Source organism: Manihot esculenta, chromosome 9 (assembly GCF_001659605.2).
Source record: "Manihot esculenta cultivar AM560-2 chromosome 9, M.esculenta_v8, whole genome shotgun sequence".
In the NCBI taxonomy this organism is placed as follows: Eukaryota; Viridiplantae; Streptophyta; class Magnoliopsida; order Malpighiales; family Euphorbiaceae; genus Manihot; species Manihot esculenta.
This window is the reverse complement of record NC_035169.2, coordinates 2,944,435-3,088,613: the sequence shown is the minus strand read 5'-3', so window position 1 is coordinate 3,088,613 and position 144,179 is coordinate 2,944,435. Positions and strand designations below refer to the sequence as shown.

General features: G+C 33.5%; 7 protein-coding genes across 16 annotated transcripts in view; 1 reads left to right on the top strand and 6 right to left on the bottom strand.

Moving 5' to 3' along the window:
* The window catches only part of LOC110622813 (pentatricopeptide repeat-containing protein At1g62930, chloroplastic), a 2,062-nt gene extending 1,824 nt beyond the window's left edge, over positions 1–238 (bottom strand). Inside the window, exon 1 of the mRNA XM_043959782.1 lies at positions 1–238. This exon is cut by the window's left edge and continues 924 nt beyond it. Within this exon, the coding sequence (XP_043815717.1) occupies positions 1–238 (238 nt within the window).
* A 7,165-nt stretch (positions 239–7,403) lies between these two features.
* Positions 7,404–8,186, top strand: LOC122721242. The gene is made up of 2 exons (XM_043959853.1): positions 7,404–7,457; positions 7,659–8,186. The coding sequence occupies exons 1-2, from the start codon at positions 7,404–7,406 to the stop codon at positions 8,169–8,171; spliced, it is 567 nt and encodes a 188-aa protein (XP_043815788.1). The 3' UTR covers positions 8,172–8,186.
* A 37,281-nt stretch (positions 8,187–45,467) lies between these two features.
* On the bottom strand, positions 45,468–48,017 carry LOC110622814 (pentatricopeptide repeat-containing protein At3g22470, mitochondrial). Its single transcript, XM_021767477.2, has 2 exons — positions 46,561–48,017; positions 45,468–45,742 (listed from the first exon to the last, which is right to left on the bottom strand). Exon 1 carries the CDS (start codon positions 48,000–48,002, stop codon positions 46,620–46,622), a length of 1,383 nt encoding a protein of 460 aa, XP_021623169.2. The 5' UTR covers positions 48,003–48,017; the 3' UTR covers positions 45,468–45,742; positions 46,561–46,619.
* On the bottom strand, positions 47,102–94,186 carry LOC110622810 (pentatricopeptide repeat-containing protein At3g22470, mitochondrial). 3 transcript variants are annotated; one of them, XM_021767469.2, is made up of 3 exons: positions 94,007–94,184; positions 92,444–93,650; positions 91,590–91,640 (listed from the first exon to the last, which is right to left on the bottom strand). In XM_021767469.2, exons 2-3 carry the CDS (start codon positions 93,648–93,650, stop codon positions 91,603–91,605), a joined length of 1,245 nt encoding a protein of 414 aa, XP_021623161.1. In that variant the 5' UTR covers positions 94,007–94,184; the 3' UTR covers positions 91,590–91,602. The 3 variants fall into 3 exon arrangements, with proteins under 3 accessions (XP_043815696.1, XP_021623161.1, XP_043815695.1); XM_043959761.1 differs by lacking the exon at positions 91,590–91,640 and adding an exon at positions 47,102–47,218 and having other exon boundaries at positions 92,753–94,186; XM_043959760.1 differs by having other exon boundaries at positions 92,444–94,186.
* LOC110622665 (pentatricopeptide repeat-containing protein At3g22470, mitochondrial) lies at positions 91,458–136,618 on the bottom strand. 7 transcript variants are annotated; one of them, XM_043959752.1, is made up of 5 exons: positions 134,477–136,618; positions 106,074–106,146; positions 105,845–105,890; positions 105,694–105,723; positions 97,777–98,207 (listed from the first exon to the last, which is right to left on the bottom strand). In XM_043959752.1, the coding sequence occupies exon 1, from the start codon at positions 136,530–136,532 to the stop codon at positions 134,538–134,540; it is 1,995 nt and encodes a 664-aa protein (XP_043815687.1). In that variant the 5' UTR covers positions 136,533–136,618; the 3' UTR covers positions 97,777–98,207; positions 105,694–105,723; positions 105,845–105,890; positions 106,074–106,146; positions 134,477–134,537. The 7 variants fall into 7 exon arrangements, with proteins under 7 accessions (XP_043815689.1, XP_043815687.1, XP_043815685.1 ...); XM_043959754.1 differs by lacking the exons at positions 97,777–98,207; positions 105,694–105,723 and adding an exon at positions 91,458–91,474; XM_043959750.1 differs by lacking the exon at positions 97,777–98,207 and having other exon boundaries at positions 105,523–105,723.
* LOC110622805 (pentatricopeptide repeat-containing protein At1g63330) lies at positions 106,361–108,363 on the bottom strand. The gene is made up of 2 exons (XM_043959852.1): positions 107,253–108,363; positions 106,361–107,145 (listed from the first exon to the last, which is right to left on the bottom strand). Exons 1-2 carry the CDS (start codon positions 108,361–108,363, stop codon positions 106,361–106,363), a joined length of 1,896 nt encoding a protein of 631 aa, XP_043815787.1.
* Positions 118,733–127,963, bottom strand: LOC122724531 (pentatricopeptide repeat-containing protein At3g22470, mitochondrial-like). 2 transcript variants are annotated; one of them, XM_043959773.1, is made up of 3 exons: positions 127,787–127,963; positions 125,919–127,363; positions 118,733–119,533 (listed from the first exon to the last, which is right to left on the bottom strand). In XM_043959773.1, the coding sequence occupies exons 1-3, from the start codon at positions 127,851–127,853 to the stop codon at positions 119,453–119,455; spliced, it is 1,593 nt and encodes a 530-aa protein (XP_043815708.1). In that variant the 5' UTR covers positions 127,854–127,963; the 3' UTR covers positions 118,733–119,452. The 2 variants fall into 2 exon arrangements, with proteins under 2 accessions (XP_043815708.1, XP_043815709.1); XM_043959774.1 differs by lacking the exon at positions 118,733–119,533 and adding an exon at positions 125,391–125,409 and having other exon boundaries at positions 125,798–127,363.
* Positions 136,619–144,179: the final 7,561 nt, after the last annotated feature.

Below are 144,179 nucleotides of genomic sequence, written 5' to 3'. Positions count from 1 at the left end.
AAACCAGTCCTTTCTTACAAAGAGTGTGGATCAATATATTGAAGGTAAAAACATCAGGGGATATGTTCCTCCCCACCATTTCTTTCAACAAGGCCAAAGCTTCCTTGAATTGGTCTGAAATGCAAAGACCATCAATTAAGGAATTGTAGGTGACCACATCAGGCTCTACACCTCTTTGAATCATTTGCATTGAATGTATTTTGAGCCTCTGAAACCATTCCATCCTTACAAAGAGCATCAATCAATACATTGAAGATATAAACATTTGGTAATATGTTCTGCTCCACCATTTCATTCATCAAGGCCAAAGCTTGGTTCTTTTGGCCTAATTTGCAAACACCATGAATTAAACTAGTGTAAGTGATGACATTAGGTGAAATGCCCTTATTCCTCATTTGAGAGAAGAGCGCTAAAGCCTCACCAACTAGCTTATCCTTGCAAAGGGCGTCAATGATTGCTCCGTATGTCACAACATCTGGCTCGCAACCTCTATCAGCCATTCCCTTTAGCAGCCCAATAGCCACGTTTGTTTTCCCAAATTTACAGATTCCGTTTATTATCGTATTGTAAGTATAAACATCAGGTTGATAACCACGTGCAACCATCCACTGCTTTGTCGATTTTACTCTCTATACAAAGCCCATTAATTAAGGTAGTAAATGTCACAACGTCAGGCTCCAATCCCAATTTGAGCATCTTACCAAAAACAGATAAACCAAAATCCACAAGGTGTAAGTGGCAGAAGCAATTAATTAAGATGCTAAGAGAATAAACATCGTGTGAGATTCCTAGCAATTCAATTGTTTTGGACATGGAAAAGACAGTGTGATATTGTTTCATTTTCAGAAGGGCAGATAAGAATCTACTAAATTGAGCCCTAGAAGGAAGAGGATGCATATGAATTACATGATTAACGGAAGCAATGGCATCATCAAGGCGGGTAAAAGAAGCAGATTTGAAGTTATTTGTGAAGAAGCGTGCATCTTCAAGTGTGGAAGTAGAAGAATGGCAATAATTGGTAAATAAGAATAGGAATGGAGATTGAATGGTACCAATTGCCCCTTGTAGCTGAAGATGGAAGCTCCTGCTCTTCCTCCTCCAAGGCATCTTCATCATCATCATCATCGATCTCTCGTCAGTTGTTTTTAGGGATGTATCGGAGATTGGGGATGAGGAAAGGAAATAGAAAATCGGAAAAGGAAGGCTCTCTGCCAGCTGGTAAAGTGGTAAGGATAACAAAAGGAAATTGGGAAAGGAAATGCATTACTAGTTGCTTATATGCACCACATTTTGTAATTTTTTTTATTAATTTTTCATATAAAAATATTATTTAATAACAAATTAAATTTATCATTTTGTAATAATAATTTTTTAAACTACGTATTATTTGTAGACATTGTGTATATTAATTTTTATATAATATTGACTATGTTTAGAATGAAATTAAAGGCGGTTATATAAATTTTAAATTAAAAAATTAAATTAATGTGTGAACCTAAACATCAAAATATAAAATTATCAAAAATTTAAATGGCTTTAAAATTAATTCTTTATATTATTTTTATAAAATAGTATTGATTACTAATACTTTTATTCTTATATCTATTTATTGTAATATTAAAAAAATAAATTTTATATCGATTTAATATTTTTATGAATACTAATTGTTAAAAATTATTAGCATGAATTATTTATTGCTGAAAGTTTTAGCCATAAACTCAAGTATTGATATTATAAAATTAATATTTTATAGGAAGTTTTGAATTTTAGTCGGTTTTTATAATAAAATTTAATTTGAATTTAAATAGTAATTTGATATAATTAACTAATTAAATTAAATATTTATAAAAAATAATAAAATACAATAAATTTATAAGTTATTGTTTTCAAATAGGATCATATAACAAGAACCTGATAAATGAGTAATACTTTTTCATATGAGAAAAAGAAAGATTAGGACACTTTAAATACCCGGTTCATCATCAAGATTCACTCTCCTCTAGATATATTGAATCTCAGCGTAAAGTTACCGTAATAAGATACAGTTCAGTGTAAACAAAATCACGTGACATATTATATTATCTAAAAAAGAAATATCTCTTCTCTCTCTTGAAATGGCCGGAATCATACATATCATTGTAGAGGACCTGATAAAGGTGAAGGAAAAAATAAACGCGTAGCAAAACATGTCCTAGTCAGTTGAAGAGAGCCATGGCCAAGCAGAAAGTAAGGTTTGGTCCTGCAGATAAAGTGATTGGATTCTTTCAAAATGACCCAGTGATCATCAAGATGCTTCTAAATAGATATGAAGTAAGGCGAGTATGGGTGGATATAGATAGTTCCATTAACCTTCTCATCTAAAATGTTTTTAACAAGTTAGGCTTAGATAAAACAATCTTGTTAAAGTTTTCTATCTACTAGTAGGATTAGGAGATAAGATTGTGACAGTAGTAGGCACCATCAACCTTCCCCTAATTGTTGGATGATGAAAAATATAGGCGAGAGTTGTATGTAAAGTTTGCGATGATAGATATCCCATTTGCATACTATGTGATACTGGCCGCCTAGTTCTAAACTGCCACGGTATTGTTATTAATATGGATGCTATGCGTCTTAAGTTACCAGCTCCAGGAGGATAGCCATGGTCTGAGGTAGCCCGAGATTGGCCAAAGAATATTACGGATAGGGGTGAGCAGTATTTGGTTCAAACCGAAAAAATCGACCGAACCAAATTAATTTGAAAATTCAATTTGTTTTTTTATTCATTTCAGTTTGGTTCGGTTTTTAATTTCAAAAATTTCAGTTATTTCGGTTCGGTTTGGTTTTGATCATAAAAAATCAAAAAAATCGAACCGAACAGATTTAGTGATAATAATATGTTATTTTCAATAATATAGAAAAATTAAATCATATTAAGATTAAAATATTTTAATTAAATTTTAAAATATTAAAAATAAAGTTTAAAAAATAAAAAATTTATTAAAAATCGAAACTGATCAAACTAAATTGAATCGAATTGAATCATACCGATTCGGTTTGATTCGATTTCTGACCAAAATCAGTTCGATTCGGTTTTCATAAATTCTAAAATTTCAATTTTTGATGTATTCGGTTTGATTCAGTTTTGAATCGAACAGACCGAATGCTCACCCCTAATTACAGACACCCTGCAAAAAGCCTTGAGAAAGCCACAGTACCCATTGACTTGCTAGAGAAGCCAGAATCTCACATAAAAATAGAGCTAGCAGACCCGATAGAAGAGGTCCAATTACATAAGAATCAAAAAGTACGGTTCGGTACTGCGTTAACCGATGAAACAAAGACTCATTTAATAAAGTTGCTAAAGTGCCGAGTAACCATTTTCGTTTGGTCTCCAAAAGATGTAATAGGGGTGGATCTGGCTCTCACTACTCATAAGCTGTCAAATCAGTCCAACAAAAGAAAAGAAAATTTGCACCAAAGAGGCCGTAGGTGATCAAATAAGAGATCGGCAAACTATTAAGTGTAGGATTAATAAAGAAAGTCCAGTATCCCATGTGGCTCATCAATGTGGTCTTAATGAAGAAGGCTAACGACAAATGGAAAATGTGCGTGGATTTTACTGATCTGAATAAAGCGTGTCCAAAAGATCATTATCCATTGTCGTCTTGATCATAACAGATGAATGAGTTTTCTGCTATAAGATTATGCCATTTGGATTAAAAAACGCAGGGCGACTTACCAAAGGCTGATGTTAGACATTTTGAAAAAAAATGGCGGGTCAACAGTTAAAATGTACTGATTCTTAGAAGACCATCCAAAAGATATCCATAAAGTTTTTGACGTACTAGACAAGGCATGTATGAAACTGAACCCTAAAAAGTATATTTTCAGGGACAAATCTGAAAAGTTTTTGGGTATATAATCTCAGAAAGAGGCATAATTATTGTTAAAAATTATTAGCATAAATTATTTATTGTGAAAAAGTTTTAGCCACAAACTCAAATATTCATCATTGTAAAATTAATATTTTTAATGATTACAATGAATTTAATTTCAATTTAAATTGAAAATTAATATAGTTAACTAATTAAATATTTTTAAATAGCAATAAAATATAATAAACTTTGACAGATGTCGAATTCATTAATTAAAACTTATCTCCCTTCTCTGGATTCAATATGAATTTGTAGATAGGGTAGGTGAGTATTAGTCCCCACAGAGATTTTAACCACGTTTAATTTAGATGACTAGTTGAATAAGAATAACAGTTTAAAACAAAAAACAAAAAGAGAAAAGAAAAAAATTTTATTTGAAGAAATTGATTTTATTTTGGGTAAGGCAAAAAAACTTAAAACAAAAATAAACAATGCAATTAAGATGGTGAAATAAATAATTAAATTAAATTTAGCTGAAAGTAATCAAATTGAGAAATTTGGGCGTTGACCATTGATTAGAAAAATAATTCATAATTTATTATCTATTGTTTGGTTATAGTGGCAATTCTACCAATTCTTCTTTATGATTAAATTAATCCATTTCGCGCTTAAATTAATTTTTAGTTAACTAACAACTCCAACACGCGTGTAGATTTAATTAGTTAACTGTTTTAAGAGGGAAGAACTCAAACTTAATCAATAATAACACGCGAATTATTTAAATTAAATATACTAATTCTTTAATATAAAGAAATATGCTAATTGCTATATTTGTTATTAATTCAATTAAACAATTGCAAATTTAATTGGGCTAATTAGTAATATGTTGTTTCTTAAGAGATTCAATAACAGATTCAATGGACCCTTGAATTTCTAAGAGAACAACAATCGATGTGGTATTTCTCGAAAACAAAAGTTAATAGAAAATGAAAATAATAGGAAGAGAATTTAAGCACATTGATATAGGACTATTTAGACTCCGTCAGGAGTTTTTAACCAATATCGTTTGCCTAAGACGAAATAGGAGAAAAGATAAACTGAAAGGCTAAAAAGTCTTATTGAAATTCCTTAAAGATTGAAAAGTGAGTTTCTAATAGCCAAGGGATGCTATTTATAATAGAAATAAAATCCTAATATGCAAAAATAATCCTAATCCTAATAGGAGTCTAAAATCCTAATAGCCAAGGGAGGCTATTTACAATAGAAATAAAATCCTAATATGCAAAAATATTCCTAATCCTAATAGGAGTCTAACTGTTCCATATCACACATAATCTCACAATTTGAATAAAACCTCAATTTGAATTAACCTTCAACTGAAAAGAATTGTTTAGCCTCTAAGGGACATGATAAAATTACCAAAACTAAAGAGAAGAAGAAGGGGGCGGCAAGGAGGTGGCCGAATTTGAGAGGGGGACAAGAAAAAGAGAAAAATATGATGTCTAGGTTAATTTATGGATAGCCTTTATATAGGTTTTTCCCCAACAAAATAATGTATATTCACAATTTAAAATAAACTCTTACTTCTATTTTATTCCTATACCAATCTGATTGTGTTTGCTCCAATTTAAGTTGATCTTATTCTTGTACAACTGAAAAAATTAGGCTGAAAAAATTGAGCTGAAGTTGCATTTGTTGAAATCTGGAGCTGTCTATCGCTCTAAGGCTGTAATCCTCAGTCCAAAAATCTTTTGATTAAGCCTCTTCTCGTTCTTTTTCTTAACTTCGCTAAAAAATCTGTACAAAATCAAATTTCAAGGAAAAAATTAATTATTTATATTAAAATCATAGTAAAATTATGAAATTTAATAAGGAAAAAGTGGTGAGTTTTGCGACTCATCGAACTTATAATTATTAAATGTAGTTTTGGCAATCTAAATAATAATAGCTTATTATTTATACTTATATCTTAAATTCTAAAACTACAATTTATAGACATATTGATTCTAAGTGATGCATTTTAGTGAGAAATAAGGTCCCGATACCCAAAGGTGTTCGGCTTTAGGGCCGAAAGATCGAAAACTCTTAGATCTCGGCATCCAAAATGCTAAATGGGTGTCGAGACCTTAAAATTTCGGCCTCGAGGCTAATATCAACACGAGGTCTCAGCCTTAGAATTGAAACCAAACGTGACAACCACGGGGTTGAAGGCTTCGGCCTACTAGGCTGAAATCAAAATAGACGACATTGTTCAAATCACGTAAAAGTCATACGACAATTAGGACTCTAAATCACATACGAGTAAAAATGTCCTCAAAGTAAAATTCTACAATTTAGGACTAAAATAGATTTCAGAAAAGAATTCTAGTTCTACCAAGAATCAACCAGCTTTAGACCTATAAAAAAGACACTCATATATGTTAAACACTCTTTTAATCAAACTATTCTTCATACCTTTTATTTTAAAATTTTTTTATTAAATCACTTATTGATCTAAGTATCACAAAAGTTATCCACAATTAACCATCCCGTATTTATTTATTTTGGAAATTTATATCCGACATTATATCTGCTGAGAAGATCAGAATACTATCACTAAAAAGTGTTATTGATATTAAATTAATCAATTTCACGCTTAAATTAATTTCTATTTAACTAACAACTCCAACACGGTAGATTTAATTAGTTAACTGTTTTAAGAGAGAAGAATTCAAACTTGATCAATAATAACACGCGAATTATTTAAATTAAATCTATTAATTCTTTAATATAAAGGAATATGCTAATTGCTATTTGTTATTAATCCAATTAAACAATTACAAATTTAATTGGGTTAATTAGTAATATGTTGTTTCTTAAGAGATTTAATAGACCCCTTGAATTTCTAAGAGGACAACAATCGATGTGGTATTTCTTGAAAATAGAAGTTAATAGAAAATGAAAATAATAGGAAGAGAATTTAAGTACATAATCTCACAATTTGAATAAAACCTCAATTTGAATTAACTTTCAACTGAAAAGAATTATTTAGCCTCTAAGGGATATGATAAAATTACCAAAACTAAAGAGAAGAAGAAGGGGGCGGCAAGGAGGTGGCCAAATGTGAGAAGGGACAAGAAAAAGAGAAAAATATGATGGCTAGGTTAATTTGTGGATAGACTTTATATAGGTTTTTCCCGAACAAAATAATAAATATTTACAATTTAAAATAAACTCTTACTTCTATTTTATCCCTATACTAATCTGATTGTGTTTGCTCCAATTTAAAGTTGATCTTATCCTTGTACAAATGAAAAAATTGGGCTGAAAAAATTGAGCTGAAGTTGCATTTGTTGAAATTTGGAGCTGTCTAGTGCCCTAAGGCTGTAATTCTCAGTCCAAAAATCTTTTGATTAAGCTTCTTCTTGTTTCCTTTTCTCAACTCCCGCTCAAAAATGTTAGATAAGTTAATTATTTTACTGCAATTATTTAGTTCCAGTATTTTGTTTCTTAGTCAAAGTTATAGTCCTATTTTATAGGAATTTGGTTGATAGTGTTCTGTAGAACATGGTCACGTTGCAGCAGTTTTTTATTTCTGTTAAGATTATATCTTTGCTCTTTGTAAGCCTATATAAGGGTTGTCATCTTGCTTAATAACAGATTTGTACATTGAGCATCTCTTCTCTCTTTTATTTTTCTAATTCTTGGCAAATTATCAGTGGTATCAGAGCCAGGTTAAAAGAGAGAAAAAAGAGCAGTAGCTGTATTTGTTTCAGCAGTAGCTGTATTTGTTTCATGGCTACAGAAACAAATTTTGTGCAGGCAGCAATTCCACGCTTTAATGGTCACTATGATCATTGGAGCATGTTGATTGAGAATTTCCTGCGATCAAAAGAATACTGGACAATCGTCGAAAACGGAATCGAAGCACCAGCAGCAGGTGAAACTTTGACGGATGCCCAGAAAACAGAGATTGAAGCGAAAAAGCTGAAAGATTTAAAGGCGAAAAATTATCTCTTTCAAGCTATTGAACGTTCCATATTGGAAACTATTCTTTGTAAAGAAACTTCCAAGGATATATGGGATTCGATGAAGAAGAAGTATCAAGGCACAGCTAGAGTGAAACGTGCCCAGCTTCAAGCTTTGAGGAGAGACTTTGAAACGTTGCAGATGAATGATGGTGAATCTGTGACTAGCTATTGCTCTAGAACCATGGAGATATGTAACAAGATGCGATTCCACGGTGAGAAGATGGATGATGTAACCATTGTGGAGAAGATTTTACGCTCTTTAACACCGAAGTACGACTATGTTGTGTGCTCTATTGAAGAGTAAAAAGATATAGATACAATGTCCCTCGACGAATTGCAAAGCTCTTTATTGGTGCATGAGCAAAAGATTAGCCGAAGTTCAAACATTGAACAGCAAGCTTTGAAAGCTTCTACCTCTATTCCTTCCTCAAATTCAAGAGGTAGGGGTAGAGGGAGAGGAAGAGGAAGAGGGAGAGGAGGTCGAGGCAATGGAAGGAATTCTAAAGGTGATGAGCAAAACAAAGGTAATGATCAACATTACGACAAATCCAAAATTGAGTGTTACAGGTGTCATAATTATGGTCACTATCGTTCCGAATGTCGTACCAAGCTGCCCAAGGATACTGAAAAGGGGGAGAAATCAAATTATGCAGAAAATGATGAAGGAGAAACTCTTTTGATGGCTGTTCAAACAAATGATACACCCGACTCCGATATTTGGTATGTTGATACCGGTTGCAGTAATCACATGTGTGGAAGTAAGTTTCTTTTGCTTTTCTAAATGAAAATTTTCAATCTACAGTAAGTTTTGGTGATTTATCTTCTGTAGATGTGAAGGGGAAGGGTGACATTAAAATTAGAACCAAGAATGGTTTTGTAGAAAAAATTGCTAATGTGTTTTATGTTCCTAGTTTGAAAAGCAATTTGTTAAGTGCTGGACAGTTGCAAGAAAAGGGTTATATAATCACTATTCAAAATGGAACTTGTGAGATATATGATCCTTCTAGAGGAGCCATTGCTATTATTCCAATGAACTCAAAAAGATTGTTCCCTTTGAAAGTTGAAAGTGTTCAATCTTGTTTTATTGCTGAAGTGAAAGATACTTGCTGGTTGTGGCATTTTCGTTATGGCCATTTGAGTTTCAATGGATTAAGAACTCTTCATCAGAAAAATATGGTAAATGGACTTCCACGAATCGATGCTCCATCAAAAATTTGTGAAGAATGTGTTGTTGGTAAACAACCTCGTTCTCAATTCCCTCAAGGAAAGTCATGGAGAGCAAAAGATGTTTTGGAGCTGATTCATTCCGACATTTGCGGACCAATAAAACCATTTTCGAATGGAGGTAAAAGATATCTAATTACTTTCATTGATGATTATAGTCGGAAAACATGGGTTTATTTTTTACAGGCAAAGTCTGAAACTTTTGGAATTTTTAAAAGTTTCAAGGCACGTGTGGAGAAAGAAAGTGGAAAAGCAATTAAATCTCTTCGCACGGATCGTGGTGGTGAGTACTGCTCAAAAGAATTTGAGAATTTTTGTGCAGGTCAAGGGATCCGTAAAGAGCTTACCACTGCTTATACACCGCAGCAAAACGGTGTTTCCGAAAGAAAGAACAGAACCATCCTTAACATGGTGAGATGCTTGCTTGCTAGGGGAGGAATTCCAAAGACTTTTTGGCCTGAAGCTGTACTTTGGAGTGTTCATTTACTAAACAGAAGTCCCACTTTTGCTGTCCAAAATATGACGCCGGAAGAAGCATGGAGCGGCAGAAAACCGGATGTGGATTATTTTAAAATTTTTGGTTGCATAGCATATGCACATATCCCAAATGAAAAAAGAAAAAAACTTGATGACAAAAGTGAGAAGTGCATTTTTTTGGGTGTGAGTGAGACATCCAAAGCTTTTAAATTGTTCAATCCATTGACAAATCAGATTGTGACTAGCAGAGATGTGGTTTTTGATGAGGAAAACATTTGGGATTGGAATGGGCAGCAGCCAACTCCAATTATTCTTGATGATGAAGTTGAAAAAGAGGAGAAACCAACTAAAATTTCAGAAAATAATGTTCCCAGAGATGAAGAAAGTTCAGTAACTTCTGAAATTCAGTCACCAACAAGTGAGGTAGCAGCAGCAGTTTCTGCTCAATCTTCTCTCCGTACACGAAAAAGGCCTGCTTGGATGAAAGATTATGAGGTAATGGAAGTGAATTACAATGAAGAATCTATCACTCACTTTGCCTTGTATGCAGATTGTGATCCTACAACATTTGAAAGTGCTGTCAAAGAATCAAAATGGAAGGAGGCAATGGATGCAGAAATTGAAGCCATTGAAAGAAATGATACTTGGCAACTTTGTGACCTTCCGAAAGGGAATAAAACCATTGGTGTAAAGTGGGTTTTCAAGACAAAATTGAAGGAAAATGGTTAAGTTGACAAGTATAAAGCGCGGTTGGTGGCAAAGGGATACAAGCAAGAGTATGGGGTTGATTACACTGAAATTTTTGCTCCAGTTGCACGACATGATACAATTCGTTTGGTGGTAGCAATGGCAGCACAAAATTCTTGGCCTATTTTTCAATTGGACGTTAAATCAGCTTTTTTGCACGGTAAATTGGAAGAACAGGTATTTATTGATCAACCCCCTGGTTATATTAAAATTGGACATGAGCATAAGGTCTATAAATTGAAAAAAGCTCTATATGGATTAAAACAAGCCCCAAGGGCTTGGTATAGTCGCATCGAAACGTATTTTATGAAAAATAGTTTCCAAAAATGTCCATATGAGCATTCTCTTTTTGTTAAAATTGGGAATGAGGGCCAAATGCTTATTGTTTGCTTGTATGTAGACGATCTTATATTTACCGGAAATGACAGTGGGATGTTTGAAAAATTCAAAAAATCTATGATGGCTGAATTTGAGATGTCAGACCTTGGAAAGATGCATTACTTTCTAGGCTTAGAGGTAGTACAATCAAAGATGGGATTTTTTGTTTGTCAAAAGAAATATGTGAGAGAAATTTTGGATAAATTTCAGATGAAGGATTGTAATCCTGCATCCACACCAACTGAATTTGGTTTAAAGCTTCACAAAGATCTTGAAGGGAAAAAGGTGGATAGCACTCTTTATAGACAAATTGTTGGCAGCCTCATGTACTTAACCGGAACAAGGCCGGATATAATGTATGCTGTAAGTCTTATTAGCAGATTTATGGAGAGTCCAACTGAAATGCACTTGCTTGCCGCCAAGAGAATTCTTCGTTACTTGCAAGGGACGAAGGATTTCGGTTTGTTTTTTAAAGCTAATGAAAAGTCAGAATTAATTGGCTTTACAGATAGTGATTATGCAGGAGACCAAGACAGCAGAAGGAGCACTTCAGGATATATTTTTATGCTTGGAACAGGACCTGTTTCATGGTCTTCTAAGAAGCAGCCAATTGTCACTTTGTCCAGTACAGAAGCGGAATTTGTCGCTGCTACGTCTTGTGCTTGTCAAGCCATTTGGCTAAGGAGAATTCTTGAAGAATTGCAGCTTAAACAAGAAGGAGCTACCACAATTTTCTGTGACAATAGTTCAGCAATAAAATTGTCCAAAAATCCAGTACTTCATGGAAGGAGCAAGCATATTGATGTGAAGTATTATTTTTTGAGAGATTTGTGTAATGAAGGAAAAATTGAATTGAAGTACTGTCCAAGTGAGGAGCAGCTTGCTGACATATTTACAAAGTCTCTCAAGCTACATTCTTTCCTGAATTTGAGAAGTCTGATGGGTGTTTGCAGCAGAGAAGATGCAAAGCTTTAAACTGAAACTTGTTGAATTTTTGAGTTTTCAGTTTAAGGGAGGGATTGTTAGATAAGTTAATTATTTTACTGCAATTATTTAGTTCCAGTATTTTGTTTCTTAGACAAAGTTATAGTCCTATTTTATAGGAATTTGGTTGATAGTGTTCTGTAGAACATGGTCACGTTGCAGCAGTTTTTTATTTCTGTTAAGATTATATCTTTGCTCTTTGTAAGCCTATATAAGGGTTGTCATCTTGCTTAATAACAGATCTGTACATTGAGCATCTCTTCTCTCTTTTATTTTTCTAATTCTTGGCAAATTATCAAAAAATCTGTACAAAATCAAATTTTAAGTAAAAAATTAATTATTTATATTAAAATCACAGTAAAATCATGAAATTTAATAAGAAAAAAGCGGTGAGTTCTGCGACTCATCGAACTTATAATTATTAAATGTAGTTTTGGCAATCTAAATAATAATAGCTTATTATTTATACTTATATCTTAAATTCTAAAACTACCATTTATAGACATATTGATTCTAAGCGATGCATTTTAGTGAGAAATAAGGTCCCGATACCCAAAGGTGTTAGGCTTTAGGGCCGAAAGATCGAAAACTCTTAGATCTCGACATCCAAAATGCTAAATAGATGTCGAGACCTCAAAATTTCGACCTCGAGGCTAATATCAACATGAGGTCTCAGACTTAGAATTGAAACCAAACGTGACAACCACGAAGTCGAAGGCTTCAGCCTACTAGGCCAAAATCCAAATAGACGATATTGTTCAAATCACGTGAAAGTCGTACGACAATTAAAACTCTAAATCATATACGAGTAAAAATATCCTCAAAATAAAATTTTATAATTTAGCAGGACCAAAATAGATTTCATAAAAGAATCCTACTTTTATCAAGAATCATTCAGCTTTAGACCTATAAAAAAGACACTTCATGTACGTTAAATACTCTTTTAATCAAACTATTCTCTATTCCTTTTATTTTGAAATTTCTATAAATCACCTACTGACTTAAATATCACAAAAGTTACCCACAAATCTATACCCGACATTATATCCGCCGAGAAGATCAGAATACCATCACTAAAAACTAAAAACAATTATTGATATTAATTACACTATATTTTACATATATTTTAGGACAAATCTATACATGAATTTACTTGAATTTATTTTTTACTAAGTATAAAATCAATCTTTATTCATATTATTTACATAAAAGCTGAAACATGATAAAATCAAGACTTTTTTATTTTTTTAAAAAATTAAATAATTTTAAATTTTGTATATTAAATTAAATTTTAGCAGATTTATCAAATGAATATAAAACGTTGGATATAAAACTTAAAAAAAAAAAAAAAGTGTTTCTCTAACATATTTTAAGAGAGCAATTATTAAAAGTGTAAAATAAATTGATAATAATTAATAATATTTGCTATAAGGTTAATATAAAAATTTAAATAAAGTTACATAAATATTTGTTATTAAATTTTTTTTATAACAACTCCTTTTATTATTGAGAAAAAACTCAAATTTGATTCGAAATCCTATACTATCTCTTATTGCATTAGAGTTATTTATTTCATTTTTTTTTAGTTTCATAAATTATTTTGCTTTTTTAAAAAAATCATTAGTTTTTCCCTTTTATAAATTAAATGTATAATTTTTTTTTTATCAGTAAAAAGTTAAATTTTTAATTTTTATTTTACAATATATAGACAAACAATCCTATTTGTTTAATAAAGCCGATAATGAATAGCTCAGTTATATTGAAAAGTGATATCTTAAACATTATACAATACAAATTACATAATGATTTTGTGAATAATGCTGTAAGCGAAAATGAGAAAATGAGCTTCATTAATAAGATTACATTCATGTGGACAACGACTAATTTTTATTTGCAAACATTAAACTTAATTTTGCTTTATAAACTTTACTTAACTAGCTATTTAAATTTAAAACAGTAATTCTTATTAGAATATATTAGTTGTCTATATACATGTATAATATAGATAAATTTTTCTTTAGTCAATTGAGTATTTTTATATATTTTACTTATAATTTAAAGGTTCTGTCATTCAATTTATTATTAAATATTAAAAATTAATTATTAAAAATCATTAACGACCCTTTTATTTAGTTGTTAAATCGTTGTTAGAGATTTTATCATTAAATTTTTTTAATAAAAATATCATATATTAATTATTAATACTAATTATTAATTATTAATACTAATTACAACAATTTGATTGTAATAACTATAAATTTATTTTTTATTAATAATAATTAATGCGGTGATAAAAAAATTTTAATAACAACAATAAAAGTTGTTATAATTTAAATAAAAAATTATTACTTTCTTGTATAATAAATTTAAAATATAATAATAATTAAAAATAATTAAATATTAATAATAATTAAATAAATAATATTTTCAATAAAAATGCAAAATTCAATTTATATTATTGTAAATTAATTTACAATGATCTATAAATCATATTATTTGTTAATTTATAGTAATTTTAGATGATATCTCTTTTTTTTATATATAAAATTTAAAAAATGTATATGCATTTCAAAAAAATATATATATATATTTTCACTTTAATGAATTACATTATTAAATATTATATACGATTCACTAAATAATCGTTAAAAGTTTTAAAATTTTATTTCATATGTCAAATTCATATTATTAAATAAATATTTATTTAATTAATTTAAAAAATATATTTTTATTTTATTATTATAAAAATATTATTATGATATAGAAAAATTTATTATTTAATTATTGTAATATAAAAAAATTTATTAATTGATTTCTCTTTTAAAAAATAAAAAAGCAATTTTTAAATTTTAAAAAATATACTAATTAATTATTTTATTAATTTAAATTATTAAATATTTTACCATTTAGTACCTATAATATTAAAAATTTATTAATTAGTTTTTCAATTTTATAAAAATATCTATTAATCCATCTATATTGAAGTCATTTTAAATTTTTTTTAAGCAAAATTTACTATTTAATTTTTGTGATATAGAATAACATAATTTTATAAAAAATTTACTAATTAATTTATTCATTTTAGAACATTTAAAATTTTTTTATAAAACTAAAAAATTAAAATTGATGGAGAGATTAATTAGTGAATTTTTTAAAATTAGGAATGTTTTAATATATTTTTTAAAATCAATAAATTAATTCATCAATAATAATTTTTATTTTATAATATTTAGCAGCTAAAAATAATGTAAGGATTAACCAATAGATTTTGTAAAACCTCAGAAAACTTTTAATGTATTTCTTAAAAATAAACGAACTAATAAATTTTTTTTATATAACAATAATCAAATAATAATTTTTTGTTATAATGTCATGTACTGTATAAATATAATTTATTAATATTTTTATGTATAACCATTTATAAAATTATTTGTATTATTATTTTACTATCAAATATTATATTTTAAAAAATTATATTATTTCTTACCATTATGTAAAATTTTATACTTATTTTTATATAATCAATTTTTGAGAAAACAAAAAAAAAAATCATGAAGGAATATTAAATGTACCCTAAATTAGCCGTTATTTTTTATCATTAAAACTATATTTGTTATAGTGTAATATTTTTTATAAAACAAATAAAGTCTTAATTTTTATATTAACTTCATTTCAAGGATTTGGTGTCAAACGAATATATATATATATATATATTATTTTGCCAGCAATTCTCATAAGAAATAATAATCAATGCATAAATAGAAAAAATAAAACTTGAAAAAAGAAGTATATAAATGGTAGATATAATTGGTAAAATTACTGAGAATTTGCCATGAAGAGTCCAAAAAATTACTTTAAAATATAAAAGTGAATTATTTTTTGTTCTTATATTTTATCAAAATTGACTATTTAATTTTTTATTTCTATGTTATTCGATTAAAATAAATTTTTATATTATTTATTTTTTTTAAATTGACTATTTAGTAAAAAACTTAAACGAGTCGAGTTTTTACCAAATTTAGTATCGAATAATTCATGAACAGTTCAATTTATGTATATATATAATGATTTTTAGTTTAAAACTAATATGTTTAAGAGTTAATGGGCAAAAAAATCTTGTAATTTTGATTTCATTGTAATTACACCCTATACTTTTTTTTGTCAATTAAATCCTAACCTTTAAAATTGTTCCAATTATACCCTATCATTATTTGTATAGTTAAAAACTAACAAAATTGCCACATCACTCGCTATGTCAATACCACATCAGCAAATTTCACAATGAAATTGATAATTGATGATCTGAGATCCAATAGAATAGGGTTTTACAAGGGTTTTTGTATTACAGAATAAGACCTAAACTTTCTGGGGAGGGGATTCCCCTTATATCTATTTCGCTATGCTTACTGGTGACGTGTAAAGGCCTCTCCATGATTGGGACACGCGTCTCTGACATACAGATTCAGGCGTACGAGGGTATCAGCCGCCTGCTCCATGCGTAACGGCCTCTGATTCTCCCCATGCGTACGCTCGAGCGGATCTGCCAGGCTGTCTGAGTATGGCTCTGGATACTGGGCTGGGCCGAGAGTCGGGCCGGACGCTGAGCCCGAGAGGAGAGGGCCTGCTGGTTGTGGGCTGGGCCGATCTGAGTGAAGAAGCTTGTTCGAGCCCAGTCTTGAAGGTTGAATGGGCCAGGCTTGTGGTGTATATCAAGTGCGTGGGCCTCTACGTTATGGGCCTTTGGCTGTGGTCAAGCCCCTGGTCCGGGGTAAAGAAATCCAGCAGTCATCAATTGCCCCTTCACCTTCTCGGTAGTTATTGCTCCAACTGCCGAGGGGGTGAACACCAAGAACCATTATAACTGCGTTTGTTCGTGTTCAGGTGCCTTAATAACATCCTTTCATCTTTCTGTCGTTGCGCAGTTTCTGAATCCTATCTGCTCTTTCCCCTTTCTGGCTTTTCTCTATTCTTCGTGTTCTTTGCTGTCTTTGCTTTCCTGTCATCGTTTTCTGGACATGTCCTTTCTTTCCTTTTCCATGAATATCTCTTAAGATTCTGACATCCTTGGCTTAGAGTCTAACATAACTCTGTCCTGTGCCTAGGCCTCAAGCTCTGGGTATATATCAACGCTAGCTTTTCTTCATTCTCAAACCCTCTGTTGGAACAAGAGGTTCTTCTTTTCCGTTTCTCTGTCTGCCTTTTTCCTTCAGCGAGATTGTTCTGTTTTATCTGCAAAGGATCCATTTGACGCCTTCTTCAAACGGGATGAGGTGAGCTTGAGTTTGTATTGCTTTGTTGCCCCAGAGGTTTGCTTTAATCTTGCTTTTATCATCTTGATGGAGAATTGTTTCTGACTTGTCTTTGTTTTGAAACTTTTTGCAGGACCTGAGGCAAGAATGGGTCAGTTCAAAATTCTTGAAAATTTTATGTTACCTCTAAGGAGTCTGAACGGTGCTTCGGAGATCCTTCTGGTAGGGCGGCCGATGGGTGGGACCATTCGGCAAGCTGCTGAGACTGCTTTATCTAGGTCGTCTGGCCGGCCTCCTCCTCTGCTTGTTGTCCGGGCTCCAAAGAGGTTCTGGGCTGTTGAGGGGTTTGTTCTAACTTTGCCTTTTTTTGTAGAGAAAAAAGAAATTTCCTCGATGCCCCTGTTATCTTCTTTTGATATAAATGGAAGTGGCGAGGAAGATCAGCTTATTGTTTCCTTCAGTGTGGGGTGTTTGCGTTATGAGGGACTGAGATCAGCTGCACTCAGTCAAATCTCCGGCGATTTCTTCGAATATATGCTTCGTGATCTCTTCGGGGTCGTAACCCGAAGACTTATGTTTTTCACGTGTGACGTGCGGTCAGCATATAATATCTGAGCTTGTTTGAATGTACCGTGCGTCACCTATAGGGGAACAGTGAGAAATGCTTATGGAAATCAACTTGTTTAGTTCCCCTATAATAACGAGACAGAGCTCATTCGACCTGCAGAGCTCATTTTCCGTACTAGAATAGTTCCCGGAATTGAAACTAAGATAGTGGGGTAGACGATAGTGATGTAAACGTAGATGATGATGTATGTGGTTATGTAAATCCTTTAAGGATAGTCTTTCATCCCGTAGTGTAGGCCTTTGTAACGTGCTGTAATATACTTTTCTTTTAATGAAATTCTTGTTCTTCTCTCATATTCAAGCTGTTCTTCCTTTATCATGAAGTGTTTGGACTATTTGCTTCGTAATTTCCCCCGCAGGATCCACTGTATTGTTTTTCCTTTCTTGCTCCTTGCTCCTTAGTTGATCTGGGCTAGAACCCATTTAGCTGACTGATCTTTTTGGTTTACTTTTCCGAGCTGAACTAGCCGAGCTGTGAGCTCTGTCTTTACTTAACGGATTGAGCCTTGAGTCTCCTTAGCCGACTGAACTCTCGAGTTGTGTTTCCCGAGCTGTGCTAACCGACCTGTGAGCTCTTGTTTTTAGTCGATGAGCCGAGCTCCGGGCCTACTTAACCAACTGGGCGGTCGGTTTGCTTTTCCGAGCTGGACTAACCGTCCTGTAAGCTCGGTCGTTACTTGATGGATTGAGCTTTGAGCCTCCTTTAGCCGGCCGAGCTCTCAAGTTATGTTTTCCGAGCTGAACTAATCCGACCTGTGAGCTCGGTTTTTAATCCTTGAGCTGAACTCTGAGCTCTCGGCTCTGTATGATTCCGCGGTGCCCTTATCGCCTCTTTCCGATCTCGCAGCCTTTGTTCAATAACGATAAGTCAAATCTTATAACTTTTTAAGCGATGAGCAAGTCTGACCTTTATCATGCTCCCATTTGCTTGTACTTTTGAGTCTTTTCATGAGTTGCCCCTCTGTTTCCTTGGTATTTACCATGGAGGTGGTGAAGTGGTGAATTTTGCAGGTTGAGTTGTTCTTGCGGGCTAAGTTGCTCTGACTGACGAGTTGGGCTTGTATTATGTAGATGGCGAATGGGCTTTTGATTGATGGGTTGTAATCTCGGATCTGGCTCTTGACGGATGTGGAGAAGCCCAGCGATCACCTTTTTGCCCCTTTACCTTCTCACTGGTTATCTAACCGTTGAGAGGGTAAACTTCGAGAGTAATTAATGATCGCGCCGCTCCAAGACAAAACTGTTCAGATCAACGTTCCGTCTCATTATTGCCTTTCATCTCGAATTCCTTCTGTCTTCTTGAAGAAACTAGCTCTTTTCTGCTCTCTGTCTTCCTGCAACTCCTTCTGCTTTTTTTTTTCACCCTATTGCACTTTCAGGTACGCTTCCTTGTTCTTCCATGGCCAGTTCAAAGCTTCCTGATGTTGTTAACCTTGAATCGCATATTACTCCCTCCAACATAACTAAGTATATCTCCCAGAGACTTTTAGATGCTCCGTTGTATTTTATTCGAGCACCTCTTCCAAATGAAAGGATAGTCCTTCCTTACCCTCCCCCTCCGGGTTTGGTGGATCCCCAAGAGGGTCGTCGTATAGTGTTTTTCTTGAAGCAGAGAGAATTCGGTCTGCCGTTTCCTTTTACCCCTTTCTTTATTGAGGTCTTCGACTACTTCGGGGTAACTCCTCGGATGTTATCTCCAAACTCCATTTTGTTCATGTCTTGTTTTGAGTCTATCTGCCTTAGTTGGGGTTTTTCTCCCACGGCCTGTCTGTTTGTTACTTTTTTCCGTCTGGTTAGGGCGGTTCAAAATTTCTATTACTTTTCCCCCCGTAGTGGGTTGTCTCTTTTCACGGGCTACAAGGACTCCATAAAGGGATGGATGGAGAACTTCCTTGTGGCGGAGTTGAAATTAGGGTCCACCCGAACGTGGGAGGTGGATCTAAGTTGGGGGGAGATCTTTCCGGGTTGCAACGAGCTGCCCAATTGAGTCTTATTGAGCAGGTAGGGCTGCTTCGACTGACTTCCATTGATAGGAAGTATGACGTCGAGAAGTGTATGTTTGTGTCCAATCTTAGGGATATCTGGGACACGGGTATAGTACTTTGTCCAGCTATTCTGTTTCTTCTTTGCTCAGAATATCAAGAAGTATGCTGACTCTTTATAATTTCGTGTTTTTTGCAGCTTCTGAGGTAAAAATGGATGACATCAAGTTCCCCAAGAACTTTGTCCTGTCTCGGGATACTATGCATGCAATTTTCGACGCTTTTTCAGCTGGGCGTTCAGTGTCTGAGGCTGCTGCGGAGGTGGTTCAAGCTGCTTCCTCCAAGAAAGTTAGCCGACCTCCTGCCAAAGCTTCTTCTCGAGCTTCTAAGCCGAGCTCTCGCAGCACCAAGTCGTCTCGGCTATCTAGCCGGGGTGGATCGAGCTCAACTTCGAAGCCTGCCGAAGGGTCTAGATCCGCTCCAGCCTCCTCAGAGGTCGTGAGGGAAGCCTCCCTAGCTATTGTGGAGCAGACCCAAGTTGCTGAACAAGTGGAGCAGGGTGTTGCCCGTTCTCCTGGGGGGGTGTCAGGGGGAAAATCTAAATCCCTTGTTACTGAAGACAAGGAGGCCTCTAGGACAGGGATGGAGATCATCCTCCTAGATGACCAAATCTCAGAGGTTTCTGCTCAAGATGCCCCTGCCCCTGTAAGGACTGAGCCTGAGGGATCTGAGGGCATTTCATCAAAGACCGGGGACAAGCGTCCAGCCCCCTCCGGAACGTCTGCTCCATCTCCTGCTCGGAAGAAGTCCAGGGCTGCTGCAGGATCTTCTCCCGCTCTTCCTCCCATTGGGAAGGAGAAAGGTGTTTCTGCTATGCCTTCGTTGTCTCCTACTGACAATGTTCTGAATGCGTCAGGCATTACCTCCGAGTCTCCGGCCAGTGCTGTGGCCGAACTTCTCCGGGAGCGAATGTTTGGTGGAATCACAGAGGCCTCGGATCCACGCCTTCTTGCCCTGACTGGTCTCTTAGCTAGCTCTACCAAGGAGCAAGCATCCTTCCGATCTCGCTCTCGTGAAGAGCTCGAATCCACGATCAGGGAAATGCTTCTGATGGTAAATTACTTTTTTCACTTCTTTTCAATTTGCTTTGTTTCCTTTTCCTGACAGTTGTTCTTCCGTACTAGGTGACGGGCCTCTTTATGGAGGTGGATGTCCGTGATCGCTCCTTCTAGGAGTCTGTAGACCGTCGGATTGAGGAGGCACGTCTGGAGGAGAACTTATCTGCAACCAATGACGCGAGGGGTAATCTGGTAGCCGCTCGGGAGCAGATCCAGTCCCTCCAGGTGGAGTTGCGTTCTGCGCTGGAGGCCCTTAAAAAGGCTGATGAGAAGGCTACTGAGTCAGCGGAGCATACCAAGTCTTTAGAAGCAGAGCTGTCAGAGACTCGCAGGGTTCTCAAAATGTCTGATGAGAGGGTAGCTGCGGTGGAGGTTCGTTGTAAAGAAGTTTTGCAGCAGCTGTCCTCTATGACGAAGGCCCTTAGCGAAAGGGATGAGGCCGTAAGCCAAAAAGCTGAGGTCCAGCGTCAGTACGAGGCCTTAAAGGCTGATTTTGAAGAGCTTCAAGTCCAGCTGAAGGAAATGAAGGCTCAGAAGGAAATGGCCCTAGCCCGGGTGGAGGTCCTTGAGAAGGAATTGAGTACGAGCTCTGATCGTATTAGAGACCTGGCTTCATCGGCTGAAGAGCTCAAGCTTCGTCATCAACAGCTCAACCATGAAGTCAGGGCCCTGGAACGTAGGTGTTTAGTCCTGCTCAAGGTAGTGAAACATGTTGAGGACAAGGCCCAGCTAAAGCGTGAGCAATGTATAGCGGAGTATCAGGAGTCTGACGAGCTGAGAGGGAAGATCGAGCAGGCCTGTGAGGCTCACCTTCAGAACTACAAAGACTCTTTTGAGTTTAAGGAATTTGTAGCTGAGGCCTGTGAAGAACATCTCAATGAATATAAAGCTTCTGGTGAAATGAAATTGGCTATTCTTGAGAAAGCCTTCCGTATGTATGTAACCGGCTACAATCGCGGTTTAAGAGAAGCTAGACATGCTCTTGATACTCCTTTGGCCGAGCTTCGTAAGCCCGAAGTGGACTCAGATGGCGAGCCAGTGTTATATGGGGAGGATGATTTCCCTATGCCCCGAGGAGATTGCCGGAGGGTCGGAAGCCGGCCAGTTGGGTCTTCCTCAGAGGAATCCGAGCTAGAGGGGGAGGAAGATGACCCTGACTCTGAGAAGGAGGACCTTCACCTTGGGTCAGAGGTTGCCCCTATTGTTAATGTTGAGAGCTCTGATCCAAAGGATACCGAGCTTCCTTCAGATGTGGCTGTAAATAGAAATAATGTAGGCGAGGATATTCCTACTAATGTAAGTCCTTTAAGGACTATTTATCCTCCCACCTCGTCAGAAAGATAAATTATAATATCTATTTTAATGAAATATCAGTTTTCCTTTAAGGACTACTCTTGTTCCTCATATATCTTGGAATTTATCTCTACTTTTCATATTTGTAATGTATACTACGTATTCTCACTCATAAGCTCTGAATTGATCTTAAGTTGCGAGCTCAGCTCTTAGCTAATAGTCTGAGAGATCAAATCTCATACCTTTTTAATGGCGACTAGCATGTCCGCTTTTTGCTTTTAGTCCTTTCTTCTTGGTTGTGAATTTGGATGTTTGTTCCAGATAAACTGATTTGGGCTTTGAGTATAGCCTTTTTCTCCTTCATTTATCCTTTTGAAGGTTTCTTCATTTATGAGTCTTTTTATGGAGGGAGCTCGGCCTTTTTCTTTGGCCTTCACACCTTGATCTTTTGAGGATATAAGTCTATCCGAGCTGGGAGCTCGATCTTGAGCCTTCGAGAATATAGGTCTATCCGAGCTGGGAGCTCGATCTTTGAGCTTTCAGGAATATAGGTCTATCCGAGCTGGGAGCTCGGCCTTGAGCTTTCAGGAATATAGGTCTATCTGAGCTGGGAGCTCGGCCTTTTGCTCTATAACCAAACTTTTAGCGCTAGCATCTATTTCGAGGTCGGCGCTTCTTGGCTATTGTGTCCCGAACCTCTTCAGGAGGTCGGAACCTAATTTTCCCTTGGTAGCTCTGGGCTCCCTTTTTTTTTTTTTTTGAGGTCGGAACTGTATTTTATAAGTTGTCCCTGCATATGATATGGAAATTTTCATTTTGGGAGGCTCTTGAGTCCTTCACCAACTATTTTTGTTTTGTTTTTTCCGGAAGTTCTCAGGGGGTCCCGGTCTTCATGCTCCGGGAGGCATCTTTAAGATCCTCACCGGCCGTTCCGGGGTGACCTCGGGGCCCCGCCGGCTGTTTTTTGTTTTGTTTTCCCGGGAGTTCTAGGGGATCCCGGTCTTCATGCTCCGGGAGGCATCTTTAAGATCCTCACCGGCTGTTCCGGGGTGACCTCGGGGCCCCGCCGGCTGTTTTTTTTGTTTTGTTTTCCCGGGAGTTCTAGGGGATCCCGGTATTCATGCTCCGGGAGGCATCTTTAAGATCCTCACCGGCCATTCCGGGGTGACCTCGGGGCCCCGCCGGCTGTTTTTGATACCTTCTTTGAGGTTTTGCACAAGATTCAGGCTCATTGGCCTTACTGTCGCTTCGTTATCTCAGCTGGCTTTGTGCCTAACTGAGGTCTTATTTTAAGGGATCTTTTTGAGCCCTGTTCTTTCTTTTTCACGGCGGAATGTTATTCATAAAGATAATCACATTGTATAAACAATTTTTATTCACTCGTATTTGTCAAAATATAATGTTTTTCTTTACAAATATTTCAAGGGAAATACCTTTTTAGGTGCTGGATGTTCCAAGCATGGGGCTCGGGGTTTCCTTGCATATCCTCGATTCGGTATATCTCTGGCTTGACCACTTTTGTCACCTTGAAAGGACCTTCCCAGGTCGGCGCTAACTTGCCTGCGGCCGCTCTTTTTCCTGTAGCTTCCAGGTTTCTTAAGGCCAGGTCTCCCACTTTCAAGCTTCTCTCCCTAACCTTTTGGTTGTAATATCGTGCTGCCCGTTGTTGATAAGCAGCAGTTCGGACTTGGGCTTCTTCCCTAACCTCTTCAAAAGCATCCAGGTTGCTTCTTAATTTGTCCCCATTAGTGTTCTCACTAACAAATTGGACTCGATGAGTGGGAATCTGCAACTCAACTAGGACTACGGCCTCTGTGCCATAAGCAAGTGCAAAGGGTGTTTCTTTAGTGGGTGCTCTGGGAGTGGTCCGGAGTGCCCATAGGATGCTGTTGAGTTCTTCTGCCCAATTCTCCTTTGCACCATCCAATCGTTTCTTTAACCCTTGGAGGATTGCTCTGTTAGTGACTTCTGTTTGGCCATTAGTCTGAGGATGAGCCACGGAGGAGAATTTATGCCATATGCCCATGTTCGTCGTGAAGGCTTTGAAAGTGCTGCAGTCAAATTGTCTGCCATTGTCTGAGATGAGCACTCTAGGTATGCCAAATCTGCAAATGATATGTCCCCATACGAAATCTATCATCTTGCGAGCTGTGATTGTGGCTATTGCTTCTGCCTCTGGCCATTTCGAGAAGTATTCCACAGCCACCACTACGAATTTCCTTTGCCCCGTAGTCTTGGGGAAAGGTCCCAGGATGTCGATTCCCCATTGTGAGAAAGGCCATGGACTGGATATGCTTGCTTGAGGAGTGGCAGGGGTCCTGATGGCGTTAGCAAATCTCTGACATACGTCGCACCTCCGGACAAACTCTTCTGCTTCTTTTTTAACAGTGGGCCAATAGTATCCTTGCCTGAATATTTTGTTGGCTAGTGTCCCTGCTCCCTCGTGAGCTCCACATAGGCCTCTATGTATTTCTTCCATTACCTTTGTAGCCTCTTCCGGACTCACACATCGGAGCCATGGGCTGGACTTCCCTTTTCTGTATAAGGTTCCCCTTATTACTTGGTAATTGGCGGCTCGAGCTGCTATCTTTCTGGCTTCATCTTTATCTTCGGGGAGTTCGCCCTCTTCCAAGTATCTTAGGTATGGGGTCATCCACGTCGGGCTCTGTTCTACCTGTAGTATCGCGTTCACCTTGTTGAAAGCAGGTGTGTGGACATGCTGTATATACACTTCATTGGGAAGCTGTTCTAACTCCTCTTTGGTCAATCGGCTGAGCAGGTCTGCTTCCTCATTTTCATCCCGAGGTATTCTTTGAAATCTGACGATAACTCCCCGACCTGTGAGCTCGGCCTCTATAGTTTTTACTTTATCAAGATAGTTCTGCATGATGGGGTCCCTAGCCTGATATACTCCCGTCACCTGGTTGATCACCAACTGAGAGTCGCTATTCACCTCGAGGTCGGTTACCCCTACCTCCAAAGCTACCAACATTCCATTCACCAGGGCTTCATATTCGGCCATATTGTTAGAAGCCGTAAATTCTAGACGCAAGGCATAACATACTTTAAAACCTTCTGGCCCCTTAAGCATTATCCCAGCGCCACTACCCTCAGCACCTGATGCTCCGTCTACATACAGCTTCCAGCTAAACTCTTGGGAGGGCTCTCTTTCTCCCCCCTTTCTTGATATCTCCGAGGATGATCCTCCCTTCTCCTCATTGAATGCACACTCCGCTATGAAGTCAGCCAGAGCTTGGGATTTTATGGCTGTTCGAGGTCGGTGCTCTAGACAGTAAGGGCTAATTTCTACGGACCATGCCAACATCCGCCCTGAAGTTTCCAGCCTACGCAGAATCTTCTTTAAGGGTTGGTCTGTCATCACAACTCCTTGGTGGCCTTCTAGATAAACTTTGAATTTCCGGACTGCTAGCAATAAGGCGTAAGCCAACTTTTCAATGTTCGAATATCTGACCTCAGTGTCTCTGAGTATCTTGCTAACGTAGAAAACAGGTTTCTGTTCTCCTTCTTCCACCCTTACTAGCACTGCACTGATTGCTTGTTCTGAGGCCGCCAAGTATATCAGAAGTTCTTCTCCTTTTATGGGACTGCTGAGCACATGGGGCGAGCTAAGATATTTCTTAAGTTCTATGAAGGCTTTTTGGCAGTCTTCTGTCCATTCGAAGTTTGGTACCTTCCTCAACTTTTTGAAGAATGGCAAGCACTTTTCTGCCGACCTCGACATAAATCGGTTAAGCGCCATTACTCTTCCAGTTAGTCTCTGGAAGTCTCTTACACAGGTCGGCTCTGGCATGTTCAATATGGCTTCCACCTTCTCCGGATTGGGCTCAATGCCTTTTCCGCTCACCATGTATCCCAAGAACTTTCCTCCCCTGATGAAGAAGGCACACTTTGCTGGGTTCAACTTCATCCTGTATTGATCTAACACCCCAAACACCTCCCTCAAATCTGCTATGTGTTGTTGGAAAGTTGAACTTTTGACCACCATATCATCCACATACACTTCCACATTCCTTCCGATCTGGTTTTTAAAGATTTTATTCATCAACCTCTGGTAAGTTGCCCCGGCGTTTCTCAACCCGAAGGGCATAGCTCTGTAGCAGTAAGTCCCGTCTTCAGTTATAAATGAGGTCTTCTCCTCATCCGATTTTTCCATTGGGATTTGATGATAACCAGACATAGCATCCAAAGAAGACATATAATCAAAACCGGCCGTCGAGTCGACCATTTTATTGATATCGGGGAGGGGATAACAATCTTTAGGGCAGGCCTTATTTAGGTCAGTAAAATCTATGCACATCCTATATTTGCCGTTGGCTTTTTTGACTAACACAGGATTTGCCAACCACTGGGGGTACATAACTTCCCTAATAAAGCCTGCCTCCTCTAGCTTCTGTACTTCTTCCCGGGTGGCCTGCTGCTTCTCTCTTCCCACTACTCTCTTCTTCTGCTTTATTGGCCTGGCCTCGGGGAGGACATTCAGTCGGTGTGTCATCACTTTGGGGTCAATTCCCGGCATGTCCGAGGGCTTCCATGAGAAGGTCGGCGCATGACTTCGGATCAGGGCCATGACTTCACCTTTTTGTTCTTTGGTGAGGCCGGCATTGAGACTGAAGACCTTACTCGATTCTTCTTCTGATAAGGAGAAGGTCTCCAACTCTCCAACGGGCTCTGTCCGGGCTTCCTTTGTCTCATCCCTGACCTCCAGAACTTCCGAGTCAAGCGCTTCTCCAGTTGAGCTCGGTTCTGTCACTGTGGCCAGGTATACTGCCCTTGCTTCTTCCTGGCTGCCCCGGACTATCCCCACTCCTTCCTCTGTTGGGAACTTGAGTGTCAAATACCTGATACTAGTGACAGCCTCGAAATTGAATAGTGCCGGCCTCCCCAAAATCGCATTATAGCTTAGCGGGAGTTTGACCACCAAAAACACCTCATGATGGGTGCGAGCTCTGGGCGCTTCTCCCAAGGTAAGAGCCAGCTTCACTTTTCCTTCTACGAGTACCGGTGCTCCTCCGATCCCCTTGATTGGTGACTGGTCCCGAACCAGCTGTTCTTCTGGAATTCTCATCTGCTGGAAAACCCGATACGGCAGTAAGTTGACTTTACTCCCGTCATCTACCAGAACCTTCTTTACTCGGAAATTATTAATGACAGCCTCAATGACGAGCGCATCATCATGGGGCATCTGAATGCCTTGTGCATCTTCTGGAGAAAAAGCGATAGTCATGGGAGAGTGTTCAACGATCTGCATGACTTCACCATTGCTGGTCTCCCCTTCCCGGTTTCTCTTCTTTCCTTGACGGCTCATCCGTCCTCCAGTTCCTCCCACAATCATATTGATGGTCCCACTGGACCCATCATTCACTGGTCCAGCTCCTGTTTTCCTAGGCATCTGAGTTGCCGGACCGGGCTGAAGCCTCTGTCCCTCCGGCTTCTTCACGAAATTCTTGAGGTGCCCTCTTTTTATTAACCTCTCAATCTCCGCAATCAACTGGAAACAGTTATTTGTATCGTGACCATGCGTCCGGTGGTACTGACAGTACTTGTCAGGGTTCCTTTGATCTGCCTCCGACTTCATGGGCTTTGGCCATTGGAGAAACTCCTTATCCTGGACTGCCATGAGCACTTCGGCTCTGGAGGCGTTGAGGGGAGTTGGCTTCACTGGAACCCAGGGAGGGAGCACCCTTGGTTCAAGAACCCGAGGAGGAGGGGGAGGTCTTTGATCCCTTCTCTCCCAGGCCTGCTTATACGGCTCAGGCCTCTTCCCATGTTTCTTCTCGTGTCTCTCCGGCCTCCTCTCCTCCGGGGCCTTCTCTTTTCCTGCTATCTCTTTGGCAAATCGACTTGTCACCAAGGCATCATCCTGCCTTATATACTTCTCCGCCCTCTTCATCAACTCAGCTAATGAGGTCGGAGGCTTCCTGCTTAGGGAGCCAAAGAACTCAGCAGAGGTTGTCCCCTTTTGCATGGCCTCCACCGCCCTTCCTTCATCGAGCTCGGGAATCTACAGGGCCTCCGTATTGAAACGGGCGACATACTCTCTGAGTGATTCTCCAGCTTTCTGTCTCACTGTTTCCAGATAGCTCGTCTTCCTATCTGCTGGCACCCCGGCTATGAACCGGCTGATGAAGCGGGTGGCAAGATCTCCAAAACTTTTAATGCTTCCGGCCTCCAGGCTGTTGAACCACGCCCGCGCTGGTCCCGAGAGCGTTGTTGGGAACACCTTACACATTAAGGCATCTGACAGAGTTTGTAACTCCATGAAGGTCTTATAGTTCATGACGTGCTCTCTCGGGTTACCAGCTCCGTCATAGGCCGCCATCGGCGGCATCATAAACTTCTTGGGAATGGTCTCCTGCTGCACTAACTTTGAGAAGGGAGAAGAAGTGGGCAAGGAGGTTTGACTCTGATCTTTCTTACCTAGCTCGGCTAAGAGCTGCTCTTTCAACCTTTTCAGCTTTTGGTTCATTTTCTCGTCTTCCGGACTGGATCTTTTGCCCAAGCTGCATTCTTCCTCCTCCGTTTCAGTTCCCGTTTCCCTGGTTGTTTCGGCAGAATAGTTGTCCGCCTCCTCATTTTCTATCAACTATCTTGCCCTCCTCCCATGGATTCGGGCCTCCGGTTCTTCCTCTTCCCCGGCATCGTGGCTGTTAGTTTGGAGGCGGTCAGAGGTGGGTCGGGGCTCATTGGTTCTGGGTTCCTCCACCACTGGGAGTGCATTTGTTGGGGTGCTAAGGCCCCTCTGTTGCATTATCTGCCACAACCAGTGAGCGGTAGTCTGTAGCTGGAGAGCCATAGTTTGAATATCCTGATTGGATAAGGTAGTGATGGGAGCATTCCTTGCCAAGCTTGGCGAGGGATTTAGGGGAATGGGTATTTGGTTGTTTAGTGTTGTAGGGCTAGAAAAAGAGAACTGCTGCCCCTCTTGGGCAGAGCTCAGGTCATTGGGGACGTTAAGGTTACTTTCTTGGTGATTAGCCATCGTGGATCTCAGTGGGTTTCTTTAAGAGTGGAAACTCCGGTGATGAAAAGATCTCCGTCGCTTCCCACAGACGGCGCCAATTGATGATCTGATATCCAATAGAATAAGGTTTTATAAGGGTTTTTGTATTACAGAATAAGACCTAAACTTTCTGGGGAGGGGATTCCCCTTATATCCATTTCGCTATGCTTACTGGTGACGTGTAAAGGCCTCTCCATGATTGGGACACGCGTCTCTGACATACAGATTCGGGCGTACGAGGGTATCAGCCGCCTGCTCCATGCGTAACGGCCTCTAATTCTCCCCGTGCGTACGCTCGAGCGGATCTGCCAGGCTGTCTAAGTATGGCTCTAGATACTGGGCTGGGCCGAGAGTCGGGCCGGACGCTGAGCCCGAGAGGAGAGGGCCTGCTGGTCGCGGGCTGGGCCGATCTGAGTGAAGAAGCTTGTTTGAGCCCGGCCTTGAAGGTTGAATGGGCCAGGCTTGTGGTGTATATCAGGTGCGTGGGCCTCTACGTTATGGGCCTTTGGCTGTGGTCAAGCCCCTGGTCCGGAGTAAAGAAATCCAGCAGTCATCAATAATAATTTAAAAATTTAAAGTATAACGGTAATAAAACTAAAAGTTATTAATAATTATAAGCAAATTTCACGGTAAAATTACTAATAGTTTAAAAGTTTAAAGTATAATCGTAATAAAACTAAAAGTTATTAATAATTATTTTTAGGAGATAGAGGAGTGATGACCAAATCTATAATTTCAGATGAATTATATATATTTTTAGTTTCTTAACCAAGTTAGGCTAGACAATTAAATACTTAATTTATATATTATTAATTTTCTTGAAATTCACTCTAAATATTAGTATAATTTAGAAAAAAGTGGTGGATTAGTATTATACTTTAGAGTTAAAAGAGTAATTAAAAAAAGCATCATAAAAAATTATTTAATTATTTTTAAATTGAATCATTTTACATATTATTTTAATTTTTTTAACTCTTTATAACTAATATATTCAATAAAATTATTTTCTTAATGATAGTTTTAAAAGTAATGCTAAAATATTAAACATATTAGACAAATTCAAGAAAAATCGATTGATAATGATTTTAGTTAAAATAAAATTAAGATAAATTATTATTATAAAATTATTGATAAAAATTAAAAAAATTAAATAATAATATAAATAGTAATTTTTAAATACATTTAATAGTGAAAAATGATAACTTTATAATTTTGTAAGTTTTTGACTATACAAGTAATGGTAGGGTGTATTTAGTCAAGATATTAAAATGATTGTTTATAATTTTATAAGTTTCCAACTATATAAGTAATGGTAGGGTGCATTTAGTCATCTATTAAAATGATTGAGTTTAATTGGTAAAAAATAAAAATATGGCTGAGTGAGGAGCATTTCCATTAGTTTTTCAACGGCATAAGTAATGGTTAGTTTTTTAATGACACAAGTAACATTTGGGTGTACTTGCAACAATTTTATTTTTAATCAATTAAAAGAAAGAGTTACTTATAATTCTTTTATATTGAAAATTTCATTATTTCCTTTACTTTCCATTTACATAAACATATATATATATTTACATGAATATTTTATGTATATATATTTTTATTAGCGAATAAACATTACATAAAATTAGTCATTTATTTTCATAATAAAAGTATATTAAAATATTTTTTGGAATCTTATTATTTCTCCCCTAACCTTTGTCTTTATTTATATTATTCAATAAATTGTTGCAGAATATATAAATAAGTTGAAAACAAAATAGTGATAAAATATATATAATTTATATGAAATTTCTGTTTATATGAATTTTTTTTACTCCCTACTTTTAAGGATATATTTAGATTAATTTCAAATATATAATAAAGTTATATTACGAAAAAACTTCAATGTTTATTTTTTTTATTATAATGATTGCAATATATTTTATAATTTAATTCCATGGTAAAGTATTAAATTATAATATTTTATATAAAAAATTTAAATATACAATTAATTTAATAAATTTTTTTAACCTACTTTCTATTTGTAGACATTGTGTATATTAAAGGCGGTTATATAAATTTTAAATTAAAAAAATTAAATTAATGTGTGAACCTAAACATTAAAATATAAAATTATCAAAAATTTAAATGGCTTTAAAATTCATTTTTTATATTATTTTTATAAAATAGTATTGATTACTAATACTTTTATTTTTATATCTATTTATTATAATATTAAAAAAATAAATTTTATGAAGATTTATTATTTTTATGAAATATTAATTAGTAAAAATTATTAGCATGAATTATTTATTGCTGAAATTTTTAGCCAACTCAAGTATTGATATTATAAAATTAATATTTTATAAGAAGTTTTAAATTTTAGTGGGTTCTTATAATAAAATTTATTTAAATTTAAATAGAAAATTGATATAATTAATCAATTAAATTAAATATTTATAAATAATAATAAAATACAATAAATTTATAAGTTATTGCCATAAAATAGGGTGATATGACAAGAACCTTATAAATAAGTAATACTTTTTCATTTGAGAAAAGAAAAATTCAGACACTTTAAATATGCGGTTGATTATCAAGATTTCAATGTAAAGTAACCGTTATCAGATACACTTTTCGTTCCAAAGGTGACGAGACCTCAAGATTTCAGCCTTGAGACTAATATCAACACGAAACCAAAGGTGACGACCATGGAGCGGAAGGCTTCAGCCTACTAGGACAAAATCTAAATAGAGGACATTGTTCAAATCCCGTAAAAGTCGTACAATAATTAGGACTCTAAATTACATATAAGTAAAAAGTCTTTAAAGTAAAATTCTACAATTTAGGATCAAAATAGATTTAAGAAAAGAATCCTACTTCTACCAAAAATCAACCAGCTTTAGACTTATAAAAAGACACCTCATGTATATACTCTTTTAATCAAACTATTCTCTATACCTTTTATTTTAAAATTTTTGATAAATCACTTATTAACCTAAATATTACAAAAATTACCCACAACCAATCATTCCATATTTATTTATTTTACAAATTTGTACCCCACATTATATCCGCTGAGAAAATCAGCATACCATCACTAAAACCTATTATTGATATTAATTACACTACATTTTACATATATTTTAAGATAAATTTATACATGGATTTACTTGAATTTATATTTTACTAAGTATAAAACCAATCTTTATTCATATTATTTACATAAAAGCTGAAACATGGTAAAACAAAGATTTTTTTATTTTTTTAAAAAAATTAAATAATTTTAAATTCTGTATATTAAATTAAATTTTAGCAGTTTTATCAAATGAATATAAAGTATTATCAAATGAATATATATTAAATTAAATTTTAGCAGTTTTATCAAATGAATATAAAGTACGTTTGGTATAAAACTTACAAAAAAAAGTGTTTCTCTAACATATTTTAAGAGAGTAATTATTAAAAGAGAAATAAATTGATAATAATTGAATTAAGAAAAACTAGATATATATCTGCACCAATAAATTTTATTAAAAAAATTTTATAGCATCTTAAATTTTTATAACGTTATTTTTTTATATAAATTATTCTTATGATCATTATTATTATTAAATTTAATTATCCATTATTATAATAAATTTATAAATATAGTTCACTCTTTATTAAAAATTGATTACATTAAACTTTTATATTTCATTGAATTAAAGTTATTATTTTTTAATTAATCACATGAAGTTTTTATGTGTATATATTTTAATCAATTAAAGTTATTATTTAATTAATTAAATTAAGTGTATTTTATATTAATTTTACTGTACACTAACTTTAAAAATGTATTAGAATTTCAACATTAATATTTTATACCATTTTATTTTATTCCATTAAAAACATAATATTAGTTTAATTTATTAATATTATTCCTATATAAATAATGTAGAAGGAGTTTTATTCCTATATTAGAATTCTTATTTTTTTACTATAATTTTATAAGTTGAAATTTATTCAAAGTATTGATTAATTTAATTAATTTAAATAAAACTAATTCCTTTTTAGTCTAATATTAAATTATTGTATATATTTTCATATCACATTATTAGAATTTTATAAAATATATTGAATTATTTAATTTTTATTAGCGAATAAGCGTTAAATAAAATTATTCATTTATTTTCATAATAATAAATTATCTTATATATTTTTTGCAATCCTATTATTTCTCCCCCAGCCTTTATATTTATTTATATTGTTCAAATCCTATTAAAAAGATCCCAACTTTTATGTAACAGCCCGCTTACCGGACCATCACCTGCACTAGGATCCAGATCGGCTTAAGGCCGCCGGGACCCGTAGTAAGCCTACTGTCAACTCTGTGTACCTGATAAATCCCATACATGATCACACTTAAACTTAAAACTGTTACTTACTCTTCTCTTTTGTTTTTCTTTTTTTTTTTTTCTTTGCTTGACTATCTTTTCTTTTCTTGAAACTTTTCTCATCCACTAAGCCTGGACTATGCATGCTCTGTCTGTATGCACTCGAAGAGTGATACCTGCTATGGTACCATACAGTAACTACAGAGATAGAAAGACTACCATGCACCAAGCCTAGCACATCATAACAACATTATCTCAATCATACATAACATAAAAGGATCATGTGCAAAGGGATAACAAGCACTAGGGCCAAGCACAATACTATAACTCACTATAACACTTGCTATTACATCATTTCTATACATTACATAAACTTTGTACTGTACATCATTATCATGTCCACTTTTCTATACTATTACATATGCCTTTTACCCTTGCTATCTCTTTCTCTTTCTCTTCTCTGAGGCCCTGAAAAATGGGGTTAGGGAGAGGGATGAGCTGCTAAAGCCCAGTGAGCGGAATCTTTAAAAAAATCACATTTAAAACATGCTATCATATGATGCATCACTGCACAAACATTTCACATCTCGGATTGGACATGATCCCAAAACTCCCTCTGTCAGTGCCCGGCCCCCAAAGGAGCTCACACAGGTCTTTCACTAACTACTCATGGTGCCCGACCCTATAAGGGCTCTCACAGGACTCATCCAAGGTAAATGCCCGGCCCCAAAGGAGCTCACACAGGACATACAATAATGACAGACTTATGGGCTATTGAGATCGCCTCGGTCCAATCCACATATACAAGTAATAATGCAATGCATCAACTTGGTGAATACTAATGCAAAGCATCCTACATAAACATGGCATTAATGATGCATGAATCATGCTAAAACAATTCTTAACTTTTAAAATAAAGTTCTGTTCCACTCACCTCTGTCAACTGCTGGGCAGTCTCTGTAACTCTAACTCTGTGGGCCTCCTTGGTCTCTCGGGTCCGTACCTACACAGGTGGACTCAAATGAGGACCAAACTTACTTAAACATAACTCTTAATATCTCCCCAAAACCCCTCTAAAACATCATAGGCATGCATGGAAAACTGGGCAAAAGAAGGCTGGACTGGGCACTTTCGGCGGCTGGTTCGGCGGCCGAAACCTCCCTCCAGAGACGAAACTCATGCATGTTCGGCGGCACCTTCGGCGGCCGAAAGCCTCGTCCAGAGACGAAACTCATGCACTTTCGGCGGCCGAACTCCCTCTTTCGGCGGCCGAAAGTCTCTTTCTCACCCAAAAGCCTAGCTTTCGGGGGCAAGGTTTGGCAGCCGAAACTGCCTCCACAAGGGGTTCGGCGGCCGAACCTTGCTTCGGCGGCCGAACCTGGAGTCTCCGGAAAGGCAGAATCCGAGCACAACTCATGCTCTCAGCCTCCAAAATCCTATCAAACACCCATAACATGCATACCAACATTTCTCAACTCACAAAGAACATAACTCATGCATATAGGGGCCTAAAAACTAGCTCAAACCCCAAAAACAACAACAAAACTCATACTAACTCATATGATTAACATATGCTCAAACTCATGCTTATACCCCAAAACATGCCATAAAACCTCTCCAAAACTTCTAAAACTTGCTTTAAACATAAGGGGAGGTGAGGATCCATGCTTACCTCTTGAAGAACTAGAGGATTGATGATCCAAGCTTGGAGATAGGGAAAAACTCACTCAAAATCTCCAAGTGCTCAACTTTGCTTCCTTTTGCTCAAAACTCTAAAACAAAACTCAAATCAAGTTAAAACATGCAAGATTTGAGGAAAACATGAGAAATCACACCAAGGAGAGCTTGAACCTACCTTTGACCCAAAAACAGAGTGTTTAACACTCAAGTCTCGGGCAAAGGGGCTTTTGTGGTGGCCAACCGACTCTTCCTTCGGCGGCCTAACGTGCATGCAAAACCATGCAACTTTCGGCGGCCGAACTTCACCTTCGGCGGCCGAACCTGGCTTTTGTCCCCTTGGCCTTTTCATTTCAAAACTCAATTTTCTTAACTCAAAACATGCAAACATGCTAAAAACACTTAAAAACATCTTAAAAAAAACGTTCTTATACCCTTAGGGCAAGCTCCGACATCCTCGAATCCCGACGTCCAACGGAAAAACCGCCGGAACGTAGGAATTCCGATATCGGGGTCTAGCCGGGTATTACATTCTCCCCCCCTTAAGAACATTCGTCCCCGAATGTTCCTCTCTAACTCAAAACAGAGTAAAAACAGAACATAACATAAAGCACATAAAGAACAAAAGAAGCTAACACTCACCTCAAAAGAGATGGGGGTACTGTTGGAGCATAGACTCCCGTGTCTCCCAGGTGCACTCTTCGATGTTATGGTGGTTCCAGAGGACTTTCACCATCGGGATCTCCTTGTTCCTTAGCTTTCTGATCTGGGTGTCAATGATCCGTACTGGCTGCTCTACATAGGTGAGATCTCCTAGGATCTCCACATCTGGTTCACTGAGAACCTTACTCGGATCTGACATAAACTTCCTTAGCATCGAAACATGGAAGACTGGATGGATTCTTTCCATAGACATAGGCAAATCAAGCTTATACGACACATTTCCGACCTTCTGCACAATCTCAAAAGGTCCAATGTACCGCGGAGCCAGCTTACCTTTCCTCCCAAAACGAACCACCCCTTTCATTGGAGACACCTTCAACAAGACCAGATCCCCCTCCTCAAACTCTATGTGCTTCCTGCGAACATCTGCATAGCTCTTCTGCCGGCTAACAGCAGTCTTGAGCCTCTCTCTGATAATGGGCACCACCCTGTTCGTGATCTCTACTAACTCAGGCCCTGCTAGGGACCTTTCTCCAACCTCTTCCCAACAAACTGGTGACCTGCACTTCCTCCCATACAGAGCTTCATATGGGGCCATCCCTATGCTAGCATGATGACTATTGTTGTAGGCAAACTCCACTAAGGGTAGATGCTGCCTCCAAGATCCGCCAAAATCTAGCACACACATTCGAAGCATATCTTCTATGGTCTGGATGGTCCTCTCTGACTGTCCGTCAGTCTGTGGATGGAAAGCAGTGCTGAAGTCTAATCTTGTGCCCATAGCCTCTTGCAGACTTCGCCAAAACCTGGAGGTAAACTGGGGTCCTCTGTCAGACACTATAGAAACAGGAGCCCCATGCAACCTCACAACTTCCTCAAGATACACCTGCGCTAGCTTGTCCACAGAGTAGCCACTCCTGACAGGAATGAAGTGAGCAGATTTAGTCAGTCTATCCACAATCACCCATATGGAGTCTAGTCTGTTGGACGTCGCCGGTAACCCCACTACAAAATCCATCGCTATGTTCTCCCAGTTCCATTCTGGAATCGGCAGTGGGTTAAGCATTCCAGCCGGCTTCTGGTGCTCTAGCTTCACCCTTTGACATATCTCGCAGGCTGACACAAACTGTGCCACTCCTCTCTTCATTGCTGGCCACCAATAAACTTTCTTCAGATCTTGATACATCTTGGTGGCTCTAGGGTGAATGCTATATCTCGCATTATGAGCTTCCCTCATAATGTCTCCTTTCAAACTAATGTCGTCTGGTACACATAGTCTATGCCCGTAGCGGAGAATCCCTTGGTCGTCGAATCTGAACTCTTCGCTCTTGCCTGACTGAACAGTCCTGGCAATCTTGACCAACACTGGATCCCCATGTTGTTTCTGAGCCACCTGCTCCAGAAACACGGGTGTAACTTTCATCTGTGCAATCAAAGCACTTGTACCAGTTAACTCTAACTGTAGCCCTTCCTCAACTAATCTGTAGAAGTCCTTCACCACCGGCCTCCTCTCTGCTGTAATGTGAGATAAACTGCCTAGTGATTTCCGGCTCAAGGCATCGGCTACAACATTTGCCTTTCCCGGATGATACTGGATTCTGCAATCATAATCACTAAGCAATTCCACCCACCGTCTCTGCCTCAAATTTCACTCTCTCTGACTCAGGATGTGCTGTAGGCTCTTATGATCTGTAAAGATCTCACATTTCACCCCATAGAGGTAATGCCTCCACATCTTGAGTGCAAAGATAACAGCTGCCATCTCAAGATCGTGTGTCGGATAGTTCAGCTCGTGCTTCTTCAGCTGTCTAGAAGCATAATCTTCTCTTTAGCTCTTCGAAACTCTCTTCACATTGGTCAGACCACGTGAATCTCTGGTTCTTTCTGGTTAATCTGGTCATAGGAGCCGCTATCTTGGAGAAGTCCTGAACGAATCTCCTGTAGTAGCCTGCCAAACCCAAGAAACTCTTGACCTCTGTCACTGTGGTGGGTCTAGGCCAATTGGCTACAGCTTCTATCTTCTTGGGGTCCACTGCTATACCTTGATCTGACACTACATGCCCCAAGAATGAAATGCTCCTTAGCCAGAACTCACACTTGGAGAACTTGGCATATAAACCATGCTCTCTCAAGGTCTGCAGGACTATCCTCAAATGATGGGCATGCTCCTCTGCATTCCTGGAATACACTAAGATATCATCTATGAAGACAATAACAAAGTGATCCAGGTGTTCTCTGAAAACTCGGTTCATGAGATCCATGAATGCTGCAGGGGCGTTAGTCAACCCGAACGGCATCACTAAGAACTCATAATGCCCATATCTGGTCCTGAAAGCTGTCTTAGGTACATCCTCTTCCCTGATTCTCAGCTGATGATAGCCCGATCTCAGATCTATCTTAGAAAAACAACCTGCTCCTGCTAGCTGGTCGAATAGATCATCGATCCTGGGTAGAGGATACTTATTCTTGGTAGTGACTTTGTTCAACTGCCTATAGTCGATACAAAGTCTCAGGGATCCATCCTTCTTTCTGACAAACAACACTGGAGCACCCCAGGGTGAGGTACTCGGACGGATGAAACCCTTGTCTACCAACTCCTGTAGCTGCTCTTTCAATTCCTTAAGCTCTGCTGGTGCCATCCTGTAGGGAGGAATAGAGATCGGTCTGGTACCAGGCACTAACTCAACCTCGAACTCTATTTCCCTATCAGGTGGTAGTCCTGGAAGCTCATCTGGAAACACATCTGGGAACTCTCTGACTACGGGCACTGAACTGGGGTCCCTCACCTGACTGTCTAGCTCTCTCACATGAGCTAGATACCCCTGACATCCCCTCCTGAGCAACCTACGAGCCTGTAGGGCTGATATCAGACCTCTAGGCGTGCCCCTCCTGTCTCCTCTGAAGACAAACTCAGATCCATCCTCATCTCTGAACTTAACTACCTTGTCTCTACAGTCCAAGGTAGCACCATATGCAGATAGCCAATCCATCCCTAGAATGACGTCAAAATCTGTCAACTCTAGAACCACAAGGTCAGCTGGAAGGCATCTACCATCTATAAACACTGGACTATGTCGACAGACTGTCTCTGCCAACGATGGATCACACTTAGGGCCACTGACCCATAAGGGACACTCTAACCCAGACGTCATCAAACCCACTCTCTCTATGGCTCTGGGGGCAACAAAGGAATGTGAAGCACCAGGGTCTAACAAAGCATACACCTCAGAACACCCAATGAGAAGGTTACCTGACACCACGGTGTTAGAAGTGTTTGCCTCCTGCTGTGTCATCGTGAAAATCCGCGCCGGAGCTGACGGACCTCCACCTCTGGGACCTGCAGATGAAGAGGCTGACCCTCTCCCTCTGCCTCTGCCCTGCGTCATAACTGAAACTGGTGGCTGTGGCATGCTAACTGGAGCTGTCTGCTGGGATGGTGCCGTGAAAGCTGCCTGAGGGCACTCACGAGCCATGTGTCCCTCCTGGCCACACCTGTAACATCCTGTAATCCCAAAGCGACAAACTCCTCTGTGCGCTTTACCGCACCTACTACACACTGGAACCTCTGAACCTGAACTCATGCCACTGCCCAATCCCAGACCTGCTTTAATCTTGTTCCAGAACTTATTCTTCCTCGACTTCTGAGTGGAACCACTCCACTTCTTACCACTGGAAGTTGCTGCACCCTGTGAAGAGGGATCTGACTTACCCCTACCTGGGGTCTTAGAACCTGAAGACTGTGCCGGCTGCTGTTTCACTGTACCCTGTATAATGGCACTAGCCTCCATTCTCCGTGCTAAATCCACCACGGTGTGGAAATTCTCCCTCTCGGCTGCATGGATCAAAGAGGAATACCTGGAATGCAGTTTCATAGCATACCTCCTGGCCTGTTTTCTGTTCCGTATCATAGGCCTGTCCTGCATACCGCAGCAACTCCAGAAACCTGTCAGTAAACTCATCAATACTCATATCCTCTGTCTGCTTGAGCTGCTCAAACTCTATCATCTTTAGCTCTTTCGAACTATCTGGGAATGCCCATCCGGCAAACTCATTAGCAAACTCCTCCCACGACATGTTATCCAACCTCGGGTCCACATAGACACTAAACCATTCCTTCGCCTTCTTACATTTTAAGGTGAACCCTGCCATCTGAATGGCTCTGGTATCATCTGCCCCTAGCTCATCTGCTATCAGCTTGACTGCTTTGATGTACTCAAACGGATCATCTCCTGATTGGTACTTAGGAGCATCTAACTTTAGGTAATCAGTCATCTTTACCCTGCTCCTCTCAGATGGGCCAGGTTGAGGTGTTTGGATAACTGGGGCTTCTGGTTGTACCACTGGTGGTGGTGGTGGAGGAGGTGCAGAACTCTCTGGTGTAGAGTATGCTGGACTGGGGTAAAAAGGTGAGGGTGGATACATGGGATATGGTGGATATGGGGGGTAATACGGTGGATAAGGCATATATGTGGGATATGGGTGAAAACTAGGATAATCCGATGTACCTCCCATCGAATATCCTGGGCCCTGTGGGTAGGGCTGATAGTGGGGTGGATAACCATACCCCGAGGCCTGACCGCCTCCCTGTGATGATCCCACATCCTCCTCTGTCATGCCAACACCTAACCCTCCATCCCTTCTGGGATCCACTTCCATCTCTTCCCTTGTATCACTAGATCTTCTTCTCTGTTCTGTTTCCCTCCTGCCTTCATCAAAAGACCTTCTAGGGTCCCTTGATGATCTTTCTCTACCTGCCCTTTGGGACATAGCTCTTGGCAAAGCAGGGGGACGCCCTTCCATACCCTCATTCTCGGGCGGAGCTCCAGTCAATCTAGCTGATCGACGGGTTCCTCTCATCTTAGCTTCTGAAAACATAACATAAACTTTAACATCATATGATCCATGTAACAACATGAACCCTCAACTCATAGCATAGCATATCATAGCACATCATTAAATGCACATGCATAAAATCATGGCATTACACATCAAGACAGGACTCAACATCCTATCCTAGTGGACATGATCTTCCTATTGTGCTTGCCCTCTAAAACAACCTCTTTCCGATGTGAGATATCGCGAATCCCTGAGCATCGTAGCTCAGCACACCGTACTCTAGAGGCCCTATGCTCTGATACCAATCTGTAACAGCCCGCTTACCGGACCATCACCGGCACTAGGATCCAGATCGGCTTAAGGCCGCCGGGACCCGTAGTAAGCCTACTGTCAACTCTGTGTACCTGATAAATCCCATACATGATCACACTTAAACGTAAAACTGTTACTTACTCTTCTCTTTTGTTTTTCTTTTTTTTTTTTCTTTGCTTGACTATCTTTTCTTTTCTTGAAACTTTTCTCATCCACTAAGCCTGGACTATGCATGCTCTGTCTGTATGCACTCGAAGAGTGATACCTGCTATGGTACCATACAGTAACTATAGAGATAGAAAGACTACCATGCACCAAGCCTAGCACATCATAACAACATTATCTCAATCATACATAACATAAAAGGATCATGTGCAAAGGGATAACAAGCACTAGGGCCAAGCACAATACTATAACTCACTATAACACTTGCTATTACATCATTTCTATACATTACATAAACTTTGTACTGTACATCATTATCATGTCCACTTTTCTATACTATTACATATGCCTTTTACCCTTGCTATCTCTTTCTCTTTCTCTTCTCTGAGGCCCTGAAAAATGGGGTTAGGGAGAGGGATGAGCTGCTAAAGCCCAGTGAGCGGAATCTTTAAAAAAATCACATTTAAAACATGCTATCATATGATGCATCACTGCACAAACATTTCACATCTCGGATTGGACATGATCCCAAAACTCCCTCTGTCAGTGCCCGGCCCCCAAAGGAGCTCACACAGGTCTTTCACTAACTACTCATGGTGCCCGACCCTATAAGGGCTCTCACAGGACTCATCCAAGGTAAATGCCCGGCCCCAAAGGAGCTCACACAGGACATACAATAATGACAGACTTATGGGCTATTGAGATCGCCTCGGTCCAATCCACATATACAAGTAATAATGCAATGCATCAACTTGGTGAATACTAATGCAAAGCATCCTACATAAACATGGCATTAATGATGCATGAATCATGCTAAAACAATTCTTAACTTTTAAAATAAAGTTCTGTTCCACTCACCTCTGTCAACTGCTGGGCAGTCTCTGTAACTCTAACTCTGTGGGCCTCCTTGGTCTCTCGGGTCCGTACCTACACAGGTGGACTCAAATGAGGACCAAACTTACTTAAACATAACTCTTAATATCTCCCCAAAACCCCTCTAAAACATCATAGGCATGCATGGAAAACTGGGCAAAAGAAGGCTGGACTGGGCACTTTCGGCGGCTGGTTCGGCGGCCGAAACCTCCCTCCAGAGACGAAACTCATGCATGTTCGGCGGCACCTTCGGCGGCCGAAAGCCTCGTCCAGAGACGAAACTCATGCACTTTCGGCGGCCGAACTCCCTCTTTCGGCGGCCGAAAGTCTCTTTCTCACCCAAAAGCCTAGCTTTCGGGGGCAAGGTTTGGCAGCCGAAACTGCCTCCACAAGGGGTTCGGCGGCCGAACCTTGCTTCGGCGGCCGAACCTGGAGTCTCCGGAAAGGCAGAATCCGAGCACAACTCATGCTCTCAGCCTCCAAAATCCTATCAAACACCCATAACATGCATACCAACATTTCTCAACTCACAAAGAACATAACTCATGCATATAGGGGCCTAAAAACTAGCTCAAACCCCAAAAACAACAACAAAACTCATACTAACTCATATGATTAACATATGCTCAAACTCATGCTTATACCCCAAAACATGCCATAAACCTCTCCAAAACTTCTAAAACTTGCTTTAAACATAAGGGGAGGTGAGGATCCATGCTTACCTCTTGAAGAACTAGAGGATTGATGATCCAAGCTTGGAGATAGGGAAAAACTCACTCAAAATCTCCAAGTGCTCAACTTTGCTTCCTTTTGCTCAAAACTCTAAAACAAAACTCAAATCAAGTTAAAACATGCAAGATTTGAGGAAAACATGAGAAATCACACCAAGGAGAGCTTGAACCTACCTTTGACCCAAAAACAGAGTGTTTAACACTCAAGTCTCGGGCAAAGGGGCTTTTGTGGTGGCCAACCGACTCTTCCTTCGGCGGCCTAACGTGCATGCAAAACCATGCAACTTTCGGCGGCCGAACTTCACCTTCGGCGGCCGAACCTGGCTTTTGTCCCCTTGGCCTTTTCATTTCAAAACTCAATTTTCTTAACTCAAAACATGCAAACATGCTAAAAACACTTAAAAACATCTTAAAAAAAACGTTCTTATACCCTTAGGGCAAGCTCCGACATCCTCGAATCCCGACGTCCAACGGAAAAACCGCCGGAACGTAGGAATTCCGATATCGGGGTCTAGCCGGGTATTACATTTTACCACTGTAATGTCTCTTCTGCGAATAGAAAGAGACCAACTATTTGTTCAACATTCTTATTAGACTTCCCACTAAAAATAAAATTAATTTACACATGGAAAAATCTGGTTGAAAATTATGCACTTTCATTTGTAATTTAATTTACGATTGAAAATCCATTTATGTAAATCAATAAAATTTTTTATCATATATTCTCTCATTTATAAATAAAATAATTTGATATACAAACCGATAATGCGTTTATAAATTTATTTGTGATGTAAAATAGTCTGTCTATTTATAAATATATTTATGATATAAACGTTTGATATAAAATTTATTTGTAATTCAAACCGTTTATATATTTATAAAATTTATTTAAAATTTAAATAATTTATTCATTTATAAATCCATTAATCATACAAAGGCTAATTCCATTTGTAATTTAAACATGTCCATTTATGGACATTGCTTGCTAAATTATATACTATACAATCCGTTTGTAAATGTAGTAAAATATTTATTTATAAATTTATTTATAATTTTATAAATATACTTTTAATTTGTATTTCTATTTGTAATTTTTATGCCACTAATCTAAAACAATTGTAAATATCAAAAACTCAATAGGTTAAATGTATAATATAATACAATCAACTACAAATATAGTGTATTGAAACAATAAATCAAAAATTATTTTGAAATTTATAATTAAAAATATATTTTTATTGTAATCGTAAAACTAAATAGTATTTAAATAACAAATAATCCACAAGTAATTGATAATAGTTTAGAAATTTAAAGTATAATTGTAATAAAACTAAAAGTTATTAATAATTATCTGCAAATTTCACGGTAAAATTGATAATAGTTTAAAAGTTTAAAGTATAATTGTAATAAAACTAAAAGTTATTAATAATCATTTTTAGGAGACAAAGGAGTGAAGACTAAATCTATAAGTTTAGATGAATTATATATATTTTTATTTTCTTAACTAAGTTAGGGTAGATAATTAAATACTTAATTTATATATTATTAATTTTCTTGAAATTCACTCTAAATATTAGTATAATTTAGAAAAAAGTGGTGGATTAGTATTATACTTTAGAGTTAAAAGAGTAATTAAAAAAAAGCATCATAAAAAATTATTTTATTATTTTTGATATTTTTAAATTGAATCATTTTACATATTATTTTAATTTTTTTAACCCTTCATAACTAATATATTTAATAAAATTATTTTAATGCTAAAATATTAAGCATATTAGACAAATTCAAAAAAAATCGATTGATAATGATTTTAGTTAAAATAAAATTAAGAGAAATTATTATTATAAAATTATTGATAAAAATAAAAAAATTGAATAATAATATAAATAGTAATTTTTAAATACATTTAATTGTGAAAAAAGATAACTTTATAATTTTGTAAGTAAGGATTGTTTATAATTTTATAAGTTTTCAACTAGTAATGGTAGGGTGCATTTAATCATATATTAAAAAGATTGAGTTTAATTGGCAAAAAATAAAAATATAGGATAAAATTGTAATAAAAATAAAATATAGAGTTTTTTTGCGATTAATTATAAACTTTACTAATGTGGCATGCAATGTGGCATGCAATATGGCGAGTGACAGAGCATTTCCATTAGTTTTTCAATGGTATAAGTAACGGTTAGTTTTTTAATGACATAAGTAACAGTTGAGTGTACTTGAAACAATTTTAAAATGTCAGAGTTTAATTGAAAATATATATATATATATATATGTGGTATAATTACAATAAAATCAAAAGTATATAATTTTTTTAATAATTAACTCTAAGTTTAAAACTAAATAATTTTAATTAAATAAATATATATAAAAATTAACTCACAAACTGATAAAAAATAAATTTTTAAATTTTAATGATCCGAATATTTACAAATTTGAAAAGTGTAATGTAGAGTTGAATTTTAAAAAATTTAAGTTGGCTCATAAAAATATTCACAGAAATTTATTTCTGTTACTGCGTTAAACTCAGCTACTTATCGAGATAATTTACATAACGAGATAATTTACATGAGTTTGTTGCTTCATCTCCTCTAGCACTCTTGCAAGATAAACACAGCTCTTAGACTCATTTACTTGCAATCCTAAAACCTCCTCAACTTTAAGGCCTCTCCAAGCCCACAGACCAAATTCCTAGTCCCATGACAAAACAAAAACAAATCATCGACAAAGCAAAGTGACTCAATGTTGCTTCTTTACACCCTTCACGAAATTTGAACCAGATTTTCAATTGCATTTTCGTTTGCAATTTTTATTTAACCAAATCCAAAATAATTACAAATATCACAAACCCAAACTATTAAATGCATAATATAACACAAATCAACCACAAATCTAATGTATTCAATTATAATTAAAAGAAAAGTCTTTTGAACTTAAAATTGAACATAAATAATCTAGTACAACCATAAAAAATGTATAATTAAAAGTATATTTTTATAGTAAATGTCAAAATAAATAGTACCCCAAAATGTATACAACAAGTAATCAACAAAAATCCTCGATTTGCTCATCTAATCCATCTTCATCTCAGGCATGCGGGAAAAGACCCGGTGGACTGGTGGAAGAGATACTGCACCATGCTCAAGCTCAGATGTACCTGTTGCAAAAACTCAAATTAATACTTAAACTCAACAAGTAGGTGTTAAAACTTGCACTCAAGGAGTAAGTATTAACTCTAGTTCAAGTTATAAGTATTAACTCAAGGAGCAATAAATAGAAATTATTTTGAGCATAAACTTACTACAAGTAATAAACTAGCAATAAATAGGAATCATTTTGGGAGCATAAACTTATTACAAGTAATGCATGTATATGATAAACTAGTAGGTGTTAAATTCTAATGGACGGAAACAGGCATGAGTAGCTTTGGTAAAATGATACAGAAAGCAGGTGTTAACACCTGCTAGTTCACTGATTTAACACCTGCATTCTTACTAGTAAAAATCAAAATATATGATAAAATCTCCAAGTTATTGTCCTAATGCAGCATGTTTACTGAAAAATGATAGCATTTTAAAAGGTCATTGAGCACAAAAGTAAAATAGATAAAGATTCTTAAGCATTATAGCATGGAATCAATTAGTTTTAGCTCTCAACTCATTTTTAGGACTAAGCTCTCGAATTAAGGCTGTAGTAGCAGCCCAAAAAAAAATTGTAAGGAAGATGGTGGGTTTACCAGCAACTTGATCATTAGAAATCTATGACCTCCATTCATCAACAATCTTATATCCAAAGAGATCTAGTCCATGTCTGAGTTCAAGCGAAAGGCACACACATATCATGGTTTCCACAGCAGGTAATTTACAGTGTTAGAAATTTTCGTTTTGCGGAAGAGAATCACAGCTGATTGAAATTAAAAATGAAATTTGAAGTTAGTTAAATTACATATCTACTACATTTGAAGAAGGTAATTACCAAGTTTCTCTCCAAGACACCATTGAATGGTCAAGATATAACTTTAGTTTGCTGATCCCTCATTGCACAGCTTTAGAAGCCTCAGAACGATTTCGTGGTTTGCTTAGAATGAGATCATTATTCTGCGACAAATGTACTACCAATTCTGTGGTAGCATCATCAGCAGAGAACCCCTTATCAACCATTTCGTTGATTAGTTCTGATGCTTTTGGTAAATCCTCATGCCCGAGAAACCCTTGAATGATGATATTATAAGAAAAATTATTCGGTAAACATCCTCCCTTTTCCATGTCTCTAAAAATCTTATACGCTTCGTCCATTAATCCTTGTTGGCAGAGTCCTTTCATAATTGCATTATATACATAAACATTAGGTTGTAAACCAAATTCAAAAAGACTAGAAAAAAGTTCCTTGGCATCATTAATCTTCCCAACTTTGCACATACCATTGATCAGAATGCAATAGGTCACAAGATCAGGCTTCAACTGACTTTCCTCCATTTCTTTCAATAGGGTGAGTGCTTCATCCAGATTCCCCTGCCTACACAAGCCATTAATCATAATTGAGAAGGTTACTATATTTGGCTGTTGACCATGAGAGCACATATTCTTAAAGAGCTCCTGTGCAGTTTGGGGCCTCCCTGCTTGAAACATACCCTCTATAAGAGTAGAATAAGTAACAACATCAGGAACTAAACCTTTATGAGACATTTCGACAAAAATATCCTTTGCATCATCTATCATTTTGCACTTACAATATCCATTGATCAAAATGCTGTAGCTAAAAATGTCAGCCATTTCATTGGTCACCATCAGATCAAACACCTTTCTAGCCTTATCAATTTCCCTGCACAGACAATATCCATCCATCAATGAACTATAGGTGACAACACTAGGTTCCACACCTCTTTGAATCATTATTTTGATTATATTCTCTGCACTTGAAACCAGTCCTTTCTTACAAAGAGTGTCGATCAATATATTGAAGGTAAAAACATCAAGGGATATGTTCCTCCCCACCATTTCTTTCAACAAGGCCAAAGCTTCCTTGAATTGGTCGGAAATGCAAAGACCATCAATTAAGGAAGTGTATGTGATCACATTAGGCTCTACACCTCTTTGAATCATTACATTGAATGTATTTTGAGCCTCTGCAACCATTCCATCCTTACAAAGAGCGTCAATCAATACATTGAAGGTATAAACATTTGGTAATATGTTTTGCTCCACCATTTCATTCATCAAGGCCAAAGCTTGGTTCTTTTGGCCTAATTTGCAAACACCATGAATTAAACCAGTGTAAGTGATGACATCAGGTGAAATGCCCTTATTCCTCATTTGAGAGAAGAGCTCTAAAGCCTCACCAACTAGCTCATCCTTGCAAAGGGCTTCAATGATTGCACTGTATGTCACAACATTTGGCTCACAACCTCTGTCAGCCATTCCCTTTAGTAGCCCAATAGCCTCGTTTGTTTTCCCAAATTTACACAATCCGTTTACTATCACATTGAAGCGTGCATCTTCAAGTGTGGAAGTAGAAGAATGGCAATAATTGGGAAATAAGAATAGGAATGGAGATTGAATGGTACCAATTGCCCCTTGTAGCTGAAGATGGAAGCTCCTGCACTTCCTCCTCCAAGGCATCTTCATCATCATCATCATCGATCTCTTGTCAGTTGTTTTTAGGGATGGATCGGAGATTGGGAATGAGGAAAGGAAATAGAGAATCAGAGAAGGAAGGCTCTCTGCCAGCTGGTAAAGTGGTAAGGATAACAAAAGGAAATTGGGAAAGGAAATGCATTACTAGTTGTTTATATGCACCACATTTTGTAATTTTTTTATTAATTTTTCATATAAAAATATTATTTACTAACAAATTAAATTTATTATTTTATAATAATTATTTTTTAAATATATTTATATATTTTTTAAAATTTTTATAATAATTAAAATACTAAACTTTTAATATTTTAAATTAATAAAAATAATATTTTATTTTTTAAAAAATATTAAATTAGAATCTATTTAGCCCTTAATAAAATTACATAATTTAATTAGCCTAAAATTTTAAAAGTTTTAAATTGAATTTATTTGACTCTTAATAAAAATATAGGGATTTAATTAAATTTATTTTCATAATTTTTTTTACAATATTATATTAAATTTATAATGTTATATTATTATAACCGTACCTTATAATAGTGTAGAGCGGGAATGGGTTATAGTTTATGGGAAGTCGATAGAGAAGGACGATGGATGAGTGGTTAAACTGCATAAACAGTACATAGGATTTTTTGGACCTAGCTTTCTTTTAATTTTTTAAAATTAAAATTAAAGTTAAAATTTCTTTTAAATTAAAAAACCATTAACAATTTCACTGAAAAAAATTAATTAATATTTCACAAGAAAATTTAACTAATTAAAAAAAATCAATTAAAATATGTTGAAATAAATACATAATTGATTAAAATTTGTAAAAATCTTCATCTTAATATGTTTCAGAAATCTTAATCTTAATGATTGAAATGGAGGTTCTTATTGTGTCCATTAACAATATTTCATTAGATGATTTATCACATTTTGATCTTTTTATTCAAGATTATAAATTGTTTCTATTCAGTTATGAGAAAGCAAGATGTGCTTTTATTCACAGGTCTGCAAATGATATAACTCATGTTCTAGTAATATCGAATCATTCTGAGTCAGGTCAAGGAATTTAGGTTCATGTTCCTCCTCCTCATATAGTTTCATTGATCGCTTTGAGTTAATAATATTTCTTTCATTTTCAAAAAAAAAAAAAAAAAGTTATAAGAGGCTGTGCATGCGATAGAACTTCAGAATTTATGGGTGATGGAAGGTAATAGAGGTTTCTCCAGTTTTTCATTATTTATTTTTTATGTGTTTTTAATTAAAAATTAATTTATAAATAAATAAATTTAATTACAATTGAAAAGATTGAGATAAAATTTTAATAATAAGTTTAAGTTTATAAATATTAAAGGTTAAACTAGAGGGTGAATTTATAAAATTTAAAATTTAATGATTAATTTAAACGTATATAAATGGAATAGAAATTAAAATTTAAAATTTAATTAGTTGAATCCGTTAATTTAAAATTAATTTTTTTAATTTAAAAGATTTTGCAGTTAAATAAGTGTATTTCACACATATTTTAAAATTGTTTAATATTTATGAAAAAGTGAGTAAAAAAGAATTATTTGAAATAATAGAGAAAATAATAAAATTGTTATGATAGAAGTTGATTTTAAAAATAAATTAAAGAAAAAATAAAATACTGTAATTAAAATGATGAAATAAATAATTAAATTAAAATTCAGTCGTAAGTAATTAAAATTAGTAGATTTATAGCCGATCATTAATTAAAAAGATATTCACTCGATTGTCCATTATTTGATTATAGTGTTTAAATAAGTAAATTTCACTTATTATTTTTTAAGAATAAATTAATTTCTAATTAATTAATAATTTGTATAGATTTAATTAATTAACACATTTTCATAAAAGAAAAACTCAAATTTAATCAATAATAGCAAGCGAATTATTTAAACTAAATCAATTAGTTTCTTGACATAAAGAAATATGCTAATTGTTACTTGTATTAACACAATTAAATAATTTCATATTTACTTGGGTTAATTAGTAATATGTTGTCTTCCTAAGAGATTTAATAGACCTCTTAAATTTTTAAAGGACAATAATGGAGGTGGTATTACTCGAAAATACAAATTAATTGAAAAAAGAAATTGAGATAAACAGAAATTAAGAATAAAATCTCACAATTTAATTAAACCTCAACTTGATTAACGTTCAACTGAATGAAGGAGTCTATCCTCTAAGGGCTATAATAAAATTGCAGAAAATAAAAGAATGAGAAGGAGCGCTCCACTGAAGAGAAACCGAAAAGAGGGTGTGGGGAAGAGGAGAAGAGATGAGAGATCTACTTCTAGAGCAGTCTTTATATAAAATTTTCTCAAACAAAAAATAATTATTCACAATTTAAAAGAAAAAGTAAAATAAATTTACCACTCATAACTCTTATCTTCATCTTGATCTGATTATATTTGCATTTATCTCCAAACAGTTTTGAACTCTCTACAGCTGGCAAACTAGAAATACTGCAATCTATCCATCCAGCTTGAATTACAATTTTAGGTAAGGCTGTACCTTAATAGTCAGAAAAATCTCTAAAACAATATTATTTTGTTTATTTTTTTTTATTTTCATCTCAAAACCCGTCCAAAATCAAAATTCAAATGAAAATCAATTGCATATATCAAAATCATAATAAAATGGAATTTAATATGAAAAATAGTGAGTTTTGCAACTCATCAAAATATTAAATTGAAATTAAAAAAAATAAATTTGATTAAAATGTAAATTAACATAAAGATTAAATATAGAATTGATATTTTTTTTTCACATATTTAGCATTAGACATGAATGTATTCGCAAACCGAGTGATACATTTATAAAATTAAATAAATACAATTTGATTTATAAATGGATATATAATATGTTTATAAAATTAAATGGACGCAAACAGATTCCTAAATAAATATAAAATCCATTTGTAAAATTTAATGGATACAAACACATGTTGAAATGAAAATTGATTTCCTTTTATTTAATTTTAAAAAAATCTACAAATAGGGTAAATGAATATCGATTTACATATACCTTAATTTTATTTAAATTAAATGACAAGAAGGATAAAAGAATAGTTTAAAACAAAAAAAAGAAAAGAATTAAATCATTATTGGAAAAATTGATTTAAAAAAAAACTTAAAAGAAGAAAATAAAGTAATTAAAATGGTGAAACAAATAATCAAATTAAAATTCAGTTGAAGGTAATCAAAATTAAAAGGTTTACAGTTTATTATTGATTAAAAAGATAATTATTGATTATAGTGTTCAAATAAATGAATCTCACCGATTCTTCCTAAATTAATCCGCATAACGCTTAAATTAATTTCTAGTTAATTAATAACTCCATTAAGTTTATAGATTTAATTAATTAACCGCTGTAAGAAGAGAATAACTCAAATTTGATCAATAATAACAAGCAAATTATTTAAACCAAATCAATTAATTACTTAACAAAAAGAATATGTTAATTGCTACTTATATTAATCCAATTAAACTTACTTGGATTAAATAACAATACGTTATCTTCTTAGGAGATTCAATAGCCCTTTTGAATTCTAAAAGAACAACCACGGAGGTGATATTCCTAAAAAATAAGAAATTAATTGAAAACAAAAATAAAATAAACAAAAATTAAGAACACAATCTAACAATTTTAAATGAACTTCAATTTGATTATCTTTTAACTGAATAAAAGAGTTTAGTCTCTGAAGGTAATAATAAAATTGCAAAAAAATAAAAGAAGAAGAAGAGGAAGAATTCGGCCAAGAAGGGACCGAAGAAGAGAGGAGATGATGAGAAGAGATGATAAATTCTACATCTAGAACAACCTTTATATAGATTTTTTCTAAATAAAAAATAATTATTCATAATTTAAAAGAAAAAGTAAAATAAATCTACTACTCTTATGATAATTCTTTTATATTTGCATTTATTTAAAACAGTTTTGAATTCTATATAGTTGAAACAGTAATCCTGGAATCTATTTATTGGCTTGGATTATAGTCTTGAGCAAGCAGTCAGAGAAAAAAAACTCTAAAAACCGTCTCAACTTCCATTGCATCAAAATTAAGGGGTTTTTTTTTTTTTTTATCAAAGATATAGGGTCTATTTTCAAGAACTCGCATCTTATTCTCCTCAAATTGAAAATTAAACTAATAAATATTATCTTTTATAAAAAAAGATAAAGTTTAGACTATACCTCTTCTATTTGTTCATAGGAAACTTTCAGTCTATTGAACTCAATGATTCATTTCAAATATACTCCTTATCAACTCATTCCTCTATCTCATATATTCACTCTACACATTTGTCGCTCTGAATTTTACAATTTTCTATCAATTCATAAATGCTGGAGGAATAAATTATAATTTCCCCTTTAGATGAGGAAAAAATAAATAGTTTATTGTTTAATTTTACTCTAATATAATTAGAAAATTTAAAATGACTAACTTTATATAATTTTTTATTATTAATTACTTTATTTTTGTATAATAAAAATTAATTTTTTTTACAAAGCTTAACTCTCATGAGAACTGTTTGGCACATTTTTATTTTGACATTTTATTTGAATAATATTATAATTTTAATTAATATCAGTAAAAAATTAATATATAAAATTATTTCAAAATAATAAAATTTTGAAATGTTAAACTCACTAAATATATTTTGCATTTTAAATTTTATTTGTTACTTTATTTTATTATTAATAATATTAACGTAAATTTATAATATGTAAATTATTTCTATGTATAATATTCAAATATTCAGTATTAAAAATATTCATACTTTTGATGATCTTTTTAAGTAGGAAGTTTTAAATTTTAGTTAGTTCTTTATATTAGATTATAATAAATTTTATTTTGAATTTAAATAAAAAATTAATATAATTAACCAATTAAATTAAATATTTTAAATAATAATAAAATAAAATAACCATATAATTATTAAATCTATGCAAATGTAGTTTTGGCAATTTAAATAATAAATAGATTCTTAATTATTTATGATTTTATATATCTTGAATTCTTTTTTTTTTTTTGAATTGGGGTTGGGGGATTCGAACATGAAACCTCTCAGATTTATTCGGATACACTTATCACCAGGCTAAGCCTGTGAGTGCTATATATCTTGAATTCTACCACTATCATTTATAGAAGGTATAAAATAAACTATTGTTTAATTGTTTAAAAATGTTTATGCGTAAAATATAAAATTCTCAATTTTAATTTAATTAATTCAACCTTTTGATGTAATTTTATTTTGATTATTTAATTAGCATGCCACACTAAATGTATTATTATTGATGGGTAAAACCTAATGTTTATATCATTTATATTTTAATTCAAACGTTTAAATTTTAAATAAATTGATTCAAGATGTAATTTTAATAAATTTTTAAAATTAAAATTAAAAGTAAATAATTTAATTATTAAATATATAGTTCACATCTTTAAATTTATTTGATAATAATAATTATAAATATTTTATAATAAATATATTATTTAATTTAAAATAGCAATGTATATAAAATAATTAAAAATGATATATTTATTATAAAATTTTCATAAATATCAATGTAAAATAAAATATATATATTTACTGCTAAAAGTGTAAACGGCATATTTAATCGAGGGTAAACTATATATATAAAAAAAAAACAAAAAATGCTCTTCAATCTCCATATTATAATATTATATAATTAATGATTTTCTCTTATGCCACTATATATTTCCTCTTTTCCTTTCCCACTTCCCACCACTCTCCTCTTCCATTTTCCTTCATTTATATTCCCGGCCACGATTACCACCTCTTAACATTGTCACCCTTATTTCCATCCATTTTTTTGTTTTTAAGTCGCCAGATTTATTTCTTGTGCCTATTCTTACACTGAGATTCATGATATTCAAAGTTCCTACACTCCTAGTATCTAGCAGGCTTCCATTCATAAATTATATGTTGAGAGTATTGACGGCTACTCTTATCTTCTAGAATAAGAGCTTCAAGAAACATCCCTTAATAATAAGTCCATTTTTACTAACGTTCTTGCATAACCCATTTTGCCCTCTTCATAGTTTTCCATTGTGCTATCTATTCTACTCAACATCTCTACATTCTAGAATTCCCAAGGCAACCTTAAGAGTTGTACTTATATAGACATTTTTTAGATTGGTTACAAGTCAATTCTCAATCTCAGATTCCATTGCATCAAAATTAAAGGTTTTTTTTTTTTTTTATCAAAGATATATGGTCTATTTTCAAAAACTTGCATCTTACTCTCCTCAAATTAGGAATTAAACTAATAACTTTTATAAAAAAGAAATAGAGTTTAGACCATACCTCTTCTATTTGTTCATAGCGAAACTTTCAATCTATTGAACTCAATGATTCATTTCAATTACACTCCGTATCAATCCATTCCTCTATCTCACATATTCACTCTACACATTTGTCGCTCTGAATTTTATAATTTTCTATCCATTCATAAATGTTGGAGGAATAAATTATAATTCCCCCTTTGAATGTCTACTCCTATTTTAAGAGAACAAATATGCCTAATTTTTTTTAGACAAAAGGCTCATTTTAGCCCCTTAACAAGAACCCCTTAACTTTCAATTTTGGCCTAATTATCCTATATATTATTATTTTAAGCAAATTAAATCCAAATCAATAATTGAAACATAACTCTATTAAATGTTCATCTATTAAAATATTTTTAAATTTTTAAAATTGAAAAATAGAAAACATTATCTCTAAAACTGCAATAATCTCTTATCTCAAAACTAAACTAAAAAATCTAAACATGTTTTCTTAATTAGCGATAACTATGGAGAGTCATGTTTTCATGCCATTCATCTTGGAAGTTAGATATTTATCATTTCACCTTCACAAACCGCCATGGAAGAAAGATCCACAGCATCATCAAACATAAATTCACAAACCCACTCACATCTTTATCATAGTAGTATCATACATAAATTCACAAACCCACTCACATCTTTATCATAGTAGTATCATTAGTATTTTCAACAAACATGAAAGTAGTTCTTGAGTTTGAAGGGTGTATTGACGGCGGCATATAAAGGAAGCTTAAAGAGCACTTCTAAGTCACTCGTGTTCGTTGAATTAAGAGAAGAGATGCTAGAGATACAAGAAGAACGATACTGAGTAATAATGCTTTGAGATTGGATGGGTAAGTAAACGATAATGGTAGAGGAGATGAGGTTAGATGAGATTTGGATTTGTCGATGATGAAGATATAGATGATGATGAAATGAAATGAGGTTAGATTTTATATATTCATTTTTTTATAAATGATTTATTAATTTTATTTTAATTACTTTAAATATAAAACTAATATTTGATTCCTTAAAAACTTACTTTACTTATTTATTTAACTTTGTTAATTAACACTGTTAAATATAGAGTTATTAGACTCAAATTGAAAGTTGGAAGTTGAGAGTTCGATTGGACCTAAAAGTTTTTAAGGTCTTAAATGACTATTAGCAATAGAGAAAATGTATGTGATTATAAAAACTAGCGAATTTAACAAGAGCGACAGAAAAACCCTAGTTGTTCATGTAATCTCTAAACAAACAACCTCCCAAAGCCAAACTGTCCTCCTCTTACAAATCTAATCAGAAATAAAACATAAAAACCTCTAGTATGACTCTTAGTCTGATTGACGTTCAGATATCTCCCATTCTCAAAGTTAGATGAACCACCATATTGCCACTTTGAGTTTGCCCTCCAAACCACCATATTGCCACTTTGAGTTTGCCCTCCAAAAAAATATGTGTTCCTCTAGTTCCAAAATCTCCGCCCTATTTTTGTGCAACCAAATTTAAAACTTTAGAAATGGATGTTTTCTTACATTGCTCTGATCCACTCTCTTTAGACAGGTGATGATGTGTTTTATATGGACAAAGATAATAAAGGAAAATGCTCTTACTTCTCTCTCCGATTATCATAAGTAATCTGGGTGTTAAAGTTTCTCATGATATTGACTTTCACATAATCTGTAGGGCTGAACATTCAAAATACATGGACTAAAGTGGGGATTTTAATATACTTCAAAGACTAAGCAATATTTTACTATTATTTTTTATATTTTTAATTTTTTATATATAATATAATAATAACAATTATTATTATTATTATTTTAAATAGCAAATTAAATTTGGTCTCTTATTATCATAATATCACATCAATGTCCTTAATTTCATCTAAATCCTATACATGTACACTCCACAACTGATGTGAGTTCCGAAGGTCCTCAGTGGTTCCATAAGTATGATTTTCATTGTTAAAGCCAATCTTCTTTTGCTTATAATTTTTAAACCAACCAGGGTATCTATGTGCCCAAAAGCTTTACAAATGCCACATAATCTATCTGAAACTCTTTACAAAAGCTTTACAACTCATTAATTCTCTCTCTCTCAAGCTATACTTCAAAAGTACCACATTCACAAATAGTTAGATGATGCTTTCAAACATCAATTTTATCCCATAGTTTCTTCAATTTTGTAAAGAAAACACCAACTAATATAGGTCCTTTAAATCTTTCTTCTAATTTCCTCCCATAAATCCTTTGCACTATATGCATACAAAAAACTTCCACTAGATCCTTAGAGATGGAATTCAAAATCTAACTCATCATGCTATCAACTCTCATCCACTTCTCAAAACCAGTGGAGCCAACAGGAGGAATTTGCACACTACGATTTACAAATCCTAACTTGTCCATTGCTCTTAAAGCAAGTGTCATAATATACTCCAACTCAAATAATTTAGTCCATTTAAAGGTGCAGATATAAAGATCATACCTGGATTATCTGTGTTTTGAAGACTCAAAGAATCTGAATCATTTTGCAATTGGTTTTCTACCTCTCAATATGTACCCTATCAAACCTTATCTTCTCTGACAAAACTAACACTTCCATTTGCCATGGACGCAGAATAAAAAAAAAACTTCAAGAATTATGCAGCAAGCAAAAAAGAAAATACCATGTATAAACAAAAGCTCAAAGAAAATTTCATTAGAGTATGTTACAAGTTTTACAATGTGCTAAACACAAAATCTCGCTTAATGTACAGCTGAAAGGAGAAAAGAAACAACCAAAGCAACTTTTCTTGCCTAACTTTTCTCAAACAGTAAGAAACAATGCGTTTCGCCTTCATAACTCCATACAAACGTATAACAAAATGCACCATATAAATAACTCAATAGGTGGTCCAACACTAAAATATATTTGTTATATACCATATTGACAAAATGATCATACTTGATTGTATTATTATTATATAATAAAGATATATCATACAGAGATGATTTCCTAAGTATTTTTCCTTAATATACAGCCATTGTAACTAATTTACTATCACATGATTCAACAATCTCAACAACTAAAATTGCTAGATTTCTGTCAACCAAGAAACTGAAAAAGAAAAATGGTAGATTTCTCAACCACTACACTTGTATTATGGGGCTGCATATCCTGCACCTGCATTTATAGGGTAGTCTAGTTGCTAAATCAATTCTCCATTAAAGCCCCACTTGTTTATAATCATTATTTTCATTATTATTAAAAATATAATAATCAAGCAAAAACGAATTGCTTATACCTTTATGGTTAGAAAGGTGAAGTTGTAATCATATCCTGGCAAGTAGCTATAAGAAAAATGATGGCATTTTAAAAGGTCATTGAGCACAAAAGTAAAATAGATCAAGATTCTTAACCATTGTAGCATGGAATCAATTAGTTTTAGTTCTCAACTCATTCTTAGGACTGAGCTCTAAAGTTAAGGCTGTAGTAGCATCCCAAAAAAAAATTGCAAGGAAGATGGTGGGTTTAGCAGCAACTTGATCATTTGCACTTACAATATCCATCGATCAAAATGTTGTAGCTAAAAATGTCAACCATTTCATTGGTCACCATCAGATCAAATACCTTTCTAGCCTTATCAATTTGGTTGCCCAAACAATATCCATCCATCAATGAACTATAAGTGATAACAGTAGGTGATAGAGCATATTTTAGTCCATTTTATCATTATGTTCTTGATGTTTATTTACATCTTTTCTGCTTAATTTTGTGGTTTTAATTATGTTTTGCAGATATTAGGTGTAAAGAGACAATCTGGAGAAAATGCTCTTAAAACTGCCAAAAAGTGCCAAATAAGGAAAGTTTCAAAATAAGGAAAGTTTCCAAATAAGGAAAGTTTTCAGAAAAGGAAAGTTTTTAAATGAGGAAAGTGCATAAGCAAAAGCGAACAAGGAAAGCTCAGTCAGAAGATTATTTGAAATTCAAATCGCAGATCTTTCTTTCCTTGTTCAAAAATGTGCACACACTGCTGCAGTCATATCTTCCTATTTAGGCAGCAAGATCTCAAAGAGATGCTCTTCCTCTTTTGCGTTCAACATTCGAATTTCAAAAGAGGCTCCACCTAAAAAGAAATGTATGGACAGCATATCTTCCCTTTTGAAGACCAAAATTCGTGCATCCTTCCTATTCAGAAACAATCTGCGCGCTTTCCTCTTCTGAGAGCCATCTGCGCGCCACCTTCCTTTTCTGCAATAACTTGGGCAACAAGTTGAGCATGGGCAGCACCTTGGGCAGCCTCTACACTAATTAGGAAGCAAGGTCAGCATCTAAACTTATTTAGGAAGCACAATCTGCGGCTCCTTCCCTTTCGGAGACCAAACCGCGCGCACCAACTTCCTTCCGCAAAGCATTCGTGCGCAGCCTTCCTTCTGAAGCCGAAAAACGCGATTCTTTCCTTTTCAGACACAACTTGGGCAGAAAATACCTCTTGGGCAGTAAGTATGACCTAGGGCAACACTTTTCAACTATAAAAAGCCATATAAGGAGCCTCTACATGTCCCTTAAGCTCCCCTTGGGAGACACCTACGAAATTCACATCTCTTCTTCTACCTTTCTTCTTTTCTTTTATTTGTGGTTTTGTTTCAGCCATGAGAGGCTGAAATCTTTTATTCTAGTTGAAGATTAGGTGATACTTTGGTTGTTTTATGGATTGGGAGACTTGATCAAACATTGTTTAACTTTTGGTTGTTCAATATTTATGCAATTTCATGCTTGATTTTAATATTGCTTTGTTGTTTAGATCTACGTTGATTCTTGATTGCAAAGTAATAATATGTTAGTTTGGATGATTTAAGTCCGTAATTGCTTAGATTATTCTTACATAAGAACACTTGGGATAAAACCCAAGGAAATTGTATGATCTAGCATTATCTCCATACGTTTGGGTAGCTAGGATTGGATCTCTCTATTTCTTAATGCAATTGACAATTGTTTTGATGCCTAAGGCCCAAGAACGTTCCTTGGCAATTTGTTAATTAGTAATTAATTAGAGGACGTTCCCTAATTGGTTTAATCATAAGGAGAGATAATGGTGGTGAGAAGCGTCTTCCATCTCCATAACTAATCTATTGAATCAACCCAAAGAAAATTAAGTGTCAATGATCAATCCCAATAACTAAAGTGGATCCAATTCTTCAACTAGATCTTTCTTATTATTTATTTCTCTCTATTTTTATTATTTGCCTTATTTTTATTGCTTTCAGTTTTAGATTAATTAAATCAATCTCAAAACCCCCCCATTTTACTTACAGTTTAGTTGGTTTCAGTTTTATCTCGTTTTAGTTTATTTTGCTTTCCGTTTATTTCTCTTTCAGTTTTATCTCATTTCAGTTTTATCTCATTTCAGTTTTATCTCGTTTCAGTTTATCTCGTTTTCAGTTTTATCTCGTTTCAGTTTTATCTTATTTCAGTTTTATCTCGTTTCAGTTTTATCTCGTTTCAGTTTATCTCGTTTTCAATTTTCTTCTTTTGCAGTTTATTTTTGTTTCAGTTTATTTTATTGGTTTATTGGTCTTAATAAGGATAATAGGTAAGTCTTCAATTCCCTGTGGATTCAATCCTTTCACCACTATCTGCAGTTGTAAATTGTTGATAACCAGAAATATTATTTTTGACCGGTTTCGACAACCGCGAGTCAGTAGGTTCCACACCTCTTTGAATCATTATTTTGATTATATTTTGTGCATTTGAAACCAGTCCTTTCTTACAAAGAGTGTCGATCAATATATTGAAGGTAAAAACATTAGGGGATATGTTCCTCCCCACCATTTCTTTCAACAAGGCCAAAGCTTCCTTGAATTGGTCTGAAATGCAAAGACCATCAATTAAGGAAGTGTAGGTGACCATATTAGGCTCTACACCTCTTTGAATCATTATATTGAATGTATTTTGAGCCTCTGAAACCATTCCATCCTTACAAAGAGCATCAATCAATACAGTGAAGGTATAAACATCAGGTGATATGTTCTGCTCCACCATTTCATTCATCAAGGCCAAAGCTGGGTTCTTTTGGCCTAATTTGCAAACACCGTGAATTAAACCAGTGTAAGTGATGACATTAGGTGAAATGCCCTTATTCCTCATTTGAGAGAAGAGCTCTAATGCCTCATCAACTAGCTCATCCTTGCAAAGTGCGTCAGTGATTGCATTGTATGTCACAACATTTGGCTCACAACCTCTATCAGCCATTCCCTTTAGTAGCCCAATAGCCACATTTGTTTTCCCAAATTTACACATTCCGTTTATTATCACATTGTAAGTATAAACATTAGGTTGATAACCACGTGCAACCATATCATCGAAAAATTGCACTGCTTTATCGATTTCACTCTCTATACAAAGCCCATTAATTAAGGTAGTAAATGTCACAGTGGTAGGCTCCAATCCGAATTTGAACATCTTGCCGAAAACAGAGAAGCCAAAATCCACAAGGTGCAAGTGGCAGAAGCAATTAATTAAGATGTTAAGAGAATAAACATTGTGAGAGATTCCTAGCAATTCAATTGTTTTAGACATGGAAAGGACAGTATGATATTGTTTCATTTTCACAAGGGCAGAAAAGAATCTATTAAATGGAGCCCTAGAAGGCAGAGGATGCATATGAATTACATGATTAAAGGAAGCAATGGCATCATCAAGGCGGGTAAAAGAAGCAGATTTGAAGTTATTTGTTAAGAAGCGTGCATCTTCAAGTGTGGAAGTAGAAGAATGGCAATAATTGGTAAAAATAAGAATAGGAATGGAGATTGAATGGTACCAATTGCCCCTTGTAGCTGAAGATGGAAGCTCCTGCTCTTGCTCCTCCAAGGCATCTTCATCATCATCATCATCGATCTATCGTCAGTTGTTTTTAGGGATGTATCGGAGATTGGGATGAGGAAAGGAAATAGAAAATCGGAAAGGGAAGGCTCTCTGCCAGCTGGTAAAGTGGTTAGGATAACAAAAGGAAATTGGGAAAGGAAATGCATTACTAGTTGTTTATATGCAGCATATTTTGTAATTTTTTTTATTAATTTTTCATATAAGAATATTATTTAATAACAAATTAAATTTATCATTTTATAATAATAATTTTTTAAATATAAATTTAATTAAGTCTTTACCTTTATTTAAGGGTCAAATAATTTTAATTCAAAATTTTGAATCAATTAAATCTATATACTATTACTCAAGAGTCAAATAAGTTAAAATTTAACATAATATTATTTTTTAATAATAAAATTATTTTTTATATGATGAAACTTTATTTTTATAATTTTAAAAATTATTTATTATATTTATATATTTTTTAAAATTTTTATGATAATTAAACTACTAAATTTTTAATGTTTTAAATTATAAAAATAATATTTTATAATTAAAAAATAATATTAAGTTAGAATCTATTTAGCTCTCAATAAAATTACATAGTTTAATTAACCTAAAATTTTAAATTGAATTTATTTGACTCTAAATAAAAATGAATTTTTGTATACAATATCATATTAAAATTATACATCATTTTGAATAACTAAATAAATTTTCTTTTATAGTATTATGATATTAAATTATTATAACCGTACCTTATATTTAATTAAATTTAGTTAAAAATTAATTAATTTTGTTAATTTTATTTTTTTAAATAAAATATTATAAATATAATTGTAGAATATTGATTTTTTTATTTTATTAAATAATATTCCTTATTTAATAAATAATTATCAATGTATATTTTTAAAAATATTATTATAGTCTAATTGTATATAATATAGATGAGGAAAAAATAAATAGTTTATTGTTTAATTTTACTCTAATATAATTAGAAATTTAAAATGACTAACTTTGTATAATTTTTTATTATTAATTACTTCATTTATAACTTTATTTTAGTATAATTTTTTATTATTAATTACTTAATTTATAATTAACCAATCAAATTAAATATTTTAAATAACAATAAAATAAAATAACCATATAATTATTAAATCTATGCAAAATGTAGTTTTGGCAATTTAAATAATAAATAGGTTCTTAATTATTTATTATTTTATATGTCTTGAATTCTAACACTATTATTTATAGACATGTATAAAATAAATTATAGGTTAATTGACTCAAAAATATTTAACATTTACACATACTTTTTAATTTTAATTTAATTAACCTAATTTTTATATGTTGATATAATTTTATCCTATTTATAAATTTTTTCATTGATTAATTAATTTTAAAAAATTTAATATTTGTATTGTTGCATTTTAATCCGAACATTTAAATTTTAAATAAATTGATTTAACTTTTATATTTAGATATAATTTTGACCGATTAAAATAAATAATTTAATGATTAAATAATTATAAAATTTTTATAATTATGAATACAAAACAAAATTTATCGATCGCATATTTAATCGTTGAATTATTATTATTTTTAAAATTAAATATATTATTTAATTATAATTAAATGTGAATTAATATTATTTTTATATATAGAGTTAGTTTATATTTAAAAAATAATAAGATATTATATTTAATATTTTATTTGAATTTTTATATTTTAATTTTTAAAATTGATTAAAATTATACCTAAATATAAATATTAAACCAATTAAATCAAAATTTAAATATTTAAATTAAAATATAAAATAATGTAAACCTTAGACTTTTTCGATAATTTTATTATTAATTTATATAAATAATAATAATAATAATAATATATGTGACAGGAATTTAGAAATTGATAGATTAATTAAAATTACATTAAAATACAAAATTTAAATCAATTAAATTAAAATTAAAAAATTTAAATTAAAATATTAATATTTACAATCGTTCAACTTTTTGAATCAATTCACGTAAATTATATATATATATATATAAAGCAAAAAAAAAAAAACTAAAATGCTTTCAATCTCCCTGTTATAATATTATATAATTAATGATTTTCTCTCGTGAGACTATATTTTCTCTTTTTCTTTCCCACTTCCCACCACTCTCCTCTTCCATTTTCCTTCATTTATATTCCGTGCTATCATTACCACCTCTTCAACATTGTCACCCTTATTCCCATCCATTTTTTTATTCTTAAGTTGCCAGACTTATCTCTCGTGCTTTTTCTCATACTGAGATTCATAATGTTCAAAGTTCCTACACTCCTGACATCTAGCATGCCTCCATTCATAAATCATATGTTGAGAGAATTAATGGGTACTCTCATCTTTTAGAATAACAGCTTCAAAGAACACCCCTTAACAAGTCCATTTTTATTAACTTCAGAAATAGTTTTGGGATGAGTCAATTCTATATTGCTTCTACCTTTTTCTCATCAATATATATCTCTTCTACACTAACAATGAATTTCAAAAACAGAATACGCTCCATCATATAAATGCACTTTTTAATATTAATAACCAGCTCACTGACGAATGTCGAATCCATCAATTTAAAATGTACTTTCCTTCTCTTAATTAATAAGAATTTGAGGATAGAGTAAGTGAGTATTGATTCCGCAGAAACCTTAATTCTGTTTAATTTAGATAATCAATTTGAAATAAAAAAGTAGTTTAATACAACAAGTGATAAGAGTTTTTTGATGAAAATGGCTTGCTGCACTCCCACATATAAATAAAGTGAGAAGAAGAGAGTTTTTTAATGAAATGGCTTGCTGCACTCCCTCGTATAAATGCACTTTTTAATATTAATAACCAGCTCACTGACGAGTGTCCAATCTGTCAATTTAAAATTTACTTCCCTTTTCTTGATTGATTAGAACTTGTAGATAGAGTAAAGGAGTATCTATACCATATAGATAGAAGAGTAGTTTAATACAACAAGTGAGAAGAAAATAGTTTTTTTGATGAAAGTGGTTTTGCCTTGGCAAGCCAAGAAAAATAATAAATAATGCAATTAAAATTTGAGAAACAAATAATTAATTAAAACTTTCAGCCGAAGGTAATCAAATGTGTTTTATAATTGATCATTAGTTAGAAAAAAAATTCATATTATTATCTATTGTTTGGTTATGGTGGTCAAACACACGAATCCTACCAATTCTTACTTATGAATAAATTAATCCGTTTCGCGCTTAAATTAATTCCTAGTTAACTAATAACCCAAACACGCGTATAGATTTAATTAGTCAACTGCATTAAAAGAGAATAACCCAAACTTAATCAATAAAAACACGCGATTTGTTTAAATCAAATCTACTAATTTTTTACCATAAACTAATATGTTAATTGTTATTTGTTATTAACCCAATTAAATAATTATGGATCCAATTAGATAGATCCAATTAGATTAATTAGCAATATATTATCTTTCCAAGAAATTCAATAGGCCCCTTGAATTCTCAAGAAAATAATAATGGAGGTGGTGTTCCTCCAATTCAGAAATTAATAGAAAATAGAAATAAGATAAAAAAAAATTGAAATACATAAACTCACAACTTGAATAAAACCTCAATTGAAATTAATTATCAACTGAAAATAATTATTTAGCCTCTAAAAACTATAATAAAATTGCAAAAGCTAAAGAAAAAAAAAGAAAAAAGAAAAAGAAAAGAAGATGGAGAAGAAGAGAGAGGGGTGGCGGCAAGAGAGGAGAGGAGAGGGGGGAGAGAAGAAGAAAATATGATGCCTAGGTTTAATTCTAAGAGTTTTTATATAGGTACAAAAAGATAGAATTTAATAATTTAAAATAAATTCTACCACTCCTATCTTATCTCCATTCTAATCTGATTGTGTTTGATCCAATTTGAAACTTATCTTATCCTTGGTTAGATGGCAAAATTTGCTGAGATGGGGCTTTTTGAAACTTCCCATCGCCTTGGACTACAAGTTTGGCCAATATTGCAATCTCTCTGTACAAAAATCTTTTAATTCAGTCTTTTTTCGTTCATTTTCTCAACTTCTACTAAAAAATCTGTCTTCTTTGTCTGCTGTAGTGGTGACTGTTTTTCCCTTATTGTCTCTCGTTTCTTCCATAGTATTCTGAGAATTGCCAAAATTTACAACCATAGAAGGTTGTCCGCTATAATTGCCTCTATACTGCTGCGTCCCTGTCAATCCAGAATTTCTGTAATTAAAATTTCGGTTATACTTGTAACAGCCCGGAAATTGGACCGCCACCGGCACTAGGATCCAGATCGGCTTAAGGCCGCCGGGACCCGTAGTAAGCCAACTGTAAACTCTGTGTACCTGTTAACTCCCATACATGATCAACATATACTTAAGCTGTACTACATATTTTTTTCTTACTTTGCTTTTCTAATCTTTTCTTTTCTGTAAAACTTGAAACTTTTCTCATACACTAAGCTTGGACTATGCATGCTCTGTCTGTATGCACTCAGAGAGTGATACCTGCTATGGTACCATACAGTAACTACAGAGATAGAAACCCCTCACTAAAGTTCTCACTATGCTTTAGATGGGTTATACTATCATGCACCAAGCCTAGCTCTCATCAAAGCAACATTATCTATAACATATACATAAAATGATCATGTGTAAAGGGATAAACATACACTAGGGCCAAGCACAATTCTATAACTCAATACATAACTTACTATTACATCATATCTATACATCACATAAACTCTGTACTGTATATCATGTCCACTACTCTATGCTATTACATAAACTTTTACCCTTGCTTTCTCTTTCTCTTTCTCTTCTCTGAGGCCCTGAAAAATGGGGTTAGGGAGTGAGATGAGCTACTAAAGCCCAGTGAGCGGAAACCATAAAAAAACATTTAAAATATGCTAACATGTAATGCGTCACAGCACAAACAATTCACATCTCAGATTGGACATGACCCCAAAACTCCCTCTGTCGGTGCCCGGCCCCCTAAGGAGCTCACACAGGACTTTCACTAATCTACTCATGGTGCCCGACCCTAGAAAGGGCTCTCACAGGACTTATCCAAGTAAAATGCCCGGCCCCAAAGGAGCTCACACAGGTCTTACAATAATGACAGACTTATGGCTATTGGAGTCGCCTTGGTCCAATCCACATATACAAGTAATAATGCGATGCATCAACTTCGTGTATACTAATGCAATGCCAAACATCCTATATATCATGGCATTAATGATGCATGTAACATGCTAAAACATTCATTAACTTTAAAACAAAGTTCTGTTCCACTCACCTCTGTCAACTGCTGACAGTCTCTGTAACTCTAACTCTGTGGGCCTTCTGGGTTCCTCGGGTCCGCACCTACACAGGTGGACTCAAATGAGGACCAAACTTACTTAAACATAACTCTTAACATCTCCCCAAAACTCCACTAAAAGATCCTAAAACAATCACATAAAACATGCAAAAGAAGGCTGGACAGGGTACTTTCGGCGGCTGGTTCGGCGGCCGAAACCCCCTCTAGAGACGAAACTCATGCATGTTCGGCGGCACCTTCGGCGGCCGAAAGTCTCGTCCAGAGACGAAACTCACACACTTTCGGCGGCCGAACTCCCTCTTTCGGCGGCCGAAAGTCCTTTTCTAAACCGAAAGCCTAGCTTTCGGGGGCAAGGTTTGGCAGCCGAAACTGCCTCCTCAAGGGGTTCGGCGGCCGAACCTGGATTCTCCAGAAAGGTAGAATCCCAACCCAACTCAGGGTTCCAGCCTCCAAAAACCTATAAAATACCCATAACATGCATACCAACACTTCTCAACTAACATATAACATATCTCATGCATATAGGGGCCTAAAGACTAGCTCAAACCCCAAAAGCAACATCAAAACTCATCATAGCTCATATGGTCAACATATGCTCAAACTCATGGTTACACCCTAAACCATGCCATAAAACTCTCTAAAACTTCTCAAAACTTACTTTTAAACATAGGGGAGGTGAGGATCCATGCTTACCTCTTGAAGAACTAGAGGATTGATGGTCCAAGCTTGGAGATGGGTGTAAAGCTCAATCAAAGTCTCCAAGTTGCTCAACTTGCTTCTTTTTGCTCAAAACTCTAAAACAAAGTTCAAATCATGTTAAAACATGCAAGATTTGAGGAAAACATGAGAAAATCTTCCAAGGAGAGCTTGAACCCACCTTTGACCCAAAAACAGAGTGTTTTACCCTAAATTTTTGGTCAAAGGGCTTTTGTAGTGGCCAACCCGCCTCTCCTTCGGCGGCCTAACATGCATACGAAACCATGCAACTTTCGGCGGCCGAACTTCACCTTCGGCGGCCGAACCTGGCTTTTGTCCCCTTGGTCTTTTCATTTCAAAACTCAATTTTCTTAACTCAAAACATGCAAACATGATAAAAACACTTTAAAAACACTTTAAAAACCTCTCTTATACCCTTAGGGCAAGCTCCGGCATCCTCGAATCCCGGATTCCAACGGAAAATCCGCCGGAACGTAGGAATTCCGATACCGGGGTCTAGCCGGGTATTACAATACTGCTGTCGTAGCTACCAATCAACACGCTCTTCTACCCTTTTTGCCATCTCAATGGCGTATGCCAAAGTGAAAATCGTAGCTACTCCCATCATACAACGAATTTCATGATTCAAACTCCTCTAATAATGACCAACCTGCTAAACTTCATTCTCACAGTTTTCACACCTCGCCTGCAACTTAAAAAACTCCTTGGTATATTCATCCACCCTTCGATTTCCTTATACACAGTCATTGTAACAGCCCGCAAAATTGGACTGCCATCGGCACTAGGATCCAGATCGGCTTAAGGCCGCCGGGACCCGTAGTAAGCCTACTGAACTCTATGTATCTGATATATCCCATATATGATCACACTTAAGCATAAACTGTAAACTTTTTATACTTTTTTTTTTCTCTTACTAAACTTAAACTGAACATATACTGTATGCACTTCTGAGAGTGATACCTGCTGTGGTACCATACAGTCACTGGAAGCATGAAGACCCCCTTACTTGGAGTCCTTAAACCATGCTAGAACTCAGCATAAAACATCATCTCATACATAAAACTCAAACATAAAATGATCATGTGCAAAGGGATAAACATACACTAGGGCCAAGCACAATTCTATAACTCAATACATACTTAACTGTTATATCATGTCTATACATTACATAAACGCTGTACTGTAAATCATGTCCACTACTCTATGCTATTACATATGCTTTTACCCTTGCTTTCTCTTTCTCTTTCTCTTTCTCTTTCTTGAGGCCCTGAAAAATGGGGTTAGGGAGAGGGATGAGCTACTAAAGCCCAGTGAGTGGAAGCCATAAAAACATTTAAAATATGCTAACATGAAATGCGTCACAGCACAAACATTTCACATCTCAGATTGGACATGACCCCAAAACTCCCTCTGTCGGTGCCCGGCCCCCTAAGGAGCTCACACAGGACTTTCACTAATCTACTCATGGTGCCCGACCCTAGAAAGGGCTCTCACAGGACTCATCCAAGTAAAATGCCCGGCCCCAAAGGAGCTCACACAGGTCTTTCAATAATGACAGACTTACGGGCTATTGGAGTCGCCTTGGTCCAATCCACATATACAAATAATAATGCAACACATTATCTTCGTGTATTCTAGTGCAATGCAAAACATCCTACATATCATGGCATTAATGATGCATGAATCATGCTAAAACATTCAGTAATCTTAAAAACAAAGTTCTGTTCCACTCACCTCTGTCAACTGCTGAGCAGTCTCTGTAACTCTAACGCTGTGGGCCTTCTGGGTTCCTCGGGTCCGCACCTACACAGGTGGACTCAAATGAGGACCAAACTTACTTAAACATCACTCTTAATATCTCCCCAAAACCCCCCTAAAAGATCTTACAACATACACATATAACATGCAAAAGAAGGCTGGATAGGGTACTTTCGGCGGCTAGTTCGGCGGCCGAAACCTCCCTCCAGAGACGAAACTCATGCATGTTCGGCGGCACCTTCGGCGGCCGAAAGTCACGTCCAGAGACGAAACTCACACACTTTCGGCGGCCGAACTCCCTCTTTCGGCGGCCGAAAGTCCTTTTCTAATCCGAAAACCTGGCTTTCGGGGGCAAGGTTTGGCAGCCGAAACTGCCTCCTCAAGGGGTTCGGCGGCCGAACCTTGCTTCGGCGGCCGAACCTGGATTCTCCAGAAAGGCAGAATCCCAACCCAACTCAGGGTTTTAGCCTCCCAAAACCTAAAAAACCCCCATAACATGCATAGCAACACTTCTCAACTAACATATAACATATCTCATGCATAAAGGGGCCTAAAAACTAACTCATACCCCAAAAGCAACATCAAAACTCTTCATAACTCATATGGTCAACATATGCTCAAACTCATGGTTACACCCCAAACCATGCCAAAAACTCTCTAAAACTTCTCAAAACTTACTTTAAACATAAGGGGAGGTGCGGATCCATGCTTACCTCTTGAAGAACTAGAGGATTGATGGTCCAAGCTGGGAGATGTGGGGGAAAACTAATCAAAGTCTCCAAGTTGCTCGACTTGCTTCCTTTTGCTCAATACTCTAAACCAAAGTTCAAATCATGTTAAAACATGCAAGATTTGAGGAAAACATGAGAAAATCTTCTAAGGAGGACATGGACTTACCTTTGGCTCAAAAACAGGGTGTTCTACCCCAAAGTTTTCGGTCAAAGGGCTTTTGTAGTGGCCAACCAGCTCACCTTCGGCGGCCTAACGTGCATGCGAAACCATGCAACCTTCGGCGGCCGAACTTCACCTTCGGCGGCCGAACCTGGCTTCCGTCCCCTTGGTCTTTTCATGCAAAAACTCAATTTTCTTAACTTAAAACATGCAAACATGATAAAAAACACTTTAAAAACCTCTCTTATACCCTTAGGGCAAGCTCCGGCATCCTCGAATCCCTAATTCCAACGGAAAATCCGCCGGAACTTAAGAACTCCGATACCGGGGTCTAACCGGGTATTACAGTCATGATTCCGATAATATAAAATTTGAGCGTGATCGCTAGGCGAGAACCGTTGTTCAATCATCTACTTCATCAACATTCAATTTTGTATGGGATCAAGCCTCCTCCGATAGCGTTCGTTTTGAATTGAATTCCATCAGGATGCTGCACCCCCTTTAACTTATAGGCCACAAACGGAACCTTGCAATCCTCTTTCACGTTCATAATTTCGAAGAAACGTTCAACCTCCGCCAACCAATCAAGAACATATTCTACATCCAACGAACCACAAAAGTTTTGAAAGTCTATCTTGATCTTGTAACCTTCCTGATAATTCTATTAGGGATTTGTAGGCATATGATTGGCAGCCACAGGATTAGCGACTGGCTGGGGGTGGGCGGCGGCGGCGAGTTGGTGGATTCCCTACTGCAAGGCCAACTTTCCGATCATCTCCCTCAATTCTGCCAAAGATGCCTCAATTGCAGTAAATCGCGCCTCTTAGTTCTCTGCCATAGTCGAACTTTTACTCTGATACCTATCTGATAAAAGACTATTTAAACTCCGTCAGGAGTTTTAACCAATATCGCTTTGCTAAGACGATATAAGAGAAAGATAGGATAAAAGCCGCAAAATCTTATTGAAATTCTTTAAAGATTGAAAAGTGAGTTCCAAATAGCAAAGGAAGGCTATTTATAATAAGAAACAAACTCTAATATGCAAAATTATAAAAATATCCAAAAAATAATAAAATGCAAAATTGACCCTCTAAACAGTGGAATTTTCATATCGAATTTTGTGACAGGCCTACGGCCTTTATCACACTTTTGAAAATTGCGCATCTTGAAATTCTCTTTCTGAAAAATTATTGTGGATTTCCATCGGACGTCGGCAGTAAAAGTTAGACTCGGTCCAAGTCTGCCGTAAAATCTAAGGCTAGTTGCTCCGTGTCACCTATGATAACTCTTATCTTAATCCTAATCTGATTGTATTTGCATCTATATGAAAATAGTTATGAACTCTATAAAGCTGGCAAAACAGAAATAATGCAATTTGTCCATCGAGTTTCGATCACAACTTTGAATAAAACTATACCTTCTAGTCAGAAAAAGCTCTAACATGGTATTTGATTTATTTTCTCATTTTCGGCTTAAAATCTATCCAAAATTAAAATTTAAGTAAAAATCAATTGCTTATATCAAAATCATGCAATTTAATATGGAAAAAATAATAAATTTTGCAACTCATGAAGTATTAAATTGAAATTAAAAAAAATGATTAAAATATAAATTAATATAAAGATTAAATATAGAATTGATATATTTTTTTTCACATATTTAGCATTAGACATAAATGTATTTACAAACCAATGAGTAATACATTTATAAAATTAAATAAACACAATTTGATTTTTAAACGAATATATAATCTGTTTGTAAAATTAAATAAATGCAAAAGGATTCATAAACAAGTATAGAATCCATTTATAAAATTCAATAGATACAAACAGGCGTTGAATCCGTTAATTAAAATTGATTTCCTTTTACTTGATTTAAAAAAATCTGCAGATAGGGTAAATGAATGTTGATCTACACAAAGACCTTAATTTTATTTAAATTAGATGACAAGTAGGATAAAAGAATAGTTTAAAAAAAAAAGAAAAGAATAGAATTTAAAAAGAACACTTAAAAGAAGAAAATAACGGAATTAAAACGATGAAACAAATAATCAAATTAAAATGAAGATAATCAAAATTAAAAGATTTGCCATTAATTATTGATTAAAAAGAAAGTTTTTGGCTATAGTGTTCAAACAAATGAATTCCACTGATTCTTTCTTATGATTAAATTAATTTGCATAGCGCTTAAATTAATTTCTAGTTAATTAATAACTCCATTAAGCGTGTAGATTTAATTAATTAACCGCTTTAAGAGGAGAATAACTCAAATTTAATCAATAATAACAAATAAATTAATTACTTAACATAAAAAAATGCTAGTTGTTAATTGTATTAACCCAATTAAACAATTACATATTTACTTGAATTAAATAATAATATGTTTTCCTAAGAGATTCAATAGACTTCTTGAATTTCTAAAAGGACAACAATGGAGGTGGTGTTTCTCAAAAATAGAAATTAATTGAAAATAAAAATAAAATAAACAAAAATTAAAAACATAATCTTGTAATTTTAAATGAACTTCAATTTGATTAACTTTTAACTAAATAAAAGAGTTTAGCTTCTAAATGTCATAATAAAATTGCAGAAAAATAAAAAGAGGGGAGGAAGAATTCAGCCAAGAAGGGACCGAAAAGAGAGGAGATGAGATGATGAGAAGAGATGGTAAATTCTACTTCTAGGGCAGTCTTTATATAGACTTTTTATAAATAAAAAGATAATTATTTATAGTTTAAAAGAAAAAATAAAATAAATATACTACTTCTATGATAACTCTTATTTTTTAATTCTAATGTTTGCATATATCTGAAACAGTTTTGAATTTTATACAGCAGTAATCCTAGAATCTGTCCGTCAACTTAGACTACAACCTTGAGTAAGGCTGTAACTTCCGGTCAGAAAAAAAAAATCTAAACCAGCCTCTCTTGATACTTTTTCTCATTTTTAGCTCAAAACCTATCCAAAATCAAATTTCAAATAAAAATAAATTATTCACATCAGAATCATAGCAAAATTATAGAATTTAATATGAAAAAAATGGTGAGTTTTGCAACTCATCACAAATTGATTTACAAATAGATGTATAATTTATTTGTAAAAATTTTATAAATCATCACAGACAAATTTATAAATAGATGTATACTCCATTTTAAAATTAAATAAATACAAATTAATTTGCAAACAAATATATAATTTGTTTATAAATTAAATAGAAATTAATATATTTGCTAAGGGACGTATAATCCATTTGTAAAATTAAATGGATACAAATTGCTTCATGAAAGAATGTTTGATCCGTTTATAAAATTAAAGGAAACAAATTGTTTTCAAAAGGATATATAATCTATTTGTAAAATTAAATCGATACAAACTGATTCACAAATAAACATGTAATTCGTTCATAAAATTAAATGAATACAATGATTTACAAACGGACACATAATCTATTTGTAAAATTAAATAAATACAAACTAATTTGCAAATGACTATATAATCTGTTTATAAAATTAAATGGATATAAATAAACGTAGAATCTATTTACAAAATTAAATGGACATAAAATTATCACAAATGAGTGTATAATTTGTAAAATTAAATGGATACAAACTAATTCGCAACCGGATAAATAATTTGCTGGTAAAATTAAATGGATATGTTTGGATTTGTAAACAGACATAGAATGATAAATAATCCAAATATTTACATTAATCTATATTTATATTTTAAATTTTAAATTTTGAATAATAAAATCAAATCTTTTCAATTTGTCACATTTATAACTAGAGTACTAAACTGAATATGGAGAAGTGTATATCTTTATGGGCATGTACTTCCTTCACCATAGCTTTTTCTTTTAGCATTTCACTCTCTACTCCCCTTGAATTGTTAAAGTAGCATGTTCCTTGATGATGTATTATATGATACTGGGATTTTATAGCATAGAGAAAGCATTCGTGATTATTAACAAGAAGCTTTCTTTTATATTTAATTTTGTACGAGAAAAGCAATAGCAAAACCCTATAACTAGTTGCCTACGGATCTCTAAACAAACCACTTCTTGAAGCCAAACTGTCTCTCCTTCTTTACAATCTAAGTAGAACATAAAAACCTCTGGTAGGACTCTTATATAGTCTAATTGACGTTGAGATATCTCCTCAAAGTTAGATGATGAATCACCGTATTGCTGCTTTGAGTTTGCCCTCCAAAATACAAGTGTTCCTCTAGTTCCAAAAGCTCCATTCCATTTTTGTGCAACCAAATTTAAAACTTTCAAAGAAATGGATGTTTTCTCTCATTGCCCTGTCCCACTCTCTTTGGACGGATAATGATGTGTTTTACATGGACAAAGTTAATAGAGGGAAATGCTCTTACTTCTCACTCCAAGTGCCATAAGTATTTTGGGTATTAGGTTTTTCATTATATTAACTTTCAGGTAATTTATACCGCTAAATATTCAATTAACATATTAACGGCATGGACCATTCGATCTATTTATTAAACCATTAAAAACTCAATGTGGATTTTGTGAAGTTATAAAATTTATAAATGAATTTGTACCTGTTTATAAATTTTATTTGCATTTTAATAAATTTTCATAGTGGATGATGAAAGAGTGAACAATTAAAATTTAAACTGAAATGAAATTAAAATTAAAGTAAAAAAAAAAAACTGAAATCAAATTGAGGTTGTACTAAAATGGAGAACTATACTGAAATTCAATTCCAAATATGGTTCTAAACATTAAAATATCAGAAATTTGGTTTAGTTCTCATGTCGCCAACTATCTTGCTTGAACCATTAAAGTAGTATATTCCTTAATGATGTATTGTATGATGCTGAGATTTTGTAACATAGAGAAATATATCTAATTACTAACAAGAAACTTCCTTTTATATTTGGTTTTGTATGAGTAGCTCTAAAACTGACATTTTGATAAAAGCGATTGCAAAATCTTGTAACCGGTTGTTTTCGTAATTTCCGAGCAAACTACTTCCTGAAATCCAGCTATCTCTCATTTTCCTATCAATCTAATAAGAAGTGGAGCGTAAGAACCTCTAGTAGAATTCATAGTAGCTTTGAGTTTGCCTTCCAAAAAATATAAAATGCTCCTTTGTTTCCAAAAACTCCAGTAAACCACTTGATGACTGCTGGATTTCTCTACCCCGATTATGGGCCTAGACCACGACCATAGCCCACGAAAGGAAGGCCCACGTGCCATCTAAACGAAGCAGGCCCGTCTCATCCAACCCTTGAGGCCGGACTCCACCAGGACTCCTCACCCAGATTAGCCCGGCCCGCATGACCTCACATGCAGATCTCCATCTCCTGGGCTCAGCGTTTAGTTCCTCTCTCGGCCCAGCCCAGAATTAAGAACGAGACCCGTCGACCAGCCCGTAGATCCGCTTGTGTGTACGTACGGAGAGAATCAGAAGTCATTACGCATGAGGCAGATGCCTGATATCCTCGTATGTCCATATCTTCATAGCAGAGACGCGTGGTCCAATGACAGGAAGGACGTTACACATCACTAGCAAGCAGGAAGAAAAGGATAAAAGGGGAGACCCCTCCCTAAAAAAAAAGAATAAGCTTGTGATTCCATACAAGAAACCCTTGTAAAACCCTCTTTTACTGGATCTCAGATCATCAATTGGCGCCGTCTGTGGGGAACGAAGGAGATTTTTTCATCACCGGAGTTCCACTCTTGAAAAAACCCACTGAGATCCACGATGGCTAATCACCATGAAAGCAACCTTAACATCCCAAATGACCTGAGCTCTGCCCAAGAGGGGCAGCAGTTCTCCTTTTCTAGTCCTACAATACTAAACAACCAAACGCCTATTCCTCTCAATCCCTCGCCAAGCTTGGCAGGGAATACTCCCACCGCTACCTTATCTAACCAGGACCTTCAAACCATGGCTCTCCAGCTACAGAATACCGCCCACTGGTTGGGGCAGATAATGCAACAAAGGGGCCTCAGCACCCCGATAAATACACTCCCAGTGGTAGAAGAACCTCAAACCAATGAGCCCCGACCTGCCCCTGACCGCCTTCAAACCAGCAGCCGCGATACCGGGGAAAAGGGGAGAAGAGCCGGGGAAGAGGAAGAACCGGAGGCTCGAATCCATGGAAAGAGGTCGAGAGAGATGATAGAAAATGAGGAAGCTGATAACTATTCCCCCGAGACAACCAGGTGGACGAGGAATGAAGCAGAGGAGGAGGAATACCACCTGGAGAAAAAACCCAGGCTGGAAGACGAGAATGTGGACCAAAAGCTGCAGAAGTTGAGAGAGCAGCTCTTGGCCGAGCTGGGCAAGAAGGATAAGAGCCAAACCTTCCTGCCCACTTCTTCCCCTTTCTCGAAGTAGGTGCAGCAGGAGACTATTCCTAAGAAGTTTATGATGTCGTCGATGGCGGCTTATGACGGAGCTAGTAACCCGAGGGAGCACGTCATGAACTACAAGACCTTCATGGAGCTGCAAACTCTGTCGGATGCCTTAGTGTGCAAGGTATTCCCAACGACGCTCTCGGGACCAGCACGGGCGTGGTTCAACAGCCTTGAGACCGGAAGCATTAGAAGTTTCGGAGATCTAGCCACTCGCTTCATCAGCCGGTTCATAGCCGGGGTGCCAGCAGATAGGAAGACGAGCTACCTGGAAACAGTAAGACAGAGAGGGGATGAATCATTCAGGGAATATGTCGCTCGTTTCAATACGGAGGCCCTGCAGATTTCCGAGCTCGATGAAGGAAGGGCGGTGGAGGCCATGCAAAAGGGGACAACCTCTGCCGAGTTCTTCGGCTCTTTAAGCAGGAAGCCTCCGACCTCACTGGCCGAGCTGATGAAGAGGGCTGAGAAGTATATAAGGCAGGATGACGCCTTGGTGACAAGCCGATTTGCCAAGGGGATGGCAGGAAAAGAAAAAGCCTCAGAAGAAAGGAGGCCAGAGAGACACGAAAAGAAACATGGCAAGAGGCCTGAGCCGTACAAGCAATCTTGGGAGCGAAGGGATCAAAGACCTCCTCCTCCTCGGGTTCCTGAGCAAAGATCACTTCCCCCTTGGGTTCCTGAGAAGCTGACCCCACTCAACGCCTCCAGAGCCGAAGTGCTCATGGCTGTCCAAGATAAGGAATTCCTCTAGTGGCCCAAACCTGTGAAATCGGAAGCAAACCAACGGGATCCTGACAAATATTGTCAGTACCATCGAACACACGGCCACGATACCAATAACTACTTCCAGTTAATCACGAAGATCGAGAGGCTGATAAAAAGAGGGCACCTCAAGAATTTCATAAAGAAACCAGAGGGACAGAGGCCTCAACCCAGTCTGGCGACCCAGACGCCGAGGAGAACAGGAACTGGACCAGTGAACGATGGGTCCAGTGGGACCATCAACATGATAGTTGGGGGAACAAGGGGTCGGATGAGCCGCAGAGGGAAGAAGAGAAATCGGGAAGGAGAGAGCAGCAGTATCGAAGTCATGCAAATCGTTGAACACTCTCCCATGACCATCACTTTCTCTTCGGAAGATGCTCAGGATATTCAGATGCCCCATGACGATGCGCTCGTCATTGAAACCGTTATTCATAATTATCGGGTGAAAAAGGTCCTAGTGGATGACGGGAGTAAGGTCAACTTACTGCCATATCGGGTCTTCCAGCAGATGGGAATTCCAGAAGAACAGCTGGTCCGAGACCAGGCACCAATCAAGGGGATCGGAGGAGTACCGGTGCTCGTAGAAGGAAAGGTGAAGCTGGCTCTTACCTTAGGCGAAGCACCCAGAACTCGCACCCACCATGAGGTGTTTTTGGTGGTCAAACTTCCGTTGAGCTACAATGCGATCCTGGGGAGGTCGACGCTGTTCAACTTCGAGGCCGTCACCAGTATCAGGTATTTGGCGCTTAAGTTCCCAACAGAGGAAGGAGTGGGAATAGTCCGGGGTAGCCAGGAAGAAGCAAGAGCAGTATACTTAGCCACAGTAGCAGAACCGAGTTCAACCGGAGAAACGCTTGACTCGGAAGTTCTAGAGGTCCAGGATGAGAAAACAGAGGTCAGGACAGAACCGGTGGGGGAACTGGAGATCTTCCCTTTATCAGAAGCAGAGGCAGATAAGGTCTTCAGTCTCAACGCCGGTCTCACCGAAGAATAAAAAGCTGAAGTCATGGCCCTGATCCGAGGTCACGCGTCGAGTTTCGCCTGGAGGCCCTCCGACATGCCTGGAATCGATCCTGAGGTAATGACACACAAATTGAATGTCCTCCCCGAGGCCAAGCCAGTAAAGCAGAAGAAGAGGGTAGTAGGAAGAGAGAAGCAGTAGGCCACCAGGGAGGAAGTGCAGAAACTAGAGGAGGCAGGCTTTATTAGGGAAGTTATGTACCCGCAGTGGTTAGCAAATCCTGTATTAGTCAAAAAAGCCAATGGCAAATATAGGATGTGCATAGATTTTACTGACCTGAATAAGGCCTGCCCTAAAGATTGTTATCCCCTCCCTGATATTAATAAAATGGTCGACTCTACGGCCGGTTTCGATTATATGTCTTCTTTGGATGCTATGTCTGGTTATCATCAAATCCCAATGGATAGGTCGGATTGATCAAGCATAAATTAGCCACATTTTTATTATCTTTTTTATTGCTTATTTACACATTTTTTTAGCTTAATTTATGATTTTTATCTTGTTTTTACAGAAAATGAAGAAATTGGAAAAATGGAGAAAAAGTGCAGAAAATTGACAGAAAAGTGATTGGGTCAGTGATTTGCCCAAATCACTGTCCAGATCAAGCTGAAGCAGAAACCTGGAGGCAACAGGCAGAAGTGATATGGGCAAGTGATTTGCCCAAATCACTCGCAGAAACTGGTCAAATCACTCGCAGGGGCAGAAACTGAAACTGGACAGAATTGCAGAAAGTGATCAGGGCAGATGGACCAAGTGATTTGCCCAAATCACTGCCCCGATCACATTGACAGCAAAATTGACAGCAGAAGCGGGAAAACAGCAGGGAACCAAATTTCGATTTTTCAGAAGTCCAAATCCAACTCAATCACTACCAACACAATTCCAAGAGCCACGAAAGAGTTTCTCACCTAAGGAATTCCAGTTGCAATTAAATTCAATATCAAAAGAGGAATCACAAGCCAAATTAAAAAGGGATTTCAAAACCCTAGAAGGATGGAATTCTTCAGCTATAAAAGAGCAACCTCCAAACCAGCAAGGAGCATCATCTTCTGATCAGCTACTCAGCATCTTCTCCCCTCGCCAGAAACTCTGCAGCCTCTTTCCTCTTTCTTTTCTTTTCATCTTTTTGTGTATTTAGTCCACCATGAGTGGCTAAATTCATTCTTTTCTAGTTGAAGTTGGTGAATTTCAGATTTTGTGATGAATTGGGAGATTTAAATCTCCATTGTTAAACTTCTATTTATTTTCAATATTTATGCAATTTGAGCTTTCTATAATTATTACTTTGCTTTTAGAATCAATAAGGGCCCATTGCTTTTAAATTGCTTAAGTAATATTATTTGAATGATTTAGGTCCGTAATTGCTTAGGTTGTTCAAATACACATTTAATCAAATTGCATAATCTAAATTTGACCACGCGGTTGGCAAGGATAGAATTGGGTTTCTCTAAGTCTTAATGCAGTCAACAGTTGTTCGATGCCAAAGGCCCCAAGGACGTTCCTTGGCAACTTGTTAACTAGTGTTTGATTAGTGAACTTTCCTAATCAAACTAGAACTAAGGAGGAATTTGGATTGTGAGAAGCGTCTTCCACATGCTAAACTAATTTATTGAGATAAATAGGAGTATTAAAGAATCAATGATCAATTCTAAACAATCTGAAAAAGATCCATATTTCAACTAGAAGCTTTTCTCTTATTGAAATTCTTATATAGCTATTTAGTTTTAATCCATTATCATCAACTCAAAACCCCCTCTTTTAATTATTTGTTATTTACTTGACCAAGTCATTATTAGGAAAATCCGTAGTGTCAATTCCCTGTGATTCGACCCTATTGCCACTATCTGCAAATTATTTTGTTGATTGAGAATATGTTTATTTTTGACGGCTTCGACAACCGCTTATCACGGATGAGGAAAAGACCTCATTTATAACTGAAGATGGGACTTACTGCTATAGAGCTATGCCGTTCGAATTGAGGAATGCCGGGGAAACTTACCAAAGATTGATGAATAAAATCTTCAAAAATCAAATCGGCAGAAATGTAGAAGTTTACGTAGATGATATGGTGGTCAAGAGCCCAACTTTCCAACAGCACATAGCAGATTTGGGGGAGGTATTCAGAGTATTAGATCAGTACAGAATGAAGTTGAACCCAGCAAAATGTGCCTTCTTCATTAGGGGAGGAAAATTCTTGGGGTACATGGTGAGCGAAAAAGGCATCGAGCCCAACCCGGAGAAGATAGAAGCCATATTGAATATGCCAGAGTCGACCTGTGTAAGGGACGTCCAGAGACTAATCGGGAGAGTAGTGGCGCTTAATCGATTCATGTCAAGGTCGGCAGAAAAGTGCTTACCATTCTTCAAAAAGTTAAGGAAGGTACCAAACTTCGAATGGACAGAAGACTGCCAAAAAGCTTTCATAGAGCTTAAAAGATATCTCAGCTCGCCTCACGTGCTCAGTAGTCCCATGAAAGGAAAAGAGCTTCTGATATACCTGGCAGCCTCGGAACAAGCAGTCAGCGCAATATTAGTAAGGGTAGAAGAAGGGGAGCAAAAACCTATTTTCTATGTTAGCAAGGTACTCAGAGATACTGAGGTCAGATATTCAAATATTGAAAAAATGGCTTACGCTCTATTACTAGCAGTCCGAAAATTCAAAGTTTATCTGGAAGGCCACCAAGGAGTTGTGATGACAGACCAACCCTTGAAGAAGATTCTACGCAGGCCGGAAACTTCAGGTCGGATGTTGGCTTGGTCCGTAGAAATCAGCCCTTACTATCTAGAGTATCGACCTCGGACAGCTATAAAATCTCAAGCTCTGGCTGACTTCATAGCAGAGTGCACATTCAATGAGGAGCGGGGAGGATCATCCTCAGAGATATCAGGAAAGGGAGGTAAGGGAGAGCCTTCCCAAGAATTTAACTGGAAGTTGTATGTAGACGGAGCAAGGCACCGGGGACAGTGGTGCTGGAATAATGCTTAAGGGACCAGAGGATTTTAAGGTATGCTACGCCTTACGCCTAGAATTTAAGGCCTCTAATAATGTGGCAGAATATGAAGCCCTGATAAATGGGATGTTGGTGGCTCTGAAGGTAGGGGTAACCGATCTCGAGGTAAATAGCGACTCTCAGCTGGTGATCAACTAGGTAACAGGGGTATATCAGGCTAGAGACCCCATCATGCAGAATTATCTGGCTAAAGTAAAAACTTTAGAAGCCGAGCTCACAAGTCGAGGAGTTACCATCAGATTTCAAAGAATACCTCGAGAGGAAAATGAGGAAGCAGACCTGCTTAGTCGATTGTCCAAAGAAGAATTAGAACAACTCCCCGATGAAGTGTACATACAGCATGTCCATATACCTGCTTTTAATAAGACAAACACGGTACTGCAAGTAGAACAAAACCCAACTTGGATGACCCCATACCTAGAATACCTGGAAAAGGGCAAGCTTCCCGAGGATAAAGATGAAGCCAGAAAGATAGCAGCTCGTGCCGCCAACTACCAAGCAATAAGGGGAACCTTATATAGAAAAGGAAAATCCAGTCCGTGGCTCCGATGTGTGAGCCCGAAAGAGGCTGCGAAGGTGATGGAAGAGATACATAGAGGCATGTGTGGAGCCCACGAGGGAGCAGGGACATTAGCCAATAAAATATTCAGGCAAGGGTACTATTGGCCCACTGTTAAAAGAGAAGCAGAAGAGTTTGTCCAAAGATGCGACGTATGCCAAAGATTTGCTAACGCCATCAAAGTCTCAGCCACTCCTCAAGCCAGCATATCCAGTCCATGGTCATTCTCGCAATGGGGAATAGACATCCTGGGACCCTTCCCCAAGACCACGGGGCAGAGAAAATTCGTAGTGATGGCTGTAGAATACTTCTCAAAATGGCTAGAGGCGGAAGCAATAGCCACGATCACAGCTCGCAAGATGATAGATTTTGTGTGGGGACATATCATCTGCAGATTTGGCATACCAAGAGTGCTTATCTCAGATACTGGTAGACAATTTGATTGCAGCACCTTCAGAGCATTTACGACGAACATGGGCATCTGGCACAAATTCTCCTCCGTGACCCATCCTCAAACTAACGGTCAAACAGAGGTTACCAACAGAGCTATCCTCCAAGGATTAAAGAAACGGCTGGATGGGGCAAAGGGGAATTGGGCGGAAGAACTCAACAGTATCCTGTGGGCACTCCGAACCACCCCCAGAAGGCCCACTAAAGAAACACCCTTTGCACTTGCTTACGGCACAGAGGCTGTAGTCCCAATCGAATTGCAGATCCCCACTCATCGGGTCCAATTTGTTAGTGAGAACACTAATGATGACAAAATAAAAAGCAATCTGGACGCTCTCGAAGAAATTAGGGAAGAAGCTCAAGTCCGAACTGCCGCTTACCAACAACGGGCAGCACGATATTACAACCAAAAGGTTAGAGAAAGAAGCTTGAAAGTGGGAGACCTGGCCTTGAGAAACCTAGAAGCTACAGGAAAAAGAGCGGCAGCGGGTAAGTTAGCACCGACCTGGGAGGGCCCATTCAGGGTAGCAAAAGTGGTCAAGCCAGGGGTATACCAAATCGAAGATATGCAAGGAAACCCTGAGCTCCACGCTTGGAATATTCAGCACCTAAAGAGGTATTTCCCCTGATATATTTGTAAAGAAAAACATTGTATTCTGACAAACATGAATGAATAAAATTGTTTACATAATGAGATTATCTTTTATGAATAATAATCCTCCATAAGAAAGAAAGAACAGGGCTCAGAAAGACCTCTTGGAGGAACAAGACCGGGATCCCTAAGAACTCCCGGGTAAACAAACAAGACCGGGATCCCTAAGAACTCCCGGATAAACAAGCAAGACCGGGATCCCTAAGAACTCCTGGGTAAACAAACAAGACCGGGATCCCCTAAGAACTCCCGGATAAACAAACAAGACCGGGATCCCTAAAAACTGCCGGGTAAACAAACAAGACCGGGATCCTCTAAGAACTCCCGGGTAAACAAACAAGACCGGGATCCCCTAAGAACTCCCGGGTAAACAAACAAGACTGGGATCCCTAAGAACTCCCGGGTAAACAAACAAGACCGGGATCCCCTAAGAACTCCCGGGAAAACAAACAAGACCGGGATCCCCTAAGAACTCCCGGGAAAACAAACAAGACCGGGATCCCTAAGAACTCCTGGGTAAACAAACAAGACCGGGATCCCCTAAGAACTCCCGGGAAAACAAACAAGACCGGGATCCCCTAAGAACTCCCGGGAAAACAAATAAGACCGAGATCCCCTAAGAACTCCCGGAAAAACAAACAAGACCGGGATCTCCCGGAAAAACAAAACAAAAACGGTCGGTGAAGGTCTTAAGGGCCTCCCGGAGCAAAGATTCCCAGTATCATATGCAGGGACGACTCATAAAAATACAGCTCCGATCTCACGAGAAAGATAAGTCCAAAGCTACCAATGAAAAACCAGATTCCGACCTCCCGAAGAAGCTCGGGCCACAATAGCCAAGAGGCACAGACCTCGAGAAGTGACCGCTGACACTAAACTAGCTCAACTAGCTTAGAGAGAGGTCTAAAACAGCAAAGAGCCCGGAAAACACTCAGGGGTATAAGAAGCATCACAGGTTATAGGTATAAAAGCCTAAGCGAAGAGTAAAGGACCGAGCTTTCAGCTCGGATAAACTCGCAACATGAAACACTCGGGAACACATAGGAGGATAAATGAAAGCAAAGGACTATGCCCACAACCTGAGTCAGTTCGCCATGAATAGACATCCGAGCTCATAACCAAGAAGAAAGGTAAAATTATCTAAAATAAGCCCATACAAGCACATACAAAGTTTAGGGAGTTACCCCTCACCATTCATGTAATGAAATGTTGAGGAGGTAAAGGGGCAACTCGGGGAGAAACCCAATGATATGAACAGAAGAGACTTCAACTCTATTCCCTGACAAGTCAGAACTAAAAGCAAAAAGGCAGCCCTGCTAGTCACCATTAAAAGGTATGTGATCTGACTTCTCATAAGCTCAAACAATTAGCTAAGAACCAAACTCATAACTAAAGACTAGTTTAGCTCGGAAAAAGCTTGTGAATAAAAATATCCTAGTAAAATAGATAAATCTACAAGTCAGGAGCTCAGCCAAATGACGGAATCGCAGTTCTGAGGGGCATAAAGGCAAAAAGAAAAAGACATCACAGAGGACCCCTCAGGAAAAATTACGAGATATGCAGTTTAAGTGTTCCAATTATGATAAGAAGAGATAAATTCCAGGATGTATGAAAAACAAAAAGTAGTTCAAGTAAAAGAAATTAAAATTTCATTAAGAGAAAAGGCTATTACAATCTATTTATCAGACGAGGTCGGAGGAAAAACAGTCCTCAAGGGACTCACATTTCTAAGAATATCCTCGCCTACACTATCTTTATTTACATTTGCATCTGAAGGAGATTTGACATCCTCCAGCTTAGATTTCTCAATGCCAACAAAAGGCATAATCTCCAGCCCTGGGCCGGGGTCTTCCCCCTCAGGCTCAGAGTCGTCTCCTTCAGATCCGAGGGCCTCCATGTCTTCCCCGTCCGGCTCGGATTCTTCCCCAGAAGACACAGCTGACCCAGCTGCAATGCGAGAGGTTCCTCTAGGCAAAGGGAAATCATCTTCTCCATATAGCACCTGCTCGCCATCAGAATCCACTTCAGCAATTCGAAATTCTGCCAGAGGAGTATCAGGAGCATGTCTAGCCTCTCTTATACCCCGGTTGTAGCCAGTCATGTACATGCGAAAGGCTTTCTGCCAAATAGCAGTCTTCATCTCCGTAGAGGCCTTATACTCGTCAAGATGTGACTCGCAGGCCTCAGCTATGACTGCCTTCAACTCAGGGGAATCTTTGTAGTCTTGGAGGTGAGCCTCACAGGCCTGCTCAATTTTTCTTTTTAGCTCCTCCGACTCCTGGTACTCCACTAGACATTTCTCACGCTCCAACTGGACCTTGCCTTCAGCATGTTTGACTACCTTGAGCAGGGCTGAACATTTACGTTCTAAAGTCCTGACTTCATGGTTAAGCTGTTGACTGTGAAGTTAGGACTCCTCCACCAATGAAGACATATCTCTAATACGTTCAGAATTCTTGCTCAACTCCTGCTCAAGAACCTCGACCCGAGCCAGGGCCCTCTCCTTTTGAGTATTCGCCTTATCCAGGTGAACCTGAAGCCCTTCTAAATCAGCCTTCAGGGCCTCATACTGGCGCTGAACCTCCTCCTTCTGGCTTATAGCCTCATTCCTTTCACGAAGGGCCTCTACCATAGAGGACAACTGCTTCAAAACTTCTTCACTTCGGACCTCCGCTGCAGCCGCCCTCTCATCAGACTCCTTGAGAACCCTGCGAGTATGAGACAACTCTACTTCCAGGGACTTGGTGTGCTCCACTGCCTCAGCCGCCCTCCCCTCAGCTCTTTTAAGGGCCTCCAATGCAGAGTGCAACTCCACCTGGAGAGACTGGGTATGCTCTCGAGCAGCTGTGAGATTGCCTCTAGCGTCGCCGGTAGCAGATAAGTTCTCCTCCAGGCGCGCCTTTTCAATCCGGTGATTCACAGACTCCCGGAGAGAATGGTCGCGAGCGTCTACCTCTATGAAAAGGCCCATCACCTAATACAAAAGAACAACCATCAAAAGAAAGAAATAAAGAAAACCAAAAGAGAAAGACGATTTACCATCAGAAGCATCTCCCTAATTGTATTCCCGAGCTCCTCACGAGATCGATACTGGAATGACACTTGCTCCTTAGTAGAACTGGCTAAAAGACCAGTGAGGGCAAGCAGATGTTGATCCGAGGCCTCCCTAATTCCACCAAACATCCGTTCTCTAAGGATCTCGGCGACTACACTGGCCGGAGATTGATGGGTGATGTCCTCCTTGTTCAAAATATTATTGTCAGGAGCAGACAACAGAGGCACAACAGGAACATCTTTCTCCTTCCCAATGGGAGGAAGGGCTGGAGAGGAGACTTTGGAAACCTTGGACTTCTTCCGAGTAGGGGCTGGGGCAGACGTTTCGGGAGGGGCTGGACGCTTGTCCCCGGTTTTCACTATGGTACCTCCAGACCCAGATCCAGTCTCCACAAGGGCAGGGGCATCTTTGATAGGAGCCGTCGGGACATTGTCCTCCCCAAGAACGACCTCCATTCCCTTCCCAGGAACCTCCTCGTCGGTAATGGGGGACTTAAACTTCCCCCTGGCCCCTCCTCAGAAGGATGAGCAAGACCCAACTTCGCTTGCTCAATAACCTCTGTCTGCTCCACAATGACTTGAGGAGTTTCCCTCACATCTTCCGTAGAAGCTTGAGCAGACTTAGACTCTTCAGCAGGTTTAGGAGTCGAGATCGACCTGCCACGGCTAGATGGCCGAAGTGATTTGGTACCGCGAGAGCTCGGCTTAGGAGCTCGAGAGGAAGATCTAGCAGGAGGACGGCTAACCTTCTTAGAAGAGGCAATCTGAGCCACCTCTGCAGCGACCTCAGACACCTGACGCCCAGCCCGAAGAGCATCAAAGGAGGCATGCATACTGTCCCGGGTCAGAACTAAGTTCTTCGGGGGCTTGATCTCATCCATTTTAACGTCAGAAGCTGCAAAAACACAAAACTATAAAGAGTTAGCGTACTTTCCGATATCATTTGCAAGGAAAAAACAGAATTGCTGAACAAGACACTATACCCGTGTCCCGGATATCCCTAAGATTAGACACGAACATACACTTCTCGACGTCATACTTCTTGTCAACAGAAGTCAGTCGAAGAAACCCCACCTGCTCAGTAAGGCTTAGTTGGGGTAGGTCGTTGCAGCCCGGAGCGACATCCTCCCAACCTAGCTCCACTCCCCACGATAAGGCGGTCTCTTTTCTCAGCTCTGCCACAAGGAAACTCTCTACCCATCCCTTTATGGAATCCTTGTAGCCCGTGAAAAGAGACAACCCACCACGGGGGGAAAAATAGTAAAAATTCTAAACCGCCTTGACGAGGCGGAAGAAAGTAACGAATAAACATGCCGTGGGCGTAAAACCCCAACTCAGGCAGATAGATTCAAAATAACACATGAACAAAATGGAATTTGGAGACAATATCCGGGGGTTACCCTAAAGTATCGAAAAACCTCGATAAAGAAAGGGGTAAAAGGGAAAGTCTGACCGAAGTCTCTTTGTTTGAGGAAGAAGACTATGCAACGACCCCTTTGGGGATCCATCAAACCAGGAGGGGGAGGATTTAGAAGAACTATTCTTTCATTTCGGAAAGGAGCCCGAATAAGGTAAAGAGGAGTGTCTAAATACCTCCTAGAAATGTACTTAGTTATGGTAGAAGAGGTAACGTGCGACCAAGATTAGCAACATCGGAGAGCTTAGAACCCTCCATGGAGGAATAAGGAAGCGTACCTGAAACGCGATAAGGTGGAAAAAGCAGAAGAAGTTGAAGGAAAACAGAGAGCAGACGAGAACAAGTTTCTTCGGAAGACACAGAGAATTCGAAGTGAAAGGCAATAATGAGATGAAGCGTTGTTCTGAGCAGTTTTGTTTTGGAGCGGCGCGGTTATTATTACTCTCGAAGTTTACCCCCTCAACAGTTAGACAATAACTGGCGAGAAGGTAAAGGGGCAAAGGGATGACCGCTGGGCTTCTTCACCTCTATCAAGGGTCAGGTCCACGACGATAGCCCATCACCCGAAAGCCCATACGCTATCTACATAAAACAAGCCCAACTCGTCCAAACCTTAAGACCGAGGTCTACTTCGATCTCTCACCCAGGACGGCTCAACATGCAAGGTTTACCTCATCATCACTCATACGATAAATACTAAGGAGGTAAAAGGGGTAAATCAGGGAAAGATCCAAGGACGCGAACAGAGGGAAGCATGATAAAGATCAGACCTGCCCATCACCTAGGAAGGTACAGGATTTGATTTATCATCACTAAACAAAGGCTACGAGCCTGAAGTTGTAGTAATGAAGCGATAAGGACGCCTCGGAATCATACAAAGCTGTGGGTCGAGAGCTCAACTCATTGATTAAAAACAGAGCTCATGGGTATGGTTAGTCCAGTTCGGAAAAAGTAAACCAAAAGCTCAGTTGGCTAAGTGGACTCAGAGCTCAACTCATTGATTAAAAACAGAGCTCACGGGTACGGTTAGTCCAGTTCGGAAAAAGTAAATCGAAAGCTCAGTCGGCTAAATGGACTCTAGTTCTGATCAACTAGGAGGCAAGAAGGAAAAAACAATAGTGGATCCCTCAGGAAAAACTACGAAGCAAGCAATCTAAATACTTCATTCATGATGGGGAAAGAACAGCTCGAGTATGAACGAAAAACAAAAATTTCATTACAGCACGTTACGAATACCTACATTACGGAATAAAAGGCTATCCTTAAAGGATTTACATGCCCAGATACATCATCATCTACGTTTACATCACTGTCACCTATCCCACTATCTTAGTTTTCAATTCAGAGGAATTCTCGTAGTTAGGAAAACGAGCTTTGCAGGTCGGCCGAGCTCTACTTTGTTATTATAGGAGAACTGAACAAGTTGATTCCCATAAGCATTTCTCACCGTTCCGTTATAGGCGAGCATTCTGTTGCCCAAGTGTGATTCACGGTGCATACGAACAAGCGAAGATATTATACGTTGATCGCATATCACGCATGAAAAACATAAGCCTTCGAGTTACGGCTCCAGGAAGATCGCAGAGCATATATTCAAAGGCATCGACGGAAGCTTGACTGAGTACAGCAGATCTCAGTCTCTCATAACGCAAGCACTCCACACCGAAGTCGGCAATAAGCTGATCATTTTCACCACCTCTATTTGAATCAGGAGCGGACAACAGGGGCATCGTAGAAGTTTCTTTTTCTTTCTCGAAAGAAGACAAAGCCAGAGCGGACCTCTCAGCAGCCCGGAACCTCTTTGGAGCTCGAACAATAACCAGGGGAGGAGGTCGGCCGGACGACCTGGGCGAGATGGTTTCAATGACCTGCAGAATGGTCCCACCCATCGATCGCCCCACTAGGAGGACCTCCGAAACAACGTTCAGACTCCCTAGGGGCAACGTAAAATTTTCCAGAGGCTCGGACTGACTCATCTTCATCTCAGATACTGCAAAAAATCCAAAACCGGGGCAAGTCAAAATAATATTCTATCAGGATCATATAAGAGAGATTGAAGCAAACCTCACGAGAAACAGAGTAATGAAGTCCTAAGCTCGTCTTAACTAGTTTGAAGAAGGCATCGGATAGACCCTCTACAGATATAAAACTCTCGTTCTAACAGACAAATTCGAAAGAAAGACCTCCTTGCTCCAACAAAGTGCCTGAGAATGAAGAGGAGGAGATGCTAATATATACCCAAAAGTTGGGGTTTTAGTGCAAGGTAGGGTGGTGCTAGACTCTAAGCTGACAATGTCAGGATCCTTAAAAGCTATTCATGGAAAAAGAAAGAAAATGCGTGTCCGGACGATAATGGCAGGAAAGCAAAGATGGCAGGGTACACGAAGAATAAGGAAAAGCCGGAAAGGGAAAAAGGCAGACCAGATTCAAAAACTGAGAAGTGGCAATAAGATGAAAGGGTGTTATAAAGGCATCTGCATCCGAACAGACGCGGTCATAATGGTTCTTGGTATTTACCCCCTCGACAGTCGAGCAATAACTGCCGAGAAGGTAAAGGGGCAATTGATGACCGCTGGATTTCTCCACCCCGATTATGGGCCTAGACCACGGCCATAGCCCACGAAAGGAAGGCCCACATGCCATATAAATGAAGCAGGCCCGTCTCATTCAACCCTTGAGGCCGGACTCCACCAGGACTCTTCACCCAGATCAGCCCGGCTCGCATGACCTCACATGCAGATCTCCATCTCCATCTCCTGGGCTCAGCATTCAGTTCCTCTCTCGGCCCAGCCCAGAATTAAGAACGAGACCCGTCGACCAGCCCGCAGATCCGCTCGTGTGTACGCATGGAGAGAATCAGAAGTCGTTACGCATGAGGCAGATGCCTGATATCCTCGTACGTCCATATCTTCATAGCAGAGACGCGTGGTCCAATGACAGGAAGGACGTTACACGTCACTAGCAAGCAGGAAGAAAAAGATAAAAGGGTAGACCCCTCCCTAAAAAAAAGGATAAGCTTTTGATTCCATACAAGAAATCCTTATAAAACCCTATTTTAGTGGATCTCAGATCATCACCACTCTATTTCTCTACAACCAAATTTAACACTTTCACAAATTAAATAATATTTTACTGTTATTTTTGTTTTATCTCTTTATTATTTTTTATATAATATATTATTATTATTATTATTATTATTATTATTATTATTATTATTATTATTATTATTATTATTATTATTATTATTATTGCAAATAGGCAATTAAATTTGGGCTCCTATTATCTTAATATCACATTATTATATGAATATATTTAATCAAAGTTATCTAAAAAAATTATAATAAATAAAATTAAGAAAATATATCATTTTAGTTGATTTTTCATTATAATTGAATATTCAACTTTTTATTTGCTAATATCTGTTATTTAATATTCAATTTGGGCTCCTATTATCTTAATATCACATTATTATATGAATATATTTAATCAAAGTTATCTAAAAAAATTATAATAAATAAAATTAAGAAAATATATCATTAGCCAATCTGATATGATTAAAAGGAGAGAAGAGTTCATCGAAAGTAGCATACCCGCAATTCGAATGTCTTTCTGAAGGGAAGAAATGCCTATGATTTTCAAATCTCCAAAGAGCTTGAATTTGAAGAGAGATATCTTTGACGCCTAAGCCTCCATTCTTTTTAGACAACGAAAGAGTATTAGAATTGATTTCATTGGAAAAGATTGTGAACTTCATATTGTTAGATGCTAATGCAATGATTTCACTAATTTTACTTGAAGGAAAATAAAAGAAATTAAGGATCTATATATATATATATATATATATATACCTAACTTGATGACTCGAAAAAAAAAAAAAGAAAAAGAAAAAGGTGACAAAGAGGATGTTTGCCTTTCCCTCAATTCCCATAACATTTTTTGTTGTGTATAATTTTAGTGACATTTCATCCAACCAACAGCTGTAGAAGTCTAATGATTCTCTTACCTTGTACTCTTGAACTGTATATCCTGCACCCTGCATTTATAGTGTAGTCTAATTGTTAAATCAATTCTCAATTAAAGCACACTGGTTTATAATCATTATTCTCATTATTATTAAAAATATAATAATTAAGCAAAAAAGAATTGCTTATACCTTTATGGTTAGAAAGGTGAAGTTGTAATCATATCCTTGCAAGTACCTACAAGAGAAATGATAGCATTTTAAAAGGTCATTGAGCACAAAAATAAAAATAGATAAAGATTCTTAAGCATTGTAGTATGGAACCAATTAATTTTAGTTCTAACCTCAATTTTAGGACTGAGCTCTCGAGTTAAGGCTGTAGTAGCAACCAAAAAAAATTTGTAAAGGAGATGGTGGGTTTACCAGCAACTTGATCATTAGAAATCCATGACCTCTATTCATCAACAATCTTATATCAAAAAGATCAAGTCCATGTCTGAATTCAATCGAAAGGCACACATATATCATGGTTTCCACTACAGGTCATTTGTCGTGTTAGAAATTTTCATTTTGTGGAAGAGAATCAGAGCTGATTGAAATTAAAAATGATATTTGAAGAAGTTAGTTAAATTACATATTTATTATATTTGAAAAAGGTTATTACCAAGTTGCGCTCCAAGACACTTGAATGGTCAAGATATAACAACTTTAGTTTGCTGATCCCTCATATCATTATTCCGCGATAAATGTACTACCAATTCTGTGGTAGCATCATCAGCAGAAAACCCCTTATCAACCATTTCGTTGATTAGTTCTGATGCTTTTGGTAAATCCTCATGCCTGAGAAACCCTTGAATAATGATATTATAACAACAATTATTTGGTAAACATCCTACCTTTTCCATGTCTTTAAATACCTTATACGCTTCATCCATTAATCCTTGTTGGCAGAGTCCTTTCATAATTGCATTATATACATAAACATCAGGTTGTAAACCAATTTCAAAAAGACTAGAAAAAAGTTCCCAACTTTGCACATACCATTGATCAGACTGCTATAGATCACAAAATTAGGCTTCAACTGACTTTTCTCCATTGCTTTCAATAGGGTGAGTGCCTCATCAAGATTCCCCTGTCTACACAAGCCATCAATCATAATTGAGAAGGTTACTATATTTGGCTGTTGACCATGAGAGCACATATCCTTAAAGAGCTCTTTTGCAGTTTGGGGCCTCCCTGCTTGAAACATAGCCTTTATAAGAGTATGATAAGTAACAGCATCAGGAACTAAACCTTTATGAGACATTTCATCAAAAATCTGCTTTGCATCATCTATCATTTTGCACTTACAATATCCATTGATCAAAATGTTGTAGCTAAAAATGTCAGCTATTTCATTGGTCACCATCAGATCAAATACCTTTCTAGCCTTATCAATTTGGCTGCCTAGACAATATCCATCCATCAATGAACTATAAGTGACAACGGTAGGTTCCACACCTCTTTGAATCATTATTTTGATTATATTCTCTGCATTTGAAACCAGTCCTTTCTTACAAAGAGTGTCGATCAATATATTGAAGGTAAAAACATTAGGGGATATGTTCCTCCCCACCATTTTTTTCAACAAGCCCAAAGCTTCCTTGAATTGGTCTGAAATGCAAAGACCATCAATTAAGGAATTGTAGGTGACCACATCAGGCTCTACACCTCTTTGAATCATTACATTGAATGTATTTTGAGCCTCTGAAACCATTCCATCCTTACAAAGGGCATCAATCAATACATTGAAGGTATAAACATTAGGTGATATGTTCTGCTCCACCATTTCATTCATCAAGGCCAAAGCTTGGTTCTTTTGGCCTAATTTGCAAACACCATGAATTAAACCAGTGTAAGTGATGACATCAGGTGAAATGCCCTTATTCCTCATTTGAGAGAAGAGCTCTAAAGCCTCACCAACTAGCTCATCTTTGCAAAGGGCGTCAATGATTGCACTGTATGTCACAACATTTGGCTCACAACCTCTATCAGCCATTCCCTTTAGTAGCCTAATAGCCACACTTGTTTTCCCAAATTTACACATTCCGTTTATTATCACACTGTAAGTATAAACATTAGGTGGATAACCACGTGCAACCATATCATCGAAAAATTCCACTGCTTTGTCGATTTTACTCTCTATACAAAGCCCATTAATTAAGGTAGTAAATGTCACAACGTCAGGCTCCAATCCCAATTTGAGCATCTTACCAAAAACAGAGAAGCCAAAATCCACAAGGTGTAAATGGCAGAAGCAATTAATTAAGATGCTAAGAGAATAAACATCGTGTGAGATTCCTAGCAATTCAATTGTTTTGGACATGGAAAGGACAGTGTGATATTGTTTCATTTTCACAAGGGCAGATAAGAATCTATTAAATGGAACTCTAGAAGGCAGAGGATGCTTATGAATTACATGATTGAAGGAAGCAATGGCATCATCAAGGTGGGTAAAAGAAGCAGATTTGAAGTTATTTGTCAAGAAGCGTGCATCTTCAAGTGTGGAAGTAGAAGAATGACAATAATTGGTAAATAAGAATAGGAATGGAGATTGAATGGTACCAATTGCCCCTTGTAGCTGAAGATGGAAGCTCCTGCTCTTCCTCCTCCAGGGCATCTTCATCATCATCGATCTCTCGTCAGTTGTTTTTAGGGATGGATCGGAGATTGGGAATGAGGAAAGGAAATAGAGAATTGGAAAAGGAAGGCTCTCTGCCTGCTGGTAAAGGAAATGCATTACTCTGTTGTTTATATGCACCACATTTTGTAATTTTTTATTAAATTTTCATATAAAAATATTATTTAATAGCAAATTAAATTTATCATTTTGTAATAATAATTTTTTTTAACCTACGTGCTATTTGTAGATACCTAATTAAAGGCGGTTATATAAATTGTTGATTTTATTTTTAATATTAATAAAATTTCATGAAAAATATAATTAATTTTTAGCTTATATAATTTTTTATTATTAATTATTTTTTTAATATAATAAAATTATTTTTTTTTTACCAACCTTTACTCTTATGGGAATTGTTTAGCGCATTTTTATTTTGACATCTATTTAGATAATATTATGATTTTAATTAATGTAATAAAAAAATTAATATATAAAATTATTTCAAAATAATAAAATTTTGAAATGCTCAAACTCACTACATATATTTCACATTTTCAATTTTATTTGTTATTAATATTAATGTAAAATTATAATATATAAAAGAATATATATTTATGAGTTTGTTGTTGCCTTCCCATTTTCAGGCAAAGGTGAGTTCTTGCCCTCCCATTGTTAATTTTGTTGTTTTTCCTTCAAATCCTTCAAAATATTTATGAGTTTTTCCCTTGCTTTTGAAGTTTTAAGCTTAAAACCAAAGTTTTGGAAGCTTGGAGACCGTGTTCCTCAAGAGGTAAGCATAGATCCTAGTCTTTTCTTATGTTTTAAGTAAGTTTTAAAGAGGTTTAAGGGTTTTGATGCATGAAATGGTTAGATATAATGTTATAGGGTTTGTGCTGGGTTGTTTATGAATGTTTGCTTATGTGATGTTTTTGTTATTGTTTGTTGGGATTAGACTAGTTTTATGCCCCTTATGCTTGATGAGTGAGTGTATGCATGTTTTTGAGAAGTTGGGTGTGAGAATGGAAGGTTTTGGTGGCTTTGGGCATGAAGTAGAATCGGGTTCTTCCATTCTGGAGGACCTAGATTCGGCCGCCGAACCTGCTTGTGGAGGCAGCCTTTGGCCGCCTAACCTGCCCCCGAATGTTAGTGACTTTCGGATCTGTGAAAGACCTTCGGCCGCCGAACTCGCCCCCAAAAGTCCCTGACTTTCCAATCTGGAAGGGACTTTGGGCCGCCGAACCTGCCGCCGAAAGTCCCCTATCCAGCCTTCCTTTGCTTGTTTTCTATGCATGGTTTATATTGTTTTAGAGGGTTTTGGGGGAGATGTTTAGAGTCTTGTTAGAGTTATGTTTGGTCCCTCATTTGAGTCTATCTTTGTAGGATCGGACTTGGGAGACCGAAGAGGCCAGCAGTGAGTCAGCTGCTTCAGTGTTTAGAAAGCGTCAGCCAGAGGTGAGTAGAACTGAACTATATTTTCTAAAGTAACTAAACTTTTAAGTATGTTCATGCATCACGAATGCCATGTTTATGTATTAGGATGCTTGCACTAGAATTCACAAATATGATGCATTGCATTTTTACTGTTGATGTGGATGGATATTGGATGACCCACTAGCCCTCGAGCAGGTTATGATATGATACGATATGGAAGACCAGGGCTGCCCATTCTATGCCCCTGGCACAGTTGAATATGTTATGTTATGTTTAAGAGGAAGTTATGAGGAGCTCCGTCGAGGGCCGGACATTATTTGGAATATGTAGAGGGTTACTGGTGATAAGTCCATCTTAAGGTGATTTGTTTGTGTTGTGACGCATTTCATATGAGCATATGTTTATTAAATTGTTTTTACTGTTATGCTCACTAAGCTCTTGTAACTTATCCATTTCCCCTAACCCCAGACTTTGCAGGGTCTAAGATAGCATCGGGGAGCCGGCATAGTAGCTGGTATAGTTAGGTAATAGAATAGTTGTGGACATGTAATGTTATAATGGATTAGAATTGTGTTTTGCCCTATTGATAGTCTTGTAATCCCAGTTTACATGATTTTTTTTATTGTAAAAGTTTTATGTATGAGTTATGTTTCAAGCAAGGCATGTATGTTGACCATACTGTAGCATTTGATGAGGGCTCTATATGGGTTTTATGTTTCAGTTTATGATATATGCACAGGTTGAGCTTGATTTCATGAAATGTTTAAGTTTTTTTGTAAAGGTATGATCATGTATGGGATTTTATCAGGTACAATAAAAAGTACAGTAGGCTTGCTAAAGAGTTCCGGCGACCTTAAGTCGATCTGAATCCTAGCGCTGGTAGCGGTCCGGTTCCCGGGTCATTACAGAAATAGAGATTGAATAGTTAATTTTGATAAACTACAATGACCTATTAATAATTTAATCATATAAAAAAGAATTATTCAAAACTCTCTAAAGTTTCATCAAACGTGAGAATCCCCTTGCAAGTTTCATCAAACTTGTCAGTAGTGCAAGCAAGCACGATTGGCCCATCAATCTTGGAGTCGAGATCACCATTCTGAGATTGTTTAATCAATTCTTGTAATGCTGGAAACTTCAGATTCTCCACTGGAACTTGGTATCTCTTACTCTCGTCACCCACATACATGGCTATGTAGCCTTTTCGAACTTGTGGAGTTTTGGCTTTCTGATCAGTAGAACTATTTTCCTACTAGAAGCTTTCGACGATGGCATTATTGATGAAATTTTTTTAAGTTAAAGAAAGGTTGAGAGTTAGAAAATCCGAAAGGAAATTTTATAACAAAAAAGAATAGTTTGAAATTCAGTTTATATATATGGATAACGAGTGAATTTTTCAAATGAAATTTGGAGTTCCAGCATTAAGCAAAGTTTTTTTAGCTGGATTAGTTTTTTAATTGGTTTTAAAAAGTTGCAAATTAAGGCAGTGAAGAAGAATCTTTGTTAATTATCTAATTATTTACGTTTTGATTTATTAATGGTAATTGCTAAATATGGAGTGATGCTTAAGTTTATAATTTTGAGAATAATAAGATATGACGATAAAATTTATTCAGTTTTATGGTTTTTAGTTTCTTAAAATGGCAGAATTAATTTAAAGGTCAGTAGATTTTTTGTTAGGAGTTTGAAATGGGAGAGATTATCACAAATTATATGCAATATTCACATTTAATTAATTCTCTAAATTTTTCATACAGAATGTTGAAATGGTTATCTTCGATTAAAAAAAAGAAATGGTTATAATAAAAAATTAAATATTTTATTTTTTTATATCAACACGAAACTTTGTTAAAAATAACAAAATTATTAAAATTATTGAATAAATTAATAAAAATTAATAAGATTAGCTAAAATTAATAAAGACTGAAAATATTGAATTAACATAAAAATTTTGAATTAACATAAATATTGAATTAATAACGAGTAAAAATATTGAACTTTAGAAAACTTAAGTCGGCTCATGAAAGTTTATATAATATTTGAGTTTATTTCTCCTATGATATTAATCTCAATCTATTTAAGGAAACTGTTCACGAGCCTATTCGCGAGTCTCCTTATAAACTCAGAAATGAGCTGAGTTCACAAGTTTTAATGAGCTGAATACTATGGAGTTCAAGTTTAACTGGTTTACTAAACGAGCTTAGAAATTAAGCTCGATCTTGACTCGTTTATAAATCGAATTGAGTCCAGTCAAATTTTTATCAATGCAAAGATCGAGTAACTCACAAATAGTTCGGTTCATTTACACCTCTAACTACTACACCATAATGAGACTGTAAAATACCTGTCACATGAACACCTACCTGATTTGGAGCACTACACTCTGCTAAAAAAATAAGATTTACATGAGTTTGGTTGCTTCACTTTTGTTGATCAGTGATCATTAATCTAATTAATATTAAGTAATCATATAGATTTTACACACTAATACTTAAAAGTGTCTCATCCCTTCTGAATCCAAGGACCATACTTATAGATTTAAAACTTAAATTCATTAACTGAAAAATAAACTAAATAATAAATAAATATATTAAACAAGGTAAAAACAAATGTGACCCGCGCAGCTTCTGAAAAGAAACCATCTCCAAACACACACTTAGCAGTCATCATCAAGCTCCGGATTCTAAGCTCTTCTTCTCCAATACTCTGCACCTATTTCCAAACATAGATGTAGGTTGCAATTAATAAAGTAATAAAAAAAAATGAGAATAAGTATTTGAATGAATCAAACTAAGTTCAAATCCAACCACCAAATTTTCAGTTGGGTTTAATAGTGGCAAGCATGGAGACTAGATAAAATAAATTTCTGGTTTTTCAATACAAAATAAATTGTGATAGTGGCAAGCATGGAGACTAGATAAAAATTTCATCGTTTGAGTGATTAATTTTACATTTTAATTATTTTTTAAAATATTTTTACAATTTTACATATTAAGATTTTTTTTTATAAATAGTTTTCGTTGGCTATTAGCGACTCACTTTTCAATATTTAAAAAATTTCAATAAGATTTTTCGGATTCTAACCTATCTTTCTCTTATATGGTATTAGCTAAACAATATTGGTTAAACCTCCTGACAGACTCTAAATAATCCTTTATCATCAATACCCATCAAACGGATTTCAATCCGTTAGTAAATCTATTGAGAGTTTAATAATTTTTTATTAATTTAATAAGACTTAAAATTATATTATTATTGTTATTAAATTTTAATTTATGTCTAATATTTATTAAAAATACATAGAAAGTGAAAATAAGAGAAAAGTAAATTGTATAAAATGAGAGGAAATAAGAAAAAAGAAAGAAAAAAGAGAAAAATAAAGAAAATAATAGAAAAATAAAAATTATGAAAAAGAAGAAAGAATGAGTGCAGAGTAAAGATGATTAGAGAAATGAATAAAAGTAAACAAATGATTAGAGAAGAAAATAAATAAAGAGAAAATAATAGAAAAAAATATAAATAGAAAGAAAATGATAGAAGAAAATAATATTAGAAAAACTAATATAAACGAAAATTATAGAGACAAGGAAGAAAATTGGAGAAAAGAAAAGAAAAAAAATGAAAAAAATGGAGAAAATGAAAGGAAATTATGAAGAATGAAGAAAATAATAGAAGAGGAAAGAGAACAAGAGAAAATAGGATAAGTGATTATAGGAAAATAATAGAAAAAAGAAAAAAATTTATGAGATAAAAAAAGTGAAATGAAAGAAAGTAGTTGAAAAATAAAGCAAATGAGAGAAAGAGAAAGAAAATGTAAGAAAGAAAAATGATAAAATGAATGAATGATATAAGTATAGGAGCTGGTGTAACATTTACAAACGAATTACTGATAAATTTGTAATTTGTTATTAATTTTTTTAAAAAAAAGTAACTTTTTTCTCTCTAAAAGTTATCAACGGATTTAAAATCTGTTAATAAATCCGTTGGTAACTGAAAGTTGTGAGTTGTAAAAAAAGAACGCAAATGTTTTATACATGATTTTATTTTAAATTTACCAATGAATTTACTAGCGGATAGTTTCTGTTGATAAATTCAACATTTTTCTTTTATTTATTAATTTATTGATAAAGTTTAGAAACAAATTTCTAAATTCGTTAGTAATTTTTTGGGCAAATTACCAACGGATTTAGAGTTTGTTAGTATTTTAAACACTTTTTAAAATTTACTTAGGGTTCAAACGAACCGAGCAGCACTAACTTTTGAAGATTTCAAGTTTGGTTCGTTAAAATTTGTTTCAGTTCGAGCTGAACTTGAGTTTTATTCCTTTCGAACTTGAGCCGAGTATTAATAAGTTCAAATTTAGCTCGTTTAGCAAACGAATTTAGACGAGTCGAGTTTTTATCGAGTTTAGTTTCAAATAGTTCACAAATAGTTCAATTTATTTACATATATAGTACTTTTTAATTTAAAACTAAATAAATAAATATACAAATTAGCTCGTAAATTTATAAAGATGAGCTCTTAATGATCCAAATATATGCAAGTTTTAAAAGTATAATTAAACTATATAGAGCTGAACTTTAAGAAATTTAGATTTGGCTCATGAAAATATATGCAGAGCTTGAATTTATTTCTCTTATGATATTAATCTCAGTTTGTTTAACGAGATTGTTTACGAGCTTGTTTGCAAGCCTGCTCATGAACTCAAAAACGAGTTCTGCTCACGAACCTTAACGAGTCGAATACTATGGAGTTTAAACTTGACTCGTTTACTAAACAAGTCTAAAAATTAAGTTCGAGTTTGACTCATTTAAAAATTGAGTCAAGTTTTTATCGACTCGAATCTCAAATAGATCACGAACAGTTTGGTTCATTTACACCATTAAATTTACTAACAGATTGAAATTGTTAGTGAATTACTAACGGTTTTACTAATGGATTTTAAGTCTATTAGTAAATTTCAACACCAATTATTTTATAAATTTATAAATTTCCAACGAATTTTTAAATCTGTTAGTAATACCAAGGGATTTTAAATCTGTTAGTGAATTTTTACACAATTTTTTCAATTAACAATTACCAATAAATTTTCAAATTCGTTAGAAATCTGTTAAAAGTACCAATAGATTAACGATAAAATCTGTTGAAAATCCAAAAATTTCTTATAATAACTTTAGAAAATTTAAATTTAGCTCATAAAAGTATATATATGATTTGAATTTATTTCTCTTATGATATTAATCTCAGTCTGCTTAACGAAACTGTTCACGAGCATGCTCATGAACTCGAAAATGAGTAAGTTCACCAGCCGAATACTATAGAGTTTAAGCTTGACTAGTTTACTAAATAAGCCTAAAAATTAAGTTTAAGTTTGGGTTGTATAGAAATCGAGTCAAGTTCGGTCGAGTTTTTATCAAGCCGAATCTCAAATAGCTCAAAAACAATTTAATTCATTTACACCCCTAAATTTACTAACAGATTGAAATTGTTAGCGAATTACCATATTAATAAAATCTGTTGATAATTCAAAAATTTTTTGTAGTGAAAATTATCCGAACAAAATATCTATAGGTGGATCTGAGTGGTGCTTCTAGTCAGTGGAACTACTCAAGTGCTCTTAATTATCGATGGATCTATGAGGAGGTCAGATTCACTAAAAAAGATGGGGTGGGTCGATTAAAGGCATGCTGATGAAGAAATGATTGATTATTTTAATTTTGAACATTGGGAGAAAGATTAGATTATTAGCAAGAGGAAATTAAATGAATACAAACAGTTTCACAAATAGACGTATAATTTGTTAATAAAATTAAATAGATAAATCTAGTTTCTCAAAAGGACATGCAATCTGTTTGTAAAACTAAATGTATACAAACGATTCGCAAATGGACATCTAATTAATTTATAAAATTAAATGTAAATAGAAGGATTTGCAAAACAGACTTGTAATTTGTTTATAAAATTAAATGGTCACAAGCATATTTACAAATAGATGTGTAAATCTTTTGTAAAATTAAATGGACAGAAAAGAATTTGCAAACAGACCTATAATCTGTTTGAAAAATTAAATGGACCTATATGGATTTGCAAACAAACTTATAATCTGTTTATAAAATTAAAATGACACACAGATTTGCAAACAGACGTGTCATTCATTTGTAAAATTAAATCATCACAAACATATTTATAAACGAATATATAAACTGTTTATAAAATTAAATGGATATACATGAATTTATAAACAAACTTATATTATATTTATAAAAAGATTCACAAACGGATGTATAATCCATATTAAATGGGCACATAAGAATTTGCAAATGAAAATCCAACTGTTTGTAAAATTAAAAAGATATACACGAATTTGCAAATGGATGTATAAACCATTTGTAAACTTAAATGGTCATAAATAAACTCACAACATATGTGTAAACCATTTGTAATATTAAATAGACACCTAAGAATTTGCTACAGACTTATAATCCATTTTTAAAATTAAATGTACACACAAATTTGCAAATGAAAGTATAATCATTAGTAAAATTTAAAAGACACGAATTTGCAATCAAACATGTAATTGATTTGTAAAATTAAGAAAAATTAATTATTTAGTCTCTATAGTATGACAAAACTCACTAGTTGGTTCCTCTGTTTTGAAAATACATTAAAATATTCCTGACGTTTTAAAAAAATTTACTAATTGATCATTCTGTTATTTTTAACCCCTAAGTATTGCAAAAAATTATAAAATGCCCCTGATACAGAGAGACTAATTAGTAGACTTTTTAAAAAGTTGCAGGACTAACTAATAAATTTTTCAAGGCATAAGAACTAAACATTAAAATACTTAACGGCTAAAATTAATGGAGAGACTAACTAATAGACTTTTTAAAATGTCAAGAATGTTTTATTTTATTTTTTAAAATAAAGGGATCAACTAATAAATTTTATCATATCATAAGAACTAAATAATAATTTTTTTAAAAAATTAAACGGCTACAAATAAATTTACGAACCAATATATAAGTTGTTTGTAACATTAAATGGACATAGAATAATTTACAAATGGACTTATAATTTATTTGTAAAATTAAATGGACATATACAGATTTGCAAACGGAAGTTTAACCATTCTAAAATTAAATAGACATAAATAGATATGTAAATGAATTTATAATTCATTTATGAAATTAAATGAATACACACGAATTTACAAACGTTTTTTATAAAATTAAAAGAACATATAAATTTACAAATGGATGTATAATTGATTTGTAAAATTAAATTACTACAAACATATTTATAATCGAATATATAAGTTATTTGTAAAATTATCGAGATATAAATAAATGTACAAACGAATATAGAATCGTGAAAAGAAACTGTTTTTGTTGTGTCCATTTGTGAAACTCTTAACATTTATAAATAAATTTGTAACTGTTTGTAAATTGTGGAGGATGAAAGAGTGAAAGATCATAATAAATAGAAAATATTTTCAAAATAATTAAGCAAATTATATCAGGTTTCGGCTGCTATGATATTAAAAAATAAACATATATTTTAATTAGTTATTAAATATATAATTAAATAATTTAATTAATTAATTTTAGTGTATTCTACCTAAATAGATTATATATACGTATATATCTATGTGTATATTTTTTATATCAACTATAAATGTATTAATTATTTTGTAGTTTTTAATTATATGACTAAATTACGTATTAGTAATATAATATATTTTTATATATTAATTATACATATATTTTTTAATTAAAATTATATAATTAATAACTACATAAAATAATAAAATATTCTTATTGAGAGTTGTATATAATATATATTATATTACTATTGTTATTATTTAAATGTTAATATTATAGTTTTTATTATTATTTCGATATTAATTCTTTAATATTTTAAAATAAAAAGCTATTATGATTTTATTTGCAAAAATTAAAATTTAAACTGAAATGAAACTAAAATTAAAATAAAACAAAAAAAAAACTGAAATCAAATTAAGACTACTAAAATTGTTTAGAACCATATCAGAACTATACTGAAATTCTGTTCCAAATAGAGTTCTAAACATTAAAATATTATGAATTTAATTTCACATAGAGTTCTTTTTTGTGGATACCCTCAGACCAATCAATCGGTTCTAAACATTAGAATAGTTTTAATAAAATATTCAATCTATTAAAATTTTACTATTATATTTGTTAATAGAAAATAAATTAAATTAAAATAGTAAATTAATCGAACAAATTAAATTAAAATATTTTAAATAATGTATATTTATATAATTTTTTAATCCATTAAAATATTATATTATAAATTAATTAAATAAATTATATTAATAAAAATAAATTATAATTGACACTACTGGACCACAAGAAAGATCTAATGTGAGATTCAATTTTTCCTGCCACCTTCTTTGATTATAGCTGTGTTATATACAGAGCTAACCTGCCTTTTATGAACTTGTTCATAAATAAATTTGGACAAAAAGTCCTGTTAAATAGCTGAAGCAAAACTAGCATTCCAATCGCTAGTAGGACCAATTGCAGTTGCTTGTCCCAGTGGCTGCATATGTCTGATTTTCATCATCTTCTTTTGCTTATAATTTCTAAACCAATCAGCAAGTATCTCTAACATGCCCAAAAGCTTTCCAAAAGTCACAAAATCTATATGAAACTCTTTCCTCCACTCCCAACTTTCTAACTTCCTAACTTTTCTTTTAAGAATGAGGAGGCTGAACATAGAATTATACTAAAAACAAACTCATATTCAACCTACTCTTTAATGATGCTTTAAAACACCAAGTTTATCCCATAGTTTCTTCAATTTTGTAAAGTAAACAACAACTCATATAGATTCTTGACTGAAACTACTTATTTCTTTCTTTAATTGGTGTATAAGTTGCCCAAATCTTTCTTTAAAGTAAGTGTCATAGTCATAGACATACTCCAAGTCGAATAATTTACTAAATTTAACGGTGCAGATATGAGAATCCTACTTGGATTATCTGAGTTTTGAAGAGTAGAAGGATCTGAATCATTTTGCAATTGGTTTCCTACCTCTCAATATGTACCCTGTCAGCCCCACCTTCTCTAACAAACCATTTCCCATGGATGCAGTCACAAAAACTTCAAGAATGATGCATTAAGCAAAAAGAACAATACCATGTACAAACAAGAGCCCAAAGAAAATTTTATCGAGTATATTACAAGGTTTAGAAAGTGGTAAAAACATAACATGTCTAATTATATACTGCTGAAAGGAGAAAAGAAACAACCAAAATAACTTTTCTTGCCTAACTTAACTAACATCTCAAACAGTAAGAAACAATGCGTTTCACATTCATACCACCACATAAAAGTATCGCAAAATGCACCATACAAATAACTCAAATGGTGGTCCAACACTAAAATATATCCGTTATATACCATATTGACAAAATGATCATATTTGATTCTATTATTATTATATAATACGATAAAGATATCTTATACAGAGATGATTTCCTAAGTAATTTTCCTTAATATACAGCAATTGTAAATAATTTACTATCACAAGATTCAACAGTTTCAACCACTTAAATTGTTAGATTTTCTGTCAAACAAAAAACTAAAAAAAAAAATGGCAGATTTCTCAACCACTACACTTGTACCTTGGCTTCAGCAGGATACAAATCATACAATAGAGGTTTGGTTAATTTAGAAAGCAGTTAGAAAATAGTTGCATTAGGCCAAGCAAAGTGATTTAATCATATCCTTAAAATGGACTCGCTTTATTTGATAGCTATTGCTATAAACTATCAACATTTAATCGCCAGTTACACATCCAATCAACTTGGCACAAAGTAAAGAATCTCAAAGGGAAGAATATATATACATAGCTTCCACAAGCATTTCTAAAATTCAAATTTTCATGCTAAAAAATTGATTTCATTGGAAAAGATTGTGAACTTCATATTATTAGATGCTAATGCAATGATTTCACTAATTTGATTTGAAGGAAAATTAAAGAAATTAAGGATCTATATTTATATATACCCAACTTGATGACTAGAAAAAAAAAAGGTGACAAAGAGGATGTTTGCTTTTCCCTCAATTCCCATAACATTTTCTGTTGTGTATAATTTTAGTGACATTTCATCCAACCAACAGCTGTAGAAGTCTAGTGATTCTCTTACCTTGTACTCTGAGACTGTATATCTTGCACCCTGCATTTATAGTGTAGTCTAATTGTTAAATCAATTCTCAATTACAGCACACTGGTTTATAATCATTACTTTCATTATTATTAAAAATTATAATAACTAAGCAAAAATGAATTGCTTATACCTTTATGGTTAGAAAGGTGAAGTTGTAGTCATATCCTTGCAAGTACCTACAAGAGAAATGATAGCATTTTGAAAGGTCATTGAGCACAAAAATAAATAGATAAAGATTCTTAGGCATTGTAGTATGGAACCAATTAGTTTTAGTTCTCAAATAAATTTTAGGACTGAGCTCTCGAGTAAAGGCTGTAGTAGCAGCCAAAAAAAAATTGTAATGGAGATGGTGGGTTTACCAGCAACTTGATGATTAGAAATCCATGACCTCCATTCATCAACAATCTTATATCAAAGAAATCTAGTCCATGTCTGAATTCAAGCGAAAGGCACACACATATCATGGTTTCCACCACAGGTAATTTGCAGCGTTAGAAATTTTCGTTTTGTGGAAGAGAATCACAGCTGATTGAAATTAAAAATGATATTTGAAGAAGTTAGTTAAATTACATATCTATTATATTTGAAAAAGGTAATTACCAAGTTGTGCTCCAAGATACACTTGAATGGTCAAGATATAACAAATTTAGTTTGTTGATCCCTCATTGCGCACCTTTAAAAGCCTCAGAATGAGATTATTATTCCGCGATAAATGTACTACCAATTCTGTGGTAGCATCATCAGCAGAGAACCCCTTATCAACCATTTCGTTGATTAGTTCGGATGCTTTTGGTAAATCCTCATGCCTGAGAAACCCTTGAATGATGATATTATAACAACAATTATTTGGTAAACATCCTACCTTTTCCATGTCTTTAAATACCTTATACGCTTCATCCATTAATCCTTGTTGGCAGAGTCCTTTCATAATTGCATTATATACATAAACATCAGGTTGTAAACCAATTTCAAAAAGACTAGAAAAAAGTTCCCTGGCATCATTAATCTTCCCAACTTTGCACATACCATTGATCAGACTGCTATAGATTACAAAATTAGGCTTCAACTGACTTTTCTCCATTGCTTTCAATAGGGTGAGTGCCTCGTCGAGATTCCCCTGTCTACACAAGCCATCAATCATAATTGAGAAGGTTACTATATTTGGCTGTTGACCATGAGAGCACATATCCTTAAAGAGCTCTTTTGCAGTTTGGGGCCTCCCTGCTTGAAACATAGCCTTTATAAGAGTATGATAAGTAACAGCATCAGGAACTAAACCTTTATGAGACATTTCATCAAAAATCTGCCTTGCATCATCTATCATTTTGCACTTACAATATCCATTGATCAAAATGTTGTAGCTAAAAATGTCAGCTATTTCATTGGTCACCATCAGATCAAATAGCTTTCTAGCCTTATCAATTTGGCTGCCTAGACAATATCCATCCATCAATGAACTATAAGTGACAACGGTAGGTTCCCTCTTTGAATCATTATTTTGATTATATTCTCTGCATTTGAAACCAGTCCTTTCTTACAAAGAGTGTCGATCAATATATTGAAGGTAAAAACATCAGGGGATATGTTCCTCCCCACCATTTCTTTCAACAAGGCCAAAGCTTCCTTGAATTGGTCTGAAATGCAAAGACCATCAATTAAGGAATTGTAGGTGACCACATTAGGCTCTACACCTCTTTGAATCATTACATTGAATGTATTTTGAGCCTCTGAAACCATTCCATCCTTACAAAGAGCATCAATCAATACACTGAAGGTATAAACATTTGGTAATATGTTTTGCTCCACCATTTCATTCATCAAGGCCAATGCTTGGTTCTTTTGGCCTAATTTGCAAACACCATGAATTAAACCATTGTAAGTGATGACATCAGCTGAAATGCCCTTATTCCTCATTTGAGAGAAGAGCTCTAAAGCCTCACCAACTAGCTCATCTTTGCAAAGGGCGTCAATGATTGCACTGTATGTCACAACATCTGCCTCACAACCTCTATCAGCCATTCCCTTTAGCAGCCCAACAGCCACGTTTGTTTTCCCAAATTTACACATTCCGTTTACTATCACATTGTACGTATAAACATTAGGTTGATAACCACGTGCAACCATATCATCGAAAAATTCCACTGCCTTATCGATTTTACTCTCCATACAAAGCCCATTAATTAAGGTAGTAAATGTCACAGTGGTAGGCTCCAATCCAAATTTGAACATCTTCCCGAAAACAGAGAAGCCAAAATCCACAAGATGTAAACGGCAGAAGCAATTAATTAAGATGTTAAGAGAACAAACATCGTAAGAGATTCCTACCAATTCAATTGTTTTGGACATGGAAAGGACAGTGTGATATTGTTTCATTTTCACAAGGGCAGATAAGAATCTATTAAATGGAACCCTAGAAGGCAGAGGATGCTTATGAAATACATGATTGAAGGAAGCAATGGCATCATCAAGGTGCGTAAAAGAAGCAGATTTAAAGTTATTTGTCAAGAAGCGTGCATCTTCAAGTGTGGAAGTAGAAGAATGGCAACAATTGGTAAATAAGAATAGGAATGGAGATTGAATGGTACCAATTGCCCCTTGTAGCTGAAGATGGAAGCTCCTGCTTTTCCTCCTCCAAGGCATCTTCATCATCATCGATCTCTCGTCGGTTGGTTTTAGGGATGGATTGGAGATTGGGAATGAGGAAAGGAAATAGAGAATCGGAAAAGGAAGGCTCTCTGCCGCTGGTAAAGTGGTAAATGCATTACTCGTTGTTCTTATGCACCACATTTTGTATTTTTTTATTAAATTTTCATATAAAAATATTATTTAATAACAAATTAAATTTATCATTTTGTAATAATTATTTTTTTAACCTACTTTCTATTTGTAGACATTGTGTATATTAAAGGCGGTTATATAAATTTTAAATTAAAAAAATTAAATTAATGTGTGAACCTAAACATTAAAATATAAAATTATCAAAAATTTAAATGGCTTTAAAATTCATTTTTTATATTATTTTTATAAAATAGTATTGATTACTAATACTTTTATTTTTATATCTATTTATTATAATATTAAAAAAATAAATTTTATGCCGATTTATTATTTTTATGAAATATTAATTAGTAAAAATTATTAGCATGAATTATTTATTGCTGAAATTTTTAGCCAACTCAAGTATTGATATTATAAAATTAATATTTTATAAGAAGTTTTAAATTTTAGTGGGTTCTTATAATAAAATTTATTTAAATTTAAATAGAAAATTGATATAATTAATCAATTAAATTAAATATTTATAAATAATAATAAAATACAATAAATTTATAAGTTATTGCCATAAAATAGGGTGATATGACAAGAACCTTATAAATAAGTAATACTTTTTCATTTGAGAAAAGAAAAATTCAGACACTTTAAATATGCGGTTGATTATCAAGATTTCAATGTAAAGTAACCGTTATCAGATACAGTCCAGCGTAAATAGGGTCATATAATATATCTAATTCTCTAAAAAAGAAATATCTCTTCTCTATCTTGAAATAGCTAAATGGCCGGAATCATACATATCATTATAGAGGACATGACAAGGGTAAAGGAAAAAATAAAGGTTTGGTCCTGTAGGTAAAGTGATTGGATTCTTTCAAAATGACCTAGTGGTTGTTAAAATCCTTCTAAAATAGATTCGAAGTAAGGCGAGTATGGGTGAATACAGTTAGTTCCATTAACCTTCTCATATAAAATATTTTTAACAAGTTAGATTTAGATAAAAACAGTCTTGTCAAAGTTTCCTATCTTAGGAGATAAGTCCGTGACAGTAGTAGATACCATCAACCTTCCCTGGGTGACGAAAAATATAGGCGAGAGTTGTATGTAGAGTTTGCGATGGTAGATATCTCATTTGTGTACCATGTGATACTCAGTCGCCCAGTTCTAAACTGTCACAGTATTGTTATTAACACGGATACTATGTGTCTTAAGTTAACAGCTCCAGGGGGATAACCGTGGTCTGAGGTAGCCTGAGATTGGCTAAAGAATATTACGAACACCCCGCAAAAAGTCTCGAGAAAGCCACAATACCCATTGACTTGCTAAAGAAGCCAGAATCTCACATAAAAACAGAGCTAGAGACCTAGTAGAAAAGGTTGAATTAGATAAGAATCAAAAAGTACGGTTCGGTATTGCGTTAACCAGTGAAACAAAGACTTATTTAATAGAGTTGCTAAATTGCCAAGTAACCATTTTCGCTTGGTCTCCAAAAGATGTAATAAGAGTGAATTTCGCTCTCACTGCTCATAAGTTGTCTGTTGACAAAGACGTCAAACCACTCCAACAAAAGAAAAGAAGTTTGCACTAAATTTGATCAATAATAACACGCGAATTATTTAAATCAAAACTAATTTCTTAACATAATTAGTATTTATTATTAACTCAATTAAACAATTACGAATTTAATTGAGTTAATGAGTAATATGTTGTCTTTCCAAGAGATTCAATGGGCCCCTTAATTTCTAAGAGGACAACAATCGAGGTCGTATTTTTTGAAAATAGAAATTAATAGAAAATAGAAATAATAGGAAGAGAATTTAAGCACATAATCTCACAACTTGAATAAAACCTCAATTTAGATTAACTTTCAATTGAAAAGAATTGGTCAATCCCTAAGAGTCATGATAAAATTACAAAAACTAAAGAGAAGAAGAAGGGGACAGCAAGGAGGTGGCCAAATTTGAGAGGGGAGAAGAAGAAGAGAAAAATATGATACCTAGATTAATTTTTGAGTAGCCTTTATATGGATTTTTTTCCAACAAAAATATAAATATTTACAATTTAAAATAAATTTTATTACTTCTATCTTATCCCTATTCTAATATGATTGTATTTGCTCCAATTTAAAGTTGATCTTATATTAATACAGCTGAAAAAATTGGGCTGAAGTTGCATTTTTTGAAATCGGAAGCTGTCCATTGTCTTGGACTACAGGCTTACCCAATACTGTAACTCTCAATTTGAAAATCTTTTAATTAAGCCTATTTGCGTTCCTTTTCTTTAACTTCCGCTTAAAAACCTGAACAAAATTAAATTTTAAGTAAAAATTAATTATTTATATTAAAATTATGAAATTTAATAAGAAACAAGTGGTGAGTTCTGCTACTCATCAAACTTACAATTATTAAATGTAGTTTTGGCAATTTAAATAATAATACCTTATTATTTATATTTATATCTTAAATTCTAAAACTACCATTTATAGACATATATAAGATAAACTCAAGTGTCTATATATATATATATAAAGAAAAAAAAAGAAAACTAAAATGCTCTCTAGTGTCTATATCATAATATTATATAATTAATCATTTATATTAGTTTAAAAATATGTCATATTTTGCTTGATTCTAAGCGATGCATTTTAGTGAGAAATAAGGTTCTGATACTCAAAGGTGTTCGGCTTTAGGACCGAAAGGTCGAAACTCTTAGATCTCGGCATCCAAAATGCTAAATGGATGTCGAGACCTCAAGATTTCAGCCTCAAGGCTAATATCAACACGAGGTCTCAGCCTTAGGATTGAAACCAAAGGTGACGATCACGGAGCCGAAGGCTTCGGCCTACTAGGCCGAAATCCAAATAGACAACATTGTTCAAATCACGTAAAAGTCGTATGACAATTAGGATTCTAAATCACATATAAGTAAAAAGTCTTTAAAGTAAAATTCTACAATTTAGGACCAAAATTGTAACACCTGGCTAAGTTCCGGCACCGGAATTCCAATTTTCCAGCGGAATTTCCGTTGAAATCTGGAATCTTAAGGCCGGAATCCCTTAGAATGGTGAAAATAAAGGTTTTCTAAAATATTTTTATATGTTCTTATGGTTTTAATGAAGAAGGAAATTGAGTTTTGAAAGAAAAGACCAAGGAGGAAAAAAGCCAGGTTCGGCCGCCAAACCTCATGTTCGGCCTCCGAACATTGGCCTCTTGCGGAGGCACTTTTGGCCTCCGAAGGTGGTCTGGCCAGCCACCTATAAAAAGCCCCTTATCCGAAAACGGACGAGTTTTCTCTCTCTATTTTTGAGCATAGGTGAGATTTCGCCCTCCTTTGGTTGATTTTATGTTTTCCTACAAATCAATTATGTTTTTGATGAGTTTTTACCCTTATTTTGAAGTTTTTAAGCTAAGATTAAAGTTTTGAAGCTTGGAGACCCCGGAGCTCGATTTCTCCCAATCTCCAAGTTTGGATCACCTCTCCTCTCGATCTTCAAGAGGTAAGTGTAGATCCATACCCTTTTTTATGTTTTAAGTATGTTTTATAAGGGGGTTATGGGTTGTTGATGCATGTTTAGGTTAGTTGTGAAAATGTTAGGGTTTATATTGAATGTATGCTCTATGTATGTTTATGTGATGTTATGTTGGGGTTTAGGCTAGTTTTATGCCCCTATATGCTTAAGAATGTGTTTATGCATGCTTTGGTGTGTTGAGTTTGAGTTTGGAAGGTTTTGGGAGGCTAGATGTGGAATGGCAGAATCGGGTTCTGCCACTCAGAAGGATCCAGGTTCGGCCGCCGAAGCCATGTTCGGCCGTCGAACCTGACTGTGGAGGCAGTTTTGGCCGCCTAAGCTCGCCTCCGAAAGTTGAACTTTCGGCTCTGGAGAGGAGTTTCAGCAGCCGAAGGTTGGTGACTTTCGTCTCTAGAGTGAAGTTTCGGCCGTCGAACCTGCCCCCGAAAGTGCTTGACTTTCGGATCTGTAGGGACCTTCGGCCGCCGAACCTGCCGCCGAAAGTCCTCTGTCCAGCCTTCCCTTGCCTGTTTTGCATGCATGTTTTATGATGCTTTGGGGGGTTTTGGGGGCTATATTTAGAGTCTTTATAGAGTATGTTTGGTCCCTCATTTGAGTCCACCTGTGTAGGTTCGGAGCCGAGAGACCGAAGAGACCAGCAGTGAGCTAGCTGCTTCAGAGTTAGTTAAGCGTCAGTCAGAGGTGAGTAGAACTAAACTAATCTTTTATCTCAAGAAATCAAATGTTTTAAGCATGTTCACGCATCATGTATATGTAATAGGTTGTTTGCATTAGACTTCACGAATATGCTGCACTGCATAACTGGTTGTTGATGTGGATGGACAACAGGACGACCATTAGCCCTCTACATATTATGTTATGTAATGAAAGACCAGAATTGCCCATTCTACGCCCCTGGCACGCAATTTATGTAAGTAAAGAAGTCATGAGGAGCTCCACCGAGGGCCGGGCACAGAGTAGAGGGATTTTTGGGTCAGTCCATCCTTAATGTGTATTGTTTGTGTTGTGGTGCATTCCATATGAGCATATGATTATTTAACTGTTTTATGGTTCTGCTCACTGGGCTTAGTAGCTCACCCATTTCCCCTAACCCCCAGTTTGCAGGTCAGAGGTAGCTCAAGAAGTCAGCAAGAGTAATAGTTATGTTATGTAATAGAACAGTAGTGAACATGATATGGAACGAAATGTAATATAATGTAATGTAATGTATTATGGATAGAATTGTGCTTTGCCCTAGTGATGTATGGTTAAACCCTTTTATACATGATCTATATGAAATATTTTAATGATGAGGTATGTTGAACCAAGCTTGACGTATGAAATGTTGACCCTACTAGAGCATTTGATGAGGGCTCTAGTATAGGGGTTTTGTGTTTTTGGCTATGGTGCATGCACAGGTCAAGCTTGCATATGAAAAATTTAAAATGTTATGAAAATGTATGATCATGTATGGGTTTTATCAGGTACACAGGTTGTATAGTAGGTTTGCTACGGATCCCGGCGACCTTAAGTCGATCTGGATCCTAGCGCCGGTAGCGGTCCGGTTTCCGGGTCGTTACAAAAATAGATTTCAAAAAAGAATCCTACTTCTACCAAAAATCAACCAACTTTAGACCTATAAAAAGACACCTCATGTATATACTCTTTTAATCAAACTATTCTCTATACCTTTTATTTTAAAATTTCTGATAAATCACTTACTGACCTAAGTATCACAAAAATTATCCACAACCAACCATTCCGTATTTATTTATTTTACAAATTTATACCCGACATTATATATGCTGAGGATACCATCACTAAATACTATTATTGATATTAATTACATTACATTTTACATATATTTTAGGACAAATCTATACATGAATTTACTTGAATTTATATTTTACTAAGTATAAAACCAATCTTTATTCATATTAATTACATAAAAGCTGAAACATGGTAAAACAAAGATTTTTTTTATTTTTTAAAAAGAAAAATAAATAATTTTAAATTCTGTACAATAAATTAAATTTTAGCAGATTTATCAAATGAATATAAAGTACGTTTGGTATAAAACTTACAAAAAAAGTGTTTCTCTAACATATTTTAAGAGAGTAATTATTAAAAGAGTAAAATAAATTGATAATAATTGAATTAAGAAAAACTAGATATATATTTGCACCAATAAACTTTATTAAAAAAATTTTATAGCATCTTAAATTTTTATAACGTTATTTTTTTATATAAATTATTCTTATGATCATTATTATTATTAATTTTAAATTAATTAAATTTAATTATTCATTATTATAATAAATTTATAATAAATATAGTTCACTCTTTATTAAAAATTGATTACATTAAACTTTTATATTTCATTCAATTAAAGTTATTATTTTTTTATTAATCACATGGAGTTTTTATGTGTATATATTTTAATCAATTAAAGTTATTATTTAATTAATTAAATTAAGTGTATTTTATATTAATTTTACTGTACACTAACTTTAAAAATGTATTAGAATTTCAAAATTAATCAACCACATTAATATTTTATATCATTTTATTTTATTCCATTAAAAACATAATATTAGTTTAATTTATTAATATTATTCCTATGTAAATAATGTAGAAGGAGTTTTATTTTAAAACTGAGTTTGAGATGATATTAGAATTCTTATTTTTTTTACTATAATTTTATAAGTTGAAATTTATTCAAAGTATTGATTAATTTAATTTTGTTATTAATTAATTTAAATAAAAATAATTCCTTTTTAGTATAATATTAAATTATTGTATATATTTTCATATCACATTATTAGAATTTTATAACTTAAAATTTTTAAAATATATTGAATTATTTAATTTTTATTAGCGAATAAATGTTAAATAAGATTATTCATTTATTTTTATAATAATAAATTATCTTATATATTTTTTGCAATCCTATTATTTCTCCCCCAGCCTTTGTTTTTATTTATATTGTTCAAATCCTATTAAAAAGATCCTAACTTTTACCACTGTAATGTCTCGTCTGCGAATAAAAAGAGACCAAGTATTTGTTCAACATTCTTATTAGACTTGCCACTAAAAAAAAAAAAAAAAAATTACACATGAAAAAATCTAGTTGAAAATTATGCACTTTCATTTGTAATTTAATATACGATCGCAAACTTTATGTAAATTTCATATGTAATATTTTTGAAATGAAAAATAAAATTTTTTATTATATATTCTCTCATTTATAAATAAAATTTTATGTATAAACAGATAATTTATTTGTAAATTCATTTATGATATAAAATGGACAATCTATTTATAAAAATATTTATGATATAAATGTCTGATATGAAATATATTTGTAATTCAAACTGTTTATATATTTGTAAAATTCATTTAAAATTCAAATAATTTATTTATTTATAAATTCATTAATCATACAAAAAATTAAGTCCATTTGTAATTTAAACTTATCTATTTATGGACATTGCTTGCTAAATTATATACGACACCGTTTGTAAATGTAATAAAATATTTATTTATAAATTTATTTGTAATTTTATAAATATACTTTTAATTTGCGTTTCTCTTTATAATTTTTATGCCACTAATCTAAAACACCTGTAAATATCAAAAACCCAATATTTATACAATCAACTACAAATATAGTGCATTGAAACAATAAATCAAAAATTATTTCGAACATAAATAATTCAATACAACACCAAAATGAAATTCATAATTAAAAGTATATTTTTATTGTAAACATAAAATTAAATAATATCTACAAATGTAAATAACAAATAATCCACAAGTAACGGATAAAGATTTTTGATCTCCTCATCTAATCCTTCTTCATCTGAGACTCACAAGAAAGGACTGAATGGAGGAGTTACTGTTAGGGGTGTGAGTGAAACGATCCAAACTTTGAAAAGCTTAAACTTAATTTCTTAAAAGTTCTTTGAGGTTGAGTGAAACTCAATTTTTACTTATTTCGAACTCCAATCAAGTATCGATAAATTCAAACTTGCCCCATTTAGTAAAGAAACTTAAACCTCATTTAGCAGACAGACTTAAACGAGTTGAGTTTTTATCAAGTTTAATATCGAATAATTCATGAACAGTTCAATTTATGTACATATATAATGATTTTTAGTTTAAAACTAATATGTTCAACCGTTAATGGAAAAAAAAATTTTGTACTTTGATTTTATTGTAATTACACTCTATACTTTTTTTTTTGTGTCAATTAAACCCTTATCTTTTAAAGTTGTTCTAATTATACCCTACTGTTACTTGTGCCGTTAAAAACTAACAGAATTGCCACGTCATTCGCCATATCAATATCATATCAGTATGACACATCAACAAATTTCACGATTAAATCGATAATAATTTAAAAGTTTAAGGTATAACCGTAATAAAATTAAAAATGTAAGATTTTTTTAGCAATTATCTATTTTATTATAATAATTATTTTTTGGGAAATAGAGGAGTGAAAACTGAATTTATAATTTCAGATGAATTACATATTCTTTTAGTCACTTAACCAAGTTATACTAGACAATCAAATACTTAATTTTAATTCAATAAATATATATAAAAATTAACTCACAAACTTGTAAAGAATGAGCTCTTAAATCTTAACGATCCAAATATCTGCAAGTTTGAAAAATGTAATTAAACTATGTAGACTTGAACTTTAGAAAATTTAGGTTGGCTTATGAAAATATATGCATGATTTGAATTTATTTATCTTATGATGTTAATCTCAGCCTACTTAACGAGATAATTTACGAGCCTATTTGTGAATCTGTTCATAAACTCGGAAAAGAGTCGAGCACACAAGTTTTAACGAGCCGAATACTATGGAGTTCAAACTTGACTCGTTTACTAAACAAGTCTAAAAATTAAGCTCGAACTTGGCTTGTATATAAATTAGATCGAGCCCGATTAAATTTTTATCGAGTCGAATCTCAAATAACTCACAAACAAATAATTTAATTCATTTATACTCCTAACTACTGCACCATGCCAAAACTGTAAAGTATTGTCACAAGAACATTTCTACTTAATCGTGAGCGATACAATTTACTAAAAAAACATGACCTTTTTACTTAATTTCACCTTTTTCGATAGGTGAGCATTAATCTAATTAATATTAAATAATCATATAGATTTTACACACTAATCTTTATAAGTGTCTCTTTCCTTCAGACACTTTTATCTATTAGTGATCATTAATCTAATTAATATTAAGTAATCATAAGCAAAACCACGCATTATTTACCATTCCCCATCTAAGTAGCCTCTTTTTGACAACAAGTCTACTATAGATAGCTAACCAGGTTATAAAACTGTGCCTGGGAATACGCTCACCCCACACCACCTTCCACCAATTAACCACTCCACCCTTCCTTCTTAGGACTTTCCAAGTACTATTAACAGTGTAAGTCTATGAGTTTCCATTTAATACAATCTGCCCATTCATTGCTTACGTAATATTTCTGAACCTCTTCCCAGGCTCCTTCCATAGTGGAACCCAATGGATTAGGAAGCCTCCACATACCATCCCTCCAAACCTCCCTCACCTTAGTATGTCTATGATGTCAGAATATCCCATATTCAACTCAGAGACCTCTCAACAAGACTTTTCCCACCCATGCAAGGGTCATACCAAAATGAAAAACCCCTCTTCCCAACTTATATGCACAATGCTTTCTAAAACAATCTCTAATTTTCACCAATTCTTTCAAGATCAACTAGCATTACAAGGTTTAGAGATCCCCAAAAACTGAGGCTTTTCAACTTATTCCTCACCATGTACCCTACCAGCATAGGATAATTATTTAGCAGACCATGAGTCAATTCTACTAGTTATTATACTAATAAGCTTCTGAAAATGCTCTTTTTTAATACTAGTAGATACCAGAGGTAATCCCAAATAGATAACAGGAAGAAATGCCTCCCTGAAATTGAGGAATTGTAGAATTTGCTGCTTAATCTCCTCTAGCACTCTTGCAAGATAAACACAGCTCTTAGACTCATTTACTTGCAATCCTAAAACCTCCTCAACTTCAAGGCCTCTCCAAGCCCACAGACCAAATTCCTAGCCCCATGACAAGACAAAAACAAATCATCTACAGAGCAAAGTGACTCAATGTTGCTTCCTTACACCCTTTACGAAATTTGAACCAGATTTTCAATTGCATTTTCGTTTGCAATTTTTATTTAACCGATCCAAAATAATTACAAATATCACAAAACCAACCTATTAAATGCATAATATAACACAAATCAACCACAAATCTGATGTATTCAATTATAATAAAAAGAAAAGTCTTTTGAACTTAAATTTGCACATAAATAATCTAGTACAACCACAAAAAAATGTATAATTAAAAGTATATTTTTGTAGTAAATGCCAAAACAAATAGTACCCCAAAATGTGTACAACAAGTAATCAACAAAAATCCTGGATTTGCTCATCTAATCCATCTTCATCTCAGGCATGTGGGAAAAGACCCGATGGACTGGTGGAAGACATACTGCACCATGCTAAAGCTCAGATGTACCTGTTGCAAAAGCTCAAATTAATACTTAAACTCAACAAGTAGGTGTTAAAACTTGCACTCAAGGAGTAAGTATTAACTCTAGTTCAAGTTATAAGTATTAACTCAAGGAGCAATAGATATAAATTATTTTGAGCATAAACTTACTACAAGTAATAAACTAGCAATAAATAGAAATCATTTTGGGAGCATAAACTTATTACAAGTAATGCAAGTATATGATAAACTAGTAGGTGTTAAATTCTAATGGACGGAAACAGGCATGAGTAGCTTTGGTAAAATGATACAGAAAGCAGGTGTTAACACCTGCTAGTTCACTGATTTAACACCTGCATTCTTACTAGTAAAAATCAAAATATATGATCCAATCTCCAAGTTATTGTCCTAATGCAGCATGTTTACTGAAAAATGATAGCATCTTAAAAGGTCATTGAGCACAAAAGTAAAATAGATAAAGATTCTTAAGCATTATAGCATGGAATCAAGTAGTTTTAGTTCTCAACTCATTTTTAGGACTAAGCTCTCGAGTTAAGGCTGTAGTAGCAGCCCAAAAAAAAATTGTAAGGAAGATGGTGGGTTTACCAGCAACTTGATCATTAGAAATCTATGACCTCCATTCATCAACAATCTTATATCCAAAGAGGTCTAGTCCATGTCTGAGTTCAAGAGAAAGGCACAAACATATCATGGTTTCCACTGCAGGTAATTTACAGTGTTAGAAATTTTTGTTTTGTGGAAGAGAATCACAGCTGATTGAAATTAAACATGAAATTTGAAGTTAGTTAAATTACATATCTACTACATTTGAAGAAGGTAATTACCAAGTTTCTCTCCAAGACACCATTGAACGGTCAAGATATAACAATTTTAGTTTGCTGATCCCTCATTGCACCCCTTTAGAAGCCTCAGAACGATTTCGTAGTTTGCTTAGAATGAGATCATTATTCTGCGATAAATGTACTACCAATTCTGTGGTAGTAGCATCAGCAGAGAACCCCTTATCAACCATTTCGTTGATTAGTTCTGATGCTTTTGGTAAATCCTCATGCTTGAGAAACCCTTGAATGATGATATTATAACAACAATTATTCGGTAAACATCCTCCCTTTTCCATGTCTCTAAAAATCTGATATGCTTTGTCCATTAATCCTTCTCGGCAGAGTCCTTTCATAATTGCACTATATATATGAACATTAGGTTGTAAACCATTTTCAAAAAGACTAGAAAACAGTTCCTTGGCATCATTAATCTTGCCAGCTTTGCACATACCATTGATCAGAATGCAATAGGTCACAAGATCAGGCTTCAACTGACTTTCCTCCATTTCTTTCAATAGGGTGAGTGCTTCATCGAGATTCCCCTGTCTACACAAGCCATTAATCATAATTGAGAAGGTTACTATATTTGGCTGTTGACCATGAGAGCACATATTCTTAAAGAGCTCCTGTGCAGTTTGGGGCCTCCTTGCTTGAAACATACCCTCTATAAGAGTAGAATAAGTAACAACATCAGGAACTAAACCTTTATCAGACATTTCATCAAAAAGTTCCTTTGCATCATCTATCATTTTGCACTTACAATATCCATTGATCAAAATGCTGTAGCTAAAAATGTCAGCTATTTCATTGGTCAGATCAAATACCTTTCTAGCCTTATCAATTTCCCTGCACAGACAATATCCATCCATCAATGAACTATAGGTGACAACACTAGGTTCCACACCTCTTTGAATCATTATTTTGATTATATTCTCAGCACTTGAAACCAGTCCTTTCTTACAAAGAGTGTCGATCAATATATTGAAGGTAAAAACATCAGGGGATATGTTCCTCCCCACCATTTCTTTCAACAAGGCCAAAGCTTCCTTGAATTGGTCTGAAATGCAAAGACCATCGATTAAGGAACTGTAGGTGACCACATTAGGCTCTACACCTCTTTGAATCATTACATTGAATGTATTTTGAGCCTCTGCAACCATTCCATCCTTACAAAGAGCGTCAATCAATACATTGAAGGTATAAACATCTGGTAATATGTTTTGCTCCACCATTTCATTCATCAAGGCCAAAGCTTGGTTCTTTTGGCCTAATTTGCAAACACCGTGAATTAAACCAGTGTAAGTGATGACATCAGGTGAAATGCCCTTATTCCTCATTTGAGAGAGGAGCTCTAAAGCCTCACCAACTAGCTCATCCTTGCAAAGGGCGTCAATGATTGCACTGTATGTCACAACATTTGGCTCACAACCTCTATCAGCCATTCCCTTTAGTAGCCCAATAGCCACACTTGTTTTCCCAAATTTACACATTCCATTTACTATCACATTATAAGTATAAACATTAGGTTGATAACCACGTGCAACCATATCATCGAAAAATTCTACTGCTTTGTCGATTTTACTCTCCATACAAAGCCCATTAATTAAGGTAGTAAATGTCACAGTGGTAGGCTCCAATCCGAATTTGAGCATCTTACCAAAAACAGAGAAGCCAAAATCCCCGAGGTGTAAGTGGCAGAAGCAATTAATTAAGATGCTAAGAGAATAAACATCGTGTGAGATTCCTAGAAATTCAATTGTTTTGGACATGGAAAGGACAGTGTGATATTGTTTCATTTTCACAAGGGCAGATAAGAATCTATTAAAATGAACCCTAGAAGGCAGAGGATTCATATGAATTACATGATTAAAGGAAGCAATGGCATCATGAAGGCGGGTAAAAGAAGCAGATTTGAAGTTATTTGTGAAGAAGCGTGCATCTTCAAGTGTGGAAGTAGAAGAATGGCAATAATTGGTAAATAAGAATAGGAATGGAGATTGAATGGTACCAATTGCCCCTTGTAGCTGAAGATGGAAGCTCCTGCTCTTCCTCCTCCAAGGCATCTTCATCATCATATCTCTCTTCAGTTGTTTTTAGGGATGGATCGGAGATTGGGAATGAGGAAAGGAAATAGAGAATTGGAAAAGGAAGGCTCTCTGCCTGCTGGTAAAGGAAATGCATTACTCTGTTGTTTATATGCACCACATTTTGTAATTTTTTATTAAATTTTCATATAAAAATATTATTTAATAACAAATTAAATTTATATAATAATAATTTATCATTGCTAAAGTGCTATTGGCTATTGCCTATTTGTAGACATTGTGTATGTTAATTATACATATATATTACTTCTATATTATTTTTTTTATACAATATTGGGTACCTAATTAAAGGCGGTTATATAAATAGTTAATTTTATTTTTAATATTGAATAAAATTTCATGAAAAATCTAATTGATTTTTATTTTATATAATTTTTTATTATTAATTATTTTATTTTAAATTAATTTTTTTACCAAGCTTTACTTTTACAAAAGTTATTTAAAGCATTTTTTATTTGAATAATATTACAATTTTAATTAATATAATAAAAAATTAATATACAAAATGATTTCAATATAATAAAATTTTAAAATGCTCAAACTCATTTCATATATTTGGCATTTTCAATTTTATTTGTTATATTTACTAATATTTTATTCGATAAGAATATTAAAGTTTTTGATTTTATAAAACTCAAAATATTTTAATTGAGTGATTTCGAAATAGAAATCGAATATGTAATTTTAATAAAACATAAAAATTTATTAGTAATTCAATCATATAGAAAAGAATTATTCAAATTTTTTTAAAGTTTCATATGACAATCTCTTGTAAGTTTTAGCAGTTTATCAAACTTATCAGTAGTGTAAGCAACACGATTGGCCCATCAATCTTGGAGTCGAGATCACTATCATGAAACTGTTTAATCGGTTCTTATAATGTCGAAAACTTTAGATTCTCTATTGGAATTTGATATCTCTTGCCCTCGTCATCCACGTATATGGTTGCATAGCCCTTTTTAATTTGCGGTGTTTTAGTTTTCAGATCAGTTGAACTGGAGAGTAATTTATAAGAAAAAAATGACTTGATTGCATATCATTGACCTAAAATCCTAGGGAGAGAATCCATTTTCCTGTTAAAAACTCTCCACAATGACATTATTGATCAAACTTTTCTAAATTAAAAAAAGATTTGAGAGTGAAAAAACTCGAAAGGAAATTCAGAAGAGTAATTGAAATTCAATTTATATATATGGATAACAAGTGAGATAAAATTTAGAATTTTAGCATTAAATAAAATATTTTAGCTGGATTAGTTTATTAATTGATTTTAAAAAAGTTGCAAATTAAAGCAGTGAAGAATAGGGGTGAGCATTCGGTCGGTTCTGTTCAAAACCGAATCGAACTGAATAAACCGAAAATTGAAATTTTAGTATTTATGAAAACCGAACCGAATCGATTTTGGTCAGAAACCGAATCGAACCGAACCGGTCTGATTCGGTTCGATTCGATTCGGTTTAATCGGTTTCAATTTTTAATAATTTTTTTATTTTTTACAATTTATTTTTAATATTTTAAAATTTAATTAAAATATTTTAATTTTAATATGATTTAATTTCTCTATATTATTAAAAAACTATATTATTATTACTAATCGGTTCGGTTCGGTTTTTTCGATTTTTTTCTGATTAAAATCGAACCGAATCGATTTGACCAAAATTTCTGAAATTTAAAACCGAACTGAATCGAAATAAATAAAAAACCGAACTGAATTTTCAAATTAATTCGATTCGGTCGATTTTTTCGGTTTGAACTGAATACTGCTCACCCTAGTGAAGAGGAATTTTTATTAATTATCTAATTTTTTATATAATAATAATAATAATAATAATAATAATAATGATAATATTATTATTATTATTATTATTAAATATTATTATTATTATTATTATTAAATATTATTATTATTATTATTATTATTATTATTATTATTATTATTATTATTATTATTATTATTATTATTATTGCAAATAGGCAATTAAATTTGGGCTCCTATTATCTTAATATCACATTTTATATGAATATATTTAATCAAAGTATCTAAAAGAATTAAAATAAAATAACATTAAGAAAATAAATAATTTTAGTTGATTTTTTTACTATAATTGAAATATTCAAATTTTAATTTTATTTGCTAATATCTGTTATTTAATAAAATTACCGTTAATATACATTTTTTTAAAAAAATTATTATAGTCAAATTATATATAAATTATAACTAAAAAACTTTATCCTAATACAATATAAATTTCAAAATTAATAACAATAATAATATATTTTTATTTTATTTAAAATTATTAATTTTCAATAATAAATTGTACTTAGTGATTTATAATTTGAAAGATATGACAAAATTCTAAATAATTTTATATTTTTATTCTATGTAAAATACTCAATCTATGAAAAATTTTAATATTATATTTGTTAATAGAACATAAATTAAATTAAAATAGTAAATTAATTGAACAAATCAAATTAAAATATTTTAAATAATGTATATTTATATAATTTTTTAATCCATTAAAATAGGAGTGAACATGTGGAATTTATATGCAAATTAAAATATTATATTATAAATTAATTAAATAAATTATATTAATAAAAATAAATTATAAATTTTCCAATGTAACTATTAGTATTTATAAATAATAATGGGGAACGAAAGTTAAAAAAAAAAAGAAGCAAATATTTATTTTTTAATTAAATTTATATGGAAATGGATATTTTTAAAGTAATTGGGTTTTCCATTTTTCAAAATTTGTTTACAAAATCGATTTTATTTTTTCTAAAACTACCTTTTTAAAAAATATTGAATTTACAATCTCACATAAATATTACCACATTTATTTATGGAAATTAGAATTTTAAATTCATAAAAATTATTTAAATAATAAAATATATTATTAGAAATAATATAAAAGATTAAGTATATTTTAGACAATTCAATTATTTCCCATTCCCATTTGTTCTTCACCCAACAGCTAATGTTTAACATCAACACAACTAGGTTAGCTGCTAAATTTAATAGTCTGCTAAAGGAGAATTTGAGAGCAATATTACCAACCGATCGTCTCTCATTCCAAAATTTCATTGTCATCTCATTCCCCACAGCAAATCTGATATTAATTCAAGGAGAGAAGGAAGAGTTCATCGAAAGTAGCATAGCCTCGAATGTCTTTCTGACGGGAAAAAATGCAATTTCCTGGAGCAAGAGAGATACCCTTCTCCACATTGAAAGAATATTTGGATAGAAGAAGTTGAACTCAGAGTGAATCCCTATGATTTTCAAATCTCCAAAGCCATTTGAACAAAAGAGCTTGAATTTGAAGAGAGATCTCTTTCATGCCTAAGCCTCCATTCTTTTTAGGCAACAAAAGAGTATTCCATTTAATCAGATGAAGTTTCTTTGTATTGACATTTTTCCTGCCACCTTCTTTGATTATACCTGTGTTATATATAGAGCTATCCTGCCTTTTATGAACTTGTTCATAAATAAATTTGGACAAAAAGTCCTGTTAAATAGCTGAAGCTAAACTAGCATTCCAATCGCTAGTAGGACCAATTGCAGTTGCTTGTCCATCAACACATTCAGTGGCTGCATACGTCTGATTTTCATCGTCTTCTTTTGCTTTTCCCTCAATTCCCATAACATTTTCTGTTGTCTATACTTTTAGTGACATTTCATCCAACCAACAGCCGTAGAAGTCTAGTGATTCTCTTACCATGTACTCTGGGATTGTACATCCTGCACCCTGCATTTATAGGGTAGTCTAATTGTTAAATCAATTCTCAATTAAAGCACACTGGTTTATAATCATTATTTTCATTATTATTAAAAATATAATAATTAAGCAAAAAGAATTGCTTATACCTTTATTGTTAGAAAAGTAAAGTTCTAATCATATCCTTGCAAGTACCTACAAGAGAAATGATAGCATTTTAAAAGGTCATTGAGCACAAAAATAATAATAGATAAAGATTCTTAAGCATTGTAGTATGAAACCAATTAGTTTTAGTTCTCAACTTAATTTTAGGATTGAGCTCTGGAGTTAAGGCTGTAGTAGCAACCAAAAATAAAATTGTAATCCAAGACCTCCATTCTTCAACAATCTTATATCAAAGAGATCAAGTCTATATCTGAATTTAAGCGAAAGGCACACACATATCACGGTTTCCACCACAGGTCATTTGCGGTGTTAGAAATTTTCATTTTGTGGAAGAGAATCACAGCTGATTGAAATTAAAAATGATATTTGAAGAAGTTAGTTAAATAAAATATCTATTATATTTGAAAAAGGTAATTACCAAGTTGCGGTCCAAGATACACTTGAATGGTCAAGATATAACAACTTTAGTTTGCTGATCCCTCATTGCGCACCTTTAAAAGCCTCAGAATGAGATTATTATTCTGTGATAAATGTACGACCAATTCTGTGGTAGCATCATCAGCAGAGAACCCCTTATCAACCATTTCGTTGATTAGTTCTGATGCTTTTGGTAAATCCTCATGCTTGAGAAACCCTTGAATGATGATATTATAACAACAATTATCTGGTAAACATCCTACCTTTTCCATGTCTTTAAATACCTTATACGCTTCATCCATTAATCCTTGTTGACAGAGTCCTTTCATAATTGCATTATATACATAAACATCAGGTTGTAAACCAATTTCAAAAAGACTAGAAAAAAGTTCCTTGGCATCATTAATCTTCCCAACTTTGCACATACCATTGATCAGACTGCTATAGATCACAACATTAGGCTTCAACTGACATTTCTCCATTGCTTTCAATAGTGTGAGTGCCTCATCGAGATTCCCCTGTCTACACAAGCAATCAATCATAATTGAGAAGGTTACTATATCTGGCTGTTGACCATGAGAGCACATATCCTTAAAAAGCTCTTTTGCATTTTGGGGCCTCCCTGCTCGAAACATACCCTCTATAAGAGTAGAATAAGTAACAACATTAGGAACTAAACCTTTAAGAGACATTTCATCAAAAAGTTCCTTTGCATCATCTATCATTTTGCACTTACAATATCCATTGATCAAAATGCTGTAGCTAAAAATGTTAGCTATTTCATTGGTCACCATCAGATCAAATACCTTTCTAGCCTTATCAATTTCCCTGTACAGACAATATCCATCCATCAATGAATTATAAGTGACAACATCAGGTTCCACACCTCTTTGAATCATTATCTTGATTATTTTCTGTGCATTTGAAACCAGTCCTTTCTTACAAAGAGTGTCGATCAATATATTGAAGGTAAAAACACTAGGGGATATGTTCCTCCCGACCATTTCTTTCAACAAGGCCAAAGCTTCCTTGAATTGGTCTGAAATGCAAAGACCATCAATTAAGGAATTGTAGGTGACCACATCAGGCTCTACACCTCTTTGAATCATTACATTGAATGTATTTTGAGCCTCTGCAACCATTCCATCCTTACAAAGTGCGTCAATCAATACATTGAAGGTATAAACATCTGGTAATATGTTTTGCTCCACCATTTCATTCATCAAGGCCAAAGCTTGGTTCTTTTGGCCTAATTTGCAAACACCGTGAATTAAACCAGTGTAAGTGATGACATCAGGTGAAATGCCCTTATTCCTCATTTGAGAGAAGAGCTCTAAAGCCTCACCAACTAGCTCATCCTTGCGAAGGGCGTCAATGATTGCTCCGTATGTCACAACATCTGGCTCACAACCTCTATCAGCCATTCCCTTCAGTAGCCCAATAGCCACATTTGTTTTCCCAAATTTACACATTCCGTTTACTATCACATTGAAAGTACGAACATCAGGTTGATAACCACGTGCAACCATATCATCGAAAAATTCCACTGCTTTGTCGATTTTACTCTCTATACAAAGCCCATTAATTAAGGTCGTAAATGTCACAATGTTAGGCTCCAATCCCAATTTGAGCATCTTACCAAAAACAGAGAAGCCAAAATCCACAAGGTGTAAATGGCAGAAGCAATTAATTAAGATGCTAAGAGAATAAACATCGTGTGAGATTCCTAGCAATTCAATTGTTTTGGACATGGAAAGGACAGTGTGATATTGTTTCATTTTCACAAGGGCAGATAAGAATCTATTAAATGGAACCCTAGAAGGCAGAGGATGCTTATGAATTACATGATTGAAGGAAGCAATGGCATCATCAAGGTGGGTAAAAGAAGCAGATTTGAAGTTATTTGTCAAGAAGCGTGCATCTTCAAGTGTGGAAGTAGAAGAATGGCAATAATTGGTAAATAAGAAAAGGAATGGAGATTGAATGGTACCAATTGCCCCTTGTAGCTGAAGATGGAAGCTCCTGCTCTTCCTCCTCCAAGGCATCTTCATCATCATCGATCTCTCCTCAGTTGTTTTTAGGGATGGATCGGAGATTGGGAATGAGGAAAGGAAATAGAGAATCGGAAAAGGAAGGCTCTCTGCCAGCTGGTAAAGTGGTAAGGATAACAAAAGGAAATGCGTTACTAGTTGTTTATATGCACCACATTTTGTATTTTTTTTATTAATTTTTCATATAAAAATATTATTTAATAACAAATTAAATTTATATAATAATAATTAATATAGTGATAAAAAAAATTTAATAACAATAAAAGTTATTATTAAATAAAAAATTATTATTTTCTTGTATAATAAATTTAAAATATGATAATAATTAAATACATAACAAGTTCAATTTCTACTCACAGTAAATTTATATAATTTATAAGTTATATTATTTATTAATTTATAATAATTTTAAGTGATATTTCATTTCTTCTTTTTCCTATATGACATTTGGAGAAAATATGTATTTTCACTTTAAAACCTTATATTATTAATAGTTATATACGTGCCATTAACGAGAAAAGTTAAGAATATGTTTATTGTCATTGCGATTTTTTTTTTATATATATATAACTTTTATTAAATTATCGTTAAAAATTTTAAAATTTTATTTCATCAGTCAAATTCATATTATTAAATAAATATTTATTTAATTAATTTATAAAATATATCTTTATTTTATTATTATAAAAAATTATTATTTAATATAAAAAAATTTATTAATTAATTTTGAAAAATAAAATAAAAAATCCTTTAAATTTTAAAAAATATATTAATTAGTCATTTTATTAGTTTTAATTATTAAACATTTTATTATTTAGTTTTTATGATATTAAAAATTTATTAATTAATTTTTTAGTTTTATAAAAATATTTATTAATTAGTTTATCCGTATTAAAAATATTTTAAATTTTTTTATAAGTAAAATTTATTATCTAATTTCTATGATATGTTGTGTAAACATAATTTATTAATATTTTTATATAAAAGAGTAGATTATTATTGAGAATTTTCCATGAAGTACCCAAAAAATTAATTTAAGATAGAAAAGAGTGGATTATTATTTGACTTTTATATTTTGTCAAAATTGACCGTTTAATTTTTTAATTTTGTCATTTGGTTAAAATAAAATTTTATATTATATATAATTTAATTTTTTCTAATTAAAGCTAAAAATATATTTACTAATATTTTATTAGATAAAAATATTAAAGAATTTGAGTTTATAAAATTTAAAATATTTTAAATGAATAATTTAGAAATAGAGATTGAATGATTAATTTTAATAAAATGGAAGGACTTATTAGTAATTTAAACATATAAAAAAGAATTATTTAAAACTCTCTAAAGTTTCATATGATAACCTCTATAAATTTCAGTAGTTCATTAAATTTGTCAGTAGTGCAAGCAAGTACGATTGGTTATCAATCTTGGAGTCGAGATTACTGTTTTAAGACTGTTTAATCAGTTCTTGTAATACTGGAAACTTCAGATTCACTACTGAAATTTGATATCTCTTACCTTCAAAATTTATGTATATGGCTACATAGCCTATTTAAATTTGTGGAATTTTAGCTTTCTAATTAGTCAAACTTGAGAGTAATTTATAAGAAAAATATGACTTAATTGTATAACGGTGTCTAAAATCTTAAAAAGAGATTTCATTTTCCTGCTAAAAAGCTCCCGCCTTGATATTATTGGTAAAATTTTTTTAAATTAATAAAAGATTTAAGAGTGAGAAACTCGAAAAAAAATTGTATAGTAGAGAAGAGTAATTGGAATTCAATTTATATATATATATATATATATGTGGGCAATCAGTGAATTTTTTTATAAAATTTAAAATTTTATTATTTTAAAAATTATTATTTTGCTATTAAATATCATATTTTAAAAATTTATATTATTTCTTATTATTATATAAAAAATTTATATTTATTTTTATATAATTAGTTTTTAGAAAAATAAAAACACAAAAATTATAAAGTGACACTTAACCCCTAAATTAGCTGTTTTTTTTATTATTATTAAAACTATACGTGTAATATTTTTTATAAAATATTTTTTATGAAATAAATAAAGTTTTAATTTCTATATTACCTTTATCTAAGGGTTTGGTGTCAAACGAATAGCAAGATAGTGCACATTGACAGACTCCTAAGCCTTTTGAAATTTTTGAAATTTTTTTAAGGTGTATAGATAATTTTTCTTAAAATATGAAAAATTATTATTAAATTTTTATATATTTTAAAAATTTACCAATTCGACCTTATTTCAAAATTATTTAATTAAATTATAATTATATTTTATAATTTTAAATTATTTAATATATTTATCAAAGAAATTTTTATTATTTAATCTCTCATCTTCTATATTATTTTTCAATTCAAAAAATTTACTTTTCATTTTTAAGATTTCAAATTCAAATCTCCACTTAATTTTTTTTTTAAGTTATTCACTCATTATTTAATTTATTTTTATAATACTATTTTTATTATTAAATTATAATTTTTTTTATTTATCTTACTTTGTTATTAATCTATTTATAAAATTAAAATTATACAAAAATAAATTTTAATGAGTTAAATTTTTTTTTTAAAAAAATAAATTTTAATAGTAAATCCTGTATTAAAATATTATATTATTTTTATAATTTTTTTATAAATTTACATGTTTTAACAATAGTGAAAAGATTTTTTTTTTACAGTAAATATAATTAAAAATCAACTCTACAATAATAAATCATAAATAATTGATGGATAACTTATATTAAAAAATATATTTACAAATATTAATAATGATATCATTAAAAATATATTTTAATGAGTGAAAAATAGATGAAAATAATGATGATTTAATTATAATAGTTTATTTATTTTTTAATAAAAATTTATTTTCTGAATATAAATTTTTCACACATATTAAAAAATAATTTATTTTATAAAATTTTCAATTATACTATTTTAAAAATATTAAATTTTATTAAATATTAAGAAATATTTTGAATACTTATTTGAAAAAATAATAATCAATGATAGATTAATTTGAAAATAATATAAAATTAAATAAGATTATAATAGTCAATTATATATTATTATAATGAAAGAAAGTGAACAATAACTTTAGAATAATAATAAAAAAATTAATAAAATAATAAAATAGAAGTTATTTATTTAAATCGGATAAAATAATAAAAAATTGACAAAAATCAATGATAGAAAAAATAAAACTTGAAAAAGGAGGTATATAAATGGTAGATATAATCGATAAAATTACTGAGAAATTGCCATGAAGGGTCTGAATTATTATTTGGTTATTATATTTTATCAAAATTGACTATTTAATTTTTTATTTTTATGTTATTCGATTAAAATAAATTTTTATATTATTTATTTATTTTTTAATTATATATATAATTTAATTTTTCTAATTAAAATTAAAAATATATTTACTAATATTTTATTCGTTAAGAATATCAAAGAGTTTGACTTTATAAAATTCAAAATGTTTTAATTTAATGATTTGAAAATAGGGATTAAATAGCTAATTTTGATAAAATATAAGGATTTATTAGTAATTTAAACATATAAAAAATAATTATTTAAAACTCTCTAAAGTTTTATATGTCAACCATTTATAAATTTCAGGAGTTCATCAAACCTATCAGTAGTGCAAGTAAGCACGATTGGTCCATCAATCTTGGAGTCGAAATCACTATCGTGAGACTGTTTAATAAGTTCTTGTAATGTCGAAAACTCTAGATTCTCTATTAGAACTTGATATCTCTTTCTCTCGTCACCCACGTATATTGCTACATAACCCTTTTGAATTTGCGGTATTTTAGTTTTTTGATCAGTCGAACTAGAAAGTAACTTGTAGGAAAAAGATGACTTGGTTACATGTCGTTGACCTAAAATTTTCGAGCGAGAATCCATTTTCATGTTAGAAGCTCTCCACGATGGCATTATTGATTAAAATTTTCTAAGTTAAGAAAATGTTTGAGAGTGAGAAAACTCAAAAGGAAATTTTATAGGAGAGAAGAGTAATTGGGATTCAATTTATATATATGGATAAAGATTAGATTTTTCTGATAAAATTTAGATTTTTAGCATTAAATAAAATTTTTTAGCTGGATTAGTTTATTAATTGGTTTTAAAAAAAATTGCAAATTAAAGCAGTGAAGAAGAATTTTTATTAATTATGTAATTATTTTCATTTTAATTTATTAATGTTAATCGGTAAATATGGTAATTAAGTGATGGTTAAGTTTATAATTCTGAGAATAAATAAAATTTCTTGGTTTTATGGTTTTAAGTTTCTTAAGATGGCAGATTTAGTTTATAGGTCAGTAGATTTTTTTGTTAGGAGTTTGAAATGGGATAGATTATCACAAATTATATGAAATATTCACACTAAATTAATTATTTATAAATTCCATTTGTATTTTAATAATATTAATTATTCAAATTTTAATAATTATTAATTTTTTAACATGTATAATATTTATTTTTAATTATTTTATTTATAATTTTATTTTAATATATAAAAAATATTATTCACAAAACTGTACTCTTATTAAAAAAAATAAAATTTTTTATTTTAATAGTATTAGAATTTTAATAATTAATAATAGTCTTAATATAAGTAAATTATTAAAATATATAATAGTTTTAATAAAATACTCAATCTATGAAAATTTTAATATTATATTTGTTAATAGAACATAAATTAAATTAAAATAGTAAATTAATTGAACAAATCAAATTCAAATATTTTAAATAATGTATATTTATATAGTTTTTTAATCCATTAAAATAGTAGTGAACATGTGGATTTTATATGCAAATTAAAATATTATATCATAAATTAATTAAATAAATTATATTAATAAAAATAAATTATAAATTTTACAATGTAATTATTAGTATTTATAAATAATAATGGGGAATGAAAGTTAAAAAAAAAAGAAGCAAATATTTATTTTTTAATTAAATTTATATGGAAATGGATATTTTTAAAGTAATTGGGTTTTCCATTTTTTAAAAGTTGTTTACAAAATCGATTTTATTTTTTCTAAAACTACCTTTTTAAAAAATATTGAATTTACAATCTTACATAAATATTGCCACATTTATTTATGGAACTTAAAATTTTAAATTCATAAAAACTCTAAAATAAATTTATTTAAATAATAAAATATATTATTAGAAATAATATAAAAGATTAAGTATAATATTGACAATTCAATTATTTCCCATTCCCATTTGCTCTTCACCCAACAGCCCGTATTTAACATCAACACATCTAGGTTAGCAGCTAAATTTAATAGTCTGCTAAAGGAGAATTTGAGAGCAATATTACCAACCGATCGTCTCTCATTCCAAAATTTCATTTTCATCTCATTCCCCACAGCAAATCTGATATGAATTCAAGGAGAGGAGAAAGAGTTCATCGAAAGTAGCATACCCTCGAATGTCTTTCTGAAGGGAAGAAATGCAATTTCCTGGAGCAAGAGAGATACCCTTCTCCAAATTGAAAGAATATTTGGATAGAAGAAGTTGAACTCAGAGTGAATCCCTATGATTTCCAAATCTCCAAAGCCATTTGAACAAAAGAGCTTGAATTTGAAGACAGATCTCTTTCATGCCTAAGCCTCCATTCTTTTTAGGCAACCAAAGAGTATTCCATTTAATCAGATGAAGTTTCATTGTATTGACATTTTTCCTGCCACCTTCTTTGATTATAGCTGAGTTATATATAGAGCTATCCTGCCTTTTATGAACTTGTTCATAAATAAATTTGGACAAAAAGTCCTGTTAAATAGCTGAAGCTAAACTAGCATTTCAATCTCTAGTAGGACCAATTGCAGTTGCTTGTCTCAGTGGCTGCATATGTCTGATTTTCATAGTCTTTTTTTGCTTTTCCCTCAATTCCCATAACATTTTCTGTTGTCTATACTTTTAGTGACATTTATTCCAACCAACAGCCGTAGAAGTCTAGTGATTCTCTTACCTTGTACTCTGGTACTGTATCTTGCACCCTGCATTTATAGGGTAGTCTAATTGTTAAATCAATTCTCAATTAAAGCACACTGGTTTATAATCATTATTTTCATTATTATTAAAAATATAATAATTCAGCAAAAAGAATTGCTTACACCTTTATTGTTAAAAAGGTGAAGTTCTAATCATATCCTTGCAAGTACCTACAAGAGAAATGATAGCATTTTAAAAGGTCATTGAGCACAAAAATAATAATAGATAAAGATTGTTAAGCATTGTAGTATGAAACCAATTAGTTTTAGTTCTCAACTCAATTTTAGGACTGAGCTCTCGAGTTAAGGCTGTAGTAGCAACCAAAAATAAAATTGTAAAGGAGATGGTGGGTTTACCAGCAACTTGATCATTAGTAATCCATGACCTCCATTCTCCAACAATCTTATATCAAAGAGATCAAGTCCATATCTGAATTCAAGCGAAAGGCACACACATATCATGGTTTCCACCACAGGTCATTTGCGGTGTTAGAAATTTTCATTTTGTGAAAGAGAATCACAGCTGATTGAAATTAAAAATGATATTTGAGGAAGTCAGTTAAATTACATATCTATTATATTTGAAAAAGGTAATTACCAAGTTGCGCTCCAAGATACACTTGAATGGTCAAGATATAACAACTTTAGTTTGCTAATCCCTAGTTGCGCGCCTTTAAAAGCCTCAGAATGAGATCATTATTCCGCAATAAATGTACTACCAATTCTGTGGTAGCAGCATCAGCAGAGAACCCCTTATCAACCATTTCGTTGATTAGTTCTGATGCTTTTGGTAAATCCTCATGCTTGAGAAACCCTTGAATGATGATATTATAACAACAATTATTTGGTAAACATCCTACCTTTTCCATGTCTTTAAATACCTTATACGCTTCATCCATTAATCCCTGTTGGCAGAGTCCTTTCATAATTGCGCTATATACATAAACATCAGGTTGTAAACCAATTTCAAAAAGACTAGAAAATAGTTCCTTGGCATCATTAATCTTCCCAACTTTGCACATACCATTGATCAGACTGCTATAGATCACAACATTAGGCTTCAACCGACTTTTCTCCATTGCTTTCAATAGTGCGAGTGCCTCATCGAGATTCCCCTGTCTACACAAGCCATCAATCATAATTGAGAAGGTTACTATATCTGGCTGTTGACCATGAGAGCACATATCCTTAAAAAGCTCTTTTGCATTTTGGGGCCTCCCTGCTTGAAACATACCCTTTATAAGAGTATGATAAGTAACAACATTAGGAACTAAACCTTTATGAGACATTTCATCAAAAAGTTCCTCTGCATCATCTATCATTTTGCACTTACAATATCCATTGATCAAAATGCTGTAGCCTAAAATGTCAGCTATTTCATTGGTCACCATCAGATCAAATACCTTTCTAGCCTTATCAATTTGCTTGCATAGACAATATCCATCCATCAATGAATTATAAGTGACAACATCAGGTTCCACACCTCTTTGAATCATTATTTTGATTATATTCTGTGCATTTGAAACCAGTCCTTTCTTACAAAGAGTGTCGATCAATATATTGAAGGTAAAAACATCAGGGGATATATTCCTCCCCACCATTTGTTTCAACAAGGCCAAAGCTTCCTTGAATTGGTCTGAAATGCAAAGACCATCAATTAAGGAATTGTATGTGACCACATCAGGCTCTACACCTCTTTGAATCATTACATTGAATGTATTTTGAGACTCTGAAACCATTCCATCCTTACAAAGAGCATCAATCAATACATTGAAGGTATAAACATTTGGTAATATGTTCCACTCAACCATTTCATTCATCAAGGCCAAAGCTTGGTTCTTTTGGCCTAATTTGCAAACACTATGAATTAAACTAGTGTAAGTGATGACATCAGGTGAAATGCCCTTATTCCTCATTTGAGAGAAGAGCTCTAAAGCTTCACCAACTAGCTCATCCTTGCAAAGTGCGTCAATGATTGCATTGTATGTCACAACATTTGGCTCACAACCTCTATCAGCCATTCCCTTTAGTAGCCCAATAGCCACGTTTGTTTTCCCAAATTTACACAATCCGTTTACTATCACATTGAAAGTACGAACATTAGGTTGATAACCACGTGCAACCATATCATCGAAAAATTCCACTGCTTTATGGATTTTACTCTCCATACAAAGCCCATTAATTAAGGTAGTAAACGTCACAGTGGTAGGCTCCAATCCGAATTTGAGCATCTTACCAAAAACAGAGAAGCCAAAATCCACAATGTGTAAATGGCAGAAGCAATTAATTAATATGCTAAGAGAATAAACATCGTGAGAGATTCCTAGCAATTCAATTGTTTTGGACATGGAAAGGACAGTGTGATATTGTTTCATTTTCACAAGGGCAGATAAGAATCTATTAAATGGAACCCTAGAAGGCAGAGGATGCTTATGAATTACATGATTGAAGGAAGCAATGGCATCATCAAGGTGGGTAAAAGAAGCAGATTTGAAGTTATTTGTCAAGAAGCGTGCATCTTCAAGTGTGGAAGTAGAAGAATGACAATAATTGGTAAATAAGAATAGGAATGGAGATTGAATGGTACCAATTGCCCCTTGTAGCTGAAGATGGAAGCTCCTGCTCTTCCTCCTCCAAGGCATCTTCATCATCATCGATCTCTTGTCAGTCGTTTTTAGGGATGGATCGGAGATTGGGAATGAGAAACGGAAATAGAGAATCGGAAAAGGAAGGCTCTCTGCCTGCTGGTAATGTGGTAAGGATAACAAAAGGAAATTGGGAATTGTTTATATGCGCCACATTTTGTAATTTTTTTAATTAATTTTTCATATAAAAATATTATTTAATAACAAATTAAATTTATCATTTTATAATAATAATTTTATAAATATAAATGCAATTAAGTCTCTACTTTTATTGAAGAGTTAAATAATTTTAATTCAAAATTTTAAATAAATTAAATCTCTATATTATTACTCAAAAGTCAAATAAATCATAATCTAACATAATATTATTTTTTAATAATAAAAATTTTTATATGATAAAACTTTTTTTTTTATAATTTTAAAAATTATTTATTATATTTATATATTTTTAAAAATTTTATGATAATTAAAATATTAAATTTTAATATTTTAAATTATAAAAATAATATTTTATTATTAAAAAATCATTTTAAGTTAGAATCTATTTAGCCTTTAATAAAATTATATAGTTTAATTAGCTTAAAGTTTTAAAAATTTTAAATTAAATTTATTTGATTCTTAATAAAAATATAGAGAATTAATTAAATTGATTTTCATAAAAATAATATTTTATTATAACCGTACCTTATATTTAATTAAATTTATTTGAAAATTAATTAATTTTGTTAACTTTATATTTTTAAATAAAATATTATAAATATAATTGTAGAATATTGATTTTTTATTTTATTAAATAATATTCCTTATTGAATAAATAATTATCAATGTATATTTTTAAAAATATTATTATAGTCTAATTGTATATAATATAGATGAGGAAAAAATAAATAGTTTATTGTTTAATTTTACTCTAATATAATTAGAAATTTAAAATGAGTAACGTTATATAATTTTTTATTATTAATTACTTTATTTTAGTATAATAAAAATTAATTTTTTTTTACAAAGCTTAACTATCATGAGAACTGTTTGGCACATTTTTATTTTGACATTTTATTTGAATAATATTATAATTTTAATTAATATCAGTAAAAAATTAATATATAAAATTATTTCAAAATAATAAAATTTTGAAATGTTAAACTCACTAAATATATTTTGCATTTTAAATTTTATTTATTATTTTATTTTATTATTAATAATATTAACTTAAATTTATAATAATTAAATTATTTCTATACATTTAATATATAGTATATTATATTATAAATTATAAAAAATCAGGTACTAATATTGAAGGGAAGAGAGGCCTTCTCTTTTTATAGGGAAGGAAGGAGAACTCTTCATCTCTTATAATTTACCTATATGAGATTAAAATTAAATGGATATAAATAGATTTATAAAGAGACAGTAAAATTAAATGATACGAACGGATCGATAAGTATAATTATCTTTTTAATTGTATATTCTTTATACTTATTTTATATCAATAAAATAATCATATGCATTCCAATAACAGATATCATCTTGCATGAAATGAAAAATATAACGTCATGAATGTTTCTTCAATTTTAGCTTCAAAATTTTTAAGAGTTTAAAAGATATCTTATTGTAAAGATAAGAATCAACTTCTTAATTTATATTAATAATGCATTGATTTTTCCATTAGCAATCTAATAAAAATTCGTTGGTAAATTAATTAATAAGGGATTTCTAATAGATTACGATCCGTTATTAAAATGTCGGTATTAAATTTTTACCAACAGTTTTTAATTTCGTCAGTAAACTAGTGGATTTACTAATGGAATTCCCGCTATTATTACTAATAGATTTTAAATTATTAATAAATTTTAAATTCGTTAGTATAAGAGAAAAATAATTTATTAACAGATGTGAAATCTGTTAGTCAATTATCAATGAATTGCAATTCATTAATATATCTATTGAGAGTTTAAATAATTTTTTATTAATTTAATAAGACTTAAAATTATATTATTATTGTTACCAAGTTTTTAATTTATATCTAAAAAAGTGAAAATAAAAAAATAAATGGTATAAAATGAGAGAAAATAATAAAAAATAAAGAAAAAAGAGAAAAATAAAGAAAATAATAGAAAAATAAAAATTATGAAAAAAAAGAATGAATGAGAGTTGAGTAAAAAGATGATTAGAAAAATGAAAAAAAGTGAACAAATGCTTAGAGAAGAAAATAAATAAAGAGAAAATAATAGAAAAAATGTAAATAGAAAGAAAATAATAGAAGAAAATAATATTAAAAAAACTAATATGAATGAAAAGTATAGAGAGGAAAGGAAAAAAAAAATATGGAAAAGAAAAGGGAGAAAATGAAAGGAAAATTATGAAGAATGAAAAAAATAATAGAAGATAAAAGAGAACCATGAGAAAATAGGATAAGAGAGGAAAGAAAAATAATAGAAAAATAAAAAAAAATTATGAGATAAAAAAATAAAATGAAAGAATGTAATAGAAAAAAAGAAAATGAGAGAAAGTGAAAAAAATGAAAGAAAGGTGGATGATATAAAATGAATGAATGATAAAAGTAGAGGAGTTTGTGTTATATTTATAAACGTGAATTACTAATAAATTTACGACTCGTTACTAAATTTTGAAAAAAAATTTTTTTTTTTCTCTCAAAAAATTACCAATGGATTTAAAATTTGAAAAATATGAGTTATAAAAAAAGAATGCAGAAATTTTTTGTAGGATTTTATTTTAAATTTATTAAAAGATTTATTAGTGGATAGCATCCGTTAATAAATTTAATACTTATTAATTTGATGATAATATTTAGTAACGGATTTTTAAATCCGTTAGTAGTTTAAACACTTTTAAAATTTTACTTAGGGTGTAAACGACGAGTAGAGCTGAGATTTGAAGAGTTCAAATTTAGTTCGTTAAAATTTTTTTAAGTTCAAGCCAAACTCGAGTTTTACTCATTTCGAACTCGAACTGAATTTAGACGAGTTAAGTATTAATAAGCTCAACTTCGGTATTGTGACAGGGCCACTAGCTCTGACTCAGGGGTAGTTTTGACCCAAATAACTTGGAATTCAGTTTCCACCTAACTCAAAATGGTTAACTCAAGTTATTTAGTAGTTTCATACTAATTATTATATACAATTTTGATTTTTTGTACTTCGCCGATGTGGGACGTCCCACATCAAGCAAGCAGCTGACTTTCACATATAAAAATTAGCTTATAAACTTATAAAAATGAGCTCTTAATAATCCAAATATGCAAGTTTTAATAGTATAATTAAATAATATAGAATTGAATTTTATAAAATTTAGATTTGCCTCATGAAAATATATGCAGGAGTTAAATTTATTTCTCTTATGATATTAATTTCAGTCTGCTTAACGAGACTATTCACCAGTCTGCTCATAAATTCGAACGCAAGTCGAGCTCACGAGTCTTAACAAGACACTATATGGTTTAAGTTTGCCTTGTTTACTAAACAAGCCTAAAAATTAAGTTCGAGTTTGAATCGTTTAGAAATCGAGTCGAGTTCGGTCAAGTTTTTATCGAGTCGAATCTCGAATAGCTCACAAACGGTCACAAACGGTTTGTTTCATTTCCACCCCTAAATTTACTAACAGATTAAAATTGTTAATGATTTACTAATAAATTTTAAGTCTGTTGATAAATATCAATACCAATTATTTTATAAATTTATAAATTTCCAATAAATTTTTAAATTTGTTAGTAATACTAGTAGATTACCAACAGATTTCAAATCTATTGGTGAATTTTTATATAATGTTTTATATTAAGAATTATTGAAGGATTTTCAAAATTTTTAATAAATCTGTTAAAATTACTAATAGATTAAAATATATTGTAGTAAAATCTGATGATAAAAGTATCAGAACTATAGCTTTTTATTTTAGCATGTTGCCCACTATCTCGCTTGTACTGAGATTTTGTAGCATAGAAAAATATATCAGATTTCTAAGAAAAAACTTCCTTTTATATTTAATTTTGTATGAGTTGCCCATGTGATCTGAACAAATCACCTCTTGAACCTCAGCTGTCTCTTATTCTCTTATCAATCTAATCAGAAGTGGGATACAAGAACCTCTAGTAAGATACACAGTCTGATTGACGTTGATTTATCTCTCTTTAAAGCCAAATAAATCTTTATATTGCGGCTTTGAATGTCCATTTGATTTCAAAATCTTCAATAAACCACTCTATTTATCCACAACCAAATTTAACACTTTCATAAACTAAACAATATTTTACCGTTATTTTTTCATCTCTTTATTAATTTTTTTATATATTATTATTATTATTGCAAATAGACTATTAAATTTGGGCTCCTATTATCTTAATATCACATTATTATATGAATATATTTAATCAAAGTTATAAAAAAATTATAATAAAATAAAATTAAGAAAATGTATCATTTTAGTTGATTTTTTTACTGTAATTGAAATATTCAAATTTTTATTATATTTGCTAATATCTGTTATTTAATAAAATTATCATTAACATATATATATTTTTTAAAAAATTATTATACTCGAATGATATATACATCCTTTTTTTATATCAATTATAAATGTATTATTAGTAATATAATATATATTTATATATTAATTTCATACATTTTTTAATTAAAATTATATAATTAATAACTACATAAAATAATAAAATATTCTTATCAAGAGTTGTATATAATATATATATATATATATATATATATATATATATATATATATATATATATATATATATATATATTATATTACTACTGTTATTATTTAAATATTAATATTATTATTTTTATTATTATTTTAATATTAATTATTTACTATTTTAAAATATGCGTAAAAGCTATTATGATTTTATTTGTAAAAATTAAAATTTAAATTGAAATAAAATTAAAATAAAAAAATTAAAATCAAATTGAGATAGTACTAAAATTACTTAGAATCGTATTAGAACTATACCGAAATTTAGTTTGAAATGCATTAAAGTATTAAAAATTTGATTTGGTTCTAATTCTTAGTAAGAACTATAGTTTTTCTTTATATTAAAGTATTACAAATTTAATTTAATTCTAATTCTTAGCAAGAATTATAGTTTGTAGCATGTTGCCCACTTTCTCGCCTGAACTAATTATGTAGTATATTTATTAATAATGTATTGTATGATATTGAGATTTTATAGTATAGACAAATATATCTAATTACTAACCTTAATATAAGTAAATTATTAAAACATATAATAGTTTTAATAAAATATTTAATCTATTAAAAGTTTAATATTATATTTGTTAATAGAACATAAATTAAATTAAAATAGTAAATTAATCGAACAAATTAAATTGAAATATTTTAAATAATATATATTTGTATAATTTTTTAATCCATTAAAATAGACGTGAACATGTGAATTTTAAATGTAAATTAAAATATTATATTATAAATTAATTAAATAAATTATATTAATAAAAATAAATTATAAATTTTACAATGTAATTATTAGTATTTATAAATAATAACGCACCAGAAGAAATCATGTTAACTGATCAAATTATGGAAAAAGTGATTTGTAAAATAAGTTACTGACCGTTTACTGACCATGACCATTAAATTACTAACTGTAAGAAATTTTGTAGCTATTTTTTTTATAAAGAATTATGGTGTTAAAATAAATTGAATCAAATTTTGTTTTAAGGAACATATTATGTAGAGAATTATTGGAATCATATAAAAAGTCCTTTTATTGAATATCTAACTAATTTAAGACTGGATACCTACTGCAGGTGGTGTGTAAATAACAGCTCAAAGAAAATTTTATCAAGTATATTGCAAGATTATACTTGTGTTATATATAGAGCTAACCTGCCTTTTATGAACTTGTTCATAAATACATTTGGACAAAAAGTCCTGTTAAATACCTGAAGCTAAATTAGCATTCCAATCCCTAGTAGGACCAATTGCAGTTGCTTGTCCATCAACACACTCAGTGGCTGCATATAGATTTATAGACTTTATTGAGTGTTGGTAACTGATCCAAAATCAAGATTTATAGACTATGTCAGAGAACGCGTTGCTCAAGGAGTTCTGATCACGAGATACATTCCCTCAGCATATCAAGTTGCTGATATATTTACAAAGTCAATGACAAAAACTCGTCTAGCACAATTTCGACGCAAACTCTGTCTCCATTCTGGACACAATTTGAGGGGGGATACTAGTTCAGGGAGTCATAAGAATGGTTCCACCTCTCAGGAGTAATAAGGCTGCTGTGCTAAGGCTTGAGTATTGGAGTGATAAGTGTTAATTTTGTAAATATTATACAATTGAATGAGTCTTGTGATTAGGATTCTTAGGGTGATTCATTCACTTACTGATGATATTTTTCCATTATTCTCTCCTATTCAATAGGCAACTTTAGTTATCAATTCTCTTATTTAAATCATGTGTGTACTGTGAAGATTAATATAACGAAGATTATATTCTTAAAAAAACATCTCTTTTTTACTTTCTTATCTATGTACTGGAAGAATCAATAGCCAAGAATGAACCTGATAGACAGAGACACTGGCTGGAAGAATTGGCTAGAGAACGGATAGAGAATCTGAAAGCAAGTGACATATTTGGTACAACACAAGTGAAAATGAGTTCACGGAAACGAGATAACATAGAAGCATTGAGTTCACCAGTGTCATTTCCAAGAAGATCATTTTGTCGGACACAACGGAATACTACAGGAGATGACAGTTCTGCACTGAATTCTCCTGTTTTCCCAACTTACATGGCTGCAACAGAATCTGCAAAGGCAAAGGCGAGGTCGATGAGCACACCGAGGCAACGAATAGGAATTCAGGATCATTTTCTCATTGACAGCTTATCATACAAAAGTGGACTTTCTCTTTGGTCTTCTTATAACAGTGAATGGTTCGGAAACAGTAGCGAAGCTGCTCAGCGCGTTCCTATAAGCGTAAATCGCCATTATTGATGAGATGCCTGGCTTGCTTCTCAACAAAATTAATACCAACCAGAAGAGGTAATGCTTCTCAAGAATTACTTGATCATTCACTAACAAGACAATGAAGTAACTTCAAGCTGTGGTCATTGGAGAGCTCGAATACACAGCGGCTCGAATGATCGTTCTTTGCCGGGAAAATATTTTTGTGGGGGTGAATTGCAAGGTATAATTTTCTGTTAGATCTATGATGTCCATAATCAATCACTTGATCACTTACATATTATATATTGATTTTCTTTTGAGGGGAGAGAGAGAGAGAGAGATGAGGTTTTGTTTCTGTGTTTATTGCAGAGGGTTGGGTGTGAGAGTTGGGGTTTTAGAGAATGGCGTTATGGAGCTAAGTAGTTGCAATCAGCAGTGTAATGTTAAATTATATGAACTTGTATATGATGATTTATTTATTAGTTTATTAATATATTCTATTTAATATCTATTGAAAAAAAGTAAAATTTACTGATTTTAAAAATCTTCTAATAGTATGAGTTCTTTAATATTTAAGGAGTAATATGAGTGAATGGTATGTTAACCAAAGGCAAACATAGTTTATTTTAATTATATTAAAGTTTTATTTGAAAATAGGTGCAAATATATTTTCATGTAATAGAAAAAAAATCATTTTAATTAAGGGT

What these genes read in the sequence shown, in the direction of transcription:
- LOC122721242 (XM_043959853.1), top strand. Translation starts at nt 7,404, where the DNA reads ATGGTCACGTTGCAGCAGTTTTTTATTTCTGTTAAGATTATATCTTTG. An exon ending in AGATTATATCTTTGCTCTTT is followed by an intron (nt 7,458 to 7,658) that starts GTAAGCCTATAT and finishes AATTTTGTGCAG; the next exon opens with GCAGCAATTCCACGCTTTAA.
- LOC110622814 (XM_021767477.2), bottom strand. Translation starts at nt 48,002, where the DNA reads ATGGCTGACAGAGGTTGTGAGCCAAATGTTGTGACATACAGTGCAATC.
- LOC122724531 (XM_043959773.1), bottom strand. Translation starts at nt 127,853, where the DNA reads ATGATGATGAAGATGCCTTGGAGGAGGAAGAGCAGGAGCTTCCATCTT. An exon ending in TCAGCTACAAGGGGCAATTG is followed by an intron (nt 127,364 to 127,786) that starts GTACCATTCAAT and finishes GGCTTTGTATAG; the next exon opens with AGAGTAAAATCGACAAAGCA. An exon ending in ATGATGCTACCACAGAATTG is followed by an intron (nt 119,534 to 125,918) that starts GTCGTACATTTA and finishes ACCACAGAATTG; the next exon opens with GTAGTACATTTATCGCAGAA.
- LOC110622665 (XM_043959754.1), bottom strand. Translation starts at nt 136,532, where the DNA reads ATGATGATGAAGATGCCTTGGAGGAGGAAGAGCAGGAGCTTCCATCTT.
- LOC110622810 (XM_043959760.1), bottom strand. Translation starts at nt 94,181, where the DNA reads ATGCATTTCCTTTACCAGCAGGCAGAGAGCCTTCCTTTTCCAATTCTC. An exon ending in CTATAGCAGTCTGATCAATG is followed by an intron (nt 91,641 to 92,443) that starts GTATGTGCAAAG and finishes TTTCTCTTGTAG; the next exon opens with GTACTTGCAAGGATATGATT.
- LOC110622805 (XM_043959852.1), bottom strand. Translation starts at nt 108,363, where the DNA reads ATGATGAAGATGCCTTGGAGGAGGAAAAGCAGGAGCTTCCATCTTCAG. An exon ending in TATATTGATCGACACTCTTT is followed by an intron (nt 107,146 to 107,252) that starts GTAAGAAAGGAC and finishes GATATTGTCTAG; the next exon opens with GCAGCCAAATTGATAAGGCT.